The 144,179-nt window shown below is 41.4% G+C and overlaps 2 protein-coding genes and 1 long non-coding RNA gene across 4 annotated transcripts; 1 reads left to right on the top strand and 2 right to left on the bottom strand.

The window, feature by feature from the left end:
• Window positions 1-60,588: 60,588 nt before the first annotated feature.
• pga4 (pepsinogen 4, group I (pepsinogen A)) lies at window positions 60,589-74,737 on the top strand. The gene is made up of 9 exons (XM_002942112.4): window positions 60,589-60,681; window positions 60,929-61,082; window positions 62,258-62,375; window positions 64,199-64,317; window positions 64,727-64,926; window positions 68,912-69,028; window positions 73,867-74,011; window positions 74,133-74,231; window positions 74,564-74,737. Exons 1-9 carry the CDS (start codon window positions 60,629-60,631, stop codon window positions 74,711-74,713), a joined length of 1,155 nt encoding a protein of 384 aa, XP_002942158.1. The 5' UTR covers window positions 60,589-60,628; the 3' UTR covers window positions 74,714-74,737.
• A 5,356-nt stretch (window positions 74,738-80,093) lies between these two features.
• On the bottom strand, window positions 80,094-108,214 carry tmem132a (transmembrane protein 132A). Of its 2 annotated transcripts, none has more exons than XM_031905620.1 (11): window positions 108,095-108,214; window positions 103,369-103,586; window positions 101,474-101,680; window positions 101,041-101,342; window positions 98,681-98,824; window positions 92,042-92,237; window positions 86,036-86,179; window positions 85,773-85,954; window positions 84,914-85,208; window positions 84,303-84,497; window positions 80,094-81,750 (listed from the first exon to the last, which is right to left on the bottom strand). In XM_031905620.1, the coding sequence occupies exons 1-11, from the start codon at window positions 108,132-108,134 to the stop codon at window positions 80,590-80,592; spliced, it is 3,084 nt and encodes a 1,027-aa protein (XP_031761480.1). In that variant the 5' UTR covers window positions 108,135-108,214; the 3' UTR covers window positions 80,094-80,589. The 2 variants fall into 2 exon arrangements, with proteins under 2 accessions (XP_031761480.1, XP_002942160.1); XM_002942114.5 differs by lacking the exon at window positions 108,095-108,214 and adding an exon at window positions 106,900-107,344.
• A 29,723-nt stretch (window positions 108,215-137,937) lies between these two features.
• LOC116412476 lies at window positions 137,938-141,514 on the bottom strand. The gene is made up of 3 exons (XR_004223723.1): window positions 141,344-141,514; window positions 138,256-138,365; window positions 137,938-137,999 (listed from the first exon to the last, which is right to left on the bottom strand). It is a non-coding gene; the product is annotated as an uncharacterized LOC116412476 (long non-coding RNA).
• Window positions 141,515-144,179: the final 2,665 nt, after the last annotated feature.

Below are 144,179 nucleotides of genomic sequence, written 5' to 3'. Positions count from 1 at the left end.
AAATTGTCAATGCCCCTTACACAACAAACCACATGCTCTCAGGAAATGTATTGGCTTCAGGAAAAAACCTCTGCAAGAGCGCAAGGAACTCTTAAGAAAATTTGGGATCTGCTTTAAATGCACCTTGCTAAAGACTGTAAAGCTACTATTAAGTGCACAGAATGCGACAGTAGTGATCACGTACAAGCACTTCATCCACTTCAACACAGTCCCTCTGTGTCCACAGATAACCCTCCTGCAGCAAAGCAAGGTGGGAGGAAACAGAACAAACTATACCTCCTACCCCAGTATCCTCTACATGTACTATAGTCTGTGGAGAAGGACTTCATGACAAATCCTGTTCAAAAATATGCTTGGTTCGTGTGTACCCCAAGGGTCAAAATGAAAAGGCTGTAAGACTGTATACAATTCTGGATGATCAGAGTAACCGATCTCTTGCAAGATCAAAACCTGTTAAACATAAAGGGAGATGCTCTACCCTACGCCCTGGGCACCTGTGCCGGAACTACAGAAGTCTCAGGTAAGAGGGCCAGTGGTCTTGTAGTAGCTCCTCTGAATTGAGGTATAGAAATACCATTACCTACATTGAGTGTAACCAGATTCCAACTAACAGGGAAGAGATCCCTATACCTGCAACTGCCTTTCATCACCCTCACTTGAGAGGTATAGCTGATCACGTACCTGCTCTTGACAGAAATACTGACATCCTCCTGCTACTTGGCAGAGATATCCTGGTGCACAAGGGTGCACAAGGTCCGCCAACAAATCAGTGGACCACATGATGCCCCATATGCCCAACACATGGATCTAGGCTGGATAATCATAGGCAACGTCTGCCTAGGAAAAATTAAAAGGCCTACTATGGTTTATTCCTTTAAGACATACATTCTGCCAAATGGACGTGATACTTGTTTTGAACAGTGTCCACACCACTACTGTTTTCAATGTATCCACTCAAGACAATGAGTTGGCAACCTCAATGGAGGACAAGGAGTTCCTGAAAACTGCGAACAAGGAGTTTTACCAGGATGACTCCAATAGCTGGGTAGCACTTCTACCATTTTGTGTTCCTATAAGAAGACTACCAAATAATAGTCAGCTTGCAGAAGCACGGTTTATTTCTTTAGAGAGCACCCTAAACAGGAAACCTGAGATGAAAAAACACTTGGTTGACTATGCAGAAGGTGTTTGAAAGAGATCACGCTGCACTACCACTAAAGAAAGGAGAGGAGTGTTGGTACCTTCCATGTTTTGGTGTGTACCATCCTTGTAAACCAGACCAGATTGGGTGGTCTTTGACTCAAGCTCAAGATATGAAGGTGTATCCCTCAATGACCTTCTTCTCACTGGACCTAGTCTGAGTAACAACCTTGTAGGAGTTCTGCTTCATTTCAGGCAAGAATCAGTTGCTGTGGTGGCTGATGGTCAGCACATGTATCACTGTTTCATTGTTCGTGAAGACAACAGAAACTATCTCAGGTTCCAATGGTACAACAATAATGATGTCAAAAACAAAGTGATAGACTACCAGATGCAAGTACATGTGTTCGGTAATAGCCCGCAGTAGCAATTTATGGCTTGAGAAAAACCGCCCAAGTTCACCAAAATACGTCAGTTTGTGGATGACGGGCTCAAATCTTTGCCTACAGGAGAAGAAGCAATTGATCTTCTCACCAGAACTCAGGAAATGCTTGCCACAGCCAACCTGAGACTTCACAAAATTGTTTCTAACGGTGACAAGGTAATGAGAGCCTTTCCCTCTGATGACTATGCCTTTAGTGTAAAGGAATTTGAGCTAGGGTCAGACAAACCCCTCATGCAACACAGCCTTGGATTGCTTTGGGATGTCAAGCTAGACATATTCACATTCCAAGTAGAAGCCTATGACAAGCCCTTCACAAAACAGAGAGATTTGTCTGTGGTAAACAGCATTTTTGATCCTCTGGGTTTCACAGCACCCTTTACCATTCAGGATAAGATACTGCTAAGACAACTTACTTCTGAAAACACAGATTGGGATAGTCCGCTACCCAAAGAGAAAAAACAGAAGATGGGAATCATGGGAAAAGTCCCTGAAATCATTGGAACAACTTCAGATACCACGCTGCTACACTGTTGGATCCTTAACAAGTGTCGCCAGAAGAGAGATCCATTTCTTCTCATCCATTAAAGCCATAGCTGTAGTAGCTTATTTGAGACAAATCCAAGTGGCAAAGTAAGTGTTGGTTTCATCCTGGGTAAGGCCAACAACATCCTCAACAGGGGAGGATGGTTATGGGCCCTTGCGGGGGGGGTTAGGGAGGCGCAGTGGGGGCCCCCATGGGGGTTCAGGGGGAACCGCGGGGGCCCCTAGGGGATGTGGGAGACATGGCTGGTGAGGGCACCTGGTGGGCCCCGCACCCCCCAGTCCAATTTTTTTGAAATACCATCCACACCACCAACCCCAGCACAAGCAGACACGGGACAGGGACAGCAAGTGGCCAGAAGGTGGAGGGAGGGCCAAGTAGCAACTGCTTTGTTGGACCAGGCCACTCTGAAGATTTTTTTACAGGGGGGGGGCTGGCACGCACTTGTTATGCCATTGGAATTAAAAAAAAAAAAGTAATAAAAGTAACAGTAACAATAAAATTGCAGTCTCACAGTTGACAACTGTAGGCAGCATATATTTGACAAAACGATAAAAAAGAAAACCAATAAAAAAGTTGCTTATTTAGGAAATTCCACAACATACTAAAAAATATCTTTATTTAATTTATTAGAAACTTACATATTCTATTTCTTTTTTGTTCAATAAGAAGCTTTATTCATAGATCATAAAAAAAGGTACAGAATAACACAGTATACAATTGTCCTCATTTTACCTTTAGCAAGGAAATGGATATTGGTCCAGTGTCTTACATTATACGGTATGGGTTCTGCGTGTATCCTACAATAGCACTTATACATTTTGCGAAAAAAAAACATTAAGGTAGATGGTTAACTTAAAATTCTTAATAGGGAAACACCAGAGTGTATTTAGTGCCCAGATCATAAGATGCTACTATAGGTACCGGTGTCCCCCATTTTTTACCTTCATTCAGGGATTTGGAAACAGCCCTTGTAGGCTTATGAGTTTCTATCGCTATATATACCATTCGCAGGAGTTGGGGCCACTGGGTTAAGGCAATCTGTCCAGTGACGCCATATCTGCATATATTTAAGCATATGTCCTTTTCTGTCGAGTATAGTCTTTTCCAAGGCCGCCATGTCGTCCATGGCCTTATGCCATTCCTGATAAGTTTTGGGTCTGATAAGTATTGGGTCTTTCCAATGTAATGTGAGGATCCTCCTTGCTTGGAATAAGGCTTTAGTAATAAACTACTTGATATGTAAGTCTAAGGAGTCACTCAGGTCAATAGTTAATAAACAATTCCTAGCTTCTCCATTTCCCCAGTTAGGAATGGTCATGGTGAGCCATGCTATAATGCTTTTCCGACCAAGAGAATTTTTACCATAATGTATGAATATGGTCTTATGTTTATGTATAAAGGAAGGATATGGTCTTATGTTTATGTATAAACAAAATAGTAGGCTTAAACAAAACAGTATGTGATTTTAATAATTATTTTTAAATCAATATACTACAATGTAATATTTATCTTTTATCATATAAAATGTCATATATTTAAATTTAGATAAATAATGAAGGCCACAAAACAGTGAGTGAAAGCGAGTTAATCAATTTTCCACTTCATTACATTAAACAAGAAAGAGACTTGAAACTACTTGACAGAAGATGACACCATGATGTAATCTTTTATTGCACTAAGCTTAACGTTATGACATTTAGTAATATCTAAGCATTCACAATAACAACTTTCAGTGGGAATCTCTTGCCATTCACTGTATATGCGAGACCAGAATAAACTGTCGATTTCTAATTATTTCTCACCATTTGCATTTTTAAAATGCTGTATAACATGCCTTTAATATAAAATAGTGATTTTAATTTACTTTTGTGAAACCATTAATTCATTATATTAGTATCACCATTAGTATATTGACATTTTACAAAGAAACACATAAGAGGCAATTTACAAAAATTCTTTAAACATTTATTAAGGGATACAACAGTTACTGATAATTTAAAATAAAATAATTTATTTTCTACCCTGGGACAACTGTTGCCACTTAGCTTTAACACACTGCACACACACTTGCATTGTCTTGAACTGCTCACAGCAGTCAAAAACATGAAACATGAAATAAGACATTATTCACTAAAGGTTGATAACGCTTATCGCGTTAAAAAGCATGCGATAAACAAGTACCGATTCATCAACGTTATTTTGCATGCATTATCACTCATATTGTATGCGATAAAAAGCGCATTATCGCAATGCTTTATTTACATCGCATTGCGGTAATTATAGAATAGAAAGAATACAAACGCATGATTCACAAAAGCATATAAAGCATTAAACACGCAAAATATTGCGATGATCTTTGCTAATATTAACACCTACTTGGGGTAGGCGGTACTTAAACAACATTGCGATTTTTGAGCATTTGTGAAGACAAGATGGAGTTTGCAGTCGGATTTTTGATGGATTTGGAAGAAGAGGAACAAGTACAGTGGCTTGCAAAAGTATTCGGCCCCCTTGAACTTTTCCACATTTTGTCACATTACAGCCACAAACATGAATCAGTTTTATTGGAATTCCACGTGAAAGACCAATACAAAGTGGTGTACACGTGAGAAGTGGAACGAAAATCATACATGATTCCAAACATTTTTTACAAATAAATAACTGCAAAGTGGGGTGTGCGTAATTATTCAGCCCCCTGAGTCAATACTTTGTAGAACCTCCTTTTGCTGCAATTACAGCTGCCAGTCTTTTAGGGTATGTCTCTACCAGCTTTGCACATCTAGAGACTGAAATCCTTGCCCATTCTTCTTTGCAAAACAGCTCCAGCTCAGTCAGATTAGATGGACAGCGTTTGTGAACAGCAGTTTTCAGATCTTGCCACAGATTCTCGATTGGATTTAGATCTGGACTTTGACTGGGCCATTCTAACACATGGATATGTTTTGTTTTAAACCAGTGCTGTCCAACTGGCGGCTCACAGCAGTCAAAAACATGAAACATGAAATAAGACATTATTCACTAAAGGTTGATAACGCTTATCGTGTTAAAAAGCATGCGATAAACAAGTACCGATTCATCAACGTTATTTTGCATGCATTATCACTCATATTGTATGCGATAAAAAGCGCATTATCGCAATGCTTTATTTACATCGCATTGCGGTAATTATAGAATAGAAAGAATACTAACGCAGTTTTCAGATCTTGCCACAGATTCTCGATTGGATTTAGATCTGGACTTTGACTGGGCCATTCTAACACATGGATATGTTTTGTTTTAAACCAGTGCTGTTCAACTGGCGGCCCGCGGGCCCGCGATTCCCCCTCTGTGTGGCCCCCCACCTGTCTGGCTGCTTTGATGGCTTACTCTTGTGGAAGCTATAAATGGTATCAGTCCTGTGATTAACTGGCCCCCTGCATGGTTCTCACCTCAGATTCAGGCTGTAAACCCTCTGCATTGTTTAAAAATGTAATCCCCTGTGTTGTTCACACCTTTTAATCTCTGCATTGTTCACCCCCTGCAGTGTTCACTCACAGTGTTCACTTACAGCCTCAGGCTCAGGCTGTAATCACCCACATTGTTCTCCTGTTCACACCTCAGTCAGACTGTAAATAGAGCAGTAGAAACCCACAAATAATCCCTGCACACTACAAAAAGAACATATACTGAGGTGGTACTTCAATTAAAACATTTTTTAATATATAGTTATTGTGCAGACTGTAGGAGCAGTGCCAGCATTGTGTCAATGTATGCTGCCTGTGTGTGCCATATACACAGGCAGCATAGGGTAGGCAGAGTATGGCACACACAAGCAGGGTAGGGCAAGCAGAGTATGGCACACACAGGTAGGGTAGGGCAAACAGAGTATGGTACACACAGGCAGGGTAGGGCAAGCAGAGTATGGTACACGCAGGCAGGGTAGGGCAAGCAGAGTATGGTACACGCAGGCAGGGTAGGGCAAGCAGAGTATGGTACACACAGGCAGGGTAGGGCAAGCAGAGTATGGCACACACAGGCCAAGTATGGCACAAACCAGCCAAGAATGGCACACACACAGTCAAAGTATGGCACACGCAGGCAGGGTAGGGAAGGCAGAGTATGGTAGGTTTTTGCTGTACTACAACCATTAATATAGGTATGGTTATGTGATAACACGGATGTGGTTTCAAGTGGGTGTGGTTTCAAAAAGGGTAGTGGTCAAAACTGGTTTCCATTATCAGCCCTCCATCACGTAGGTCGGAAAAATTCCGGCCCTCGGTACCACCGAAGTTGGACAGCACTGTTTTAAACCATTCCATTGTTGCCCTGGCTTTATGTTTAGGGTCGTTGTCCTGCTGGAAGGTGACTCCAAGAGGTTTTCTTCCAAGATTGCCCTGTATTTGGCTCCATCCATCTTCCCATCAACTCTGACCAGCTTCCCTGTCCCTGCTGAAGAGAAGCACCCCCAGAGCATGATGCTACCACCACCATATTTGACAGTGGGGATGGTGTGTTCAGAGTGATGTGCAGTGTTAGTTTTCCGCCACACATAGCGTTTTGCATTTTGGCCAAAAAGTTCCATTTTGGTCTCATCTGACCAGAGCACCTTCTTCCACATGTTTGCTGTGTCCCCCACATGCCTTGTGGCAAACTGCAAACGGGACTTCTTATGGTTTTCTGTTAACAATGGCTTTCTTCTTGCCACTCTTCCATAAAGGCCAACTTTGTGCAGTGCACGACTAATAGTTGTCCTATGGACAGATTCCCCCACCTGAGCTGTAGATCTCTGCAGCTCGTCCAGAGTCACCATGGGCCTCTTGGCTGCATTTCTGATCAGCACTCTCCTTGTTCGGCCTGTGAGTTTAGGTGGACGGCCTTGTCTTGGTAGGTTTACAGTTGTGCCATACTCCTTCCATTTCTGAATGATCGCTTAAACAGTGCTCCGTGGGATGTTCAAGGCTTTGGAAATCTTTTTGTAGCCTAAGCCTGCTTTAAATTTCTCAATAACTTTATCCCTGACCTGTCTGGTGTGTTCTTTGGACTTCATGGTGTTGTTGCTCCCAATATTCTCTTAGACAACCTCTGAGGCCGTCACAGAGCAGCTGTATTTGTACTGACATTAGATTACACACAGGTGCACTCTATTTAGTCATTAGCATCAGGCAATGTCTATGGGCAACTGACTGCACTCAGACCAAAGGGGGCTGAATAATTATGCACACCCCACTTTGCAGTTATTTATTTGTAAAAAATGTTTGGAATCATGTATGATTTTCGTTCCACTTCTCACGTGTACACCACTTTGTATTGGTCTTTCACGTGGAATTCCAATAAAACTGATTCATGTTTGTGGCTGTAATGTGACAAAATGTGGAAAAGTTCAAGGGGGTCGAATACTTTTGAAAGCCACTGTATGTGACATCCTAGAGTTTTCAGGGAAAGGTCAACTCTAGAGTGCTTAACAGAGGAGGAAATAGTGAGGCGCTACAGGTTAAATAGAGCAGCAATATACAGCTTGTATGAAGTACTGGAGCCGTACCTGCAGCCCCTAACACGCAGAAGCCATGCTGTTCCTGTCATGGTTAAACTTCTGTGCTCCCAGCTTTTTTTGGTCACGGGAAGTTTTCAGAGGGTTGGAGGGATCTACGGGGGAGTGTCACAGCCCACGTTCTCAAGGTGCCTTGGCCAGGTCCTGGATGCCATACATTCGGTGTCTGCCAATAACATCTCATTTCCCACCAATACAAATGCATGGAACACCGTCAAAAGGCAGTTCTATGGTGTGAGTGGCATCCCCAATGTGTTAGGTGCCATAGATTGCACCCATGTGGCATTAAATCCCCCCCAAGACAAAGAGCATGTATTTAGAAACCGCAAAAGTTACCATTCACTAAACATACAAGTGGTCTGTGACGCTACCATGAATATCAGGAGCATTGTGTCTGGATTTCCAGGCTCCTCACACGATGCTTACATGCTTGGCATGGTGCCGAGAGACTGGCGAATTGCTAATGTGGTGCCATTATTTAAAAAGGGATCTCGTTCTCAGCCTGAAAACTATAGGCCTGTTAGTCTGACATCAGTAGTAGGAAAGCTTCTGGAAGGGGTAATAAGGGATAGGATAGTTGAATACATTGCAGTTCACAATACTATTAGTTTGTGCCAGCATGGTTTTATGCGTAACAGATCTTGCCAGACTAATTTAGTTGCCTTTTATGAGGAGGTGAGCAGGAACCTTGATGCTGGAATGGCAGTTGATGTAATCTACTTAGATTTTGCTAAAGCGTTTGATACAGTACCTCACAGAAGGTTAATGATCAAATTGAGGAATATTGGCCTAGAACATAATATTTGTAATTGGATAGAGAACTGGCTGAAGGATAGAGTACAAAGAGTGGTGGTAAATGGAACATTTTCTAATTGGGCCAGTGTGGTTAGTGGAGTACCGCAGGTGTCAGTCCTTGGTCTTTTGCTTTTTAACTTGTTTATTAATGACCTGGAGGTGGGCATAGAGAGTACTGTTTCTATTTTTGCTGATGACACTAAATTGTGCAAAACTATAAGTTCCATGCAGGATGCTGCCGCTTTGCAGAGCGATTTGACAAAATTGGAAAACTGGGCAGCAAACTGGAAAATGAGGTTCAATGTTGACAAGTGCAAAGTTATGCACTTTGGTAGAAATAATATAAACGCAAACTATCTACTGAATGGTAGTGTGTTGGGGGCATCCTTAATGGAGAAGGATCTAGGGGTTTTTGTAGATCACAAGTTGTCTAATTCCAGGCAGTGTCATTCTGTGGCTACTAAAGCAAATAAAGTGCTGTCTTGTATAAAAAAGGGCATTGACTCAAGGGATGAGAACATATTTTTGGCTCTTTATAGGTCCCTGGTAAGGCCTCACCTTGAGTATGCAGTGCAGTTTTGGGCTCCAGTCCTTAAGAAGGATATTAATGAGCTGGAGAGAGTGCAGAGATGTGCAACTAAACTGGTAAAGGGGATGGAAGATTTAAGCTATGAGGTTAGACTGTCGAGGTTGGGGTTGTTTTCTCTGGAAAAGAGGCGCTTGCGAGGGGACATGATTACTCTGTACAAGTACATTAGAGGGGATTATAGGCAGTTGGGGGATGTTCTTTTTTCCCATAAAAACAATCAGCGCACCAGAGGTCACCCCTATAGATTAGAGGAACAGAGCTTCCATTTGATGCAACGTAGGTGGTTTTTCACGGTGAGGGCAGTGAGGCTGTGGAATGCCCTTCCTAGTGATGTGGTAATGGCAGACTTTAAGAGGGGCCTGGATGAGTTTTTGAACAAGCAGAATATCCAAGGCTATTGTGATACTAATATCTACAGTTAGTATTACTGGTTGTATATATATAGTTTACTGTATGTATGTGAGTGTATAGATTGGTTAGTATAGGTTGTGTGCTGGGTTTACTCGGATGGGTTGAACTTGATGGACAATGGTCTTTTTTCAACCCTATGTAACTATGTAACTATTTAACTATGTAACTATCCTAAGACAGTCCAAACTTTATGATGGTTTTCAAACCAGACAAATGCCTCACAGGTGGCTTTTAAGTAAGTATTTGTGTCATGTCTAGCACAACTTTCCCACATTTGCTTTATGTCTCCTACTGCCAAACCAGGGCCTGCCTGCTATAAGCATTGTTTGCAATTGCAAAAGGGCCCTCTTTTGAAAGTGGGAAAGTCAAAGCAGCAACTTGTAGTGTCAGCTATCAGTCTCACACTGTCACATCTGTTGCAAAAGGGCCCGCTTTTCACAGAGGGAGACTGGAAGCAGCTTATTCCATCTTATTCCAACTTACTCCATCTTATTTCAAGAGATGCTGGCTACCCTTACTCTAGGTGGCTGATGACCCCCATTCCCAGGCCGCGTACAAGGGCCGAATGTGCTTTTAACGGAGCACATGTCAGAGCACGGTCTGTGATTGAGCGAACATTTGGAGTTCTTAAAAGCCGCTAATGCTGCCTGGACAAGTCGGGAGGCAGTCTCATGTACAGACCCACTAAAGTTGCCCAGATAGTTGTAGCCTGTGCTGTACCGCACAATGTAGCATGGCTTACCTGTTTTTGTGGCTGAGGACTTGGATGACCAAATTCATCCCATACATCCTTTCCAAAGTGCTGATGACAGAGGCAAGTACGGGTAGAAATTGTTAACAATTACTTTGCCTGTAAGTATCTACAATCTTTAATACCATAAAAAAGAACCACAAAACAACATCTCAAACAATATTGTTTTTATTTACAGTGAAAATAGTTGCACACTTACAAAAGAAATGTTCATTTATTTTATTTCTCACAGCAGTAGTGAGTGGCAACTAAGGCTCATGTCCCTTTGAGCGGGTAATTCCCCCCCCCCCCCCCACAAAAAATAGCAAAAAGAGAAATGTTTATTTGCATAGCACTATAAGCACATAGGACTAATGTGTATTAATATTATTGCTTAATACCAAATCTGTCACTGAAAAATGAAAAAATCAAACATTTCTTACAAATTGTCAAATAACACTATGCTTGCAAATGTACAGTGAGGAAGTATAATGAAACAATTTAAATAAATACTGTATGTCCCTCAAGACATCAAGAAATCATGGACATTTATTTTTTTTTACGCAGCTGTCGAGTTGGAGCTGCAGAAGTGCTTGCTGAACTATCTGCACCATCTTTAGTACCAGATCGTGTTGGCATTACTCGTAAGCTCTTTTGGGCAGGGCTCTCTTTACCTTTTGTATCGGTTATTGATTGCTTTATATGTTACTCTGTATGTCCAATATATGAAACCCACTTATTGTACAGCGCTGCAGAATATGTTGGTGCTTTATAAATAAATGTTAATAATAATAATACTCGACTGGTTTCTAGAACACTTAGCAAGTTTTTGTTCATTTCCTGTTGTGAATGACTCATGTTCTCTAAAATGAAATTTTGTTTTTCCAACAAAGCTATTTTTTTTCCTGTACATTTAACTGTTGCTCATTCAGATTTAACATAGCTGCCTCGTATGAGATTTGTTGTGCCTGACGTTGTAAGCTGTTGTGGCAACACACAAATGTAGGTGTACAACGTGCATTTTTTTCATGAGCGACTTGTGAAATTAATGGAAGCTGAAAAAAAATTGTTTCTACAAGTTACTTATACAGTAGTATAAGTAACTTGTGGAAACAATTTTTTTTTCAGCTTCCATTATTTGGGTGGAAAGCTGAGATATTGGGATTTTTGGCCTTATGTGTAACAAGTGGTTGTTGGGGACATTCTGAGGGCTCATCATCACAAAAAAGAGCAACATCACTTAAACATTTACCAGATTGCACTATCACAATGAAACATTTTTTTTTCAATTTCAGGAGCCTGTCAGTGTTGCGAGTGGAGCTGAATTGAGGAAGTGTCCAGCCGAGTGTTTTTTTCCAACCTTTTTTTTTAAAAAAAATTTAATTTCAATGTTTTCAATGATGTTCATGATGCTAGGAAAACTTCATGGACAATAATGTTTATCCTTTTTTTTACAACATAACAAAGTTGCTTTTGAAAATGTATTTGTGGGCATTGATGTTTTCAAAATGAGCAAAATAGTTAAAATGTTTGGCCATACAGAGTGCAAGGGCAAAAACAAGTTGGAAAGATTGAGTGGCCAAAAGTACAAGATGAACTGACTGCACCTAACCAGGTTGTTTTCTCTGGAAAAGAGGCGCTTGCGAGGGGACATGATTACTCTCTACAAGTACATTAGAGGGGATTATAGGCAGATGGGGGATGTTCTTTTTTCCCATAAAAACGATCAACGCACCAGAGGTCACCCCTTTAGATTAGAGGAACGGAGCTTCCATTTGAAGCAGCGTAGGTGGTTTTTCACGGTGAGGGCAGTGAGGTTGTGGAATGCCCTTCCTAGAGAATGTGGTAATGGCAGATTCTGTTAATGCCTTTAAGAGGGGCCTAGATGAGTTCTTGAACAATCAGAATATCCAAGGCTATTGTGATACTAATACTAACCACAGTTAGTACTAGTGGTTGTATTTATAGTTTATGTATGTGAGTGTATAGATTGGTAGGTGTGCTGGGTTTACTTGGATGGGTTGAACTTGATGGACACTGGTCTTTTTTCAACCCTATGTATAACTAACTATGTAACCCAGCAAGACACACTTGTCCAATAACACACCTATCTTATTACCAATACACTGCACTTCTGTAATTTAAACACCTGCAATATACACGGACACAATTCACTCTCATGCCATTGCACAAGCATTACACAAAACACATGTCCTAGAAAATTAGGAAACAATATTACCTGTGATTGTCTGCCTTTGCTTCTGACAGGTGGTGGTAAGGATGAATCTGTTTTACAAAACATTGTATTCCATTAATATTAAGCTTCTCTGCAAGAGAAAATACACTTGTTTTAATGTCATTACACCTACCTTTGCTGACATTTCTGTCTGAATCAAAGATCCCAGCGACACCAGTCACGTTGTCTCCATGTATACAAGGCATAAGTAGTTCCTCGTAGGTGGTGTAGTAAACCTTTTTTGATGGACCTCCTCCAGTCCAGACCTAAATAAAATATATGAATGCTTTTATTGTGTTGCCTACAATAAGCAATCCCAGAACAACACAGTCACTTTTTGTTAGTCATTGTCATTTATGTAGAGAAATGTTTCCTCATGTTGCTTTTCAGTTTTTCTCCTCCAGCTTTGTGTTAACCTTCTAGTTTTAGTCCAGAATTCTGCTAATTCCCTTGATTAATGTGAATGTTTCTATGATATCACTTCTATCTCAGTCTCTTGTTAGGGTAAGAACACACAGGAAATTTTGTTACTAGGGATAAATCACAATGCAGGCGCACAAACGTAACTTGCCGTTAGATCCATTTATATATGTGCACAATAGCGCCTTTTTCTTTAGAAATATGTAAGTTTGTCTCTTTTATAGGTACAAAGAAATCCAGCAATTGAAGTGATACTGGAATTTGTAAAGAAGGTAGCTCAGTATGTTAATGCTATGAAAAGTATTTCTGCTGTGACTTTCCAAAAGTGGATCTTTAATAATTATAGAGAATGGTACAGATGATATGCAAGGTGGTAATATTGCAGTAATTGCATGAAACTGTGAAGGAGATACAAATATGTATCTGAAGAAACTGACATAATATTATCATGGCTGATTTAAATTAAAAGAAATTAAAAAAAATTTAAACTAATCCATTTCTATAGCATTAAGGGCTAAACTACACTCCTGTGTTTATATCTGATTTTTATTTGGAAGGGCCAGACAAAATCTGATCCCCACTGCTGTAATGTTAAATAAATCAGATAAAGTCAGATTGTGTTTTGTTATGCATCTACATCTGACATTCAATGTATTTCAATAAGAAGAAAAAGAGTCTTTGAAGACTTAATCAAATTTAATCTTGTGGGGTGCAGACGCAGCATGCAGTGTTCCCTTTTGACAGGCATTTATCAGTTCTATTATATTTTAACCGTGCAACTACACGCAACTTGTAGGATGCGATCTGTCGATCTGACACCATCCTACAAAATTTCCTATGCAGTATAGTCCTAACGATCCAAGCCTCTCAAAATGCCACATGACCTCACCATCTTGTATTCTGTGTTGGTTTTCTTAAAGAAACACAGATTTGTTTTTTTTTTTAAAACTCATTGTGATGTTATCCCCAGGACCCAATTTCCCGAAGATTGCCCATGGCAAAAACATGTGAATATTCAACAATGCAAAGTTAATTCCTCAAAACTTGTCATACATTCCTTTTTGGTATACTGGCAATATTGTGGGGAATTTTCATTTTTGATGAAAATACACAAGGGTTGATTCACTAAGATGCGTTAAAACAAGCTCTATTTATAGTATGCGTTAAATATTTTATTGTGACTTATTTTTGTCTTAACACATGATTCATTAAAAGGATACTTGCGTTAATTTAGACGCAATGCTGTTTGCATTATTTAAGACTACTTAATGCAGTGCGCTCAAACTGTCGCCGCATGCGAAAAACTGCACGCCATATTAGCTATTACTTTCAGAAAACTACTGTTCTGAAAATTACCATTTCCCTGCAAACTGGAGGCTACATCACTCTAGGGCCAACACATATTTGAATAAATCGCACTGCAAAGTCCATATTGTGTTGCCAAAAACTCATGAACTGTACTTTTCTATAATTACCGCCTGCCCCAAGTAGGTGTTAATTTTTGCATAGACTAATGCGATATTTAGGACGTCTAAGTGTTTGCGAATCATGCTTTAGTATTATTTCTGCATGAGAATTAACGCAATGCGTTAAAATTAATGCACGTGATATGCAACTTAACACATGCGATAATACTTACGAGCAAATCGCACGTTTTTTTGCGTCAATTTTAATGCAAAAAAGCATGCGATAACACTTATCAACCTTTAGTGAATAAACCCTACAGAGTTTTAAAGGACAAGGAAAGTCAAAATCTATTAAGCACACTATTAAATAGTACTACTATTGCTGAGTAAAAACGCTATATTTCTGGCTTGCCTAATGAAAGATTTACAGAAATACACTTACTACAAACTACATACTTGTTTCAGTGAATGGCGCCGCCATCTTTAAAAATGGATGCCCATTCCCTTTCCCTCACCATCTCTACTGTGCATGCTCCCCGCACCTGCCGGCTGCGTCTTTGTCCAGCTCACACCCACCAGTCAAGACACCCCCCCGCTCCGCTCCCCTCCTCACACCTACTGGCTGCGTCTTTGTCCACCAGTTAAACCCCCCCCCCCACTCCTGCACAGACTCTACAACCAACTGAAAAATGTGTAGTGACTGTATATAGAAAATTATACTCAAAAAAGTCTCCCCATAACCCCTGCTCCCCCCCAGCACTCGCCTGTCCGTCTGCGTCCTCTCGCCGCTGCATGCACTATTTAGAGAGCGCATCGCCATAGCAACAGGAGCGCGCCTGCTTGTGCTGAAGGGGAGCGCACCTGCTTGTGCTGAAGAAGGACATGTGCGCATGCGCCGCCTACAGTCCTGGTCGTAGGGTCATTGCAGGAGCGATGCATTATGGGAATCCTCTTTACCCAGCTCAGCGGGTTTTTTTCCTTTTTGGCTTCTGATCCTCTGAACGATCGCAATTTGGGGAGACTTAAGGGCACTATTGAGACAACTGAAGGTAAGCCTGCAGCTTGAGATTAACTCTTTGGTAGCCTTTCCTTCTCCTTTAACTTTCACCATTTAGTAAATATGCCCCAATGTGAAATCTGATGCTTACAAGATCATGAAGGAAGCAAATATACTATAATAAGTCAGAGCATAATGCATGTACAAAGTACTAGATACAGGTTGTAAGATGCTACATAAATGCAAAGCTTTAGGGGCAGATTTATGCAAGTAACATACATAGTAACATAGTAAGTTAGGATGAAAAAAGACATACATTCATCAAGTTCAACCATAATTCCTATATATAACCTGCCTAACTGCTAGTTGATCCTGAGGAAGGCATAAAAAAACATCTGAAGCCTCTCTAATTTGCCACAGAGGGGGATAAAATTCCTTCCTGACTCCAAGATGGCAATCGGACCAGTCCCTGGATCAACTTGTACTAAGAGCTATCTACCATAACCCTGTATTCACTCATTTACTAAAAAGCCACCCAACTCCTTCTAAAAGCTATGTAATGTATCATTAGTTCCACAACTATTTTCACACCTCCATTTCTTCCAAACAGAATGGATGCCCTTGTGTCAGTTGGAAGGACCTAGCGGTAAATAAAGCTTTAGAGAGGTTATTATATGATCCCCTTATATATTTAAACATAGTTATCGTGTCACCTGTTAAGCTCCTCTTCGCCAGTGTAAACAAGCCTAACTTGCCCAGTCTTTCTTCATAACTGAGACTTTCCATACCCTTTACCAGCTTAGTTGCCCTTCTTTGACACTCTTTAATTCAATAATGTCCCGTTTGAGCACTGGGGACGAAAAATGAACAGCATATTCTAGATATGCCTTACCAGGGCTCCGTAAAGGGGAAGAACAACATCCTCTTCCCGTGAATCTATGCCCCTTTAATACAGCTCAAAACCTTGTTTGCCCTAGCAGCTGCTGCCTGGCATTGCTTGATACAGCCAAGTTTATTATCTTTGATGCACCAAACATCAAATGAAATAACATTATGGTCACTATTACCTGGGGTTCGACCACTTGCACATTTGCTATACGTTCAGTGTCATTAGAGATCACTAGATCCAGTATAGCATGGTTCCTGGTTGGCTCATCAACAACCTGTGACCAGGGCCGGAACTAGGGGTAGGCAGAAGAGGCAGCTGCCTAGGGCGCAACAATTGGGGGGCGCCAGGCAGCCTCTCCTGCCTACCCCTAGCCCGCTCACTTTAGTCATTGCCTCAGCCGCTTGTCATTAGCGGCGGAGGCAATGATCCCTCGCATCGCCAACCGCCGCCCCCCCTCGACTGCGCATGCGTGCTAACGTGCGGAGGGGGGCGATGTGGCCGACCGGGTTGCCTAGGGCGCCCGGTCAGCTTGGCCCACCCCTGCCTGTGACAAAGTTGTCATGCAACAAGTTTATAAACTTGTTCCCATTTACTGTCCTGGCATTTCTATTGATCCAGTCAATGTCAGGGTAATTAAAATCCCCCATTATTATCACCTGCCCCAAACTAGCAACAAGAGCTAAGCCTCCTCCTCTTCGCTTACATTAGGGGGTAAATAGCATACCCCTACCTTAAATTTAGTGGACTCTTTACTATCTTTGAGAAGCTCAACCCATAAGGCTTCAGCTCCCTTGTTTACCATCATCACTTCCCCCTTGAGATTTGCTTTTAAAGGAACAGTAACACCAAAAAATAAAAACGTTTTTAAGTAATCATAATACAATGCACTCTTGCCCTGCACTGGTAAAATTTGCACATTTGCTTCAGAAATACTTCTATAGTTTATATAAAAAGCTGCTGTGTAGCCATGGGGGCAGCCATTCAAGCTGGAAAAAGGAGAAAAGGCACAGGTTACATAGCAGATAACAGATAAAACACCATTGTATTGTACAGAACTTATCTGTTTTCTGCTATGTAACCTGTGCCTTTTTTCTTTTAAATGTCTGCCCCCGGGGCTACACAGCAGCTTCATTTACTAAACTATAGTAATGTTTCTAAAGCAAATACACCAGTTGCACCAGTGCAGGGCAACAGTACATTATACTGTAGTTCCTTTTATACACTTTGATTTTTTGGTGTTACTGTTCCTTTAATTCCTGCTTAATGAACAGACACACGCCTCCTCCTTTTCTATTGCCCCTGTCCCTCCGAAACAATGAGCTCTAAGTGTGTGGGCAGGTAAATCAGGATTTTTGCCAGGTTTAACAGCGGAGCTCCAGATGATGTGTGTGCTCACATCAGCGTCAGACCACACCCCCCGTCCTTTACTTTTTAATTTGATTATTAATGACCTTTTCTTAATAAACAAATTGATATACAGTGGCTTGCAAAAGTATTCGGCCCCCTTGAACTTTTCCACATTGTCACATTACAGCCACAAACATGAATCAATTTTATTGGAATTCCACATGAAAGACCAATACAAAGTGGTGTACACGTGAGAAGTGGAACGAAAATCATACATGATTCCAAACATTTTTTACAAATAAATAACTGCAAAGTGGGGTGTGCGTAATTATTCAGCCCCCTGAGTCAATACTTTGTAGAACCTCCTTTTGCTGCAATTACAGCTGCCAGTCTTTTAGGGTATGTCTCTACCAGCTTTGCACATCTAGAGACTGAAATCCTTGCCCATTCTTCTTTGCAAAACAGCTCCAGCTCAGTCAGATTAGATGGACAGCATTTGTGAACAGCAGTTTTCAGATCTTGCCACAGATTCTCGATTGGATTTAGATCTGGACTTTGACTGGGCCATTCTAACACATGGATATGTTTTGTTTTAAATCATTCCATTGTTGCCCTGGCTTTATGTTTAGGGTCGTTGTCCTGCTGGAAGGTGAACCTCTGCCCCAGTCTCAAATCTTTTGCAGACTCCAAGAGGTTTTCTTCCAAGATTGCCCTGTATTTGGCTCCATCCATCTTCCCATCAACTCTGACCAGCTGCCCTGTCCCTGCTGAAGAGAAGCACCCCCAGAGCATGATGCTGCCACCACCATATTTGACAGTGGGGATGGTGTGTTCAGAGTGACGTGCAGTGTTAGTTTTCTGCCACACATAGCGTTTTGCATTTTGGCCAAAAAGTTCCATTTTGGTCTCATCTGACCAGAGCACCTTCTTCCACATGTTTGCTGTGTCCCCCACATGGCTTGTGGCATTTGTAAAAAATGTTTGGAATCATGTATGATTTTCGTTCCACTTCTCACGAATTTCAATAAAATTGATTCATGTTTGTGGCTGTAATGTGACAAAATGTGGAAAAGTTCAAGGGGGCTGAATACTTTTGCAAGCCACTGTATTGCAGAGATGCCATAATACGGTCAGATTTTGCAAGTCTAAACTTTAGCATCTTACTATTTTTCATCTCATATAAAAAGTGCCAAGACCTATTCTTGACTAGAGTTTTCTTACCATTTTATGGATCGAACCTTAAACTTTACAATTAAGCTGACCATGCACAGCCTGACTCGATCTGGAGAAGCCCAGTTGGCAGCTTATTAGCATGTGTATGGCACATTCAGGACCTTCCTGCTCAACTGGTATCTGGCAGAAAATCAGGCATATATGGACAGGCTACAGGTATATAATTCCTCTAGCCAATTTTTGTCTGCCTAGCACATAGCTCCTACAAGCTGACAGGCAAAGACTTTATCTGACAACTACATTGGTGGTATGCTTTTAGGCAGATAGAGGTTCTCTTTGCAAAGAGAACCTCTTTAGCAATTAGCCAAGGGGGGGACTTGAGAGTGGCAGGACTGTGGCAGGAGTGACAGTGGCAGGATTGTAGCAGGAGTGACAGAGGACATGTGAAAATGGCATGCTAAGGGACCTTTAGGAAAAGCTTTGCAGTTTTGCATCTTTGGAGTTGAGCAGATGTTGCCAGCTCCTCAACAACAACACAGAGAGCTTTAGAGGCTTGATAGTTAGCTTCTGCCCTTTCTATTGCCTCCTGAGCATCTTGGATGACAATAACTTAGGGATCAGTTGAAAGCAAGGAAAGAAAGATCTCTACATTGACAGCAGACCTCTCAGGGCTGTGTTTCTCAGAGTCTGTCTGTCTACCCTCCTCCATATCAACTGCACCAGTCTCACCACCTTTCCTTGAAGTCTTGTCTGCAGTGTCATGTATGGGCATTATCCAAATATTCTCCCCCCTTCAGGAGTGAAATACCCTTAGGCACTGAAAACTGAGGCTAGTTGAGGAGCAGATGTTTTATTGCCCTTGGATTGGGGTGCTCTGTTAATGACTACTAATGCCCATTCCTCAGGTCCCAGCTGGTTGGACATAAATTCTTTTTTTTGTCATCTAAAGAGGAAGGACTCCTCGCTGCTTCTACCCTGTCAGGTGTTACAATCTTGAGCACCTCTATACCCACAGGGGTGCTTTTAACAAGATTGGTTGGTTTGTGGTAGGAACAGCTGTGACACTGGAGAATGCAGTGAAATACTTCTCTTCTTCTGTGCTAAAGTTGTAAGGCAGGTTGCAATCTTAACTTCAATGAAGGCAGAGGTTTTGAGGTTGCAGGTTTTCCAATGAAGGGGGTGTCCATGCCATGTATGGTTGGCCCATACATTTTGCAATAGCAAAGGGGCCCACCACCTCAGCTGCAGCCTTCATATAAGCCCCCAACATTAGACACCTTACACCCACACTTGCCAATAAGCCCCTCTTGGCATGGACTGCTACTGACAGCTACCACCTGTGCAAATCCTTTAGCAGGGGCTACATTGGCTGCAGCAGCAGAAGAGGGTGGGGCATTTTTACATAGGCTCTGACTGTATGCATGGTCTTTAAAGGAGAAGGAAAGGCTAAGTCACTTGGGGGTGCTAAAATGTTAGGCACCCCCAAGTGACTTTAATCGCTTACCTTGGACCCCGGGCTGGTGCCCCTGTTAGGAGAAAACAGCACCAGCCCGGGGTACCTGGAGCGATGCGCTTCCTCCTTCCGGCTTCGTTTCGCTGTGACTACACATTAGGCGCATGCGCAGTAGAGTGAAAAGCCAACTTCTCTGTTAAAGTTCGGCTTTTCACTCTACTGCGCATGTGCGCGCTTGTGAAGACGGAAGGAGGAAGCACTGCAGGTAACCCGGGTTGGTGCTGTTCTCTCTGAACAGGGGCACCAGCCCAGGGGAAAAGGTAGGCGATTCAAGTCACTTGGGGGTGCCTAACATTTTGGCACCCCCAAGTGACTTTGCCTTTCCTTCTCCTTTAAAGACCTCTTATTTCACCTTTAGAATCCTGAGTCCTCTTCTTATCGTTTTCTTTTTTATTCCCTTCAATTATTTAATATAACAAGCCTCTAAAAATGATGCTTAATTCAAAGTGCTGAAGACTAAAAATGCTTGCAGAGAAAACACCTATGTAAAATCCTGCATTGAATCCACTTGGGTGCAGGCACATATAGCCGGTATCCACCCAAAATGCAAAGTCTCGCATTTTTTGGTGTGGATATTGGCTGCATGTGCCTGTACCAAAGTGGATTCAGTGACTCCGGTGCAGGCACAAGTAGACGTTTTTTATTCTCGGCAAGCGTTTACCCCACACCTGACATTTGCCTAAGAGAGGGATTTCTCTGAAACGAAGTGAACTTACTTTTTTGTGGTTTTACCCCACATAAAATGCAGTAAATGCAGATTTTGCTGTGGCTGGCATGACAAATCATATGGGGCATTTTTATTTTAGGGCACCATGTATGCCGCATGCTTAGGTAAACCTATGTACAATCAGGCCCGGATCTGTGGCAAGGCCACAAAGGCCCGGGCCTAGGGCGTCACAAATTTAGGGGCGGCATGCTGCCCCGCCACAACCAAATTTTGATATTTTGCTCCCATACAGAGCAATAGGGACTTCTGGGGGCTTGCGTTGGTGCGGTGTGGGGGGAAGGTTTGTTTGCGTATGCGCGGGGGGTAGAGATGTAGCGAACCTCACAAAAAAAGTTCGCGAACCCGTTCGCGAACTTCTGCCAAAAAGTGCGAACTTTTGCGAACTTTGCGAACCCCATAGACTTCAATGAGAAGGCGAACTTTAAATCCTAGAAAAGCCATTTCTGCCCAGAAAACTGATTTTAAAGTTGTTTAAAGGGTGCCACGACCTGGACAGTGACATGCAGGAGGGGGGATCAAGGGCAAAAATGTCTCTGAAAATACGTTGTTGACACAGCGTTGCGTTTTGTGCTGTAAAGGGCAGAAATCACACTACATTTCTAAACTTGTGTAATAAACTGCTTTTACAAGGACTATTGGGTTATAGCAGATGACATCAGCAGGACAGCTGCCCACAGCAGCTACATACAGAGCAGTAGAAAGTAGATTACTAGTCAGCAAAGCTACCTAAACTGCCCCTCAAATCCCTGCACAGCTCTCTCCCTATGCTAACTCAACAAACACACACAGGCAGAATGTAAAATGGCTGCTGGGCTTCGGTTTATATATGGAAGGGAGTGGTCCGGGGGTGGTCCAGGAGGGAGAGCTGCCTGATTGGCTGCCATGTATCTGCTGGCTCTGGGGTGAACAATATATCCTACAAACAATATTAGTTATCCTAAGTAAACTAAAATCCCCCACCAGTAAAGGCCCCTAAAATATAAGAGCACAAAATTTTCAAAAAGTGTCTGGCAATAAATGTATCGCAAGTGACCAAATCAGCTTTAGTGACTAGAAGATAAAATCGGACTACTTTCTATGTGTGTTTGATGTCTCAAATCATTTCATCTGATAAAAGGTATAGATTTATTTCTGGGTAGAAGTCCCTTACTTCTAATCCATCATGCAAACTGTGAACAGTGCTTTTCGCAGGGTTAAATCCTTGTACAAAGGCTAGCATACACAGGAGCATGGAAGCCCTTCATTGGCAAAAGTGTTAAAGGAGAAGGAAAGGCTAATAAAGAGTTAATCTAAAGCTGCAGGAATACCTTCAGTCCTCGTAATAGTGCCCTTAAGTCTTCCCATATTTCTCCAGATGACAGAAGAAAATTCCCTCCTGCACCAAGACCAAGACTGGTGTACATGTGCAGTTTGTAAGACTGTAAGGAAGCTTCCTGCTGATTGGCTCGGATCACATATTCCTAAGGGGGGGGTCCTTAACATTCTTGAGGGAGGGGGGAGCAGGAGAGGAGAAAGAGGAGAGAGCTGCGCACTCCGGCACAGGAAAACAAAGAGACAAGAAATCCTGTTTCTTTTGACAGAGAACTCAGTGCACGGTTTCTGTGATGCTTATGGCTGTATTTACATAGACCTTTCTGATAAAGCTTATTAGTTTATACCTTTTCTTCTCCTTTAAGTACAGGGAACACTTGATTCTAGTGTCCTATGTCGCTCCTGCCTTGCATGTCCTGAATAACATTTAAAGAAAGGTGTGTGACATGGTACTCTATTTTCCCACTGGTGTAACTCTAGAGCAATGCTGTCCAGCTTCTGTAGTACCAAGGGCTGGACACAATGGACGGCTGATAATGAAAGCCAGTTTTGACCACTCCCCTTTTTTAAACTGCACCTACTTCAAACCACACCCATGGTATGACAAGAGCTTTTAGTTTAGCAAAAACCCAAATGGTTGGTGCTCACTGCAGGGATGTCACCCTTCATTCATATGTAAAAACGTATGTCATATTAAGACAATCTTAAATCCATATGTCTCCCCTATGGATAGCACAGCAACCCCTAGCACATAATTACACAACTTATGGACTATATAATGACTACTTCCAAATTGCTAACAAACTCCCAGAACAAACCCCTGCCAGGTTCACCTCCCACCTGCAGCACAGGGCAGACAGAGTATGGCACACACAGGCAGCATAGGGGAGGCATAATATGGCACACACAGGCAGCATAGAGCAAGAAGAGTATGACACCCACAAGCAGCATAGGGCAGGTCGAGTATGGAACACACAGGCAGCATAGGGTAGGCATAATATTGCACACACAGGCAGCATAGGGTAGGCAGAATATGACACACACAGGCAGCATAGGGCAGGCAGAGTATGACACACACAGGCGGCATAGGTTAGGCAGAGTATGGCACACACAGGCAGCATAGGGCAGGGAGAGTATGGTACATAGGCAGCATAGGATAGGCATAATATGGCACACTGGCAGCATAGGGCAGGCAGAGTATGGCACACAAGCAGCATAGGGACACACACAGACAGCATAGGGTAGGAATAATATGGCACACACAGGCAGCATAGGGCAAGAAAAGTATGGCACACACAGGCAGCATAGGACAGGCAGAGTATGGCACACACAGGCAGCATAGGGTAGGCAGAGTATGGCACACAAGCAGCATAGGGACACACACAGACAGCATAGGGTAGGCATAATATGGCATACACAGGCAGCATAGGGCAAGAAGAGTATGGCATACACAGGCAGCATAGGACAGGCAGAGTATGGCACACACAGGCAGCATAGGAAAGGCAGAGTATGGCACACATAGGCAGCATAGGGCAGGCAGAATATGACACACACAGGCAGCATAGGATAGGCATAATATGGCACACACAGGCAGCATATGGCAGGCAGAGTATGACAGACACAGGCAGCATAGGGACACACACACAGACAGCATAGGATAGGCATAATATGGCACACACAGGCAGCATATGGCAGGCAGAGTATGGCACACAAGCAACATAGGGACACACACACAGACAGCATAGAGTAGGCATAATATGGCACACACAGGCAGCATAGGGCAAGAAGAGTATGGCACACACAAGCAGCATAGGGCAGGCAGAGTATGGCACACACAGGCAGCATAAGGCAAGAAGAGTATGGCACACACAGGCAGCATAGGTAGGCAGAATATGACACACACAGGCAGCATAGGGCAAGCATAATATTGCACACACATGCAGCATAGGACAGGTAGAATAGGACACACACAGGCAGCATAGGGTAGGCAGAGTATGGCACACACAGGCAGCATAGGGCAGGGAGAGTATGACACATAGGCAGCACAGGATAGGCACAATATGGCACACAGGCAGCATAGGGCAGGCAGAGTATGACATACACAGGCAGCATAGGAAAGGAAGAATATGGTACACATAGGCAGCATAGGGCAGGCAGAGTATGGCACACAAGCAGCATAGGGACACACACAGACAGCATAGGGTAGGCATAATATGGCATACACAGGCAGCATAGGGCAAGAAGAGTATGGCACACACAGGCAGCATAGGGTAGGCATAATATTGCACACACAGGCAGCATAGGGTAGGCAGAATATGACTCACACAGGTAGCATAGGGCAAGCATAGTATGGGACACACAGGCAGCATAGGCAGGCAGAGTATGCCACACATAGGCAGCATAGAGACACATAGGGAGCATAGGATAAGCATAATATGGCATACACAGGCAGAGTATGCCACACATAGGCAGCATAGAGACACATAGGGAGCATAGGATAAGCATAATATGGCATACACAGGCAGCATAAGTCAGGCAGAGTATGACACACACAGGCAGCATAAGTCAGGCAAAGTATGGCACACATAGGCAGCATAAGTCAGGCAAAGTATGGCACACACAGGCAGCATAGGGCAGGCAGTACGTACAGTGGCACAATACTGGCAATGCTCCTACAGTCTGTCGGATGTAAGAACAGGTAAACAATGTGGGCTGAGCCTTAGCTGTAAACAATGCCCCCTGAACAATACAGGGGCTTAAAGGTGTGATCAATAATCAATCAATCACAGGATTACAGGTGTAAACACTTTGTTGGGGTTTACAGTCTGAAAATGAGGTGTGAACAATGCAGTGTGACAGTTAATCTCAGTACCGATACCATTATATCTTTATAAATAAGCCATATGTTTTTAAAAGTAATATATATAATTTTACACACTTATGTTATCAACTAAATTTGTGATACATTCAGGATGATACTAGGGTTGCCACCTGTCAGTGCCAGTATTTTATAGGCCTGGCCAGTAAAAACAATACTTGATGCCGGGGGGCGGAGCTGACCGCGAACCAAGATGGCCGCGAAGTGAAAAAACTCCGACATAAACGGGGAACAAACTAACCCTTGAACACGCTATGCCGCGATATTACCGCGAGAAACAAACACTACCGCCATAAGTGGACACTAAGGCAACAACAATGCCTCCAAAACCAAAGAAATCCACCTCGGCGGACCTCCGCCACATATTTCAGCACAGCCAGAAAGACCAAGATGGCGGCCAACCCGAGGAACAAATAGACGGCGAAGAAGCCGACCCTATTACAAAACAAGATCTCCAGCTGCTATTCTCCAATATCGAGAAAATGGTAAAAGCGGAACATACTAAAACAACCAAAGAACTAACCACAGAAATCACCTCATTGGGTATGAGAGTCGGAGACCTCGAGAAACGCCTGGATGATATTACCGACTACACATACCAGGTAGATAAAGACATCACGACCCTCTATGCACAAATGGAACATATCCAATATGCTCAGGAAGACGCTGAAAACCGGTCCCGTAGAAACATCAGGCTACGCGGCATCCCGGAAACAGCCACCGACCTAGAGCCCCTACTGACAGATATGTTCCAAGGACTGCTACCAGATACACCTCCAGAGAGGCTAGAAATGGATAGAGCTCACAGAGCCTTAAGACCCAAACCTAGCCCGGAGGAAAGACCGAGGGATGTGATCGTACGTATGCACTTCTACAGAGTAAAAGCGGCAATTCTAGAAGCAGTTAGGCCTACAGGAGTGGTGGAAGTAGAAGGCCACAAAATCGCACTGTATCCAGACATCGCACCATCCACCCTGGCACGCCGCAGAGAGTTCAAGCCACTTACAGAACTTCTACGCCAGCACAAGATCACATACAGATGGGGATACCCATTCTCACTCCAAGCCTCACACCAAAACCGCACGATCACCATATGGAACCTAAAAGATCGAGAGAGATTCCTCCGCAGCCTCCGTCTCCCAATTGACACACCAGCGGAACCAAGCACAAGCCGTCTGAAACCGCCAAACAACCGCAGAGAAGACACATGAATCAGCAACGGCAAACAGAGAACCAGTTCCCCAGTTACAACAACGGTGCTCCAACGCCACTTGTCCGGAAAGTCTCCGTGATACCATCTCCCCCCTGAATGTGGTATAATATCGGTCACGCAGTAGTGACTCCACATACCACCCCTGACTCACCTCTCGACGAACTGACACCTGAGGGAGTCACCAAGTAACATATTTGTTATTCGTTATTACTTAACTGTTATTACTAAAGTTAATCTTATACTGTTCTTTCTCTTTTCTTTCTTCTCCCCATTTACTCTATTACCCTTCCTGTCTCTATCAGTCACCAATGACCACACCAATACCCCCACCCCACACCCCTTTCCCTGGACTCTCGCCATCCCAAATCTCCAGCCACAGCTCACCTGACCCGATAACAAACCCCAATAACATAAATGAACCGTCAACAATCCTCAAAATTGCCACGCTAAATTGTAAAGGCCTAAATACTCCAGTAAAAAGACGCCTAGCGTGTCACGACCTCTTGGTAACTGGAGCACAAATTCTAATCCTTACAGAAACCCACCTAATCCGTCAAAAAGAACCAAAATATTGGCATAAAAATAGACAGAAAATTCTTCTCCTCAACTAAAGACAAAAAAACCAAAGGAGTAGGTGTTCTTGTCCATAGAAACTGCCCATTACAAATCACAAGACACCAGACAGACGCGGATGGACGCATTCTGCTTATTTAAATAGATTAAAGGAACACATATATAACACTGGCACACCTATACCTAATAAAATTTAACCTTTATTAGAAACATCTTTAAAACATATTGGTTTAAAAGGATAGGAAAGCAAGAAGATAGAAAAATTTTTAAAATAACTACTCTATGCCTTAGTAGTAGATTAAACTGACATGTCTGTGACACTTGTCACAAAACTGCTCTCTTGAGGTTTCTAAAGAGTTTCCTCAAATATTGTAACGAATGTAACAATCCATTCAGTGTAAGCAGTTCTGCTGATGCTCTTGACTGGAGCTTTAACTTTGTTGCAAAGGACTGGTAATTGTATCAAATCATTTAGCTCACTTGGTAGCGAGAGTATAAGGTAAGTTTTAACCTGTTTATTTCACAGGATTCTATGGTTCAAATCCCGGACCTATCAAATTACTTCACTCAAAGTATTTCAAATGAAAATTTATTCTTTTCGTGTTCACATTTCTTAATTAATTAATTATTTTATTGTGTGTGGTTTTTAGTTTATTGGTACAAACGATCAGCATATATAACCACTGCGTCTGGAGCACGAAGGAAAAGGAGAACACGGTAAGTTTGTAGCCTGTTTATTTCACAGGTTCAGATCCCGGATCTCCCGAATTATGCCCCTCAAGTATTAATAAAGAATAGAAAACTGTTGACGTGTTTAAGTTTCTTTATTGATTATGGCTATTATTATATTGTTTCCTTTTAGATAGAAGTGTATGTACCCAAATCAGTTTGTAGCGTGCATCATCATTGTACACAAAGATAAGACTCAATCCCAATGCAGTCCTAAGCTATCAGTATACACTCCGATTTCTTATCAAATATCATATGTGTTGGTACATATATAGGCTGTATATAATAAATTAAATTGTGATTTAGGCGAAAGTTAAGGTCACTCTCCTAGGACCAGCACAGATCAGTCCAATAGTCATTGGCCGTTAGTCTGAACTCTAACTCCCACGTATTGGTTGAATCGGGGAGACTTCTACTTTGATTCTGGTCCGCCACGTTTATTAAATGCAAAGCAAATGCTGGCTTAATTAGGGTAAAAAATTCCTAGGTAGTGTTGAACTTATTTTCACTGTCTGTGCCTTGCCTGCCGACACTGAGCGTGGTAGGATCTCAGAGAGGTGCGTGATTGCTTAAGAGCGGATATTTAGTGCAAAGGCGAATCTAATTATAGCTGTCAGTTTAATATTTAGCTGACTTTCATTGGTCTTACGAAGATCAAAATAATCTCCCTGTTGTCACTTACGGAAAATCTCCGTGTAGTGTAGACTCTATGCCATTTACCCTTGTGCCGAGGTAAACACTATTGAGTTGTAGGCACAAGGGATGACTGACTTAAACTTTAGACTGATGCTCGCAATTCTTGTTCCTTGTTGTAATGGTGATTAGGTGTGTATCCTCACACGACCAATTCCCATGCCGAGGTACTAAGATAGTGAATGGTAGGCATGGGATTCATAATAATAGATTAATCTAACCACTTTGTGTTGAGGCCGGCTTATATTGTTTAGATCTAGTATTACGATCGAATTGCCGAGGGAAAAAGAAGGCCTAGGCACAAGAATCTTACCAATCTAGAATTGAGAAAATTGAGAGCGTTGCTTTGAATCCTCACCGTCAAAGTTGTGATTGGGAGGAATATATTGGTGTACGGGTGATTCTTGTGCCGAGGTAAAAGACACGTTTATTCGTAGGCACAGATTTAGTAATGTTAATATTGAGAGCAATTTTGAACATACATCTGATCTTATGCTCTGGGAACTGTGACCGGGCAGCGAGCACATCCCGGGTTATTATCCCCGCTACTGCTGTTAATCATAGGATATTCAACTATCCCCTGTGCCGAGGATATAATTACTAAAATAATGAATAGTAGACATGGGATTTGTAACAATTAATTAAACCTTTTAGCGCTGAGGCCGACTTAGACTGCCGAGATCAAGTATTGTGATCCGTTGTGGATATTTCAAATCTTTGTGCCGAGGTAAAGGAATACAAGGTGTAGGCACAAGGATCTCATTAACCTAGCAGTTGTCTTGAATCCTCACCGTCAAAGTTGTGATTGGGAGGAGTATATAGCTATACGGGCGACTCATGTGCCGAGGTAAAAGAAATGTTTCTTTTGGAGACATAAAGTCATTAGTGCTAATATTGAGAGCAACTTCAAATAAGACTCCCGATTCTATGCTCTGGGAGTTGTAACTGGGCGGTGTGCACATCCCGGGTTATCATCCCAGGTGCTGAAAAAGTACCGGGTGTCAAATATAGGATACTTAACTCTCTCCTGCGCCGAGGTAAACCCGTTGAGGTATAGGCATAGGGATTCAAATTCCAGCTGAGAGAGAACATCCTCGCATCCCTTAAACCTCGTATTTTGATATTAGAAACCAATAGCGGGGGGAGAAGTGAGGCCTGTGAATGTGTTATATAATGATACGCGGGGGGTTGTAAACGGAGATTTTCCGTAAGTGACAACAGGGAGATTATTTTGATCTTCGTAAGACCAATGAAAGTCAGCTAAATATTAAACTGACAGCTATAATTAGATTCGCCTTTGCACTAAATATCCGCTCTTAAGCAATCACGCACCTCTCTGAGATCCTACCACGCTCAGTGTCGGCAGGCAAGGCACAGACAGTGAAAATAAGTTCAACACTACCTAGGAATTTTTTACCCTAATTAAGCCAGCATTTGCTTTGCATTTAATAAACGTGGCGGACCAGAATCAAAGTAGAAGTCTCCCCGATTCAACCAATACGTGGGAGTTAGAGTTCAGACTAACGGCCAATGACTATTGGACTGATCTGTGCTGGTCCTAGGAGAGTGACCTTAACTTTCGCCTAAATCACAATTTAATTTATTATATACAGCCTATATATGTACCAACACATATGATATTTGATAAGAAATCGGAGTGTATACTGATAGCTTAGGACTGCATTGGGATTGAGTCTTATCTTTGTGTACAATGATGATGCACGCTACAAACTGATTTGGGTACATACACTTCTATCTAAAAGGAAACAATATAATAATAGCCATAATCAATAAAGAAACTTAAACACGTCAACAGTTTTCTATTCTTTATTAATACTTGAGGGGCATAATTCGGGAGATCCGGGATCTGAACCTGTGAAATAAACAGGCTACAAACTTACCGTGTTCTCCTTTTCCTTCGTGCTCCAGACGCAGTGGTTATATATGCTGATCGTTTGTACCAATAAACTAAAAACCACACACAATAAAATAATTAATTAATTAAGAAATGTGAACACGAAAAGAATAAATTTTCGTTTGAAATACTTTGAGTGAAGTAATTTGATAGGTCCGGGATTTGAACCATAGAATCCTGTGAAATAAACAGGTTAAAACTTACCTTATACTCTCGCTACCAAGTGAGCTAAATGATTTGATACAATTACCAGTCCTTTGCAACAAAGTTAAAGCTCCAGTCAAGAGCATCAGCAGAACTGCTTACACTGAATGGATTGTTACATTCGTTACAATATTTGAGGAAACTCTTTAGAAACCTCAAGAGAGCAGTTTTGTGACAAGTGTCACAGACATGTCAGTTTAATCTACTACTAAGGCATAGAGTAGTTATTTTAAAAATTTTTCTATCTTCTTGCTTTCCTATCCTTTTAAACCAATATGTTTTAAAGATGTTTCTAATAAAGGTTAAATTTTATTAGGTATAGGTGTGCCAGTGTTATATATGTGTTCCTTTAATCTATTTAAATCTCTATTTCACATTTGAGCACCCTATAATAGAGTTGTAGTGCGAGGTTCTCTCCAAATATATATTTAGCATTCTGCTTATTAACGGCTCATTGCCAAATACAGAAATAACCCTAGTGGCAATATACGCCCCAAATGAAAAACAACCAGAATTTTTCCGCCAAGTAGACAAATTCATTACACAATATAGGAGCGGTGAACTCATTGTGGCTGGAGATTTCAATTCTGTGCTGATCCCAAGCTTAGACAAATCCAAACACAGATCATCCATCATACCAACGGCGACTAAAAGCCTGCGGTCACTGATCAAATCCCAAAGTCTCATAGACACTTGGAGAGCTCTGAATCCAGATAGTAAGGACTACACATACTACTCCCCCCCCACGACTCATACAGCAGGATTGACCTTATCCTAACATCTAGTTCTTTAATGAAACTCCTGACCGACACTAAAATTATTCCATGCTCCTGGTCGGACCATGAAATAATGTTGTCCACTTTCACGCTAAACACCATTAGGCCTAGAGGAGAATGGAAACTGAACGAATGGCTACTAAACTTTAACCCAGTGACCCAGGAAGTGACCCAAAGCATCCCCCAGTATTTCTTAGAAAACCAGAAAGGGGAGGTATCAGAAGAAATAGCATGGGCTGCCCACAAACCAGTTATTAGGGGCATATTAATTAAACATGCCGCACATATCCGCAAACAACAACTTAGTAAAATAAAGAACCTATCTGCTGAAATCTTGTCACTAGAGACATCACATAAACTCAACCACGACCCAAACACCCTGACCTCCCTAATAAACAAAAAGGGAGAATTAAAACAAATATTAATAGAAAAAGCAGAAAAATCCCTACGAAATAGCAATAGACTCTTTTATGAAAAAGGTAACAAGGCAGACACCTTACTAGCTAAACTATTGACAAACAAAAACCGTCCCCAAATGATCCAAGCAATCAAAACGCCCACAGGCACTACAACATACAAACCTAAAAATATATTAAACCAATTCGCACAATACTACGCGAACTTATACAGCAGAAACAGAACATCCCCAACCCTAACAACACCACCAAAACTGAAAGAATTTCTAGAAAGCTGCAATTTACCTAAAATCTCACCAGCCGACTCCCAAAAACTACAAACAGAAATCACAGGAGACGAAATAACAGCAGTCATTAAAAACTTAAAACCAAAAAAAGCCCCGGGTCCAGACGGATTCTCCATGCTATATTATAAGAAATTCATTAAAGAACTACTCCCACATATGCAATCCTTATTCAACAACCTCCTCCAAAACAAATGTAAGATACCCCCAGATATGCTGCGGGCGAACATAACAGTTATCCCTAAACCACCAAAAGACCCCTTGTACTGCCAAAATTACCGCCCTATATCACTAATCAATAATGATGTCAAGATTTATGCCAAAATTTTAGCAGATAGACTAGCCAAAATTATGCCACAACTCATACACCCAGATCAAGTAGGATTTATCATAGGCAGAGACGCTACCGACAACATTAGACGAATTACACATTTACTCCACCATGTCGAAGACCTCTCCATACCCAGCATATTTCTATCATTAGACGCTGAAAAGGCCTTCGACATGGTGGATTGGCAATTCCTAAAAGCCGTACTAGAAAATACAGGATGCCACCTTAACTTTAGCAATGCAATCATGGCCCTTTACAACCACCCAACAGCCAGAGTCCACTCATCAGGCTACTATTCAGACCCATTCTGCATCTATAATGGGACAAGACAGGGATGTCCCATGTCTCCCCTGCTGTTTGCATTGTGTATCGAACCCCTAGCACAAAGAGTCAGACTGAACCCAGACATCACAGGCATAAACATTGGGAAAGACACATTCAAAATAGCACTATTCGCAGACAGGGCCGCCATCAGAAACCACGGGGCCCCTCACAACAAGATTTTCTGGGCCCCCCCCCCTCCTCCCACACTCCCAATGGCCCCTCCCCCAGTGACCCCTCCCATCAATACAAAGGACATAAAGACATTGGTAGCCAGGGCCCCCCTAAAACATTGGTGGCCAGGGGTTACATTTTGCATTGGTGCCAGGGCAGGTACCCCCTAAATCATTGCTAGCCAGCCCAGGGCCCCCTAAACATTGGTGGTCCTCCCCCAAATTACTCATACTATGGCCTGCTCTCCGCTGCTTCCTTCCGCATCCTTCGGCTCCCCCCCAGCGTCCTCCTGTTTCTTCCAAGGCCACCCAAGCATCCTCCTGCCCCCCCCCCCCCAGCATCCTCCTGCTTCCCTCCAGGCCCCTCCAAGCATCCTCCAGCTCCCCCACAGCATCCTTCAGCTCACCCCCCAGGGCCCCCCCAAGTATCCTTCAGCTCACCTCCCAGGGCCCCCAAGTATCCTTCAGCTCACCTCCCAGGGCCCCCAAGTATCCTTTAGCTCACCTCCCAGGGCCCCCAAGTATCCTTCAGCTCACCCCCCAGGGCCCCCAAGTATCCTTCATCTCACCTCCCAGGGCCCCCAAGTATCCTTCAGCTCACCTCCCAGGGCCCCCAAGTATCCTTCAGCTCACCTCCCAAGGCCCCCAAGCACCTTCCATTTCCCTCCTTCCCGGCCCCCACCTCCGGTGATGTCCTCCTCTATGTGCCGTGGCTCGCTGCTACTTCTGTGCTTTTATAAGGTTGCGGCCCGTGCGTGTGACGTCAGTACGCACGGGCGCAACCTTATAAAAGCGGAGATGCGGCAGAGAGCCGCGGCACATAGAGGAGGATACAGCTAAAGACAGGGCCCGGGCTTGATGAAAGGGGGCCCGAGCTAAGGAAACTCTAGCGCGGCCGGGCCCCCTTTAAAGCTCGGGCCCGGTACGATCGTACCCCCTGTGCCCCCCTGATGGCGGCCCTGTTCGCAGACGACACCCTCCTCACCCTCACACACCCGCAGACATCCCTACCAAACTTATTTAATGAAATAACTAACTACGCCAAACTATCCGGATTCAGAGTTAACAACTCAAAATCAGAAGCCATAGCAATATCTCTCCAACATCATCACCAAAAACTCTTGGAGATGAACTTTGAATTTAAATGGAGGAAAGATACTATGAAATACTTAGGAATCAACTTAACCCCAAAGCATAAAGAGCTGTACAACAAAAATTACCCCCCAATGATCCAAAACTTGATCTCATTAATAAACTCATGGGAAAAACAACACATCTCCTGGCTAGGAAGATTGCACACCCTGAAAATGATGATTGTCCCCAAAATACTGTACCTTTTCCGCACCCTCCCCATCCCAATTAATGTAACAGATCTAGAAAAATTACAGAAAAGGATGCTTACCTTTCTATGGAACAACAAACCCCATAGAATAAACAAAAGAGTTATTATGAGATCAACACTACAAGGGGGACTGAATTTCCCAAATCTACTTAATTATTGGAAAGCAGCACAATTAGCCCAAATGGTTAAAATGCATTGTTCACCCACAGCTGTCAGATGGGTCGCCCTAGAAACGCAATTACTAGCTCCCCAATCACCAAGATCCATACTCTGGATCACACGAAACCATAGACCACAAATTACCTTAACCAATCCAATACTCAGACACACAATGAGACTCTGGGATAAACTATTAGTAAAACACAAACCTTGGATCAGCTCAGACCCTTCTCCCTTTACCCCAATTGTAAACAACCCTGAATTCCCTCCAGGTACAGATTCCCAAGCATTCCAATGGTGGACAACAAACCAATACACAGATATTGGCAGCCTCACCCCACTAGGCAATCTTCTGACATGGGATGACCTAAAACAAAAAAAAGCAATCCCCAACAGAGAATTTTTCCGATACGCACAAATCAAACATTTCATCCAATCAAAACTGGGACGGTCGAACAGACAAAAAACAACCTTTGAACGGCTAAGTTACCACCCACACCACAAACAACAAATAACATGGCTCTACAACTAAATCAACACCCATAAAACACCGAACAAAACAAAACACATGATATGATGGGAACAGCGACTTAATGTGACCATAGACGACGACCAATGGCAGTCAATCCTAGAGAATATCAAAAAAGCCTCCATCAACACCATAATCAAAGAAAACGCCTACAAAATACTATATGACTGGTACCTCACGCCACAGAAGTTGCATAAAATATACAAGTCAGACCCCACCTGCTACAGAGGATGCGGTGAAATAGATGAGCTACACATCTGGTGGACATGCCCTCAAATCACAACACTCTGGAAAGAAGTCTTCAGCTTCATAAGCCAACTACTACAGAAAGAAATCCAACCGGACCCCCAACTAGCCCTTCTACTTAACAAACCACACCATCTGACCAGGACCGAATTTAAATTATGCTCCCAAATATGCCTAGCAACCAGATGCGGAATAGCAAAACAATGGAAGTCAACACCACCACCATTCTCTGAAATTATAACAAAAATCTGGTGGACATCTACAATGGAAAAACTGACTGCACTCATCCACCACAAAATAGACACATACGAAAAAACTTGGGCACCCTGGATCACATGGACCGATAACCAAAACAACCAATCATCGAACTAAACTTAAACACAGATAAAATCAAGGAAAAACCCCAGAAGCCAACCTAAAGCCCAAATTACAAGAAAGGACTACCCAAATAAAACGGCTAAGCGAGAGCCCAACCCCCCTCCCTACCCCATAACCTCAACCCCCTATCTAACCCCCCCTCTTCTTCTTTCTTTCCCTTTGTTCTATATATTGTATATGTACTTTACCTTGCTGTAAAACAACCAATAAAAACAAAGTTAAAAAAAAAAAAAAACAATACTTGATGCCATTGTTATAAATAGGGAAGAAAGGTAAACATATAGAAAGCTGGTATTATTTCCAGAAAATTTGGCAACCCTAATAATATTCTCTTAAAGACTATGAACATATTTCTAATGAGGCTGGGGAAACAACACAAGATCAGTGGGAAAAATAGCAAAAATATAATGTAGGGACCCATAGGGTTTAGCTCCCCTATGGCTTTAATCCCCTTCTTCTTTCACATATTCTACTGTTACTAGGCAGAGTCCTATGTATTAGGTTTGCACTATCCTTTATATCCTATTGGTTAGTTTGGTTGTTCACACCCCTTGCAGACTAATATAGTGTCTGGCAAGGAGGTTTGACTTCCTCTTTGGCTGCCTCTGCTTCTCAGGTGAAGGAACACTGAGCCTGGGAGCAGAACATAGGCCCCAGAAGCCATTTTACCCCAGAGGATACCATCCCCTCTGGAGAAGTCGGGGAGAGGGCCCTGTGAACAAGGTTTAGCCAGCACAGCAGGTCTGTCATGGCACTTTCTAGAAAAGTGACATAGTGAGCTCTAGTAAGCAAAGGCATATTAATAGCCCCAACAAAGGAGAGTTAGTTCTGGGAGTATTGCCCCTATCCGGCAATGTTACCTCAGTAAAGGGCCACGGAGTAGAGATAGTGACAGGTTAGAATAAACCCTGATCCCTACTCACCCGGAGGACTCATATACTAGAGGTTATCAACCCGAAGAACAAGATATCTTAACAGGCTCTCTCTACAGGGGTATCAAGCTGAAAAGTGTATTTACCCTGCCCAGACTCTACCAAGAGATGGGATATAACGGTGTACACCCGCTCTTCTTCCTCAGAGTGTACTGTCAAGTAACAACTACTTCTGCTTGTGTGTGAGTATCTGAGAACCCTGCTTACCATTGTGTCTTGGACAATAAACTTGTGCCATAGGTCAACTGCAAGAACCTTTCTGGCGTCCATATTTACTACACCTGCACTACACAGCTACAGTGAGTTGTAGTTTTACTACACCCTCAGCTCCATCCAGGACTCTTCCTCCTAAGCGAAGGCCCATCCTGTTTAAAGTGTATAAAAGTAATAACAATGACCGCACACATGTGAAGACGCAGGTTCACTGAGCTCCCGCTCCGGACCCCACATAAGCGATAAGTTTGCTTACTTAAGCAACACCTTTTTTATAAGAGCCGACGGATTACATCTCCTAAACACCATACAGAGATGGCAACGTCCAAATCTCGACCCCAGCGCGAGGCAGGAAGCTTTTTCAAGCGACAACAGCAGGACACGCAGAAAGCCCAAAGATGGCAGCGAGTCTCCTCCACACATGTCGCGGGAAGAACACAGCACTTGCCTGACGAAAGCTGACCTGGATACTAGCCTGGACAGGCTCCTCCAAAAGATTACTAATACATTCCAAGCTGAACTGAAATCATCAATCTCAGATATAACAAAAGAAATTACGTCCCTTGGAGCACGGACAGACCTCCTGGAAACGAAGCACGATGAGTTTATAGCGACACATAACGCTTTGCAACAACGAGTGGCATCACTAGAAAGGTCAGTACACGCTCTTTCTGAACATACTGAAGACCTAGAGAATTGGTCTCGCCGAAATAATATTCGGATCAGAAATGTACCGGAATCTTACACTGACTTATGCAAACTACTAGATTTGCTATTTACTAAACTTTTACCTGAATATGCACCAGAATTGCTACTCATTGATAGAGTGCATAGATCATTAAGACCTAAACCGCAACACGGAGAACCGCCTAGGGACGTAGTGGTACGGCTACATTACTTTGAAACCAAAGAAGACCTATTGAGGTCTGCTAGAACTCATGAGGCAGTAGAGATTGATGGAGAAGCTTATCCCCCATTACACTGGGATTCCCCTTACAGTGGTTAAAAATGGAGTCCTACATACCCTCACAGACCCTACAGAAGGAGAGCCCTTCCTAGCTAAACTAGGACTATCTGATTCACCTTCCAAACTAGCCAAAACAAATGTAACACCGCTACAGCCGATATGGGAAAACGTGATAACAAAACGTGGCGCAGCCAACAAAGCTTCACAACAACAGGGATCCCCTAAGCACCATCCTCAAGCTCCAGGATGATGGCATTCCCAATTATTTCATGTGCATCTCCTTATTACCATGACTATATATTGCTTCATAATCTCTGTTTATGAAACCGGATCGTCCCTTGCGACTCTGTAGTGGGGCCGGAGCGGGAGCATATAAGTTTCTTAACTTATATGCGCCTCCCACAGGGGCCAAACAATTTTTCACTAAAGTATTTGAATTGTTGTCACTGCATACACAAGGTACTACTGTTGTTATGGGAGACTTCAACCTGGTACTTGACCCACAATATGACCGCTCGCAGCAAAAAACCAACCCCGCATTAGCCCCCCCAAAATTTTTAAAACAACTCATACAAGAATCATCCCTTGTAGATATCTGGAGAACTCTACACCCCCTCGATAAAGATTACACTTACTACTCCCCAGTACATAATTCCTACTCAAGAATAGATCGAATTTGAATTCCACAAATGCAGCTCACTAATGTTAAAGATACCTCCATCCTACCCATAACTTGGTCGGATCACGCACCGACCACTTTAACACTACAACTAACTCAAACACCACAACCTAGGCATTCTTGGCGCCTAAATGAATCATTACTAACAGATCCCGCTGTATTTGCAACTATAGTTGACGACCTACAAGAATATTGGCTTATAAACCTAGATGAAGAGCTTTCTATGGGCACTATTTGGGCAGCACATAAAACGGTCATTAGAGGGTCATTTATCAGGTTGACGTCCCATAAAAAGAAAAAGGATAGAATTTATTGTTAAGCTTGAAAGAGAACTGAGAGACCTGGAGGCAAAACACAAAATAAATATGGAGCCCAGTATTTCCCAGAAACTGTCTGCAACGAGATCAGAATTACAAAAGCTCTTGACCAATAATGCTGAAAAATCAATTAGATGGTCTAAGCATAAATTATTTCACCTAAAAGATAAACCTAACCAATTATTAGCCCGCAAACTAAAAAAAGACCAGGGCTTCAAACAAATCTCCTATATAAACAACTCCAAAGGAGTAAAAATAGTTAGCCCAGAGGACATAACACAGGAATTCCATAACTTCTACTCCTCTCTTTATGCTTCCCCACCCCTAACAACTCGTGATAAAAGAGATGCTTTCTTAGAAGCTATACCCCTCCCCAAACTGACTCAGAATGACAGGTACCTACTCAATAGCCCTATTACAGAGGAGGAAGTTTTTTCAGCTATTAAGACCTTAAAGTCTAACTCTAGCCCGGGCCCAGATGGCCTACCAGCAAGCTATTACAAAAAATTCAAGGAATTTTTAACTCCGCACCTCACTACCCTTTTTAATGATATGATGCAAGGGCACTCTCTCCCACCTGACATGCTTCAGGCAAACTTATCTCTACTCCCAAAACCAAACAAAGACACAACAACACCCCAATCTCGGTATTAAACGTAGACATTAAACTATTTTCTAAAATACTGGGCTCCAGACTCAACAAATTAATGCCTAAACTGATACACCCAGATCAGTCAGGTTTCATTTTGGGACGGCAAACAACAGATGCAATCAGACGATTGCTCAACATAATAGCGGACACTAATGTCTCCAAGTCTCCCATACTCATACTGATGTTAGATGTACAGTATATAAAGCTTTTGACTCGGTAACCTGGCCCTATTTATTCAATGTCTTATCCCGCTTTAATATATCCGGGGCCTTTCTAGAAGGGCTTAGAGTACTATATAACAACCCCACCGCCAACATTAGACTGTTCCACAAACCATCTCCCCCCATACAAATTAAAAGGGGAACCCGTCAGGGGTGTCCCCTGTCACCACTACTTTTTGCGCTAGCAATGGAACCTTTGGCACAACTTATAAGATCAAATGGTGATATCTCGGGATACATGAAAGGCCCCAAAGAGTATAAGATTAGCTTATATGCAGATGATATCTGTATGACATTAACTAACCCCCTGACGGGCCTTCCTAATCTATTCCAAACCACCTAGACCATTTTCACCGCATCTCGGGTTTGAAAGTTAATATTTCTAAAACAGAAGCATTAGCAGTCAATATTCCCTCCCCACAAAAGAAATTATTGGAACTTAATTTTCCTTTCCAATGGAAACAGAAAGCGATAGCATACCTTGGAGTTAAAATTACCAAGACATATGAGTCATTATATGCTGCTAATTACCCCTCTATTTTTAAACAGCTACGTGGGAGACTTGCTGACTGGACTAGATCTCCATGTTTGGGCGTATAGCAATAATCCGCATGATAATCCTACCTAAACTTTTATACTTATTCAGGGCCCTCCCCACCCCAATTTATACCAAAGATATCCACACTTTCCAAAGGGACGTAATGAATTTCATTTGGAACAACAAAAAAGACACCGTATAAACAAAGATACCTTATTCAGAACCTACACCCAAGGTGGACAAAATGTCCCCCACTTCCTCACATATTATAGAGCAGCGAGACTTGCCCAACTTACCCAATGGCATGCACAACCAAACACAGTCCCCTGGGTCGACTTTGAGAATGCCTCCATTCACCCGTTACAAACATCAGCATTACTCTGGGCAACCACACGAAGCATTCAATCCCATCACTTATCAAATCCCATTATTTCACACCACTTAAAGATCTGGGCTTTACTAAAAGACAAAATATTAACACATCAAACAAATAGCAATCTACAAACACTGGTTGGTAACCCAGATTTTATACCAGGACTAAAAACTAATAATTTCTCCTGGTGGACACAAAACAACTTTACCAAACTAACAGACCTTATAACTCCAAGAGGACTGAAAACACTAGAATATCTTAAAGAGAACAACAACATCCCCTCCTCAGAACATTACCGATACATACAAATTCACCATTTTTATCTCTCTCAAAAACCCAATCGCCCAACCATGGAGACATCTGGCTTTGAACTCCGATGCAAGTCTCCTACACATCTTTCAGGATTAATATCCCAAATATACTCCCATCTCAGGACAGATCCCCCAGATCATCTATGCAGATATATGAAAGAATGGGAAATAGATTTACAATCCCCTTTCCCCCACCAAAAATGGGAAAAAATATGGCAATCTACAAAGAAGATTTCCCCAAATATAAGCATTAAAGAAACAGCATATAAACTTCTTGCTAGATGGTATGTCACACCAGTCTTAAAAAACAAATTTAACCCAACATTTTCACCGCTATGCTTTAGAGGCTGTAAAGCGCAGGGTAATTATTATCACTCATGATGGCTTTGCCCAACAGTGAGGAAATTCTGGTCCCAAACTTCACAGCTTATTTCCCAAGTTTTGCAAACAGAAGCCACTATAGACCAGGAACTAGCACTGTTTTCATTACCCGCCAAAAATTTAACAAAAACTCAGAATAAACTAGCCATACAAATTATAGCAGCAGCACGCTGGGTTATTGCTCTGAACTGGTTATCCCCACACTTGGCTATCTCCCAACTGAAGTCCCGAGTAGAATATATACAATCTATGCATTTCCTTGTAGCTACCTTATCAGACTCACTGGAACAACACCAAGAAATCTGGGAACCCTGGACTACTTTCAAGACCCAAGAGCTTCAAGACCAACCTATAAATGGTGTAAATAATACAACCTGACCCCCCCCCCCCCCGGGGCAACACCACTCCTTCTCACACCAGAATGAACTATCTACAGACGTTGATGATGTTCCCCTCCCCTGTTCACATAGATTGTAACCCATGTCACTGATATTGTTATGTATAATATTAAACAAAAAACTGATAAATAAAGAGATGTTAAAAAAAAGTAATAACAATATAATGTACTGTTGCCCTGCATTGCTACAACTGGTGTGTTTGCCTCAGAAAGACTACTATAGTTTATATAAGTTAGCTGCTGTGTAGCCATGGGGGCAGCCATTCAATTGAGAAAAGGCACAGGTTACTTAGCAGATAACAGATAAACCCCCAATATATGGGGCTTATCTACTAGTTATCTGCTATGTAACCTGTGCCTTTTCTCCTTTTTACCAGCTTGAATGGCTGCCCCCATGGCTACACAGCAGCTTATTTATATAGTAGTTTTTATGTAGCATAAACACCAGTTTTTTGCAGAGCAACAGCACATTATATTTTAATTACTTAAAAACACTTTAATTTTTTGATGTTACTGTTCCTTTAAGGGAGTCGCATGTAACCCATGCTCACCTAAATACTAGCCTGGTTTTACCTGTTTATAGCCAAACAAGCGTTACAATAAATTCATAGAAGCTTGAATAATGAGAACAATAAACATGCACAAGTTAGAAAGATCACCTTCACGGAGATATTAGCTGTGGAATGACCTTGCTTGTTTAGGAGAAATATACACAGAAGTCAAAATAGAAAAGATTAGTCTCTAAATCAGTTATTAAAGTAAGAGTTAAATTCAGAATGGAACAAGGCTATCAAAGCACTTATCAAAAGCATTGTTCAAGTACACGTAATCTAAGGGGAAACTAAAGATAAAACACAGCAGCGATCCTGGCCCCTGTGCAGCCCAAGGCGGTCTTTTCAATGCTGTCCTGTTCATCCCCTCCCCTTGACTTTTTTGTGTCATAAGGAGCTGAGAAGAGGCAGCATTGCAAGTACAGAGAGCTCAATTATGCTCTGCACTATAAGAGCAGTAACCCACTGGGTGCTGCCACCGGAGGCTAGGATGTCTTGCCTCATGGCACTAGCACCCCTGATAAAATATAAGCTTCTAATAAGAGAGCTAAGAAATACTTTAGGGCTCAAGACTAAAGATGTGCAAAATGTAAAAAATCAGCAAAATTCCTTATTTTACCAAAAAGCACATATTTGTGGGGCATTGCTACTTGGAACTGTTGCTTTTTTTCATAGTACAAGTAGAACTAGGATCAATGTGGGTATTCTGGTTGCTCATGAAGGCACATACATCTCTTGCACACATTTCAGCTAGTGCAAATGGAAAGCCTAAAAGCAAAGTCCCAAACAATCTTTAAGTAATGTTTACAGTACTCATATAGCAAAGGCAAGCCTTTGAAATCCTGATATTTAAATAAGTATTTAAAGAATCAATGAGAATGTTTTCATTCTTTTTTATTGCATATCTAATTTAACTATGGGGTGAGAAAAGGAAATGATGTGACTTTTTACTCCATTCTACAAAATTGGTTTTTTTTCCCATTTATCCAATATGCCTCCTTTAACAAAAAAACAGCAGTTATCTAGGTTATCACCTATACAATGCATATTTTTCCCAGTATTCCAGTAGAATCACACTGTCTGAAAGCCATTGCTAAATTTTAAGCATGCAATCTAGGTGCAAAACAGTGGCCATTTGTAAATACCTGGCAAGTTCAGCTGCATAATTACATGCTGTGGAGCAGGAAAGTTCCCTTCTCAGCTTTTTAATTGGATGTATAAAATGCAGGGCTCACTTGCATCTCAGTGGAACAAAACTAAGGGCACATGGAGCCAGGGCTTAATTTAGGTCCAGTGCCACGCTAGGCATCGGACCTAAACACAACCCCTATGTTTTGGAAGTGATATCACTTCTAGTGGTGCATGACATCACACACCACTGCACGCTGCAGTGTGAATCTCTCACACACCCCTAGCTCAGTGGGCAGATTTCCTTTGAAATTCTGGAGTGTAGGTTGGAAAAAAATCTTATATATAGGCCCCCCCAAAAGCTGCCACCCTAGGCACAGCCCCTTGGGTGCATATATATATAAATACAGCCTCACATGGAGTGTTGGTTCTGCTGCTCTTAGCTTGCATTTTTCTGCAGACTGAGAGAATCAGATCTGCTCCCTTCCACAGCTCTGTTTATCTGTGCTAAAAAGTACAGCTTTCACATTTTTTCAAGCGGACGTCTAATCCCTGTACTCCTGTACTTCCTGCACTTAAGCCGAAGATGTACTTTTCAGTGCAGATAAATAGAGCTGTGGAAGGTAGAGGATACACTTCTCTCAGCATGCAGGAAAAACACTCTGTGTCCCCTGGCCTAAGCCTTAAAGGAGAACTATAACCCCTGGCGCTAAAAGCCCTCTTAACTGCGTAGTTGGAGGTAGCAGGAAATCAGAGTCAACTGCACATGCACAAGCAGGGTCTGTGTCGGCGGTGACACCCAAAGAGTCTTCAGTTAGTAAGAAGATAACGGCCAGGTATGCTGCTGCGCAGCATTTGCATTTTTAGGTAGGGGTTAGCGATAGGGACAGTGTTTAAACTTAGGAACTATGAAATAAGGAAGAGGTGAGGGGGGGGGTCTAGGCAGTGTTAGTTAAGGGGGCTTTTAGCACCAGGGGGTATAGTTCTCCTTTAAGCTGGCTATCTGCTTGTTTGGTGAGGTTGGCAAATGAGCAGATCTTTCCCCATATATTGCCAATGGGCAATATTGGGCTAACCTGATCGATTTGGCCTTAGGGCGTAATGATTGGAACACAACAACAGGAATACGAGATGTCAGAGGGAGGACTGCATCAATGAACTGACGTATAATCCAGTTCTTTTCTTCTGTGTATACAGTAGAGCAGTGACCCCCAACCAGTGGCTCGTGAGCAACATGTTGCTCTCCAACCCCGTGGATGTTGCTCCCAGTGGCCTCAAAGCAGCTGCTTATTTTTGAATTTCTGGTTAGGAGGCAAGTTTGGCTGCATAAAAACCCAGTGTAATGCCAAACAGAGCCTTCTGTAGGATGTAAGTCCTCATAGGGGCTATTAAATAGGCAATTACAGCTTCTATTGGCACCCCCAGAATTTTTTTTCATGCTTGTGTTGCTCCCCAACACTTTTTCCATTTGAATGTGGCTCACGGGTATAAAAGGTTGGGGATCCCTGCAGTAGAGGATCCAGAGTGCCAAGATCCACCTAAGAGCTGCACTAGTCAGTGGTTGACACAGGATATGGTGCTTTATGGTTTTACACAAGATTAATGTGAACAAGGCACCTGGGTCACCTGAGAAAGTTAGGGTTAGTTTTACAGTGGCCTCTGTTTCAAATATTCTCAGACTCATCAGGTAGGGTACCTATGGATTGGAAGAAGGCTAATGTAATTCCTACATTTAAAAAGGGAGTAAGATCTCAGCCTGGCAATTATAGGCCAGTAAGTTTAACATCCGTGGTGGGAAAGTTATTTAAAGGCTTTTTAAGGGATCACATACAAAATGATGTACTGGATAATGGCATTATGAGCAGTAATCAGCATGGCTTTATGAAGGACAAGTCATGTCAGACCAATTTAAGTGCTTTTTATGATGCGGTTATTAAGAAGGTAGACACTGGGGATGCAGTATATGTGAACTAGTTTGATTTTGCCAAAGCATTTGATACTGTTCTCCACAAACGACTGCTTTCTAAACTAAGGTCTATTGGTCTTAGTGAAGTAGTTTGCACATGGATAGAAAACTGGCTACAGGATCGGGTACAGAGGGTGTTAGTTAATGGTGCATTTGCTACTTGGAGTAAGGTTCTCAGTGTGGTCCCTCATGGTTCTCTACTAGGTCCACTTTTGTTTAACTTTTTCATAAATGACTTAGGGGTGGGTATTATAAGTAATGTATCAGTGTTTGCAGATGACACAAAACTCTACAGACCAGTCAAGTCTATCAAGCATGTGGCATCCTTGCAGCAAGATCTTGGCAATCTGGGTGGCTAAGTGGCAGATGAGATTTAATGTGGATAAATGTAAGGTCAAGCACTTGGGATGTAAAAATATGCATGCCACTTATACCCTTAATGGGACTGCACTAGGCAAATCCATAATGGACAAGGACCTTGGAGTCCTTGTACATAATAAACTTTGCTACAGCAAGCAATGCCAGGCAGAAGCTGCTAGGGCACCAAGGTTTTGAGCTGTATTAAAGGGGCATAGGTTCACAGGAGGAGGATGTTATTCTTCCCCTTTAAAGAGCGCTGGTAAGGCCCCATCTAGAATATGCTGTTCAGTTTTGGTCTCCAGTGCTCAAATGGGACATTATTGAATTAGAGAGGATCCAGAGAAGGGCAACTAAGCTGGTAAGGGGTATGGAATGTCTCAGTTATGAAGAAAGACTGTCCAAGTTGGGTTTGCTTACACTGGAGAATATGCGCTTAAGAGGTGACATGATAACTATGTATAAATATATAGAGTAAGGGGATCATATGATAAGCTCTCTAATGTTTTATTTACCAGTAGGTCCTTCCAACGGACACGAGGGCACCCACTACATTTAGAAGAAGGGAGGTTCCATTTAAATATTTGAAAAGGATTTTTTACTGAGAGAGCTGTGAAGTTGCTGAATTCCCTACCTCGAATCAGTCATACTGGCTGATGCATTATATAGCTTTAAGAAGGGGCTGGATGGCTTTTTAGCAAGTGAGGGAATACAGGGTTATGGTAGATAGCTCTTAGTACAAGTTGATCCAGGGACTGGTTCGATTACCATCTTGGAGTCAGGAAGGATTTTTTTCCCCTCTGCGGCAAATTAGAGAGGCTTCAGATGGGGTTTTTTGCCTTCCTCTGGATCAACTAGCAGTTAGGCAGGTTATATATAGGCAATATTGTTGAACGTGATGGACGTATGTCTTTTTTTCAACCTAACTTACTATGTTACATAATCAAACATGCCTGATCAATATCTGGTCAATTTTTGGCTAAATATTGGTCAGGTAGGCCCATCAGAGGGCCCCATGATTTGGCAGATCAGTCTGAAGGGGACCAATCGGCAGCTCAAATCTGCCTGAGTAGCTTAAGTCACAGTAATCAATGCAACTGGTATGTCAAGGTAGGAGAAAGAAAACACAAAGAATGAAGTCCATGACTATGGTTGAATGAGCATTGGTTGTGTCTGTTGGAACAGACTCATAACTGTATATCAGGAACAGTATGACCTCCAACCAGGAATATGGCAACAGGGCAAACAGGAAGACAGGAAGACTGAAGCTACTCTAATGTTTGGGCCTTCCGATGTAATCGCAGGGGCTCATTTGTGCACTAGTAATCTAATTATCTGCCTCAGAAGGATCAAAAATTGAGTTGAATTCAATCTCCCTGTTCACCCCATTTAGCTCAACAAATATCAAAAACCCTAGATTTTTTGTGAATAAAACAAAGGCAAAAAGTATGTTTAGCACAAGGCCTAGTCATTTGAACAGTTATACTTTTTATATGTAATGATATGATTCAAAAAATTGTGGTAGCATAGAATGCCACCCTTGAGTTGGTGGTAAATTCATGGAGCTTACCCATTTAAATCTCTCTATCAATGCATTCACAACACATTTACTCCAATAATAATGTAATGCAAAAGGTTTTAATACACTTATAATATATTAATAAACTGCACTCTATTGAAATGAAAGATCAGACATATCACTATTAGAGGAAAATTGTACTGTTTGTAACAGTATACCAGTGAATTTTCATTTTGTCATGTTCTTTCTGAATAGCTAGGTGGGTCATTTAGTCCTTGTAAAAATTTGATTTGAACCAATCTTTATTACATGGAAATATCTAGTGTTGTGGCAGCCTTTGTCTTTGTCAAATAGCTTTTTTCCCATTATTCTTAACCTCTTATATACAGAAGAGCAGTGACTTTTAATCTCATAATTATGACATTTAATCTCATAATTATGACTTTGATTAAAAGTCATAATTTCAAATTTTTAAAGTCAAAATCCTGAGTTTTTTTATAAATATGTGCAAACCTTATCCGCGCTCTAAAAGTGTCAAAGTGAATTTACTACTGTTAGAAGCCCAGTGAGAAAAAAAAAAAAAAAAAAGGGTGAAAAAAACCCCACTACTTAACTTCTGAATTGTGAAAAAAAAAAAAAAAATTATTTATGTCTCCGAGCTGCCTTCCTCTATCTAATCCATGAAGTGCTTCCAATATTAACCCCTGAGAATTGGCGCTCACAAATCACTACTTATGGTAAAATCAATCAATTTATTTCCACAATCAGTGAATAGTAAAAAAAAAAAACATATAATTCATACAATATAAATACAAGTAAAAATAAAACCAAAGTGCATGTTTTCTATTTTACACATTAAATAGGAGAAGATATTTACAACGTCAGTCAATACTATTATCAATAGATTATCAGAGAGTGGGTTATTAGGGTAAATAGAAAATGTTGCGGCTGATGAATCACTTAATCAATTAGAATCATGTTCCTAATTTAATAAATAGACAAAGGAGGGGTATGGAGTGGTGTGACCATTAGGCTACTAAATCAATTAGAATCAGGATCTTAATTCATTAAAAAAAACTTTAAAATATTAAAACACATTATGGCTAATCAGTTGTTCAATCAATTAGAATCTGGTACCTAATTCATTACATACAAGAGGAAAGAGAAGTATATCAGACTCACAATTAAAATAGTGTTCTCATAATTCAAGGTTAAATACAGTATAAAAATACGGCAGTTACTATAGGCTTACTCAGGTCCTGTGTTGTACTAGTTAATCATGTCCTTTGGGTGATGCAAACACTAGAAAGATGCAGCACTTTCTAAAACTACTATATCTGCACTTCATTCCATCTCTTCTGTGGCCCTGTTGTCTGCATTTGTACAGTTTTTATTGGTAATTTTCATTTTTGGCATTAGGCAAAATCTATAGACTATTAGCTCTTTCTGTAGTTTTGTACATTTTATGACCCCCCCCCCCCCCCATAAAACTCCTCTGTAAACAAACTCTGTAAGTCACTTTATCTCAGGGTTCATCTTCACTCTTGCTATACTCCCCCCCCCCCCCCCTCTGACACAGCTGGGTGATTAGCCTTTTGCTTGATCAATTACAATCAGTTGTGATTCCCCAGACCTGTGTACAGAGCTGCCCAGCTTTTGCCTCTCCCTATTTATTAAGACTTTTTTAGGGGAGAGCATTTGCTGGGGTTGAGCATTTGCAAGGGTCTTTTGTTCCAAAGTGATTTGTTTACAAGTGATCTTACCAGTGGCGTAGCGAAGGGGGAGCCGAGGGGGCCATGGCCCCGGGCGGTGTATCAGAAGGGGCGGCGGCGGCTCCTTCTCTCTTACAGGCAACAGGCGCTTTTATAAGGTTGCGCCCGTGCGTATGACGTCACACGTCAGCGACGAGGCGCAACCTTATAGAAGCGCCTGTTGCCTGTAAGAGAGAAGGAGACGCCGCCGATGGTCTGTTGGGGGTATGTACTATGGGGGAAATTGGGGGCACTGTGTGGGGGCTACTGTCTATGGGGAAATTGGGGCACTTTCCATGGGGGGGGCCAGGTCTTTGTGGGGTATTGTGTATGGGGGCACTTCCTATTGGGGGCACTGTGTATGGGGCAATTGGGGCTCTGTGTATGAGGGCACTTTCTATTGGGGGGCAAGGTCTTTGGGGGGTATTGTCTATGGGGACACTGTGTATGGGGCAATTGGGGCACTGTGTATGGGGGCACTTTGTATGGGGCAATTGGGGGCACTGTTTATGGGGGCACTGTGTATGGGGGCACTTTCTATTGGGGGAACTGTGTATGGGGCAATTGGGGCACTGTGTATGGGGGCACTTTCTGTGGGGGGGGGCAAGGTCTTTGGGGGAACTGTGTATGGGGAAATTGGGGCACTGTGTATGGGGGCACTTCCTATTGGGGGCACTGTCTAAGGGCAATTGGGGGCACTGTGTGGAGGGGGCTGTCTATGGGGACACTGTGTATGGGGCAATTGGAGGCACTGTCTATGGGGAAATTGGGGCACTTTCTATGGGCAATTGGAGGCAATGTGTGTGGGGGGCACTGTGTATGGGGCAATTTGGGGGCACTGTGTATGGGGGTACTGTCTATGGGGCAGTTGTATGGGGGGACCGTGGCCAGAATAGCGTTAGGGGGGCCTGGCCAGCATAGCGTTAGGGGGCACTGTGGTAGGGTGACCCTAATACTTTTTATGTCTGTGTGTCCTGTACTGATGGGAGGGGCCCCGTGATTTCTGATGGCGGCCCTGCCACCATGGGCAGCCACGGATGCACAGCTGAATCCACTTTTGACAATTATGACATGCGCACCGCATTTCAAATTCAATCAAAAAAAAAAAAAATTTAATGCTGCTTTTTTTATTTTGTCTATTTTTTTTAAGAATAACTAAATAGAGGGGCGGCAAATTTCCGGTCGGCCCCAGGTGACGAAAGCCCACGCTACGCCACTGGATCTTACCGAGTTTAATAAGGAGTTAAACAAGAGGAGCAACAGGAGGAACAACTAGGGAAGCAACAGCAGAAGACCGGCAGCCTCAGTCCATTACTTGCATAATGTCATTGCTCTTATTAGTTTTATCTTTCATGTTTGTGCTTCCAAAGGTAACTTCTTCCTTTCACCCCCCAGCTGACTGTCCCTACTCTATAACAATATCTCCCTCTCTCCTCCATTCTACACACTGCTGCTCTTACAATCTTTATACATTTTTGAAAAATCTAGCACCTCCAACCAATACCTCACAAAAGCATAATGATTTTAAATCATTCTCACACCTCCTCTCCCTCTCCTTACTGCTACTACTGGCCGCAGGTGATATCTCTCCCAATCCTGGTCCCTGCCATATACCCATTTCCTATCGCCCACGCAATGTTTCTCTTCTGGTAAAACCCTCACAAACCACTAACCTGTCTAACCTTATTCACATTCCCACTCTCTCCTCTTCTTATCTCCCCTTCTCTTGTGCCCTTCTCAATACCCGCTCTGTAACTAACAAAGCCGCTTTTATTCATGATCTGTTTTGCTACAAGTCTTTTCACCTTTTTGCCATAACAGAGACCTGGCTCTCTCAGAATGAGAATGCTATTGAGGCAACTCTCTCCTATGGCGGCCTTTCATTCTCTCACACTCCCCGCATTACTGGCCGTGGGGGAGGGGTAGGGGTTCTGCTCTCCCCTCATTGCCGGTTTAAACTAATCCCTATACCCCCTACTTTCAGGTTTCCTTCTTTCGAGGCGCATACGGTTCAGCTGTTCCACCCTCTCTCTGTGAGGGTGGCAGTTGTTTACAGACCTCCTTCTTCAAAATCCTTGGCTACTTTTCTCTCTGACTTTGAATCCTGGCTCTCTTTTTCTATGCTCTGACACCCCTGCAATCATTTTAGGCGACTTCAATTGCCATATAGATGACCCCTCTCAGCCCTGGCCCTCTCGATTTCTCCATCTAACCTCCTCCTTTGATCTCTGGCAATGGACTAATACAGCTACCCATAAGAATGGTCATTTTCTAGATCTGGTATTTTCTAAAAATCTAGATCTATCTACATTTAACAGTGAGCCTTTTCCTCTTTCAGATCATCATCTTATCTCCTTTTCTATCTCGCACGTGTCTCATTCTCCCTCTAACTCTCAGCCTAAAACCCTGATTCGCAACATGCGAATGATTGATATAACTGCTCTCTCTTAGTTCTAGCCTCTCCTCCTCCTGTGCTTCCTCTGATCCTGAGTTACTGGTAAATACCTACAATTCAATTTTATCATCTGCAATTAACACCCATGCCCCCCTGCAGCCCCAACGCAGTCGTGCCCGCAATCCCCGTCCCTGGCTTAACCCTCAGACGTGATTTCTGCGCTCCTGTGCATGACCTGCTGAGCGCATTTGGAGGAAATCACGCATTAAAGCTGACTTCCTCCACTATAAATTTCTTATGGTGTGCCTCAATACTGCCCTATCCCAGGCCAAGCAAGCATACTATAACACACTTATAACTAATAAATCAAACCCGCGGCGCTTATTCTCCATATTTAACGCGCTACTTCATCCCTCACCTAATGAATCAATCATATCTGAACACACCCCCCAGGACTTTGCTGACTTCTTTAAAAGAAAAGTCGATTCTATCCGCAATCAATTTTCCCAACCCTCAGATACCGGTAATCTCGACCTTCCTAAATCTCCTCTCTCCGTATTCAGCTCCTTCAGTCTCGTAACAGAGTCTGAAGTTTCTCAGCTTCTCCGATCCTCTCCGCCTACTACCTGCTCGCTGGATCCTATGCCCTCGTCCCTACTAAAACAGTGTCCCCCTGCCCTTACTCCAGCTCTTACCCACATATTCAATTCCTCTCTGGCTTCTGGTACTTTTCCCTCTCTCTTCAAACAAGCCTGTGTCAAACCCATTCTTAAAAAGGCTACACTGGACCCATCCTGCCTTTCTAACTACCGTCCTGTCTCTCTCCTGCCCCTAGCCTCTAAACTCCTGGAACGTCTTGTCTTTTCTCGTGTAACTAACTTCCTCTGCACCCATAATCTGCTGGACCCTATGCAGTCAGGTTTTCGGCCTGCGCACTCCACTGAGACGGCCTTATGTAGAGTGGCAAATAGGGATGTAGCGAACTGTTCGCCGGCGAACTAATTCGCGCGAACATCGGGTGTTCGCAAGTCCGCAAATTCGCGAACTTTTGGCGATGTTCGCCATTTGGGTTCGCCTTAGCTGGCGCCAAATTTTGACCTCTCACCCCAGACCAGCAGATACATGTCAGGCAATCAGGCAGCTCTCCCTCCTGGGCCACCCCCCCCCCCCCTTGGACCACTCCCTTCCATATATAAACCGAAGCTCAGCAGCCATTTTACATTCTGCCTGTGTGTGCTTGAAGAGATAGTGTAGGGAGAGAAGCTGTGATTGATTTGAGGGAGAGTTTAAGTAGGATTTCTGGCAAGTAATCTACTTTCTACTGCTCTGTATTTGTGTGGGGATAGGAGCTGTGCATTCATTTCAGGGAGAGTTTAAGTAGGATTTCTGGCTAGTAATCTACTTTCTACTGCTCTGTATTTGTGTGGGGATAGGAGCTGTGCATTCATTTCAGGGAGAGTTTAAGTAGGATTTCTGGCTAGTAATCTACTTTCTACTGCTCTGTATTTGTGTGGGGATAGGAGCTGTGCATTCATTTCAGGGAGAGTTTAAGTAGGATTTCTGGCAAGTAATCTACTTTCTACTGCTCTATATTTTTTGTCTAAATAACAATTTGTCTAAATAACAATAATAATTCCGTGTCCAGAAACATCACTTGAGTGACGGTTTTCCACCAGCAATAATATATTCCGTATCCACTACTGTATACGTTGCCCTTGCAGGCCTTGTTGCCCGGTGTCTGCAACCAAGTGCCACCTAGCTGTGTGATCTTTTTCACAATTTGTCTAAATAACAATAATAATTCCGTGTCCAGAAACATCACTTGAGTGACGGTTTTCCACCAGCAATAATATATTCCGTATCCACTACTGTATACGTTGCCCTTGCAGGCCTTGTTGCCCGGTGTCTGCAACCAAGTGCCACCTAGCTGTGTGATATTTTCACAATTTGTCTAAATAACAATAATAATTCCGTGTCCAGAAACATCACTTGAGTGACGGTTTTCCACCAGCAATAAAATATTCCGTATCCACTACTGTATACGTTGCCCTTGCAGGCCTTGTTGCCCGGTGTCTGCAACCAAGTGCCACCTAGCTGTGTGAGCTTTTTCACAATTTGTCTAAATTACAATAATAATTCCGTGTCCAGAAACATCACTTGAGTGACGGTTTTCCACCAGCAATAAAATATTCCGTATCCACTACTGTATACCTTTCCCTTGCAGGCCTTGTTGCCCGGTGTCTGCAACCAAGTGCCACCTAGCTGTGTGATCTTTTTCACAATTTGTCTAAATAACAATAATAATTCCGTGTCCAGAAACATCACCCAAGTTGTTGTTGTTTTGTAAAAATAAAAAAAATGCCAGGCAAAGGCAGGCCGCCACGCAGAGGCACTAGGGGCCGTGCTGCTATGATATCCTGTGGCCCTAGGAAATTGCCCAGTTTTCCGAAGGCACTTACCCTGAACTCCCAAAATGCTGAAGAGGTAGTTGACTGGCTTACACAGCACACCCCATCCTCTACTGTTTCTAACTTTGCCACAACATCCTCATCCTCCTTTGCTATGGGCACCCCACGTACCACTTCCTCCACCACCGCCGCCCCTTCTTCACTGGAGTCAGAGGAGTTATTTACTCATGAGTTTGTTGAACTGAGTGATGCGCAACCATTATTGCCAGAAGAAGATGAAGGAGATGCGGACGTTACACCAGATATCATAATTCAGGCAGGCAACACAACAGAGATGGACATAAGGTGTGATGAGGTCCCCGCTGCTGCTGTCTTCTGTGAGCTGTCAGAAGAAATTGATGCATCTGAGGAGAATGATGATGAGGAGAGTGATATTTTGTGGGTGCCCACAAGAAGAGAGCAAGAGGAGGATAGTTCAGATGGAGAGACGGAGAGTCAGAGAGTCAGGAGGAGATTAAGACTTAGAAGAAGCAGGGACAGCTCCCAGGGAACAGTAGGGCAACAACATGAATCGGCACCTGTGGTCAGCCAGCCAACGCACCCGCCAACTTCTACTGTTACTGCTAGAAAGCCCACATCAAAAGGCTCAGCAGTGTGGCATTTTTTTAATGTGTGTGCCTCTGACAAAAGCGCTGTAATTTGCAATGAGTGCAGTCAGAAACTGAGTCTTGGGAAGCCCAACACCCACTTAGGTACAACTGCTATGCGAAGGCACATGAACGCCAAACACAAAGCACTATGGGAGCAACACCTCAAAGGCAGCAGCCAAACGCTAAGCCACTCTCCTTCTGCTCCAGCATCTTACTGCTCTACCTCTGCTGTCCTTGACCCGTCTCAACCACCCTCCACTCTGCCTTCCAGTTCCTGCTCATCTGCCCCCAGCCAAGTTTCTGTGAGGGCCATGTTTGAGCGTAAGAAACCAATGCCTCCGAGTCATCCCCTTGCCCGGCGTCTGACAGCTGGATTGTCTGCACTCTTAGCCCGCCAGCTTTTACCATACCAGCTGGTGGACTCTGAGGCTTTCCACCAATTTGTAGCAATTGGGACACCGCAGTGGAAGGTACCCAGCCGCAATTTTTTTTCACATAAGGGAATACCACACCTGTACCAGCATGTGCAGAGCCAAATCACCGCATCTCTGTCATTTAGTGTTGGGGCAAAGGTCCATATGACTACTGACACATGGTCCTCCAAGCATGGTCAGGGCAGGTATGTCACCTACACTGCCCACTGGGTGAACCTGGTGATGGCTGGGAAGCAGGGAATGCGTGGTTCAACAACAGTGGAGTTGGTGTCACCGCCACGGGTTGCATGCGGGTCTGCCACCACCTCTACTCCTCCTTTGCTCTCTAACTCGTCTTCTAACTCGTCTTCTAACTCGTCTTCTAACTCGTCTTCTAACTCGTCTTCTAACTCGTCTTCTAACTCGTCTTCTAACTCGTCTTCTAACTCGTCTTCTAACTCGTCTTCTAACTCGTCTTCTAACTCGTCTTCTAACTTGGCTTCTTCCTCGGCTTCTTCCTCCTCTGCTGCTGTGTCCTCCTCCACACCTGTGCACCCCCAGCTCCACATAGGCTATTCGACGTGCCAGGTACGCCGTTGTCATGCTGTCTTGGGCATGACGTGCCTGGAAAGTAGAAACCATACCGGATCTGTACTCCTGTCATCTCTGCTCACAGGCCGATCGGTGGCTGACCCCACACCAACTGAAAATTGGAAAAGTGGTGTGTGACAACGGAAGCAATCTGTTGGCAGCACTGAGACTGTGCAATTTAACACATGTGCCCTGCATGGCACATGTTTTAAATTTGATAGTCCAACGGTTTGTCTCGAAGTACCCAGGATTGCAGGACATTCTCAGGCAGTCCAGGAAGGTGTCTGGCCATTTCAGACGTTCCTACACAGCCATGGCACGCCTTGCTGACATTCAGCGGCGGCACAACTTGCCAGTCAGGCGTTTAATTTGCGACAGCCAGACTCGCTGGAATTCAACGCTCCTCATGTTTGAACGTCTGCTGCAACAACAAAGAGCCATCAATGAATACCTATTTGAACTGGGTGGTAGGACTGGATCTGCAGAGCTGGGGATTTTTTTCCCCCGTTACTGGGTGCTTATGCGCGACGCCTGCAGGCTGATGCGCCCTTTTGACGAGGTCACAAATATGGTTAGTCGCACTGAAGGCACCATCAGCGACCTAATACCCTTTGCTTTTTTTCTTGAGCGTGCCGTGCGACGAGTGACAGATGACGCTGTAGACCAGCGTGACCAAGAGCCTGATTTCTGGGCGGAATCACCAGAACGTTCCCAGGCACCTGCTGCAACGCAGGGAGAGGTGTCAGAAGCGGAGTCAGAGGAGGAAGGTGGCTTTGTGGAGGCAGAAGACCAACAGGAGCAGGCTTCCCAGGGGGCTTGTGGTCACCTTTTGTGGAGCCCTGGCCTTGTACGTGGCTGGGGGGAGGAGACGGTGGTGGATGAGGACGTAGTCCTTGATAACGAGGAAGGGGAAATGGATACCTCTGCATCCAACCTTGTGAGAATGGGGTCTTTCATGCTGTCATGCCTGTTGAAGGACCCCCGTATCAAGAGGCTTAAGGAGAAGGACCTGTACTGGGTGGCAACGCTACTAGACCCTCGTTACAAGCATAAAGTGGCAGAAATGTTACCAACGTACCACAAGTCCGAAAGGATGCTGCATTTCCAAACCAGCCTGCAAAACATGTTGTACAATTCTTTTAAGGGTGATGTCACTCCACATTCCAGGGGCAGAGGTGCCGGTAATCCTCCCACGAGCACACCTGCAAGGACAATGCACTTTGGCCACTCTGTAACGTCAGACATGCAAATTTTTTTCAGTCCAAGGCAGTGCCAGGACCCTTCTGGATCCACCCTCAGAGAACGCCTCGACCGGCAGGTAGCGGACTACCTGGCATTAACTGCAGATATTGACACTCTGAGGAGCGATGAACCCTTGGACTACTGGGTGCGCAGGCTTGATCTGTGGCCAGAGCTGTCACAATTTGCCATAAATCTGTTGTCTTGCCCTGCCTCAAGTGTCCTCTCAGAAAGGACCTTTAGTGCAGCAGGAGGGATTGTAACTGAGAAGAGAACTCGCCTAGGTCACAAAAGTGTTGATTACCTGACCTTTATTAAAATGAATGAGGCATGGATCTCGGAGGGTTACTGCACGCCGGAAGACTTGTTCTGACTGCCCATGCAGCTGTCCTTCTCTGCACGCCGCTTGACACCACACACAGCTGTCCTTTAGCGTCCTCCTTCACCACCGTACAAACTAGGGTGCAAATCCTACTGGCTTAATTGTAAGCCAAACTTTTTGGACAGGTAAATCCTGAATTTTTCTCTCTTCTACTCTTCTGTGCTTGTCACCCTATCTGAGTTCTTTGAAAGGGTTTGGCTGGGGCATGGTTATAATACCATCTAGCTTTGATGTTTTTAATGTCTTCTGTGCTTGTCACCCTATATGAGTTCTTTGAAAGGGTTTGGCTGGGGCATGGTTATGATACCATCTAGCTTTGATGTTTTTAATGTCTTCTGTGCTTGTCACCCTATATGAGTTCTTTGAAAGGGTTTGGCTGGGGCATGGTTATGATACCATCTAGCTTTGATGTTTTTAATGTCTTCTGTGCTTGTCACCCTATATGAGTTCTTTGAAAGGGTTTGGCTGGGGCATGGTTATGAGGTATCATAACCATGCCCCAGCCAAACCCTAGATGGTAATCTAGCTTTGATGTTTTTAATGTCTTCTGTGCTTGTCACCCTATATGAGTTCTTTGAAAGGGTTTGGCTGGGCATGGTTATGATACCATCTAGCTTTGATGTTTTTAATGTCTTCTGTGCTTGTTGTCACCCTATCTTAGTTCTTTGAAAGGGTTTGCCTGGGGCATGGTTATGATACCATCTATCTGAGATATTTTTTCTGTCCTCTGTGCTTCAGTGGCTGCAACAAAAAAACCATAATTTTTTAGGAATGTACACATTCCTGATTTTTCAGGGTTCTGCAACTGCGGCAAAATCGTATCTTTTATGGTCACCACAGGTGATCGAAAAGGTAGGACAAACCTGGGCCCACACTGCAGAATCAGTGTTTTTTGGTTCACGTTACTCTACATTGAATTACCTCTGCCTGACCATGCACGTGCGCACAAGCACGGTGACTGCTAAACACACCACTACAGAAATATTCCCACCGACGGGACGAACGTCCTGGAGGTGACAAGCAACTAGTAAAAACTAATATTCGCACACTTGACAGTATCATTAAAGCTTTTTGCGTTTTTTTTCGTTGCAGTAAACGCGGCGTTTTGTCTTTGCGTGTGAACCGGCCGTAACCTTTACACGACTTGATTGGAATGTAGATGCCGGACTTTTTAAAGCAGTTTATTACATAAGTTTAGGAATGTAGTGTGATTTCTGCCCTTTACAGCACAAAACGCAACACTGTGTCAACAACGTATTTTTCAGATAAATTTTTGCCATTGATGCCCCTCCTGCATGCCACTGTGCAGGTCATGGCACCCTTTAAACAACTTTAAAATCAGTTTTCTGGCCAGAGATGGCTTTTCTAGGTTTTAAAGTTCGCCTTCCCATTGAAGTCTATGGGGTTCGCAAAGTTCGCAAACGTTCGCACTTTCTGACGAAAGTTCGCGAACTGGTTCGCGAACATTTTTTTTTAGGTTCGCTACATCCCTAGTGGCAAACGATCTCCAGACTGCCAAGGCCAAAGGATGCTACTTGGTACTCATTCTCCTAGACCTTTCCTCTGCTTTTGATACTGTCGACCATTCTATTCTTATGCAAATTCTCCATTCTCTGGGTATCCAGGATCAAGCAGCATCCTGGTTCTCTTCCTATCTCTCTAACCGCTCCTTCTCTGTCGCTCTTACTAACAAATCCTCTACCCCGGTTCCGCTTAGTGTGGGGGTGCCTCAGGGCTCTGTGCTTGGTCCCCTGCTGTTCTCCCTGTACACTCTCTCTCTAGGAGACCTTATTTCTTCTTTTGGTCTTAAATACCACCTATATGCAGATGACATCCAGATATATTTAGACACCCCTGCACTAACTGCTGATGTCCAAACCCAGATTGTTAACTGCCTCCTGGCTATCTCCTCCTGGATGAAAAGACGCCAGCTCAAACTTAACCTAGCTAAAACAGAGCTCATGGTCTTCCCGCCCAAACCTGGCCCTCCTCCTCCTTTCATCATTACTATTGATGGCATGACCATCAACCCTGTAAATTCTGCACGCTGCCTTGGGGTTATCTTTGACCAGTCCCTCTCCTTCTCTAACCATATTAATAACACTGCCAAAACCTGCCGCTTTTTCCTCCACAATATTGCCAAGATACGCCCCTTTCTTTCACAAGCAACAGCTAAAACACTAATCTATGCCCTTATCCTTTCCCGCTTAGATTACTGCAATCTCCTACTAACCGGCCTCCCAGACTCCCACCTCTCTCCCCTGCAATCAATCTTAAGCTCTGCTGCCAGGATCCTCCTGCTCTCTCCTAAGAGGGATCCTGCTCAGCCTCAATTAAGCTCACTAGCATGGCTGCCTGTCAAGCAAAGGATAGCTTACAAAATCCTTCTGCTGACATTCAAAGCCCTTCACTCCTCTGCTCCTCACTACATTTCTTCACTGGTCTCCCTACATGTTCCTGGTCGTCTCCTCCACTCCTCTCAGAGCCTCCGTCTCTTTACACCATCCACACCCACTGCGCTCTCTCGTCTTAAACCTTTCTATCTCGCTGCTCCTTCTTACCTCTGGAACTCTATCCCTGAATCCCTCCGTAGGGAAAACTCACCCACTCTCTTTAAGAAAAAACTCAGCTGTTACCTTCTGGAGCACTAAGACATTATTTTGCCCAGTCCTGCGCTTAAGGGCAAATGCCCATACCTGATGCACTCTTACCTTCCAGTTTGTGCCTGTATGTTACCCAACCACTCAGGTTGTAAGCTCTACGGGGCAGGGACCTCCTTCCTACTGTGTCTCATACCACATGGCACATATATATATATATATATATATATATATATATATATATATATATATATATATATATATATATATATATATATATATACATATATGTATTTATTGTATTTATTTATTATATCACTTGTCCTCCCTGTGTGTAATTTTGTATTCTGTAAGCAGCGCTGGATTTGTCCTTTCGGCGCCCCTAGGCCACCCCCGTTGGTCGCCCCTAATCCCCCCCCCCCGTGTGCACATGCGGAACCACCGCCCCCGTGTGCGCAAACTCTGAACCACCACCCCCCGGTCGCGAGCGCGCATGCGCAAGCATTTAAAGTCCGATACGGAGCAGTGGGGAGAGGTCCCCATTGCTCCGTAAGGGAGGCAAACTTACACATTTTATCGGGCTTAAACCAGCCCTTTATCAAGCCTTAGAGGCTTGATAAAGGGCTGGTTTAAGCCCGAAACGTTGCTGTGTGCACTTGAGAAAAGTCACTTTTTTCTACAACATTTCCGGAGTGCTGCTGTTTTTTCATTTTATCCTGGATATTGTTTTACCCTGGCTGAGGGTTCAGCTTGCACCTGGGGCTACAACTAGCCGGTTTGTCCATTGTGTAGCACACCTTAATCAATTTACTGATTTCATATGTCAGAAGCACCACAACAGGCCCATCCAATATCCTTGTTTACATTTAACTACATTTGGGACACTGTCCTCTAAAATTCTTTATGGCTTTGTACACCTCCATCCCACATCCACACACTACTCTCAGGTCCTCCAAGACCTCCTTCTTAGCTATTGTAATATATAACAGACTTTAACATTGGTAAAAGGACTGAATGAATCTTCTTTTCTACATTGATAAATTAATTTTTAAATATTAGACTAACCATTTTTCCATGATGTTTTGTTTGCTTCTTTCTCTTGTGTAAACATGGCTTGGCTAAAACCACCTTCTGATAAACCGTTATATTGTTATGATATGTATACGATATGGCAGCTGCTATCAGATTTACCAAGGTGATGGATGAAGGCCCATCAGATGCTGTTCTGCTGAAGGACAGAAGGTAGTATTTTAGAAAAGTATTTAAAGGAGAGTTCTAATGGTTTGCAGTGCATCTATTACTATTCTGTGGGAACTCAGTGGAGCTCAGAAAGAACCATGAAGCTATTACTACTCCTGGGACTGGTGGTCCTGTCTGAATGTGTGGTAAAGTATGTAGATAGAAGAACATGTCTTCCTTTTGTTTTCTTCCTTTTGACTAGTTAAACTGCAACTATTTGAAATATGTTTTATTTTACACAATTAACTGCCATTCTTACATCCGCTGACGTGTCATAAATGTTCACTTTCCTGACAATATACAGATTTATTCATTGCTGAAATGTGAACTAATTACGGAGAATAAAAGATTTTACTTTGTCCAATTTTCATTTCTTTCTCTCTCATGCTTATTTATAGGGTTCCCCTCAGGAAGGGGGAATCCTTCCGGAACAGGTTGCAGAGGCTTGGACTTTTGGGTGACTATCTGAAGAAATATCCATACAACCCTGCATCCAAATATTTCCCTACCTTGGCTCAGTCTTCAGCAGAGGTGCTGCAGAACTACATGGATGTGAGTATAAGTGTGTGCCAGAACCTGTCTGTGCATTGAAATACTACTATATGTCCAAACATATTTTGCCTCTCTCTTCTACTTAAAACAACATTTACCTTCTGCTCTTCTAGAAAAGCATTCCACTAAATGTTGTACCATTGTTGGTGGCATTTTCCTCTGTATAGCTGAAAATATGCAAAACTATAATCCAAAATTCAAAGACAAATTTAATGTACCTAGATTACAGCTTCAACAATTGTTTTCAGTCTCCTTAGGAGGACACAAAGGAGTGAAAGGGAGGGTGCTTTCAGACAAAAAGCATTTTATTGACATCCAGTGACATCCTAATTTGGATAAAAGCATCTAAAGTTAGTAAAGGGATCAATAATTGCCATATCTCCTCTAGAGTCTTCCATAAATTAATTGAAGCCTTAAAGGAGAAGAAAAGGCTAATAAAGAGTTAATCTCAAACTGCAGGCATACATTCAGTTCTCTTAAAAGTGCCCTTAAGTCTCCCCATATTTCTCCTGTTCAGATGATCAGAAGCCTTATAGGAAAAAAAAAACCGCTGAGCTCAGTAAAGAAAATTCCCATAATGCCTTGCTCCTGCACCAAGACCAAGACCGGTGTACGCGCGCAGTTTGTAAGACTATGGGGAAGCTCCCTGCTGATTGGCTCAGATCACACATTCCTAAGGGGGAGGGGGAAGGGAGTCCTTAGCATTCTTGAGTGGGGAGCAGGAGAGGCGAGAGAAGAGAAAGCTACATAGACCCTGGCACAAGACAACAAAGAGACAAGAAATTGTGTTTCCTTTGAAAAAGAACTTGTTTCTCATGAAAGAACGGCCTTTCTGTAAGTGCTTATGGCTGTATTTACATAGACCTTTCTGATAAAGCTTACTTAGTTTTTACCTTTCCTTCTCCATTAATAAGCTGGCCTTATTCAAACTCTATGTTTAAATTTAATTTTATTAGCCTCTGCTGCTGCTAGGTGTCAGTACAGCTTCATTCTTTGTCTTATATTCCTAGGTCTTTTGAAGTTTCTGTTTTGTGTTTCCATTTTAGTTTAATGAGTACAATCTTTTTTTAATAAAGGTGTTTTACTTTTTATTTATCTGTACTCAATTGCATCTGATGCATCTATGTATGTTAGTGTTCAAACAAGTCTAGCACTCTTTTATCTCTGCATTACAGATAGAATATTATGGGACCATTTCCATTGGGACCCCTCCCCAGGAGTTTACTGTTATCTTTGACACAGGATCTGCTAACCTCTGGGTTCCATCTGTGTACTGCTCCAGCTCAGCCTGCAGTGAGTTACAGATAATAAGGTTCAAGTAGCAAGTAGTGTTCCCAGTGACTTTATGTGTAGTAACCAGAAAGCTAAAAAGTTTACGGTTATCTTTAACATATGATCTGCTAACCTGTGGGTTATATCTGTATGCTGCTCCAGCCCAGCCTGCAGTGAGTAACAGTTAATGAGGTTCAAGTAGCAAGTAGTGTTCCCAGTGACTTGATGTGGGCTTGATAAAGGGCTGGAGTGAAGCCCGAAACTTTGCCTTTGGCACTTGAGTAAAGATTCACATTTTTCAAAACAACCAGAGCGCTGAGTACAGCGTGCACCTGGGGATGCAATAAGCTATTTTCACTGTTTAAGCACATGTTAACTGGTTCCCAGTGACTTGATGTGTAGTAACAGTGTAGTACGTAGACAACTCATGTCTTTTTTCAACCTAACTTACTATGTTACTATGTAACAAGAACACATAAAATGCTCCAGGGATGCATTAAAAATTACCAATTATACTTCTATTAGTATTGGAGTGCAAATTGTCACCCTGGCCTAGCAGCAATTTTTTAAAAACCTAATACATTTGTGGACACATGTACCAAAGTTTGAGCTAAGTTTAGTGTATAATTATATATATATATATATATATTATATATATATATATATATATATATATATATATATAGTATAATGCTGGAGCTTTCATTTTGTTAGATACCACCCAGTTTTTATCATTGCTGAAAAATGTACTGGGCTAAGATACTTTTCTATTTGGTGCCTATCCACCATCTAGTCTCTTGCCATAGTGATCCCTTGGTGTTGTGCTGTGTAGAATAAAATCAGAATTTAGACAGTAGTCTAAACCTTTACTGTACTATTAGTGGTGCTTTTGGTTGTAGTTTTCAGCACAAAGGAGCACCAGCCCTGTAGCTGAGGTTAACCATTATAATAACCAAGAATTGTCTAACAAATTAGCTCCCCCAGTGATTAATATTTTAATTGTCCTTCAAACCTTAGCAACATTCTTTCTGAAGTTTCTATCAGAAATCTGCCATCTAGAGTAGAAATGTACTTTCTCTTGTCCCATGTAGAGGTGGGCTGAAAGATACTGCTCCTTTACCAGCAATAAATGCAAGTTATGGAGGCCTTTTCTTTCTCTCTCTCCTGTGCAGTAGCTACAGATGGTCAGCCAAGTCTGTGGTTAATTGCACCTCCTTACAATATATATTTTCAAAAGGACAAAGGTGCAACAGTGCCTACGGTCTCCAGGAGGTGTTGGAGGGGCCACCCAAGGATTCTTGCTCTATAATTAAAAAGAAGTCCCTTTATTTGTAGTGCAGTCCTTTCTTGCAGGGGAACAGCCCTTGCATGGCACAAACTATAACTATAAACTCAGAAAGCACTGATTGAGCTGGGGACCTCTGAATTAAGGTGGCCATATACTGACAGAATGAAATTGCCAATTTGGGCCTGCCTGACCAGTATCCAAGCAGAAATTGGTCAGATGTTGATGAGCCAGGATAAAATTAGTTAGAACATTGGATAAGCCTGATATTGCTCACGTTAAGGTGAGTGTATCGGGAAAAGAGCCACTTGTTCGGTGACCTTATATTTAAATTTGCTTTAACACAAACACACATGGTTGCAAGCCAAGCCTAACAGAACAACACTACAAGTGGTCATACCTACACCATGAGTGGTCATATATGGCCTCTCATATGTATCTATCCTTTCCACAGACTAATTGGTTGGATAATGTACAGCGAATGGGCACCTTAAGGCTTTGGTAAAAAAAAACATTATTTCTGTAATGGAAGAAATGTTATCTTTTTTTAATTTTGCAGCAAATCACAACAGGTTTAACCCACAGCAGTCAACCACTTTCCAAGCAACTAACACTCCAGTGTCCATTCAATACGGGACCGGCAGCATGAGTGGGTTCCTGGGATATGATACTTTACAAGTAAGAAAAATAGTAATAAATAGATAGGGCATATAAAATGTTTCTAGTATAGTAAGTTTGAAAAAAATTAATTTATAAAGGCTGGAGTGAGTGAATGCCTAACATAATAACCAGAATCCAGCTTTCTAACCTCTTAGTTAGTTAGCGACTTTGGGGGGGGGGGGGTTCAAATGGATTATAACTGTTAAATTAGTTTGCTTTTGATCCTGAGCACACAGGTCAGATTCAAATGCAAACAATTATGCCCATATGCCCCCCTCAAGTCACTGATTGGTTACTGACTGGTAACAGGTTAGAGAGCTGCAAAGAAAGAAGTAGTGTTCTGGCTATTACATTAGGCATCTGTTTTAAGTGTAACTTTGTTTTACTGATTATTCTATCCTTAGTTAAGTTTATATGTTAAACATAGGTTGGAAATATCAAGATCTCTAACCAAATGTTTGGCCTGAGTGAGTCTGAGCCTGGTTCATTCCTCTACTACTCTCCATTCGACGGGATCCTTGGTCTTGCTTTTCCCAGCATTGCATCATCTCAAGCCACACCTGTGTTTGACAACATGTGGAGCCAAGGACTCATACCACAGAACCTCTTTTCTGTTTATCTCAGCTCGTAAGTTTTGCAATAATATAGTATTTTTTTACTAATACTGTCTTTATGATAATAATAATAGATAATAATCATAATCAGAATTGCAAAACTGTGACTTGAACTGAATATCAGTGAGAAAAAAAGTTGTCAGGGCAAGCAAACACAGACTTAACAACAGAGTGTATGCTATTAACCCTTTAAGTGCCAGCAGAATTTCACAGACGTTTATTGAACACTTTGTGCTCTCTCATTTTAGGGGCATTTACTGGGGGGAGGTGAGTTAGTTTAGGTTGGAAAACTATATATCTTTTTTTTTTTCAGGAGAACCTGAGCTTTCCAAATCTGCCTGTTTCTGTGTATTTATATTTTTGGAACAAGATTTAGAACTCTAAATAAAAAAAAAACAAAAATTGCTATTTTTCATAATATATGGATTTATACCAGAAAAATATTTTGTTTTATGGACAAAAGTTTTCCTGATTCAGAAAGCCTCATGTCTCTCAATCTGCCAGTACTAGATATGTATAGTTTTATGGAGATTCCGGACCTCTGTAGATCGAAAACTCCCAGCAGTAAATTACCAAATTTTGATCTGGGGCCATCTCCCATAAACTCAATTTTAATCAAATAAATCTAATTTTAAAAATGATTTCCTTTTTCTCTGTAGTAATATAACAGTACCTTGTATTTGATCCCAACTAAGACATAATTAATAGTTATGCAGGCAAAACAATCCTAGTAAATTTATTTAAGTTTTAAATTATTTTTATTAGACCCCATGACATTAGGTCCCATACCTGTATATTGTTTTGCTTACGCAATTATCAAAAGACAAATTTTCATCAAAGTAAAGCAATTTACCAGCTTAACAACATATTTTTGAATGTGGTGTTATTACTGAAAGTATAAAGTGGTGTAAATCCAGATTTTTATAGAGAAATGTGGTCGTTCATTTCATTAAAGTGGTTTTCAAGAATGATAATTTAATTCTAAAGTGTACAAACTAGCCTATTCCCAAAATAAAGGCTTTATGAAATTTAATAACATTTCTCATTTCAATTTCAGTTTACTCCAATTTTTAAAATTTCCCCCAGGTACAGCATAGCTCAAAGAAGAAGCTAGGAGCATAAAATGCATAGTGTTGAAAGTCAGATACTGGGCAGCAAGCTTTGTAGATTTTATATTGTTAATTAACAAAACTGTAAAGAAGGCATTGTGGGTCAACACTGAAGTGACCTAAAGGTGACCTGAAATAAGTGAGCAAAATAAACTTTACTTACATTAAATAAATTAGGATAATCTTTTTCCTCCTGTTCTTTAAGTATGCAGCCACAGACAATATTTTGTGAAAACTGTGATCAGGGAAACCTTTACAGCATTCCAAAGTTGTTTGTATGCACTAGATAGACAATGTAGAGAAGGGGGGATATGAGGACCGCAGTGGTATCTAGGAAGTGCAGAATGGAAAGTGAAAGTAATTGCTAATGCCTAAAGCATAGAGGGAGGGAAGCAATATATGAGCGACAGCTAAGATTTTAAAATAAGTTTAGAACATTAGGTTAATAAGTTAATAGTAACACTGGAGCAACCCCTTAATCACTTAGATTTCCTTCTCCTCCTGTAACCTACTCAGTCCCCTCCCTTAAGAATTTGGGTTGGTTGTTGGCTCCCGGGCATGCTCAGATTACTAAACACACCATTCATTCTAGCAGCCAATGAAGAGATGGCATTGCTGGTTCTCACAGAAGCTCAGCTCTAGCTGCCGGCTCCTATTTTTTCTCCAAACCTCCTCACCTGGGCTCAGTTTAATCATTACAGTGCTCAAACAAAGCATATTTTTAATCAGTTATCGGACAGTTCTGCCTGTGTGAGCCTGAATTCTTGAATACATTTATACTGAATAAGGGTCTTTGTGCATGTATGCTGTTTGCAGATTTAAATGTTACTGAAAAAAAATGGCCACTGGGTGAAAGCTGCTATTTGCTTTAGGAACATGTGATGGTGCGGGCAAACAAAGGGGATATATGCAGTACAAATTATGTCATTTGGGTGAGGGAGACAAGACCAACTGATAAACCTTGTAGGAAAATGTAGGCTTTACATGTCCGTTAAGAATATAAATATAAATGTACAACATTAGCCCAGTCAGTAACATTATCTTAATCCTATGTCATTCTATGAACCTTAACACCTAGAAGAAAATATTCCAGCAAAAATGGGCCAAAATTACCTCGATCATGGTTTAGGGCTAGTACATACTAACACCAAAAGGAACTGCTCAGTGTGAAAATCAATATAAATAGGCTGTGCAAAATAAAAAATGTCTTCAATATAGTCAAAAATGTAATCTATTGAGGGACATGTAAATCCCCCTCAAAAAATGTAATCAGTGAGCAGCCTCTTTGAAATCTTTAAATACCTGCCACTCCTGTTGTTCAAAAGTTAATTGTAAGGCTGCAGCATCCCCTTAATCATTTAGGATTCATTCTCCTTCTCAAACCCACTTGCCCCCTACCTTAAGAATTGACTTTGGCTCACTGAGCAAGAACATTTCTTCTCAACTCAGGTTTCCAAACACACCCTCCTGTCTAGCAGCCATTGAAGAGATGTCAATGGTTTCCATAGAAACTCTGCTTCAGCCGTGCACTCTGCTTTAGAAACATGGTTGAGAAACCTCTTCTCCTGAGCTCAGTTTAACCATTACAGGGCACAATTCAAGCAGGACTTTTTTTTATCAAAGTAAGTTCTGCCTGTGTAAGTCTGCATTCATCATTGCATGAATTTTACAGCACATGTGCCGTTTGCAGATGTAAATGTCACTGAACATGTTTGAGAGGGAAAATGCCCGCCCAGTGAATACTGCTATTTGTTTTAGGAAAATGTGATGATGCTGGCGAACAAAGGGGATATATGCAATACAAATGCTGTGATTTTGGGTGGGGGAAATGTGCCCAAATTATATACATGCAAAGCTGTCAACTTACCGCTTGTTGTCACAGGGGTAGATGTGAGCGGGTTTTGAAAAGTTTCATAGTTTATTCATGCCTTCTAACATTCACCATTTAAATGTTACATTTTTAATAAGCAGCAGTGCATGATGTGCTTCATCTTTATTGCCACACATTTAATGGTGAAGATCGCAAAAAAAAAAAGGTTACCAATAACGATTTTTAAGAAGGAATGCCTTATTAAAATGCGGTTTCAGTATGTGTGTTTAAATCTATGCATAATTAATCCTTAATTAAACTCCTTAATAATTATATGGCTGCAAAGAAATTGATGCAGTAAAAAGTGCATAATTTTAGTGAGCAAAATTTTTCACCAGGTTTTGCAGTGACAAAATGCCCATAGACTCCTATGGCTGCAAAAAAAAAAAGTCGCTTAGTTAAAAAAAGGTGCACAGTAGCCACAAAAACACCCACGGACTTGTGACTGGCACCCATTTGGCAAATGTACTCCCGCCTTTCACTCTTCATCTCATAACCCACTCTAGTAAGGAAGGGAAGAACTGGAACTATAAGAGGGCTAGAGACACACAGACTAAGGTAACACTGGGATGGAGTTCAAGACAGGAGACATTATATTTTAACAAAATATACAGATGAGCTGTGTTTTAGCAATCATAGACACCATTTATAACTTAAATAGGAATGTGTCCCTAACTAAATGATCCTAGAATATGCTTACAAACAATTTCCCATGTAAATTGCCCCACGCAGTGTGCAAAAAGCAAATAAAAGGGCAACACTCCATAATTTCTTTCACAATGCCCACTGCATGGGGCATTTTGCCAGTAGCTACAGGCTATTTCCAGAATGCAAGAAGGCAAGCGGGGGGAGGCACATAGGCAGAATGAGATTACTGTAAGCTTAAAACTATTTCCTTGCTTTACAAACAATTGGTGTATGAAGCTAACTTAGCTACTATTTTATTTATATATATTTGTGTTCAATATTAATGCAAGTATTTTTTGTAAACAAGTGAAACAATATTTTGTCTTTTCCAGTGACGGTCAGAGTGGCAGCTATGTTCTCTTTGGAGGAGTTGACACGTCTTACTACAGTGGTAGCTTAAACTGGGTCCCCCTAACTGCTGAAACCTACTGGCAAATTATTCTTGACAGGTGAGTACTTTTTCTTAAAAACTATACTTTTGTCTTAAAATCTATAAAGTGAGAGTGTTTTGGCAGGCCTCGATATAAGGAGAATTTCACTTACCTTCTTGATGTAAATTCTATTTCTTCTAGTCTCGACATGTTAGTACACATGGGTAGCATCGCCCCTCCCCCACAGGAGGTAGGACCTATACCAAGCCAATTAAAATGAATCCTGCCCTATAAGACCACCTGACTTCCTCCTCACCACTGTTATACATTTGCCATAGCAGTACAGGAAGCAAAATTGGGATGGGAAACCTGTACTGACATGTCGGGTCTAGAAGAAATAGAATTTACGTCAAGAAGGTAAGTGAAATTCTCCTTTTCTTTTGCGTCCCTCCATGTCAGTACACACGGGATCTACCAAGCCATGCCCCACAAAACAGTAATGGGTGGGAAACAAAAAGGTACAAAACCCAAAAGAGTTAGAAAGGCCAAAAACAAGGCCAACATCCTGTAGAGGATACAGGGACACTAATGAATCCCTGAAAATGAGACTAAATGCCAGTAAAAATGAGAAGAATGCTGAACAACCAAAAGAGCAATCCCCCCAAGGTATTGGTAAGTGGCTGACAACCAAAGCTCAAATTCCCAACTACTGCAAGTAACATAAGACAGAAAAGCAAGCCAGAACAATAAATGTCCATTCCCTGCGACAGGGGTTCCCTCACAGACCAGAGGGCCTTTCACAACACCCAGATGCTCACTGCAGATGACCATAATCCTGGCAAAACCAGCTAAAAAATATCACTACCCTAGCACAGCCAGCAGGCCAGAAAAACCACACCAGAAACTGGCAACAACTAGGATAATAAACCCACTAGTGCTGGGGCTAAGAAACTGACCCTAAGCCCCAAACAGTGGCCCTAGAAAATAGCTTGTCACCTGCAAGCATCTACTCCACAGCTCAATGGGAGCAGCTCACAAAAAAGTGGACAACCGTCTACACCTACCAAAAGAAGACCCAACAAGCACTGATGCAACATGCAGAAGTCCAACTGTATAGAGACACTGCAGAACTCAAAGCCCACTAAGCCCAACCAAACTGGGGAACATAAGAAGCTAATGAACCAGAAACACTGGTATAAGCACTGTGCAAGCAACTGCTGATGCTAAAACTAACTAACAGTCTGCACACCATTCTGAACCAAAAAGTCAAAATGCATATAGCCAATGGGCAGAAGCCAGGCAATGCATATCAAAACAATGTTGCACAAGCTAGATGGCCTGAATGCACAACTGGTGTGCCAATGCAACAACCACACAGACAAAACCCTGAGAGGGAAGGCTGCTAGCACACACGCCATAGCAACAAGGGCCACGCCACACACCAGCGGACACGTGGGCCAAGGGCCACGCCACACACCAGCGGGCCAAGGGCCACGTCACACACCAGCGGACACGCGGGCCAAGGGCCACGCCACACACCAGCGGACACGCGGGCCAAGGGCCAAGACAGAGGCCAGCGGACACACGGGCCACGACACACCAGCGGACACACGGGCCAAGGGCCACACACCAGCGGACACACGGGCCACGACCCGCACCAGCGGACACACGGGCCACGACCCGCACCAGCGGACCAAGGGCCACGACCCGCACCAGCGGACCAAGGGCCACGACACGCACCAGCGGACCAAGGGCCACGACACGCACCAGCGGACCAAGGGCCACGACACGCACCAGCGGACCAAGGGCCACGACACACACCAGTGGACACAGGAGATAGAAAGGAGGCAGTAGTACCTGCCTATCCACCCAAACATGGGATTCCTAAGGAGGGTGGGAACCAGGCAGCCACCAACACTCAGTGGGAGAGGTTGAACTACAACTAGGCTCACACCTGAGCCACCAGATAGAAAAGAAATCTCCATAGAGAAACATATGAGTAATACTGTAAAAAAGCACAGTATACCTGTCTGCCCGGAGGATTCAGGCTCACAATAAAACTTAAAATGTCAAAGACCCAAAGGAAAACAAGCTCCTTACCAGATAGCACTGGCTTGGAGGAAAAAAGCAAATCCCTTTTAGAACCACGAGAAGGTTGCTTATAGGGAACATGCACATAATATAACAGAGAGAGAAGGAAGAACAATACTTGTAGCCCTCTTTTGCTACTGCATGAGATCTAGCACGCATTCACCTGCGTGTGGCGCTACAGGAGCCCTGAGCCTCCGCTATATGGAAGGGCAGGTACACTGATAAATGGCGTGCCTCCACCCAGGGTCAGGACAGGTTGGACTGCGGTACCCCTCCCTGAGAAACTTCTCTGATCCACAACACACAAACACAGGAAAGGTTGATGGATTTATTGGCAGGACGCTATACCTTTAAATTAGCAGAGATAGATACAGCCTACCAGCCAGGGGCAACTTCACTCACATAACATAACAGTAGGTGGTACTTTCTGAACTGCTGAGGGGAATCCCCCACTTATGTGGCAAGTGCTTCAGAGTCTTAAGAACTCCCTTTGGCTTTCCGTGCTCTGAGAAGAGCACGCTTTGTTCTTCGGAGCCCTGTACAAGACCCCCTTTCCTTCCGCACCCTAAGAGAGCGCGCTTTCTTGGGGGGGGGGTTCCCAATTACTTAGGGGGCTCCTCCTCCTTGCACAGTAACAACACAGAGGAGAGACAAGTATACACAGCTCCCCTACATACTGCTAGAGCAGCGCAACCCCCAACCAGTGCTGGAAGTGCCTGGTAAAATCAGGAGCACAAATACCTGCTGTGTCTGCAAGGAGGACTCAGGCTCAGGATAAAAAACTAGCAAAAATTAGCAAAGTGCCCCAGCAATACACAAGCAGCTATTCAGAAAGCATTGCCTGTCAGCAGAATGCAAACTCCAGTAAAAGCCTGGGGAAGGCTGCTAATTGTGAGCACACAATATGAGAGAGGAAGGAGAAGCCATACTGCTGCAGCATACCCCCCAACTGTCCAGCTTTTCGCGGGACAGTCCCGCTTTTTATGGCGTGTCCCGCTGTCCCAGATAGTTCCATGAATGTCCCGCATTGCGGGACATTCATGGAACTATCCGGCACAGCGGGATGCGCTTGCTGTAGCCGGATGTTCTTGCTTTGTCGGCTGCTTCGTTATGCCTCTCCTTGCGCTGCGCGACAGGCCCTTTTATAAGGTTGCGTCTGTGGGTGTGACGTCATTATGCACGGGGCGCAACCTTATAAAAGGACCTGTCGCGCAGTGCAAGGAGAGGCATAACGAAGCCACAGACGAAGCGCCTATGGGGGGCTACTGTGTATTGGGGGGCTACTGTGTATTGGGGGGCTACTGTGTATTGGGGGGGCAAAACTGGTACTTAGTTATAACTCACTGCCTTCTCTCTATACTTGTATTTATATGTAGGAGTTGCTATATTGTTTTCCTTAGGTCATTCAGTATGAGGGAATAGCACATTTTCGTCTGCACCCGCCATTTCATCTATATAAAAGGGGTATTTTTTTAAAATGGGGTGTGGTAATTGGGGAGTGGCCACAAAAGGAGGCGTGATCAAAGAAAATTGCCGCGCTGCGCGCGCCAAATCTTTTTGTCCCTCTTTTCATTTTTCAAATGTTGGGAGGTATGCTGCAGTAGTGCAACACCAAACAGCTATGGAAGCACCTGGTGTAATAAAGAGCAAAATACCCACTGTGTCTGCACAGAGGACTCACAATAACACAAGAAATTATAAGCAAAAGAAGCACATGCACCTTACCAGATGAAGTGAACGTCTGCAGGATGGGACCTCCAGCAAGAACCCTGACAGCTTTCAGCTGAGGGATGTAATTGCTAATTAGTATGCAAGCTTCCCAGTGCACTGAGTGTTACGACACATAGTGTAAACTGAGGAATCATACTCACCGGATTCAGGCTAGGCTGACACTAGCCCATATCCATACCCATGGCCCTTAATTCAATAATTTCACAGGGCAGGAGTCCTTAAAGCCTCGCAAAAAAAACATAGGAAAAAATGGAGACTGTTAGCTTACAGGTAAAAATGTGGAAAAAAAACCCCACACCTGTAGCTTACCCAATAGGCATCAGTTTGAATACTGTGCGTAGTTGGGCGTAGCGCAGGGGGGCTATTTTAGCTTAAGGCTAGGACCATGGGTATGCCCACACCTGCATTTCTTCCCAATAGGCGTCAATTTGAATATTTTGCGTATTTGGGGCATCAGGTAAATTCTTCTCCATTACCCAAAAAAAGGACAAAAAATAACAGTGGTGAGGAGGAAGTCAGGTGGTCTTATAGGGCAGGATCCATTTTAATTGGCTTGGTATAGGTCCTACCTCCTGTGGGGGAGGGGCGATGCTACCCATTTATACTGACATGGAGGGACGCAGAAGAAATATGTTTTTACAACCTAACTTGTGGCTAACTTGAGACTATGAGAAAATATTTTTATTTAGTCATAGCTAAAGAAACAGTATATTATTTTTTTACTTTCATTGTGGTTTAAAAACATTAGGAGCTGAATGTTTATTTATGACCCCAGTCCTTTTGTTAAGGTGTAACTGACTCCTACACTTTTAGTTTTGCCTAAGCAGCCATTATCTTACTTGTATAAAAAGCTTCCATAAATTACACTCTCTATAGTAGTGACAACTGCCTGGGTTTCTTATTACCTGTACAAGTCTAATAGACAATAAGTCTATTTAATCATAGTATAAGTTATTCCCCTGTGTGAACCACAATTGTGATACTTAAAAGATATCAGAGGATATAGTATATATATATATATATACAGTATATATATATATATATATATATATATATATATATATATTAACATTTTTTTTCCTCTCTCTCTTCAGTATATCAATAAATGGGCAGGTTATTGCTTGCAGTCAATCTTGTCAAGCCATTGTAGATACTGGAACCTCTCTGATGACTGGCCCCACAACTCCGATTGCTAACATCCAGTACTACATTGGAGCAAGTCAGGATTCTAATGGACAGGTACAAAATAGAGATTGTATCTATTCAGGCTCAAAACATGGACTTGGCCATGTAGCTAGCCAGAAAAAATAAATTACTGCCCTTTCTATGCAACTAACCTATATAATATTCTGTTTAACAGTATGTGATCAACTGCAATAACATCAGCAACATGCCAACTATTGTCTTTACTATCAATGGTGTCCAATATCCACTGCCACCCACTGCATATGTGCGCCAGGTGAGTGCTTGTTACATCCTTTATTGTCTGTTAAATATTACTCTTTGTACCTGTCTCTCAAAGTATATTGTTATTATTAACTTAAAGGTATAAAATGATTGTGAAAACAAAATAAAATTTTAAGCCGATGCCGAACTGATAATTCCATCTAATAAACTATGAAGACTATTTGGTAAACACAAAGGTATGGGCACAAACATCAAGAATATTGTAATATGGATTCTTTTTTGCCATTCTGCCAACTCACATGTTCCCCACTAAAAACACCAATAGGTGTGGGAGAGGTCCAGTGAAAATTCATTGCCCCATATCATTTATTTTTTTTCCTACAGAACCAACAAGGCTGTTCCAGTGGATTTCAGGCAATGACCCTCCCCACCAATTCAGGGGATTTGTGGATCCTGGGAGATGTATTTATCCGCCAGTACTTTGTGGTGTTTGACAGAACCAATAATTATGTGGCAATGGCTCCCGTTGCTTAAAATAAATCTTTATTTTACTCTGCCTTCCTCTTAGTGTTCATTTGGTCCTTCATGCTAATCCTAAACCTGGAACACACAACTTTAAGAAATCCAGATGCAACAGGCCCCCAACTAAAAGTTCAACACACCAAACCAAGTTTTATATTAATGATGTAGAATATTGTAGAATATTTAAATAAAGGTCTTAACCAAAAAACATAAATTAGTTTACACTTACTCAAAGTGTTTCTCTTTTGCAGCTTACATTCATTTACTGGTTTCATCATGTATTAGCAGATTTTGATGCCTTTAGACTGATATTAATCTATGCACTGTATAAACTATATACTGTAAAACTTAGCAGTCAACAATGAAATCTATAATTTCCTTTCTCCTGAAACCCTTGACAATTTCTATTCATGTTCCTACTCAGAGAATTTAGTCAGTTTCATTTCTGGGGCTGAAGAATTTCTCATTAAACCCTCAATTCTCAGTTAAAAAACATATCACATATACAGAATATTGCTTCATTTAAATTAAAAAAAATTCTTAAAAATATACTTTTCTTATAGTATGTACAATTGGTTAATTCTAAATAGAGCAACTGCAATTTTGAGTACCACCTTCTGGATTGTACAAAGCACTTCCTCACACACAAATCAAAAGGGACACATACATGAAGCCAATAAATGGTCAAACACTGAAGTTTTACTACCATACTTCTTTCTGGTACAGTTTGCCTCAGAGAACACCTTACAGGAAATAATTCAGATGCTAAGCATCACAAAACGGTGGTTCAAGGTAAAAGATGTAAAAAAGCAACACAGAGCAATATTAACTGATGTGTATATGCCAATTTTATAAGATTCTTTAATAGATAAGTTATATATTATCCATTGGTTAAAGTGGATCTGTCATCCTGACTCAAAGAAAGCTGTATAATAAAAGTAATTTGCAAATTAAAAATGAAACCCAATTTTGCTTTTATTTAAACATCCATGCCTGATATAAATGTATAGAAAGTGTAGAATAAAAAGTGAAAGTAACTACCTGCCCAAAGCATAGGGGTGGGGCAGGCAGTTACTTTCACTTTCTAGATGACAGTGCACTCCCCACATTCATACCTACTCATGGTTTGTAATTGTGTAGCCTGTGCAAAAGCATGGACATAAGGTCCCCAATTCTGGCATATACACAAGATTTTCGGGTGATACAAAGCTTTCCTTAATAACAGCGTTCCCAAAAAGGCACCTGCCTGCCTACTGTGACTGTCAGTGTCGAACTGGCCCACAGAAATGCCAGGGAAATTCTCAGAGGGCCCAGGTGTCAGTGCACCCTCCTGCTTCTAGCCATTTGGATTAATTCATTGTCATTACTTATTTTTCCTATGGGAACAAAGCAACTTAATATATAGAAGAATAGATTATAGAATGTAAAGATAAAAAACTGGGAAAATATAGAGACTGAGTAAGAAGTCGATGAAAAATAATTTGGAGAGTAGGTCCATGGTCTAAAGTTTTCTGGTGGGCTCTTGGCATCTCAGTCCGACACTGGTGACTGCGAATTCCAAAAATGGAAACACGATTTAAAACATTTATATAGTACAGGTATAGGACTCGTTATCCAGAATGCTCAGGACCAAGGGTATTCTGGATAAAGGATCTTTCCATAATTTGGATCTCCATATCTTAAGTCTACTAAAAAAATCAATAAAACATTAATTAAACCCAATAGGATTATTTTGCATCCAATAAGGATTAAATATATACTTGTTGGGATCAAATACAAGCTTATGTTTTATTATTACAGAGCAAAAGGAAATCAATTTTAAAATCTGAATTATTGATTAAAATGGAGTCTATAGGAGACAGGCTTTCCGTAATTTGGTTCTTTCTGGATAACCGATCCCATACCTGTACAAATAAAGTTTATTTTGCGTAACTAACATGGAAGAAAAGGATTTGAGTTATTAGGGTGAAACGTCGTCTTTAAATATTCATTTCGAAGTTATAGTTTCCCTTTAAATTGAGAACTTAGCCTTAAGATTTTAGTTTTTTCCATACAAAATGTAATAGGTTGATTTATTAGTTATACAAGAAAAAAATAAGACAGAAACCCTATTTCTTGGAATTTTATTACAATTTATAAGAACTTTGTGCTATGAACATTGATTTGTGCTTTGTGTGGTCACAAACATAGTGAACTGACCTCATCTAAATGGTAAAACAGACCATAAATTAGTATATCTTAAACACAAATTTATAAAGTAAGATTAATTATCAAATGCAACATTATCATTATCAGCAGGAGAAATAATCACAAGTGTTTTTCCAATTTCTCCTGTTATTGCTCCAAACAGATGCACCCTGGAAAGGCAATTATGGTTAAAACTCTAATTTTAAGACTTACTTGTAAAATATTCAATGTTAGTTGATAATCTTGTGCATTATATACCACCAAATATAACATTCTGTTATGTGTTGCCTTTAGACTTAGTCCGAATGGCGTTTATTAATGTGGTAGTTCCCCTTTATAATAACTTTTAGTATGTTATAGAATGGCTATTTCTGTGCTTTGTTCTTTATTTTTATGTTATAGTTTTTGTATTATTTGCATTGTTATTTCCAATTTTTTCATGAGGGTCACTGACCCCTCCAGCCCAAATTCTATTGATCAGTGAGGCTACAATATTATAGGTATTTTTATCTTTTGTATTATTTATATCTGTTTTTTGGACCTGAAATTTTAAACCGGAGAGCTGCTTAACATAAAGCTAAATCATTAAATCACAAATAATAAAAAATGAAGACCAATTGCAAATTGTCTCAGAACATCATACTAAAAGTTAATTTTGAGGTAAATAACCATTTTGAGTTAAAGCTTAATTTTTTAATGCAAGTTTAGCTGGCAGTGGAATGTTGTGAGATTGTTTTGAGTTGACAACTGTTTAGTGCTTAGGATTGTTTAATCACAAGTACATTTAAAAATGTCTCTTCTCTTTAGTATAAAATCCACTACATTCAGGTTTAATTATTAAAAGTGTCTCTTTAGTTCTGCTGGCTTAGTCATTTAGACAGTCAGAAGTGGGCATTTTTAAGTGTTCTTTCAAAAAAACCCATATATAACTTTGCCTCTGTTATTTGGGGACAGTAGATGCGTTTAATGATTATAAACACTATAACAAGTGTTGTAAAACAGCAATCCGGAAGGCAAAGATAGAAAATGAGGAGCGCATCGCGGCCGAGGCCAAGACTAACCCCAAAAAGTTTTTTAAGTATATTAATAGTAAAAAGATGCAGGTTGAGGGTGTGGCCCCATTGAGTTATAATAACAATATGGTTACAGCGGATACAGAAAAGGCAGATGTGCTTAACCAGTTCTTTTCTTCTGTGTATACAGTAGAGGAGCCAGTGGGCCAAGTCCCACCCAATAGCTGCACTGTTGCCTCAGCTCTAACTACACAGTGGTTGGCACAGGATATGGTGCTTAAAGGGTTACACACGATAAATGTAAACAAGGCACCTGGGCCAGATGGAATACACCCTCGGGTACTGAGAGAGCTAGGGGCAGAATTGCAGTGGCCCTTGTTTCTGATATTCTCAGACTCTCTTTCATCAGGTATGGTACCTAGGGATTGGAAGAAGGCGAATGTCATTCCCATATTTAAAAAGGGAGTAAGATCTCAGCCTGGCAATTATAGGCCTGTAAGTTTGACATCCGTGGTGGGCAAGTTATTTGAAGGCTTGTTAAGGGATCACATTCAAAATTATGTAGTGGAAAATGCCATTATGAGCAGTAATCAGCATGGCTTTATGAAGGACAGGTCATGTCAGACCAATTTAATTGCTTTTTATGATTTGGTAAGTAAGAAGCTGGACAGTGGGGATGCAGTAGATATAATCTATTTGGATTTTGCCAAAGCATTTGATACCGTTCCCCACAAACGACTGCTTTCTAAGCTAAGGTCTATTGGTCTTAGTGAAGTCGTTTGCACATGGATAGAAAACTGGCTACAGGATCGGGTACAGAGGGTGGTTGTTAATGGTACATTCTCTACTTGGAATAAGGTCCTCAGTGGGGTCCCTCAGGGTTCTGTACTGGGTCCACTTTTGTTTAATTTGTTCATAAATGACTTAGGGGAGGGTATTATGAGTAATGTATCAGTGTTTGCAGATGACACAAAACTCTGCAGACCAGTCAATTCTATCCAGGATGTGACATGCCTGCAGCAGGATCTTGACCAACTGGCAATCTGGGCAGCTAAGTGGCAGATGAGATTTAATGTGGATAAATGTAAGGTCATGCACCTGGGATGTAAAAATATGCAAGCCCCGTATACCCTTAATGGGACTGTACTAGGCAAATCCATAATGGAGAAGGACCTTGGAGTCCTTGTAGATAATAAACTTGGCTGTAGCAAGCAATGCCAGGCAGCAGCTGCAAGGGCAAACAAGGTTTTGAGCTGTATTAAAAGGGGTATAGATTCACGGGAGGAGGGGGTTATTCTTCCCCTTTACAGAGCGCTGGTAAGGCCCCATCTAGAATATGCTGTTCAGTTTTGGTCTCCAGTGCTCAAATGGGACATTATTGAGTTAGAGAGGGTCCAGAGAAGGGCAACTAAGCTGGTAAAGGGTATGGAAAGTCTCAGTTATGAAGAAAGACTGGCCAAGTTGGGTCTGTTTACACTGGAGAAGAGGCGCTTAAGAGGTGACATGATAACTATGTATAAATATATAAAGGGATCATATAATAACCTTTCTAATGTTTTATTTACCAGTAGGTCCTTCCAACGGACACGAGGGCACCCACTTCGTTTAGAAGAAGGGAGGTTCCATTTAAATATTCGGAAAGGATTTTTTACTGTGAGAGCTGTGAAGTTCTGGAATTCCCTCCCCGAATCAGTCGTACTGGCTGATACATTATATAACTTTAAGAAGGGGCTGGATGGATTCTTAGCAAGTGAGGGAATACAGGGTTATGGGAGATAGCTCTTAGTACTAGTTGATCCAGGGACTGGTCCGAATGCCATCTTGGAGTCAGGAAGGAATTTTTTCCCCTCTGCGGCAAATTAGAGAGGCTTTAGAGGGGTTTTTTGCCTTCCTCTGGATCAACTAGTAGTTAGGCAGGTTATATATAGGCATTATGGTTGAACTTGATGGACGTATGTCTTTTTTCAACCCAACTTACTATGTTACTATGTATTTAATACTAGTCACATTGTCTAACTTATGATAGTCTTTTTAACTATGGTAAATTCATGACCTGTAAGGTGTACAGCATAACCCTCATAGTTTGACATCAGCATATAATTAAACACCTTGTAAATGAGGCTGCAGCTAGAAAATATGCCCTTATATCTGCAGATTTCATGACAATTCTTCTGCCATGTCATCTTAAATAATGTAGGTTTGCCTCTATGGCACAAATATTTTATAAGCTCCATAAATTCTAAATGGAAAACTTTGATCAAAATTACTGTGTAATCAAAACTGGATTAGAGGGATGATGATTTGAAAACAAACTGTAGTTGAAGAGCACTGCTAGCAGACTCAGAACAGGCCATGCCTTTCTTCACTAAACCAAGGGTTATAGATAATATCATAATGCCGAAAACCCATCCTTTATATAAAATCACAAACTGTATGCAGCAACAAGTCTATGAATCTTTTAAATAATAATTCCAATTCTTATTTTCCCTCGATCAAAGAGAAAAATATGAACAATTCCATACAGAGATGGCTCAGAGACATTACCATAATTTCTTATCTCTTTAGGTAATACTGAATGCATTTATGTTTTGAAATCAATAACTACTCATCCAAATCACTCACAAAGTTGTTCACTCTTATCTATAAATGGATCGTAAATTAACAAAATTTTTCTTCTTCTCAAAAACATTAAGTAAGCCTCCTTACAGAGGCTCCTGTTACTTCAATACCCCTCCCCCAAGGCCCTTCTCTTCTCCTATCACTTTGGGGTGGAGTTTCCCCCCTGATCTTTTCCATATAACTCCGTATTTCCTGGGGTTCCCTAATACCCATGTCTTTGCATACCCACATAATATCTTCCTCACTGGCTACCAGAATTGAGCGCACAGAAGGATCATCTGGCACCCTGTCCCCCCTTTTTTCGCTTCCGTTTGTTGTTGCTGTTTGGAAAGACATAACCTCAGGTCTCTTAGCTTCTAGTAATGCCCTGGATAGGCTTGTAGGTGTAGAAAAGGAACATGGATCAGATGGAGGACAAATGCTTGTCTCTGGATCATGTGAGCTTCTTACAGGATGGAATGTGCTTGTTAAACTTTGTGGGCCTCTTTCTCTTCCTTCCCACTGCTCATTTTCATCTTCTTCTTCTTCTCTTACATTTCCTCCTCCTTGGTTCCTTTGACTATCAACTTCCTGACCCTCCAACCATACCCAGTTAGGGGCCTCTGGATTTCCAGGGCCTTCTGGAGGTGACTTTTTCCTGTGCCTCATGATAAAAGCTACACAACTAAGAAGAAAAAGTAATGTAAGGAGAGAGAATATGGCAAGAAGCCCATACAGTCCTTCTTCCAAACCAGGGATACCCCAACGTGTTGTAATAATGTCATCTGCACCAGAAATAGAGTCATCATCTTCATGTCTAATGTCATCACTCCTGATAATTATATCATTAGTCCCAGGAATGATATTGTTGGCACTAGAAATCATCTCACCATCCTTTGTTATAAGGTCACTGTCACTTTGAATTATATCACTTGACTGGTGCTCTCCACCTTCAGTTCTGTTACTAGGGAATGTAACACGGACATAGCCAGCAGTAAGCACACCAGAGGATTCTTCCTCTTGACATCGCTCTGGGAGTAAAATAGAAAATCTAAGCAAGGGCAATTGCCCTGCATTCTCAAAAACAAGTACTGGCAAAGACCAAGAGTTTCCATTCATCAGAGGGCGACGAACCGACAAAACAGAAGGGTCAGAGGACACAACCATGACTGTTAGATCTAAGGGATCATAAATATTAACTGGAGCAGTAGAAAAGTCACTGAACAGAAACCAGAGAGACAGTGCGGACTCCTAAAAATAAAAGACAAACAATTAGTAACACATTTAGAACTCCATTGCACATGCATGCAGAAACTTTATAACTTTATATATTAAATCATTGCTCATTTATATTAATCTGGCAAAGGTTTTAACATTTGTTAAAGGTGTGAAATCAACAATATTCAGTTTAAACATCACTTTAATTTGCTACATTTGCAGCATTAAAATGTGCACAAAGTATGTCCCTGCAGCTGGTTAAAGCACTACATATACAGTGGTGAGCACTGTTCTGATAGTTCTACATCATTCAATTTAGAGGGGCAAATATTGTTTCTATAAAACATTTACCAAAACTGTTTAGCTTGTAGTACCTCAGAGAAACCTAATTGCAGAATCAATATCACTGGCATATAACAGGTTTACAGAGTACCAGCAATGTAGATTATACCTTTCTGCATGCAAATAAACTGAAAAAGGAATGCTCAGCCCAGCAATCTGCTAACATGACCAGATATGGCACTTGATACTCTCAATACATTAAGATATACAATGCTTTCAGTGTATTTTATTTAGAGTATAATATAATAATCTTCTTTAAGAAAACTGTGACAATCAACACAGCCCCCCTATTGCTTGCTGTTTCCCATTCTTGTGAAAGCGAAATAGATTACACTATGTACCATGTTGGTAAAGTTTTGCTTGGGAATGCAACATAATTGTTTCTTCTTTATACAACCCGGATTCCAAAAAAGTTGGGACACTAAACAAATTGTGAATAAAAACTGAATGCAATGATGTGGAGGTGCCAACTTCTAATATTTTATTCAGAATAGAACATAAATCACGGAACAAAAGTTTAAACTGAGAAAATGTACCATTTTAAGGGAAAAATATGTTGATTCAGAATTTCATGGTGTCAACAAATCCCAAAAAAGTTGGGACAAGGCCATTTTCACCACTGTGTGGCATCTCCCCTTCTTCTTACAGCACTCAACAGACGTCTGGGGACCGAGGAGACCAGTTTCTCAAGTTTAGGAATAGGAATGCTCTCCCATTCTTGTCTAATACAGGCCTCTAACTGTTCAATCGTCTTGGGCCTTCTTTGTCGCACCTTCCTCTTTATGATGCGCCAAATGTTCTCTATAGGTGAAGGATCTGGACTGCAGACTGGCCATTTCAGTACCCGGATCCTTCTCCTTCGCAGCCATGATGTTGTGATTGATGCAGAATGTGGTCTGGCATTATCTTGTTGAAAAATGCAGGGTCTTCCCTGAAAGAGATGACGTCTGGATGGGAGCATATATTGTTCTAGAACCTGAATATATTTTTCTGCATTGATGCTGCCTTTCCAGACATGCAAGCTGCCCATGCCACACGCACTCATGAAACCCCATACCATCAGAGATGCACGCTTCTGAACTGAGCGTTAATAACAATTTGGGTTGTCCTTGTCCTCTTTGGTCCGGATGACATGGCGTCCCAGATTTCCAAAAAGAACTTCGAATCGTGACTCGTCTGACCACAGAACAGTCTTCCATTTTACCACACTCCATTTTAAATGATCCCTGGCCCAGTGAAAACGCCTGAGCTTGTGGATCTTGCTTAGAAATGGCTTCTTCTTTGCACTGTAGAGTTTCAGCTGGCAACGGCGGATGGCACGGTTGATTGTGCTCACTGACAATGGTTTCTGCTACCTTTACAGTAGCATTCCTGTTTATGGTGCAGTGTCGTTTAAGGGCCCGGAGATCACGGGCATCCAGTATGATTTTACGGCCTTGACCCTTACGCACAGAGATTGTTCCAGATTCTCTGAATCTTCGGATGATGTTATGCACAGTTGATGATGATAGATGCAAAATCTTTGCAATTTTTCGCTGGGTAACACCTTTCTGATATTGCTCCACTATCTTTCTGCGCAACATTGTGGGAATTGGTGATCCTCTACCCATCTTGGCTTCTGAGAGACTCTGCCACTCTGAGAAGCTCTTTTTATACCCAATCATGTTGCCAATTGACCTAATTAGTGTTATTTGGTCTTCCAGCTCTTCGTTATGCTCAAATTAACTTTTTCCAGCCTCTTATTGCTACTTGTCCCAACTTTTTTGGGATTTGTTGACACCATGAAATTCTGAATCAACATATTTTCCCCTTAAAATGGTACATTTTCTCAGTTTAAACTTTTGTTCCGTGATTTATGTTCTATTCTAAATTAAATATTAGAAGTTGGCACCTCCACATCATTGCGTTCAGTTTTTATTCACAATTTGTTTAGTGTCCCAACTTTTTTGGAATCCGGTTTGTACTTGTTTAATAGCAATGCAGAGTGGCAAGCAGCATAAAAGAGTGTCTTGGTTCTTTTCAAGAGGCCAGCAGCTTTTCAAAACACGCAACATATTATATCCTGTGCTGTCGGTAGGATAATTATACACAGAGTTTGATGACTGATGCAGGTAGCTGCAGTCAAAACACTAATTTAAAATAGCTTCTCATTCACTTGAATGGGAAAAGTCCCTGAGACCCTGCAAAGAGTTAATAAAAGTAACTAAATGAACATTTTTTTAGTAATATATGTAAAGTTTTACCTGCTTTGGAATCATCTCTAAATTATTTGATTGGCACAGAACAGAAAATACCCCTGGATGTTTGATTTCAGCTGTGCTGACAGATAAGTTCACCCCCCACATTAGGTTTGATCGTAGCTCCAAGACTGAAACAGTTTCCAATGACACTAATACAGTCTGCTCTCCAAGGATGGAATGTGAAACAGGAGATCGCACCTTATCAGAAGAAGACAAATTAATATTTACATGAATTAAAAAACAAAAAAGCATATTATGTAGGTACCCAAATGCAAGACCCCTTTACTGTCGGCCTAACAATAATGTTTATTAATCAGGCATGGCTTTGCTTCTACCGGGGTAGGTCAATTATGTCAAAAGCCTTCATTTTCATGTTATTCACACATATATTTCTATATTTATCATACCTAGGCAAGATGGTGATGTTGGGTTAATTTTCAAAGTGACACTTCAAATAGACTACTAATTTGATACTCTTTATAGCAATAACTGTTCTGTGTCCACTGGAGAAAATTACAGTGCTTACTTCATTAATGTATATGTCCAGAGAGACAGAATCATATAGTAAAAGTAAGAAGTCATAAAACTACTCATCAAAATATTCTTTGTATTACCTCTACTGATGTAACTCCTGGCTCCTGTCCAATCAAGATGCTTCCTTCCTCTTCTAGTCGTGCAATGTGTGGATCTCTAATCACAGCCTGACTTCGAATTAAAGGGGAGACATCCAACAACCAGTCAGTGCCTAATAGGTAAGTTAGCTGCCGACTACCATCCAAAGAGTGAGCCACAAAATATGCAAGAAAACGAACACGTGCTCTTTGATATAGAGGACGGCAGCTCTGGCTCCTGCGATCACTGGAAGTTTTTCGCTCCCCACCATCATCTTCCAGAGAGGTACTTACTAACCTGTAATAAAAATCTTGCTTTAGAGGTTACATAACACTATAAAGCAGTAGCTTTTGGCCTTTTTACTTTATGCCCCTACTTACATAACCAACATAACTAGATTACAGATTACATTGCTTTATCAGCCATAGTTCTAAGAAAAATATGGAAAACAAATAAGCTATTTCCCAAATCTCATCCTAACTAACCATAAATTTGGGCTTCCAGGAGCATCTATCCCCAGATTTTTAAAGCCTTTGTAGATTGGGTATCAGATCCCCATCTCTCCCAGATCTCACTCTAACTAATATAGTCTGGTACAGTAAGAAGAAAAAATGACACAGTGGGAAGGTAAACTGGTAGCAGAACATAGCACCAGAATATACTAAAAGTAATTAGTATGAAGAAAATACCAGGACAATATGCTCTAGTAATTAAAACGAGGCACTATTTTGAAGTAATTTCTTCCTATGATGTAAAATGTTATATTATATATATATATATATATATTTTTTATTTTTTTTAAATTTTTTATTTATACATACACACATGAATAAGTATTACAACACCAATTGTACGACTCACCCAGAACCTTGCAGGCGTTGTAGATTGGTATCAGATACCTCAATTCGTAATGGCAGAAGTGGGACCCAAAGAGAGAGAGACAAAGAGGCACGGAGGCGTTCCAACCAAAACTCTACTTTCACACCCAGAGCTCCTTGAGTCTCCTTGCCACCCACAAATAAAAAGTCACAGCCATCGGACACCTGTCCAAAAAATTTAGTTGGGGAACGGAAGGTGCATAAAAATGTAACAATTTAAATAAAAACCTAAAAGGCAATAAGTACCTGTACAATCTGGGCATTGGGGGTCTCACAGCCAGCTTGCTTGGTGACATCCAGAACTGTTCCCCCCGCCTCTATAGCAAGCACACGGACTGGAATCTTCTGTGATATGCCCGTGAGGGGAGCTGTGTTTAAGATCTCATGAGACTTCATGGAAAAAAAAGACACGTCCATTGTAATAACTAATGTACAGAGAGTTTGAAAAGCATTATTAAAAATGATGAGACTTTAAGATAACCAGAATTTAGAATGCATGAAATGCATTTGTGTAAGATATTTAGAATGGTACTGGGGATATAAAACAGGAAATTAACAGTAGATTGAACATGAAGGGAACTGAAAGAGCAGAGAATGCCACCTGAGGTTAACGTAAGTGGTGAAAGGTAAGGGTGATGGGTACACAAGAAGATTTGATGGCCACAATCAGGGCTGTGGAGTCGGTAGATAAATTCTCCGACTCCTCAGTTTCTGATACTTCCGACTCCGACTCCACGACTCCAACTCCTCTGTTTTTAATATGCTAATTTATTTTATACATCCAGGAAGGGGAAGGGGCACTTAAAATACAACTGAACTGATAATAAACTGATAGACAATTTTATCTATACTCCTACTCCTAATGATTTCCCTAGAATCCCATAGTCATGTTTAAAGTTTAAGCTAACATTACAGCTGAATTACAGCAGTTTTTCAAATGTTTTAAAGCTTCAGTCTTAACTCTTTTACTGCAAACGACGTATGGGATACGTCGTGGCAGTAAAAGGGCTTAGATGCCAACGACGTGTCCCATACGTCGTTGGCATTTAAGCGCTGCTCTCTGCAGCGGCGGCATATGCCACCGCTGCAGAGAGCTTCTAACAATGACAGCCCCCCTGGGCACCGTGCCAGGGGGGCTGTCATGAGGGTCCTGCGATCGATCGGGTCGCAGGACCCTCCAGGAAGCAGCAGACGCGATTGCATTGCATCTGCTGCTTCCTACTTCCCCCCCAGCGCCAGCCCAACTGAAAAGGAGGCGATCGGGTCTTCAGGACAGGTAAGGACTTTTTTTTTATTCTTGCATTTACACACATTTATACACACTTACATACATTTACACACACTTACAGCACACATTTTAGCATTTTTCACACTTTTATACACTTATTTACACTCATATACACACTTACACACTATCACACAACTTTTACACATGTACACACATGTATACACAAACACTTTGGGGTTTTTTTTTTGTTTTTTTTTTTCATTTTACCACTTTGTTTTTAGTTTCTTTTACCTAAAAACTGTTTATTTTGACAGCGTGACTATTGGATCAGATATTCTGACCACTAATTACACTGTCATGTGACTTATTTTGTTGTTTCACTGATTTGCACAATTTTTGTGGTTTTATCACATTTTATCCCTGTATAAGTGTTCCTAATCTGTTTTTAGCGAAGCTTTGCCAGGTGTAACTTTGGTGTACAAAAATAACTTTACCTATTTTGAATTCATCAGAATGTGTACTTTCCAAAAATATATAGTTTTCTGGGGGTCTCTGTATAGTTAGGGGGGGTTACTGCACATAATACGCTGTCAGGGGTCTCTGTGTGCAAAAGCTGAGTTGGCAGGTGAGAAATCCATATGCACTATTTTCGTTTTGGGGTCAGTACATACTGCAGACTTTGGTATATCTATGCATATTGGGCATCAAACTATTCAGTAGGCCTCTGGTGTTCCTATTTGGGGTGACTTGCCTTTGTACGCAAGAAATTGTGTGAGATAAATGCGGCAAATTGCAACATTTTTAGGCGATTTTCTGAAATGTCATAAAAACCAATAACTTTAGGAAAGCTTTGCAGATTGGTACTTTGGTGTAGAAAGGACTCTTTACCCTTGTTGGATTTGTCAGAATGTGTACTTTCCAAAAATATATGGTTTTGTGGGGGTCACTGTATAGTTAGGGGAAGTTTTGGCACATAATACACTGACAGGGGGCTCTGTGTGCAAAAGCTGAGTTGGCAGGTGAGAAATCCTTATGCGCTATTTTCATTTTGGGTTCAGTACATACCGCAGACTTTGGTATATCTATGCATATTGGGCATCAAACTGTTCAGTAGACCATAGGTGTTCCTATTTGGGGTGATTTGTCTTTATCTGATCTTTATCAAGAAATTGTGAGAGATAAATGCGGCAAATTGCAACATTTTTATGCGATTTTCGAAATGTCATATAAATCTGCAAACTTAGGAAAGCTTTACAGCTTGGTACTTTGAAGCAAGAAGAAATGTTTACCCATTATAGATTCGGGGGGATGTGTACTTTCCAAAAATATATGGCTTTCTGGGGTGGGTGTACTTTTTTGTAGCATTATCCCACATAAAGGATGTAAATGTGTTGATTTTGCAGGAGCTGAAATGATAGATCATATGGGGGTATGTTCCCATTGGGGCCCCTACATGCCACATACTTAGGTAAACCTATACATATTGGGCATCAAACTGTTCAGTGGACCCCTGGCGTTCATATTTAGGGTGTTTTATCTTGGTACCTAATGCTATGTGGGAGATAAGATGCTGCAAAGTGGAAGCTTTGAGGGGATTTTTGGAAATGTCATCAAAATTGCTAATTTTAGAAAAGCTGTGCGGCTTGGTACTTTGGAGTAGAAAGACATGGGTACCCATTTTAGATTCGGGGGAATGTGTACTTTCCAAAAATATATGACTTTCTGGGGTGAGCGTACTTTTTACTAGCTTTATCCCACATATAATGATGTAAATGTGTTGATTTTGCAGGAGCTGAAATGACAGAAATGACAGTACATATGGGGGTATGTTCACATTGGGGCCCCTACATGCCACATACTTAGGTAAACCTATACATATTGGGCATCAAACTGTTCAGTGGACCCCTGGTGTTCAAATTCAGGGTGTTTTATCTTGGTACCTAATGCTATGTGGGAGATAAAATGCTGCAAAGTGGAAGCTTTGAGGGGATTTATCAAAATTGCTAACTTTAGAAAAGCTGTGCGGCTTGGTACTTTGGAGTAGAAAGACATGGGTACCCATTTTAGATAGGGGGAATGTGTACTTTTCAAAAATATATGACTTTCTGGGGTGAGCGTACTTTTTACTAGCTTTATCCCACATATAATGATGTAAATGTGTTGATTTTGCAGGAGCTGAAATGATAGATCATATTGGGGTATGTTCCCATTGGGGCCCCTACATGCCACATACTTAGGTAAACCTATACATATTGGGCATCAAACTGTTCAGTGGACCCCTGGCGTTCATATTTAGGGTGTTTTATTTGGTTACTTTATGACCTGTAGGAGATAGGATACTATAGACTGGAAGCTTTGAAGCGATTTTTAAAAAAAATCACAAATTTTGATAAAAACCAATAACTTTAGGAAAGCATTGCGACTTGATAGTTTGGAGTAGACAGACAGTTGTGCCTATTCTGTATTCCCCAGAATCTGTTCTTTCCAAAAATGTACAATTTTCTGGGATAAACCTTCTGTTAGTGGAATTTTTGGCCTTGAAATCTAAAGTATGCAGCTTTCTGGAGCAGTGCTTTTGAAATTTGGTAGTGTACTGCTGGGAGTTTTTGACCTATACAAGTGAGAAATCTCCATAAAACTATATATATTTGGTATTGGCGCATTCAGGAGACATGGGACTTTCCAAATCAGTTGTATATTCGTGCATAAAATAATTTTTGTTTCTAGTATGTCTGATTATATTATGGAAAATTAGTTTTTTTTTTTTGCATTTTTAGACATTTAGAAGCCTATATCTTGTTACAGAATTGGAATTACACAAAAATTCTACCATATTTTGAAAGCTTAGGTTGTTCTGAAAAAAACTATATATTGTTTTCCTGGGTAAACTAAAAGTCCCCCTGAGGAAAGGCCCCTAAAGTGAAACAGTGCAAAATGTTCAAAAACTGTCTGGCAATACAAGTTCCGCTTTGACCAAAATGGCTGGCAGTAAAAGGGTTAAAGGAACAGTAACACCAAAAAATAAAAGAGCTTTAAAGTAATAAAAATATAATGCACTGTTGCCCTGCACTGGTAAAACTGGTGTGTTTGCTACAGTAAAACTACTATAATTTATATAATAAGCTGCTGTGTAGCCAAGGGGGCAGCCATTCAAGCTGGAAAAAAGGAGAAAAGGCACAGGTTACATAGCAGATAACAGACAAGTACTGTAGAATACAATGGTGTTTTATCTGTTATCTGCTATGTGCCTGTGCCTTTTCTCCTTTGAATGGCTGCCCCCATGGCTACACAGCAGCTTATTTATATAAATTATAGTAGGGTTTCTGTAGCAAACACCCAAGCTGTACCAGTGCAGGAACTGCTGCCCCCGGGGCTACACAGCGGGGTATTTATATAAACTATAGTAGGGTTTCTGTAGCAAACACCCCAGCTGTACCAGTGCAGGAATGGCTGCCCCCGGGGCTACACAGCGGGGTATTTATATAAACTATAGTAGGGTTTCTGTAGCAAACACCCCAGCTGTACCAGTGCAGGAACTGCTGCCCCCGGGGCTACACAGCGGGGTATTTATATAAACTATAGTAGGGTTTCTGTAGCAAACACCCCAGCTGTACCAGTGCAGGAACGGCTGACCCCGGGGCTACACAGCGGGGTATTTATATAAACTATAGTAGGGTTTCTGTAGCAAACACCCCAGCTGTACCAGTGCAGGAACGGCTGCCCCCGGGGCTACACAGCGGGGTATTTATATAAACTATAGTAGGGTTTCTGTAGCAAACACCCCAGCTGTACCAGTGCAGGAATGGCTGCCCCCGGGGCTACACAGCGGGGTATTTATATAAACTATAGTAGGGTTTCTGTAGCAAACACCCCAGCTGTACCAGTGCAGGAATGGCTGCCCCCATACTACACAGCAGCTTATTTATATAAATTATAGTAGATTTTCTGAAGTAAACACACAGTGCAGGGCAGCAGCACATTATATTTTAGTTACTTTTATACACTTTCATTTTTTGGTGTTACTGTTCCTTTAAACTATTGACTATCCATTCCCTTCACGTATACAAGTATTTCTAGTCCTGCAAATTTTTTTTACTTAATTAGTTATCAGTGAGAGTTAGGCTAGGTTCCCAGTGGGCATTGTGTTCCCAGTAACACAGGAACACGACGCAGTGGAGCTGCCGCACCGTAACTGTGCGCTACGTCCCATTTAGTGAAGCATACAGTCAATGAAAAGCTTCATGGTCACTCAACGTGTTTATGCACTGCGTGCATTGGGCTTTATTCTTATAGCAGAGAAGTAATTAATTATGACTGTTTATGAATTGGGACATTTAAACTTGCTTTATTTTTTTTTTTATTCCCATTTAAATTTAGTAGGAGTCGGAGTCGGTTAATTTTTTGGCGACTCCGACTCCAGGTACCCAAAATTGCCTCCGACTCCTCGACTCTGACTCCAGCTCCACAGCCCTGGCCACAATCTTCACTACTTCGGCCAATACATCTACTGAAAAAGACTTTACATAATGTAACGTTAAGAATGCCACAAGTAAAGCCTATTACTCACAGTGATTTGGCTTAACTGCGAAAAAATGCCTGCCTTCGCATTTCCCAATGGTTAAGTAAGATCACTGAGTTATTGGTTTTACTCATAGCAATCTATAGTGTAATGTTATGCTTTAGAAAGTCTTTTTCGGGAGATTTATCACCCATAGTAGATTTTAATGGAGATTTGGCACTTGCTCCTTCCTCCTAAAAAGGAAGAAAAAAACATAGAACACCACTTGGTGGTGCAGGTAAATCAGAGAAGGAAAAAGAACCAAGAATCCGCATCACCCCGTTAGAAGAGACCTTACACTCACCAAATAACTCCAAAATGATCTCAAGGTTATAAAAAGGAGTTTTGCATAAATTAAATAAAACTGACAGTTTGTCTCACAGAGCACTGAATTTGTAACTACCTCATCCAAACAACAATATTTATTCAACTTTAGACTTGACCAGAGTGGCTCTCAAATCTATACCTTCACCAGTGGTAGGATGGCTCGAAGATCTCTGTCAGAAACCAGAACCTCAGCACTCCCACGCACACCTGCTGCTGCTGCTGCTACTACACTGCTTCCAGGGATGTCCAACTGAAATGTGATTCGTCGAGAGACAGCAGATCCAACAGAAATGTTACTAACAAGAAAATCTAGAAGGGCAACTGCTGGTAAAGGCCTGAAAGTGGAAGAGACATTAGGATAGAGAGGAAGAAAAAATGCATAGAAAAATTAAATGAACAACTTTGGTGCACAGCACAGACAGGCTTATTTATGATAACAAGCCAAATCATAAAAACTGATTCAAAACTGAGCAACCATTGATGCCAGTTATGAAAAGTGTACTTTTGGGGTTATTCATCTTTAAGTTAAATTTGAGTACATTATGGAATGACCAATTCTTAGTAACTTTTTAATTGGTCTTCATTTTTTTTATATAGTTTTTTTACTTATTCTTCTGGCTTATTCAGGGGTCAGTAACCATGGAAGTCAAAAACCTATTGCTCAGTGGGGCAACAATTTTATTAGTATTCTAACTTTATCTTACCTCCCTTTCTGTTCACACTTTTCATATTCCAGTCTTTTATTCAAACCACTGCCTGCTAAGGTAATTTAGACCATAGCAACTGGTGAGTTGCTAAACAAGGAGCTAAATAATGAGCATAATTAGACCAGTTTGTGGTGTTATAAGAATATGCAAAACTAGTTTTTACTACATTTTTTTATCCCACTTGTTCAGGCTGAACCTGAGTAAACACTACTTCAGGCCTTCTGAGTAGGGCAATGCTACAATTTATTAAAATAATTTTATTATACTCATTTAAGACCTTTATGAATAATCTGCATTATAGCAGATACGTTTATGTATCTTCAATTGCCTGTCATTAGCAGCATTAATTAACTTCAGCATAAACTAGAAAGGGAAGTTTGAGAACAAACTTCATGTTGGGTTGAAAAACATGACGTCACTGAATGGGCTCTGCTCACTTTCTCTGACCTTGGACCACAGTTATATAGTAAAAACCATTGTGCAATGTTTGGGAACCCTGGTTTTAATAGTGTCTGAATGGCAGCAACTTAAATTTCCCCACTGAAAGTCAACGAGTAACATCTGATTGGCGGTTGGTGGCTCCACCTTTTCTAACCTGGAACTGCAGTTACCCAGTGACTAACTCTGCAAAGTTTAGGGACCCTAGGATTAATAGTTAAAGAACGGCAGCATTTTAAATTTAAACCAATAAAATTCAATGGATGAAATGTGATATTTTTGAACTGCAGTCCCCCAGTGACCAACTTTGCAAATTTTGGGGACTCAGGCATAAAAATTGTGAGACTGACAGCATTTTACACTTCACCATTGAAAGTAAATAGGTGAAATGTTATTGGCTGTTGGTGGCTCCACCCACTTTTTTCTAACTCTGAACGGCAAATACCCAGTGACTAACTCTGGAAACTTTAACAACCCTGGAATTAATATTTAAATAATGGCATCAGTTTAAATATAAACCAATGAAATCTAATGGGTGGAAATGGATTTGCTGTTGGTGGCTCCTCCCACTTGTTCTAACCCTGAATGTCATCCAGTGACTGACTGTGCAAAGTTTGGGAACCCTGACATAAATAGTGTGAGAAAAGCAGCATTTTAAATTTAAACCAAACAAAATCAATAGGTGAAGTCTGATTGGCTGTTGGTGGCTCCACCCATTTTTTAAAACCTAAAAATGCAGTCCACTAGTGACCCTGGTGTTAATACTGTAAGAATGGCGGCAGGTTGAATTACCCCATTGAAAATCAATAGTTTTTTCTGATTGGCTGTTGGTTGCTCCACCCACTTTTTCTAACTCTGAACCGCAGTTACCAGGTGACTAGTTCTGCAAAGTTTGGAGACCTTAGTATTAATATTTAAAGAATGGCAGCAGTTTAAATTTAAACATATAAAGTGTATAGATGAAATCTGATTGGTTGTTGTTGGCCCCGCCCAGTTTTCTAAACTTGGAACATCGTCGCCCACTGACAAACTGTGCAAAGTTTGGAGACCCTGACATTAAACATGTGAGAATGGCAGCAGTTAAAATTTCCCCACTGAAAATAATGAAAGAAATGTGATTGGCTTTTGGCAGGCCCTGCCCACTTTTTCTAACCTTGAGTACGAAGTCACGCAGTGACTGACTGTGCAAAGTTTGCGAACCCTGGCATCAAACCAATTAAATTCAATAGGTGAAATCTGATTGGCTGTTGGTGGTCCTGCCCACTTTTCAAAACTAAAACTGCAGTCCTCTAGTGACCAACTGTGAAAAGTTTGGGGACCCTGGGGTTAATATTGTGAGAATGGCAGCAGGCTGAATTTCCCCATTTAAAGTCAATAGGTAAAATCTGATTGGCTGTTGGTGGCACTTACAAAAATACAAAAAACCTTAAATGCGTAGTCACCCAGTGTCTGACTATGCAAAGTTTGGGAACCCTGGCAACAAACCAATAAAAATCAATAGGTGAAATCTGATTGGCTGTTGGTGGCTCCGCCCACTTTTTCTTACCTTGAACCACAGTTACCTGGTGCCTAAACATGCAAAGTTTGGGGACCCTGGGGTTATTACTGTGAGAATGGCAGCAGGTTGGATTTCCACAAGTCCATAGGTAAAATCTGATTGGCTGTTCACAGCTCCGCCCACTTTTGGGCATCCAACAATCATCATATTATCATTCAGACTGACCCCATGTCTATGTGATTCAAGCTTGGGGAGTGTAGCCTCAAAGCTGTAAGATTGGCAGCAGTTTCAATTTCCCCATAAAAGTCAATGGGTAAAATTTGATTGGCTCCACCTCCTTTTTCTAACCTGGAACTGCAGTTACCCAGTGACTAACTCTGCAAAGTTTAGGGACCCTAGAATTAATAGTTAAAGAAGGGCAGCATTTTAAATTTAAACCAATAAAATTCAATGGATGAAATCTGATTGGCTGTTAGTGGCCCAACCCACTTTTCCTATTTTTGAACTGCAGTTCCCCAGCGACCAACTTTGCAAATTTTGGGGACTCCGGCAAAAAATTTTGAGACTGACAGCATTTTACACTTCACCATTGAAAGTAAATAGGTGAAATATTATTGGCTGTCGGTGGCTCCGCCCACATTTTTCTAACTTTAACAACCCTGGAATTAATATTTAAATAATGGCATCAGTTTAAATATAAACCAATGTAATCTAATGGGTGGAAATGGATTTGCTGTTGGTGGCTCCTCCCACTTGTTCTAACCCTGAATATGACATCCAGTGACTGACTGTGCAAAGTTTGGGAACCCTGACATAAATAGTGCGAGAAAAGCAGCATTTTACATTTAAACAATATGTTTAAATCAATAGGTAAAGTCTGATTGGCTGTTGGTGGCTCCACCCACTTTTTAAAACCTAAAAATGCAGTCCACTAGAGACTAACTGTGAAAAGTTTGGGGACCCTGGGGTTAATTCTGTGAGAATGGCAGCAGGTTGAATTTCCCCATTGAAAGTCAATAGGTAAACTGATTGGCTGTTGGTGGCTCCCCCACTTTTTCTTACCTTGAACCATAGTTACCTGGTACCTAACTGTGCAAAGTTTGGAGACCCCGGTGTTATTACTGTGAGAATGGCAGCAGGTTGGATTTCCACAAGTCCATAGGTAAAATCTGATTGGCTGTTTACAGCTCCGCCCACTTTTGGGCATTCAACAATGATCATATTTTCATCCAGGCTGACCCCATGACTATGTGATTCAAGTTTGGGGAGTGTAGCCTCAAAGCTGTAAGATTGGCAGCAGTTTTAATTTTCCCATAAAAGTGAATGGGTAAAATTTGATTGGCTGTCGTTGGCCTCTCCCACTTTGCAGGGTTTTGTTTTTTTTTAAACTTGAATGCGTGACTGACCAGTGACTGACTGCAAAGTTTGGGAACTCTGGCATAAAACCAATAAAAATCCATAGGTGAAATTTGATTGGCTGTTGGTGGCTCCGCCCACTTTTCAAATCTAAAACTGCAGTCCCCTAGTGACCAAGTGTAAAAAGTTTGGGGACCCTGGTGTTATTACTGTGAGAATGGCAGCAGGTTGGATTTCTGCCAAATCAATAGGTCAAATCTGATTGGCTGTTCACAGCTCAGCCCACTTTTGGGCATCCAGCAATCATCATATTTTCATTCAGGCTGACCCCATGACTGTGTGATTCAAGTTTGGGGAGTATAGCCTCAAAGCTGTAAGATTGGCAGCTGTTTCAATTTCCCCATTAAAGTCAAGGGGTGAAATTTGATTGGCTGTTGCTGGCCCCTCCCACTTTGGGGGTCATCCAACAAATGTTGCTGTTTTATTCGGGGTGACCCCATTATTATGTTATTCAAGTTTGGGGGGTGTAGCTTCAAAGCTGTAAGTGCGGCAGCAGTTTGAAAATCTTCCTGGTCAAAGTCAATGGGAAAATTGGGGGGTTCGGAGCGGCGCCACAAAAAGACGGGGGGGCCGGATCGCTTAGAAAAGCACAAGCAACCTCCTCCGCTATAGGGCGAAGAAGTGTGGGGAGTTTGGGTGTTGTACCCCTAAAACTGTAGGAGGAGTAGCGTTTAGAAAATGGGGGGCGCTAAGGAGAAAAAGAAGAAACGGAAGAATAAGCCAAAGTCGAAGAACATTATGTTGGGGTTTTCCTCCCAACACAATAATCAGCCGTGTAGCACCAGCTAATATGACAGGCCAACGTCTTTTCTTTCTGTTTAACAATTTTTGACGACCCCTAAGCTTAGCTTTCCAACAGCTGCTCAGAGCATGTAAGTATCGCAGACACTCACCAAGATGGGGATATTGTAGTCCTGGATCACTGCGGCTATTGAGATGCAGAAACGTTAGGCTTGTCTAGTATGCTGAGTACCGTATTTTCCGGCGTATAAGACGACTTTTTTACCCCAAAATATCTGTGCCAAAGTCGGGGGTCGTCTTATACGCCGGGTACTGCAGCTTGCTTCCTCATATGTCCGGCCAGGGCCGCCGTCATTGGTGGCCAGCGGAGAATTTGATTGGTTGTGCCCCGTGCGTACGTACGCACGCACGGGGCGCAACCAATCAAATTCTCCGCTGGCCACCAATGACGGCCCTGGCCCTGGCCGGGCATATGAGGAAGCAAGCTGCAACAAGGAAGACGCAGACGGTGGGGGAGCCGCAGGAAAGCCACAGGGGAGCCGCAGGAGGTACGGTAGCTTGGATGTAGCTTGGATGGGGGAAGCTGAGGGAGGCCAGAGGAAGTTGCTGGGGGGGGAGGAAGTTGCTGGGGGGGGGGGAGGAAGCTGGAGGAAGTTGCTGGGGGGGGGGAGGAAGCTGGAGGAAGTTGCTGGGGGGGGGGGGTGCTGGAGAAAGTCCACTGCGCTGACTTGTACATTGCTAAAGGGTAACTTTAGCCAAGCACTATTCACAAGCAATGATTTGATTCTTTATGGCTGCAACACAGAAGTGACATTCTGATTCGTTTATGCTCCATGTACACTCACAGCTGCCTACCTGCATGTTGTATTTTTTAGGGGGGCCCTGGTTACCAATGTTTTAGGGGGCCCTGGTTACCAATGTTTTAGGGGGCCCTGGTTACCAATGATTTAGGGGGCCCTGGTTACCAATGTTTTAGTGGGCCCTAGCTACTAATGTTTTAGGGGGCCTTGGCTACCAATGTCCTGTGTGAGCACTCTAACCAATGAAAGCAGTTGTATACAACAACCAGCCAGTCGCCTGGCCTTTGGTGTGCGTTGGAAGAGGGGTAGTCTTATACAGCGAGTATATTCCAAACACTATATTTTAACTGGAAAAGTTGGGGGTCGTCTTATACATCCAGTCGTCTTATACACCGGAAAATACGGTATATAAAATATGGCATTTTTAGCTATTTTTATTTTCAGGGTTTAGTTCTCCTTTAAGTAATACAGGTATGGGACCTGTTATCCAGAAAGGTCGGGACCTGGGGTTTTCCGGATAAAGGATCTTTCCGTAATTTGGATCTCCATAACTTAACTCTGCTAAAAATCATTTAAATATTGAATAAATCCAATAGGCTTGTTTTGCCCCCAATAAGGATTAATTATATCTTAGGATCAAAATACAAGGTTCTGTTTTATTATTACAGAGAAAAAGGAAATAATTTTATAAAATTAGAATTATTTGCTTATAATGGAGTCTATGGGAGATGGCCTTTCCGTAATTTGGACTTTCTGGATAACGGGTTTCCGGATAAGGGATCCCATACCTGTAACAGTAGATTATTCCGTATTCAAAGTTCTTTCAAAGGAATCAAAAAGGCAAAAACATTCTAAAACAGTAAAAGAACTTTTTCTAAAAGACATGACTTAATTTGAATTAGAGAAAATGGTTTTCATCAGTCGACTGGTAAAGATCTGATTGTGTTAGTAAAATAGTCCATTACAGTGCTATTTTCACCTTCAAAAATGGTCTCTGAGGAAAAAATATCTTGCTGTGTCTACCACATTTTAATTATGCACCATTGATTTTTACATTCACTTGAGTCATCTGATTTTCTGTAAAACACATGCTGTAAAGAAACCTTGTTTTTTTAATTTAACTGCAATAGAAGACAAAGAAAGTTATGTATATTGTTACATTCAATATCATGTTTTACCTGCGCTCAGAAGCTCCCCGATGTGTCACATGCCCAATCACAGTGTGGTGTTTGGCACCTTTCTGCATCTCTGTTTTTATAGCCCAGGTGTTAGGTGCAGCAGATCGAGCAAAAAGAAGCTCTAATCCAGTACGACACCGCACCCTGCAACAATAGCATCAAATCTGTTATGTCTGCATAAAAATCTATTTGTGGCTGCTGATCTAAAAAATGCAAAATGAAATAAAACAGTGTTCCCACAGGTGTGAAAAAAAAATGAATAAGTAATGATGGGCACCCACCATGCCTACGAAAAAAGAACACTTTTAACAGCAGAAAACAAAACTGTGCACTTTGCAAATACAGTTTGCGGCTTTTGTAAACAGTATTCTTTTGTAGTGAGCATGGAGAGGGCAGGAGCAGAGCTGGTTGGCTTACAAAAAAATGCCCAGGCCACACATGCCAAAATGCGCTTGGGAAAACACTAAAAAAAATGTTTTTGCTGTTAAAGAGGTAGTTAAACATTACAATGATATACTGAAACCATATATAATTGTTCTGAATTGAATGAATAAGTTCACTGTTATTCACTCCCTCTTACAAGGAGGCCCTGGCCAAAGTTTCACTAAATTTGCTACAATGGTTGATACATAAGGGGAATGTCAACAACTGATGTAGAAACTGACAGGTAAAGCTCAGGAAGTTTGTGCTCAATAGAGGCTGGAAACTGCTGCAAAGAAATTTATGATACTGAGAAAAAGTAAACTAACGTTCAAATCTTCTTGTTTATGGTTAGTATTTAATTGCTCCAAAGTACAATCTTTATGTGAAAAAACAGACAAATCTGACAAAAAAAATAAGCCATCTAAATGCTGTCAAGATCATGTAGAAGTCAATGGCATTTTCACAATTAGATCTTTCTTTGCTTTGTAGTTTTAGAGGTTTTCTGTGTTTTTTGATGCTTCAGTTTGCGCAACAATGCAAAAACAACTCTGACAGGGACTGTGTAAATCGATGTGTGTGCTATATTATTAAAAAGGTAAATAAGGTAGTAATAATGGTGTCCTTCGGTGTAACATACAGCACTACCTTTCCTTATGACATTTTATAAGTGGGCCCCTAGATGTTAGGGCTTATTTATATCCGCTCGCAAAGTGGCCAACATATGTTATTCCCTGCAGTCAGTTACGAGTAAAACCGATTGGCAGCTATATGTGAATGAGCCTTAAATAAGCTCTCCAGTCATCAGTCACCTGTACTTTTCCTTTCATCGCTTTCTGCATATAATCATATTTTTAATAATGCAAACTTACAGACACTACATTTCAAGCTAAAGGATAAGTCTCTGATGTTGCAGAATGCATAATCAAATCATTTTCACCCATTGAGTGGGTGCTACTCAGCCGCTTAACACAACTGCCAGTGACTGACTGCTTACTCAAGCTGCAGCAACACTGCCGGTCATATAGATTGGCACAATCTCCTTTTTTGTGCTTAAGGTCTCTATTTATCACACCCCATTCAAGCCATGGAAAGGGCTGATTCAACACTGGACTGGTCAGACCACATTATACACTGCTTAAAACCAACTCAAATCAACATTTCTAACCCTTTATATGAACAAAACATATGTCATCTACAGCCATCATAACTTGCAAACATGCAGGTTCTTCCTAGCACATAAGAATAAATGTAGACCTTTTCATTTTACTTGCCAGTCATCATGAGCCTATTTTGGATGACTAATCATGTGACTATTGTAAATAGTATGGCTGCAATTCAATGAGCCAGACTAATAGGAGCCTGTCTGGGATGTCCTGTGGGAACACCTTTACGCCAACCCCCAAGAAGGTCTAATTTAGGCTATAAATCATAGGTCCAAGCCACAGAAACTTGGCATCTCAAGTAACAGAAGTCTATCCTATTAACCAGCAATATCTTTTATAGAGCAACAAAATATCATAGACTGTAGCATTAACTACAATGCTGTTAACTGTTAAAAACTGCTTCTGTTGACAAATTTGAAGTAATTCCCTGTTGAGTAAAAAGATCCAAAGGTTTCTTTATTAACAACCTTCATATGTTTGTATTTATGTAAAATATCCCTAGATCCCATTTATGCAGAAACAGAAAATATTTCTGCTGTGTTCCTTTTAATAATAATAATAATAATTATATTATATATATATATTTATAATTAAAACATCCCTTTATCATTTGTGTAATAATCAATTTCTGTACTTTGCCAGTTCAAAACTGCATTTATATCAAATACAAAATCTACAGTGACCCTAAATAGAAACTTAAACTGGATCACCTGGATTAAAGTTAATTTAATTAAATCCCTCCTTTAAAAAAAGTTAAAAAGGGTCTAGACTCACCTTAAGCTGAAGCTTGGTTGTGTCCAGTTTTGTCTGAGGTTTATGGAGGCTGTGAACACTTCACCTGGTAAAAGGGTCTTGTCAGGCAGAGATATTGTAACCGAGTCACCCACACTGACTTGCTGTATTCTTGGTGTGCCTACACTAACCACACGTACTGATCCAGCTACCTCTGATACCTCACCCATGCTTTTGCAGTCATCTGAAACCATGTAAGTCAGAGTAACATTTAAAGGCAAGGTTGAAAGTGAGAACCAGGATGGTGAGAAGAGCAGTTCAACAACACAAACATCAAGGGGTAGCTGTGAAAAAAAGGAAAGACAGGTAAATCCACAACAGCAATTCTAAAACATTACTTATTATACACTTTGACAAAAAGTTTGAAGGTCACATTTTGCCTCACTGTGACATACTAGGTCAATAACATACACACCTGTATCCTGCACGAACCTTCCACATTTACTCCATCATATGTTCCTCGTACGTTTACACATGTGTTCTGTGCACCACGGGCCTGGCCATCAACACCGGATCGGTGAAACAAAATACGTGTTACAGGATCAGAGGGCGAAACTTCATCTCCTACTACCTCTCCTTGTACACCTCTTATCCTGGCTCCCAGTTTATTCCATGGAACATTCTACAGCGGGAAAGACAAGAGTAAGCACACTTTGAATTTGTCTTCCCCCACCAAATTAGTGGTAATCAAACTAAATAGGTGGTGTTATAATAACTATAAATACATTTATTAAATATAGATTCCAAAGGACCATTTTTCATGCTTGTGTTGCTCCCCCACTCTTTTTACATTTGAGTATGGCTCAGGGGTAAAAAAGGTTGGGGATCCCTGCTTTAAAGTAAACAGAGTATTAGAACATGTTCTCCAAGTATCCCATACATCTGTAATAAAAGGGAGACAATAGGGTTAGGATACAAGAAGTGCTACTGCTTCTCAGCCACCTCATTGCACTAATCTCATATAATGCCCTGTCAATCCCTCATACACCAGATCGATCTCACCAATAAATTGCTCAGACCAGCGCTGAGTTTGTTTTATATATATATTTGTCTCATACAGGTATGGGATTGTTTATCTTGAAGGGAAGGGAATGGGAAGGTCATGTCCCACACAATTCATTTTAAGCAAATACTTTTTAAAAATGATTCCTTTTTCCTTTATAAAAATAACAATGACAAAATAGGTGCTGAAACCAATGGAAAGATACACAGGAAAATATAGAAGGTGCTTCTATTTAGTGCACCCTATGTAAATAACCATCAATTAGGCACACTAAGTAAATATGGTGTAAACAACTTATATACGTAAACCCAGATATATGATCACTATATTCTTAAGAAGAGGAGAATTTAAATAATGCAATTTCTTACCTGGAACCATCCATTGAAGAAAAAAATACTGTTTGTTTTGGAAAAGCAAAGATTTAAAGGACAATGAAAGGTTAATATAAATTAAAAGTAAGTCTAAAGGCATTCTTTTTAAGTACTTACTGCATATCTAAATTCCCAGATCCCTGCTTGCTTCTCTGAGATATGGTGCTGGCAGCCTACAGCAGTGTGAAGACTACAGTGACATCACTGAAATCTCTCTGTCCTTCCTGTAGGCTGCCAGCGGCAGCCTTCCTATTCTCTGAGCATGTGTGTAACTTGATCCTGTCTGCTGTTCTGAGCTACACATGCCCCCCACCGGCCAATCAGAAGCGGATCTGGCAGAGGGGAGGGAATGAAACATATGTGCAGTATGAAGCAAGGGGGGAAAGGAAGGGAGAATACCTTTTTAGAGATGGCTGCCTGTTCTAGAAAATGTGAAGTAAAGGTGGCCACACATGTGGCGATCTGGCGATGTTTCGTGCGACCATTGGTCGCACGAAACATCGTCAGATCCGCCACACACCGTCAGGGCTGAAACAGCAGATAAGGAGGTAGAAATAATAGGATTTCTACCTCCTTCTGCCGATTCAGCCCTGACGGCAGATTTTGCTCAGGCGCCTTCTATGGCGCCCAATCAAAATTTTCTGACCTGGCCGATCGGCGACCGATATCAGCAGCCTCCTGCGATACCGGTCGACTCACCGACTTGCCATACATGCACCGAATATCGTACGAAACGAGGTTTCGTACAATATTATCGGTGCGTGTATGGCCAGCTTTAGTGTAAATTAGTGTAAATATTTGATTAGGTGAGCCAAAAGTGTGGTGTTTTTACTAAACAATAGGAGGACTATTGGGCAGTATGCTTTTTAAATTTTGACTTGCATTCTCCTTTAAAGCCATAGTATTTTTAATTAAAGTCAACTGAATTGATGGTACCTCTTGAACTTGTAGGTGCTGATAGGAAGCCCGTACATGTGGTTCACGTGATCCTAGGCGCGTGACAATAAAAGTCTCACTGTGCGACTGTGCAATATTACCATGTGTTGGCACAGATTCTTCCCCAGGTGCTGCCCGCTGTAATCGGAAATATTGGGGTACATCTTTTACCTCAATAGAGACAGGCAGTATTGGTATACTAGGAGAACTGCCAATGGCTGCAAAGAAAGAAATGTATATAAACAAACATTCAGAGTATTATTATTGCTAATGTGTTTTCCATTACTTTTGTTTTTCTTTTTAAACATTCATTATACTGCACAAGGATGCAGCTTGTAATTATTAAAACAGAAAAACTGCCTTAAGCATCAGAATATACAAGGCTAATGCATTCAACACAGTACAGGTATGGGATCCCTTATGTGGAAACCCATTATCCAGAAAGTTCCGAATTACGGAAAGGCCATCTCCCATAGACTCCATTATAAGCAAATAATTCTAATTTTTAAAAATTATTTCCTTTTTCTCAGTAATTAAAAACAGTTCCTTGTACTTTATCCCAACTAAGATATAATTAATCCTTATTGGAGGCAAAAAAAGCCTATAGGGTTTATTCAATATTTAAAAAGATTTTAGCAGACTTGAGTTCTGGAAATCCAAATTATGGAAAGATCCCTTATCCGGAAAACCCCAGGTCCCGAGCATTCTGGATAACAGGTCCCATACCTGTATATGCAGAATTAATTGCAACACAGTGCAATCAGTACCTGAAGAGATACAGCAATCCACTGGTATTTGATAACAGAAAATATAGTAGGTTTTGCACTTTAGTAATTTTGATGAACACAAATGCAATAACAATCTTGGTGTGCACATTAGGGGGCCCATTTACTTACTCACAAACGGGCCGAATGCGTCCGATTGTGTTTTTTTCGTAATGATCGGTATTTTGCGATTTTTTCGGAAAATTATCGCAACTTTTTAGTTACCAATACGATTTTTGCGGAAAAACGCGAGTTTTTCGTAGCCATTCCGAAAGTTGCGATTTTTTCGTAGCGTTAAAACTTGCGCAAAACGTCGCGCCTTTTAAGTTTTAACGCTACGAAAAAAGCGCAACTTTTCGCGCAAGTTTTAACGCTACGAAAAAATCGCAACTTTCGGAATGGCTACGAAAAACTCATGTTTTTTCGCGCAAATCGTATTGGTAACGAAAACGTCGCGATAATTTCCGAAAAGTTGTAAAGGCGCCGAAAAAATTGCAAAAAATACGAAAAAGTCGCAAAATGTTCGTTTTCAAATCGGATTTTTCCAATTCGGACTCGGATTCGACCCATAGTAAATGTGCCCCTTAGTGTGCAAGATGTTATTAAAAAAAAACTACCAGCCACCTTAGCCTCCAGATATAATAATAAACTATTATTAAATGCAACAGATGCATGAATGAGATTATGTTCTAGGATGTTAAAACTATATTTCCAATTTCTATATTTTCAGTTTCTAAATATTTACTTTAATTGAACAATGCACTTATTGCATAAAGGTTTCATAGAGATAATAATGGACTTCTTACACCAAATATTTATCATGCTGTGTATGCGGTGATGTTGCACAGGGCAACCAATAGTGAGCTAAAATGTGAGCTAGAATGTAATGTCCTTCGACTTAAAGGAACAGTAACACCAAAAAATGAAAGTGTTTTAAAGTAATTAAAATATAATGTACAGTTGCCCTGCGCTGGTAAAACTGGTAAGTTTGCAACAGAAACGCTACTATAGTTTATATAAATGAGCTGCTATGTCAACACGGGGGCAGCCATTGAAGCTGGGAAAAAGGAGAAAAGGCACAGGCACATAGCAGATAACAGATAAGCTTTGTAGAATATAATGGGGTTTTATCTGTTATCTGCTAAGTAACCTGTGCCTTTTCTCCTGTAAGGGCTCTGGTACACGGGGAGATTAGTCGCCCGCGGCAAAACTCCCTGCTCGCGGGCGACTAATCTCCCCGAGTTGCCTTTCCCCTGCCATCTCACCGGCGAACATGTAAGTCGCCGGCGGGATGGCAGACGCGGCAGCGCGATTTCGCGCAAATCGCCGAAAAAAAACTTGCGAGGCTTTTTCGGTGATTTCCCGAAAATCGCCCCGCCGCGTCTGCCATCCCGCCGGCGACTTACATGTTCGCTGGTGGGATGGCAGGGGGAAGGCAACTCGGGGAGATTAGTCGCCCACGAGCAGGGAGTTTTGCCGCGGGCGACTAATCTCCCCGTGTACCAGAGCCCTAAATGGCTGCCCACGTGGCTACATGGAGGCTTTATTTATATAAACTATAGTAGTCTTTCTAAGGAAAACACACCAATTGTACCAGTACAGGGCAGCATTACATTATATAGTAATTACTTTTATACACTTTCATTTTTTGGTGTTACTGTCCCTTTAAGCTTTGTTTAAACTACAGCTTGTTACAGTTGTTGACTGGTAGAGCATGCTGGCAGTTGTATTTAAGTGATGGTTACAGGTTAGACATGTAAGAAGTTCTATATTATCTGTACGAAAGCATGATGCCACAAATGTATATTTCGTCAATATTTAGAAATTGAAATATAGAAATTGGAAATATAGTTTCTAATATTGTAGTACATAATCTCATTCATAAAAAAAATAGAATTCGTTCTTGCTGTGTCTCTTAACATGCCATTTAAACTTGTTATTGTGTACATTTATTTTTATGTATTGCATGTTTGAACTTTTGTACTATAACTCCAATGAAAACATCTACAGCTCTGCATATACTGTAATTCTATATAAAAAATAAACAAATATTGATATGTGGCAAAAAAAAGTATTATAATAATATGGTATTATAAATTATTATTATTATTTATTTGTAAGCAGAATTCAAAAACTGAATGTAAAATGCTGCAAAAAGAAACCTAGAGTTTAACTGTTCATCTTAACATCCAACTTGTAGCCCTCTAGCTGTTGCTAAATTGCAACTCTCAGCATCCCCATTAAAAGCAATATGCTGTCTGGGATGCTGGGTGTTGTTATTCAAACAGCTGAAAGCCTGGAAGGTTGGCCAACTCCTGACATCAGCATAAGAATAAGCAAGAATTCCAATTAGGAATATCAAAATCCCACGTGGAGCACAACGTGAGATGTATGAAATTGTCAAACTGCAGATATGGTTATAGAAGGAACATGTGAATTGATGATCAGTGTAGCATCATAATATATGTATGGCTGGGGTTTACAAAGCCATGGAGCAAGGATTTCAACAAAAGCCAGAATGTACAGCATTCATAATGAATGGCATTTTCCTGTCTGTTCATAAAATGTCTTTCTTGCATATCTGAACAGCATTTTCCTCCCCCAGTCCCTTTTGTGTGAGAATTCCGTAGATACATTTGAATGAAACAGGCTAGCCCAGGGTATATTTTGTCTGCACAGCCCAGCCCCACCCAACACATCACCACAACAGCTACATAAGGAAGCAGGCCGGACACAGACAAAACGACACACAGATACATTTTCCTACCTTGTGCTGAGCTCAGGACCCCCAGAAGGAAAACAGAAAATTCCATGTCTCAGCAGAGCTGTGACCCTGAATGACTGATTGGGAATACATGCGTGAGCAAGGAGGTGTCAGTGTTCCTGTGCAACCATTTGGTCATTAATTTTTGTGTGTGTGGCTGTCACGCTGTATGCCTGTGGGTCCGTGGGCGTGTAACTACGTAGGTTTTGGATGTACCTATGTGTAGTTCTAAGCAAATAATGTGTCTGTCTACAGAACACGTTAAGTGTTCTGTTTACCAATTATGTTGTTCTAAATGTGATCGCTATGTTTGTGCTAATTTGCAGTGCACACACGTTGGTGTGGCTCCGCTTACTTTGTGTATGTAGCTTTGTATTTCTCTGTCTGTGGTGCCTCTCAGGCTCTGCTCTGATTCTTCAAGATAATACAAAGACATGGAGAGAGACAAAAGAGGGAGGGGAGAGAAGCTAGGGGGTGGAGAAAAAGAGAGGAGGACGAGGAAGAATGAGGGGAGGGCAGGGGGTGATGTGAAGAGCAACTGTCCTTTTCATTCAGACAAAGACAACAAGAATATCTTGTTGAGAGAGATTTAGGTACAAACCATCAGGAAGGGCAATACATACATCTCATAAAGGCAATTGTGTGCTGGCTTTATACCTACTGGCATTATCCAAATAAAGCAAGTGACATATAAAGACAGATTAGTGTTATATCAGTTTAAGCTTCAGTATCTCCCTAGACACATGTGTACATATAAAGGGTTAATTAATAAATCATTGCATGATGATGCATATTCTACAGGTGTGCATGTCTGTGCAGCTCTCCAGAATACCTATAAGACAATAATTCAGTCTCATTGGCTTCATACCTTTTTTCTGTTCAAATGCAGATGAAAAAGCAGAACAGGTTCAGATTAGAAGGGGGGTGACTTACGTAACTATCCCACAATTAATTATTTAGACCTGCAAAGGAAATATAGTGTGGCAGTTTTCATGAGCCTGCTTCAATAACTGTGTGTACTCAGCTAAGCTGTACATTACAAGCACTTTCAGCCACATGTCAGACCCTTGTTACAAAACTGTGCCACATTCATCCAGTTTACAAATTGAAAAAGGTTAATTTTTTTTTTTGATTAATTTTTATGGTGTAAAATGAGTGAGTTATGTTCACAGCCATCTCCTTTTGTAATAAGACATACCTGCCACCATCCTGGGGTTAATCTTCAGGGATAAATGCATCAATCACGTGCTATGGTAATTTTCCAGACATAGGGTTGAAAGCACTTATGAATAACACAGCAGCCAAAATGTAAAAAAGAAGTATAAAAGGTTTGTTTTCAGATTACTGGAATTAAGCATGGATCTGCTATACTAGCTATACAAAAAAAATATTCCTGCAATTAAAAGGAGGAATAAAAATAATGATCTGTAAATTAAGGGATAGTAAAAAGGGCAGTGGATTGTATTTAGCTACTATGCATGTTATGATTGCTAGTCCTGGGGAGGCTACACCATTTATATGAGGCTGAACAAATCACTGAGACTGCAGATCAGATCAAATTTAATTGACAGATGGTAAAAACATGCTAATTAGCCAGTGCCGTTGGGAATCTGATGACATTTTAATCCAAAAAGTAAAGCTCACATTGTAGAGTAATTTCCTAGGGTTGTAGATAGTCTATGTGACACTTAGCAAGAAAAAACAACCCTATAGGAAATATTTATAGGTAAATATTTTTAAATATTTTTATTTTAAAATTATTTCACTTTTGTCATGATTAATATGGCCAACTCTATTCTGGAGTCAAAGTTATTAACTATACCTATGTTATTAGGGTGATTATGAGACAATCTGAGTATTTCTAAGACCTTATTTCATTTTATCATTTAAAGTAAAATGTATTATTTTAAAAAAAGGACTGGATAATTGTTACCTTCAGGACTGGCAACCTTTGGGTTTTGGTTAATGCCAGAGGGTCTGCTGTAAGATGCCATAGACAGTGGGACTGTAAGGACTCTTCGAGCTTTTGTGTACTTGAAATGCCAGTGCCTATTTTAAACCCCAGTCTGGCCCTCATACCATGGGGTTAGTTAACATGTAGATTATCTGTCTGGGAAACACTTTGGGTGTATATCTGTTGGTAGCCAATACACTTGTCAACCCATCAGGGTATACAACTGATCGGCCTGTGGGCTTTAAGAGTGAAGGCACACTGAGCTACCAGTAGCTACTTTTTACAGCTACTAAGCTCCAGAAAATACCTTGCCATAGACAATCATGAGATAAGCCTCTGCTACAACACACATAGAGAAAATTATCAGTAAATTATCAGCATTGCCACGACAAGTAGCTGCTACTAGTAGCTCCATGTGTCTTCAAACTAAAGGTCCTCATACACGGGCCGATAATAGCTGGCGATATCGGTCCTTGGACCGACTCGGCAGCTAATCGGCCCGTGTATGGGCACTTCCGATGGGCCTGCCCAACTGCTATCTGGCCTGAAAAAGGGCAGATCTCGATCGCGCAGGTTAGAAAATCTAGTCGGATCGGGGACCGCATCGGCTTGTTGATGCGGTCCCCGGCCGACTTTACCTATGCCCGTTATTATAATTCGATCGTTTGGCCCCAGGGCCAAATGATCGAATAACCCTGGATTCTCCCAATATTGCCCAGCCGTAGGTGGGGGATATCGGGAGAAGATCCGCTCGCTTGGCGACATCACCAAGTGAGCGGATCTTATGGTGTATCTTAAGACTGGCCAGGGATGAACAAAGGTTATTGTTCTGATTATTCAAGTGCTGTATTGTACCTTTGCAGTTACTTGTAGCAACCAAACACTAACTATGGAGATTTCACCAGTACATAAATTATCCCCATCTGTTTTAAGCAGGAGGTTCCAAATGTAAAATAAATTAAATATTTGATCCAGAAAACTAAAGTATCAAACACATAATGTATTTAGGAGAGTTAGGTGGGGAGTGTCGACAAAAGATAATACAAACTAGAAGAGGAAGTTTGAGAATAAATTTCATGTTGGTTTAAAAAACGTGAAGTCACTGAATGATATCTGATCTGTTGTTGGCTGGCTGTTGTTGGCTCCACCCAGTTTTTCTAACCATGGAACAAAGTTATATAGTAAAAACCACTGTGCAAAGTTTGGGGACCCTGGTTTTAATAGTGTCTAAATGGCAGCAATTTAAACTTCCCCACTGAAAGGCAATGTGTGACATCTGATTGGCAGTTGGTGCCCCCCGCTCACTTTTTCTAACCTGGAACTGCAGTTACCCAGTGGCTAACTCTGCAAAGTTTAGGGACCCTAGTATCAGGGCTGCCATCAGGAGGGGCACAGGCGAGACAGTCATCCCGGGCCCAGGCCATTTTCACTTTTAAAGGGCCCTGCTACAGTTTTCTCAATAGCTTGGGCCCCTTTAACCAATTCAAGGTCCTGTCAGTAATCCGATTGGTAGCACCCCGTGCGTACGTGTGATGTCAGTACGCACGGGGTGCAAACTTATAAAAGGGACTGTCTTTTTTCGCATGTAGAAGTGTGGATGTGTTTTCCAGGAAGGTGCTGCAACCGTAGCAGCCGCCGCCGAAGTAACAACCAGAGGAGCCAAAGAAGACCCTGCTGGACTAGCTACCAACGTATTAGGGGGCACTTCTGGGCTGGCTACAAAGTATTAGGGGGAACTGCTGAGTTGGCTACCAATGTATTAGGGGGGCGCTGCTGGCTACCAATGTCTCATGTCTGTGTGTCCTTTGTACTGATGTGAGGGGGCCATTGGAGGAGTGGCCTTGTGGGAAGGGGGCCCAGAAAATTTTATTTTTTTTATTTCTGATGGTGGTTCTGTCTAGTATTAATAGTTAGAGAATGGCAGTTTAAATTTAAACCAATAAACCAATAAAAGTCAATAGGTGAATTGTGAGTTGAAGTCACCCAGTGACGTTGGGCACCCTAGCATAAATAGCGTGAGAATGACAGCATTTTAAATTTCAACCAATGAAATTAAATAGATGAAATTTGATTGGCTGTTAGTGGCCCAACCCACTTTTATTATTTTTAAACTGCAGTACCCCAGCGGCCAACTCTGCAAAGTTTGGGGACTCAGGCGTAAAAATTGTGGGACTGACAGCAATTTACATTTCACCATTAAAAATAAATATGTAAATGTGATTGGTTGTTGGTGGCTCCACCTACTTTTCCTAACTTTGAACCGCAAATACCCAGTGACTAACTTTTCAAAGTTTAACAACTCTGGAATTAATACTTAAATAATGGCATTGGTTTAAATATAAACCAATTAAATTTAATGGGTGGAAACAGATTGGCTGTTGGTGAATCCATCCTAACCTTTAACCTTAATCCCCCGGCGACAAACTATGAAAAGTTTGGGACACTGGCATTAAACGTATGAGAATGGCAGTAGTTAAAATGTCCTCACTGAAAGCAATTAAAGAAATGTGATTCGCTGTTGGTGGCTCTGCCCACTTTTTCTAACCTTGAATATGTAGTTAACCAGTGGCTCTGCCCACTTTTTCTAACCTTGAATATGTAGTTAACCAGTGAATGACTGTGCAAAGTTTGGGAACCCTGGCATAAATAGTATGAGAAAGGCAGCAGTATAAATATAAACCAATGAAATTCAATTGGTGAAATCCGATTGGCTGTTGATGGCTCTACCAACTTTTTTTAACCTTTAACCATAATCCCCCAGTGGCCAACTGTGAAAAGTTTGGGGGTACTGACGTTAAATGTGTGAGAATGGCAGCACTTTAAATTTCCCAATTAAAATAAATTAAATAAATCTGATTGGCTGTCTGTGGCTCCACCCATGTTTTTTTTAAACCTTGAATTATTGTCAACCAGTTACTAACTCTGCAAAGTTTGGGGACCCTGGCATAAATAATATAAGAATGGCAGCATTTTAAATTCGAAAAAAAAAAAATTCAGTAGATGAAATCTGGCTGTTGGTGGCTCCACCCACTTTTCTAAACTTGGGATGTAGTAACCTAGTGGAAAACTGTGCAAAGTTTGGGAACCCTGGCAATAAACCAGTAAAATTCAGTAGGTGAAATCTGATTGGCTGTTGGCGAGCCCACCCACTTTTTAAAACCTAAAACTGCAGTCAGCTGTGAAGAGTTTGGGGATCCTGGTGTTAATACTGTGAGAATGGCTTTCCTTTGAAATTCAAAACAAAAAATCTGATGACTATGTGATTCAGGTTTGGTGAGTGTAGCCTCAAAGCTGTAAGTGTGGCAGCAGTTTAAAAATCCCCATTAAAGTCAAAGGGTGAAATTTGATTGGCTGTTGTTGGCTCCTCCCACATTGGGTCATCCAACAAATGTCACTGTTTCATTTGGGGTGACTCCATGATTATGTTATTCAAGTTTGGGGAGTGTAGCTTCAAAGCTGTAAGAGTGGCAGCAGTTTGAAAATCTTCCCTATCAAAGTCAAAGGAAAAATTGGGGTGTTCGGAGTGGCGCCACAAAAAGATGGGGGGCTGGATCAATTAGAAAAGCACAAGCAACCTGCTCCACTATAGGACAAAGAAGTGTGGAGAGTCTGGGTGTTGTAACCCTTAAACTGTAGGAGGAGTAGCATTTAGAAAATGGGGGGTCGCGAAGAAGAAGAAGAGGCGGAAGAAAAAGCAGAACAGTAGGTTGGGTTTTTCAACCCAACATAATGATAAGGTATAGATAAAATCACTGCTTATATTGGAGCAGGATAGAGCGGGATTCTATCCCACTAATATTTTTTAAATGGCTCTTTTACAGTAGAGCATATTTCAATACAGTGTTAGCCGCATGACCCCATGGCTGACGCTGTACTGAGAGATACGCTAGGTCCTTAACCTGCAGCTAGGAAAATTTTGTATTGCTCTGATCTGCTGGATTTGTATACAGTAGTAATGATTTTATGTTGTCATGGTTCTCTGGTTGTCGTGGTGTAAATTTGATGCTGTGAGAAAATGTCATTATTAAAACAGCGCACAGCAAAAGAGTTAGCGTGACAAATGGGGCAAGGAATAGGTCGGAGAATGAAAAAATACAAGCGTGGAGTGATAATATGGGGTTTCAAACTACTGCTTACAGGGGGAGAAAACTGGAATAGCGGATATGATGAAGAGATAAGAAATGGTTGGTGGCAGAAAGGGTGAATATTAGAGAAAAAATAGCTAAATGATATAGAAAGCACAAATAAAGAGGAGAGTATAAACAAAAAGGATAGCAGAGAATAGAACAGGATGCAGAGGAGAGGAGAGAAAAATTAACAAAAGATGAGGGAATTTGAGGGTTGTACAAAATGGATGCGAGAAAAGATTGAGAAAAAGAGAAAGGGGAGAAAAAAAGAGAAGTTGGGTGATCTACAGGAAGAGGTTGAAAGGGCTGAAAATAATAGAAAAATAAATGAATAAAAAAAAAGGGATGAGAGCTTGGAGCAACAATAAAGAAGGTAAGTGTGGTGTTGCCATGTTATGTACTGTAATTTAATATAGTTCTTGTGTTTTAACTGTCAACCTAAAATGCAAAGTGACCAATATAAAAAAGGCATTTTGTAACGTTCATTAGGGATGCACCAAATCCACTTTTTTGGATTCAGCTGAACTCCCGAATCCTTCATAAAGGATTAAGCCAAATACTGAACCAAATCCGAATCCTAATTAGCATAGGCTAATTGGGTTTTGGAAGGGTTAAATGTCGATGCACGCTGCTAACGTGGCAAAAAAATTTCAACTTCCGCATTTACGTGACAAAAAGTCACATAATTTTTAGGGTTCAGATTCGGTTCAGCCAGGATCATGGATTCGGCCGAATCCTGGATTCAGTGCACCCTAACACTCATAAACAATTTTTTTTAAAAAACTCATCAGGTAAAACAGTTGCAGGTATTACTAGTAAGGCACATTTTTCTCCAACAAATCTGTTATTATAAAGAGATTTCACTTCCACAAAAGAAACCAAGAGCCTGACTTGGATATCTTACTATTGAGCGCTATCTACTGGGAACTTCTATATTGCAGCTGCACAGGAAAGCGCCATGGGACCAGAATCTGCACTTTTACACACTAAGGAAATTCATTATATAGTAAACATGTAATATAACACAGCCTTTATTTTTTGCAGTAATGCAGCATTCTTAAAAGGTCATGCGAGCATCTATGCTGTTGAGGAAATTAATATAATCTCCCTGATTGGAAGTTATGGTGTGCAAATCGGTTGCTATATAATGAATTTCCTTAGTGTGTAAAAGTGCAGATTCTGGTGCCATGGCGCTTTCCTGTGCAGCTACAATATAGCAGTTCCCAGTAGATAGTGCTCAATAGTAAGATATGCAAGTCAGGATCGGGACTTCTCCAGTTGCATGGGAGTAGGAGAAACAATAGGTAACCTGAAAGCAGTGTTAATATGTAGCACTGGCTCTTTCTGAAAGCTCAGGCACAATGCACTGAGATGGCTGCCTACACACAAATATTACATCTAAAATATATATTTGTTGATTCAAGAAAACATTTTTACATGGTAGAGTAAATTATTTGCTATGTAAACAGTACAAAAAATTTTGGTTTAGACTTTATATTGACTTTGCTGGATCACCTCAAGGGAAGAACTTCATTGCAGCTGTAAATGGTTAGAGGTCATCGGGTATTTGCAACAAACAGAATACCAAACGATTCAAACTGCAAAGGATGCTGTCAGAACACTGATCTGAGTTTTGCTTAACATTGCATTTCCCTACAGAACCACTGGAGGCTTTTTGAGATAATTTCTGCTAGTTATCCTGACAGACTTCTATCTGTCTCCATAGTTTCCACTTCCTAGCTCATTATGGCGATGTGTCTTCTGTTTCACTTTCAAGGGTCTATTGAAGTCACTCTCTTCCTATTCCCCTTTGCTGGATCATTAAGTTATTTCCTTGGTCTGGTTCCTTGATTCCTGAGTTCCTTGGTTCCAGCGTTCCCTTCCCTCCTATTCTTTTCCTGCATACTTGATCCTCTGGTTTTGACCCCTAGACTGTTTATCGGGACTTGTGTTGTTTGCTTCAGCCTGAATATGGACCTGTTTCTCAGATTGCTGCCAGCCCTGACATTACTTGGATTTCCTCCAATTTTTTTCGCCCCAATTTTCTTTTCGTAGAGCCAGGGTCTCTAAGAGCCTGTACATTACAGGAGGTAATGAATCAGGAGCTGGATGGCTACGCCATAAGGGCACTTTTAAATGCGGCAGAAATAGGTGTAAGGCCTGTAGCGTTATAAAAGTGTCTGATACATTTGTCTGCAGCTATACGGGACACACCTATTGCCTGTCCAAGGGCGTAGTGTATCTTGCTACCTGTGAGTGCGGGGCACAATATACAGGGAAGACCATCCGGAATGCTGGGACCAGATTTCTGGAACATCTATCAGCTATAGAAAGGGGTGGTGACTTTAAGTCAGCAATAGCTAAACACATGGCCGAAAAGCATGATAGTGGTAGTCGGGTGACATTCCAGGTTATAGATAAACCTTGGGCCAATGTAAGGAAAGGTGATATGGACAAGAAATTGTCCGAGAAAGAAGTATATTGGATCTATCGGCTGAAAACCACTGAACAATACGGGGGCCTTAACAGGGAGTGGGAGGTTTCCTGTTTTTGGCAATAGTTGTTCTTTTTGATTTTGATTTTTTCTGACTTTTTTTGATTAGTTTGTAATAATAATTATATCTAGTATAAATAAATTTGAAGCAACTGGACTTGTTTAGTAATCATTGAAGACGTTTCACTACTCATCCGAGCAGCTTCTTCAGTTCAACTGACTGGTATGGGAAGTCCTCAGCATATATACTCTTCCACTAATCCAATCACAATGGCACTATGTAACTCTTCAGAAAGGTGACATCTGAAACTCACAGAGGTGTGAATGCTGTGGAGTTACTGCTCGGATGAGTAGTGAAACGTCTTCAATGATTACTAAACAAGTCCAGTTGCTTCAAATTTATTTATACTAGATATACCATGACCTGGATGAATGAAAATCTTCATAGACAATAATAATTATAATTTTCTGACTTTTTTGTTTGATTTATGTGGTTGTCCTTTTGGATTTGATCTTTTTTTTTAATGACCCCCAATCCGACCCATCATGTAAAAGGTGGATGGGACTTCTGCAGTTTACATTATGATCATAACAAGCTGTATGTATCAATCATTGTATATCATATTTTCCATATTTGATCGACTTGACTAACATTTCCTATGCTACTGTTGTTTCTCCCCCCCCCCCTTCCCCTCCCGTCCTCTTTCTCCTCTTTTCCTTTGTGCCCTGCCCTCCCTGTGTTTTTTACACATATGAAAATGGGGATTGGGGAGGCGGGCTGAGTTGGGGGAATGAGAGAAGTTGAGTAAAGTTGAGACAAACTAAGTATGAATAAACAATGTGGGAATATGAGAGAGAGGGGAAAAGGGAAGGGAACATAAAAGGGGAAATAAAAGGAACCTATTTAAACCAGGGTATTTGGGGTTATCGGCTCAGCTTCTGAGGAAGTGGCATGTAGCCACGAAATGCGTCAAGCCGTGCTCTTTGTAATCATTTTAATGATTTAAAATAAAAAGGTGTTTTTACTGAGGATCAGCTTGTGCTCCGCTTCCCATCTTTACGTATTGCTTGGATTTCCTCAGTCTGCTATTCTCATTTATTTGTCTTTTTTATTATTGTATTCATTCATTAACTGTGTTCAAATGCCTTCTCCTGGTTATTCACAATACCTTTACATGTGTACATGGGGTATGCAATACATACATTTCTACCTGCCAGTCACACATTTGTGGCTGAACATGACAGACACACATTTTTTAGCACTTTGCACTCTCCCCCACCAATGGTAAATGACCCCTAGTTTGAATTGTATTCTGAAATAGTTACACATAGATCATAAACTGAGAATTGATTTTTATTAAAATACATTGATATAAACATTGAAGTACAAAATATATATTCATAATGCCCTTTTGGGAGTCGCTACCTGCCCAGATATATACTGTATATTAATGTTATATTAACATTTTTGTTTAATGTATTTGTATCTGACATTCTAGAACCAGGGGTGTCAAACTCAATCACATCAGGGGGAAGAAATCTAAAACACAGGATAATTTTTTTTATTAAGATATTGTATGGTCAGGCACAGTCACAGTGCAGTCAGGCGATTGGTACGGTCAGGCAGTCACCAGAGGCCACATAAAACAGCCAGAAGGGACGTATTTGGCCCGCGGGCCTTGTGTTTGACACGTGTTCTAGACAAATATATCTTTCTACTCCAAACAACCAAACTGCAGTGCTTGTTAGCTTGTAAGCTAATAAGCATTTTTCTAAATTTCTTTAATTTTTATTGCACTTTTTTTGCGTTAAAATAGACATGAAAATTAGTGCACGATTCACTACAGTATTACCACGTGCGTTAATTTTCACACAACCGCATGCAGTAATTTTAACGCATGCGTTAATTAGCGTGCAGAAAAGAATACTAACACATGATTCACAAACACTTAAACGCGCTAAATACCGCATTAGGCTATGCGAAAATTAACACCTACTTGAGGCAGGCGGTAATTATAGAAAAGTACAGTTAATGAGCTTTTGGCAATAAAATATGGACTTTGCAGTGTGATTTATTCAAGTATGTGTACGAAAATAATGGCATTATTATGGTACTAAAGCAGCGCATATTTTGTCGCAACAAATACATTACAAGTTATATTTTGGTGACTATTCTGTCGCAACATTACGCCATTGGAATCTTGTGATAGGCGCGACTTGCGGCCATTTTGTCTCAGAGCCTGCAGTGACACATAGACCAACATGCCTGGGGTATCAGAGCTCCGACCGGAGGAGAGGCGCTACATCTGCCGCTACCTCCTGCGCGAATCTTATGACAGGCAGTCGCTGGGGATTGTAGGGGTCCATGAAAGAAAGAGGGCAATCCTACGCAGGCTGATGTGGAGGTTGGAACATCGTTTTGCCCTCCGCATGGACCTCAGACTTCTCCAGCGGATATGGTCGGATATTAAGCGCAGGAGTCCAGATTTAGTTGCTGAAATAGCGGAAGGTAATTATTGTACTTTATTAGGGTTTTAAAGAATATGTTAATTAAATATATATATTATTATTAGATATGGTACCCTCAGCAGGACATTGGGGCAGAAAAACAGAATTTACCAAAGCTTGCCAGTTGCTTGGATTTCCATCTTATCATTACTATCCTTACTTAGTATGGCAGCTTTCTTAGCCTTCCCAAACTTGCCTGACAGTTAAAAATAAAACTTAACAGTAGTATGCATAGTATGAGTAATTTGGGAAAGGACCACGAATGTTTTAGGGGGCCCTGGCTAACAATGTCTGTGTGTCCTTTGTATTGATGTGAGGGTTCACAGGGGGAGGGGCCATTGGGGGCATGGGAGGAGGGGGGCCCAAAAAATGTTGTTGTGAGGGGCCCCGTTATTTATGATGGTGGCCCTCTGTGTATGAATGTATATATATATATGTATAATATATTTAAATAACATCTTGCAATACTATCTCACAGAACTTCAGCTGGATGTAGCGCCTCATCCAGAGGCCCATCAACCCCAGGCCCCCCAGGCTGCAGAGGTTCCCCAGGCTCCAGAGGCCCCCGAGGCTCCCCTGGCTACACCACCAGCCCCGGACACTCCACCGGCCCTGTGCTCTCCCCAGGCCAAACACTGGGCACCAGGTCCTCCTGCAGACGAGGGACCCTCACGACAGACCGAAGATGTGGGGACCCAAACAACACCTGGGTGGACTGACCCCACACTTCGGTCAATGCAGGAGAACCATGACACCATCAAGGCCCAGTTGGCTCAGCTCCAGGGGCCCAGCTGCAGCGGGACATGGACCAAATCAAGGGCAGCAAGCCCTAAGTTTTATTGTTTATATTTTTCTACAATTTTAAAATATTTTTTTGTTAAAATAAAAGTTTTTAGTTTTGTACTTTTGAACTGGGTAATGTCCAATTATTTTGCCTTCCTTGATATGGTATTCTATACTTTCATGTAGTTTCTCCTACACTCTTACATTTATCAGTAACAGCATCAATATGCTATATGGTTTAAATTTTTGCAAATATTCTGCCCACAATTTTGTCTTTAGCCCATTTTGCTGAACAGTAAAGGTTGCGTTAATTAGTACATAGCGTATTTTCTGGCAAGTGTGATAACTGCCAATCAAATGTTTTGTTGCCAGAATAATTGCAATATTATATTTGTCCCCGTTTAATAAAGTGCCCATAACATATTTGGCATTTATTCTGTGTCTAAAATGTGCCACTAAATTTAAGCCACTTTAGTAAACAGACCCCTAAGTATTTGGCTACCGTATATACTCGAGTATAAGCCGATCCGAGTATAAGCCGAGGTACCTAATTTTACCTAAGAAAACTGGAAAAACCTATTGACTCGAGTATAAGCCCCTCAATGGTGCAGCATGAAAAGCATCCATATACCGGTATACAAAATCTTTAATCCCATAACTAAATATGGCATTTCTGTATTCTTTAAGTACAGTAAATTGCTGCTCTGGATGTCACTTCAATGAATACAAAATTATTCTATATAAATTGATAAATACAGTTGAGAGGACATATCTGAATGAGATACCCTACATGTAGCATTTGTCACTATCTCCATCTTTCTATTGGAAGTGTGGGACCTAGGTGGAGGCAGGAGTTTAGGGGACCTACATAAATAGCAATTTCAATATATATGTTTATAGGTAAAACAAATCACATTCTGGACGTTTTTTGATGGACTTCAGCTGTGAGGCCCAGGAACATCTTGTTATGGATTCTGCTAATCAGCACCTAATAAACATGTCTCACTTACCACAAACATTTGAGCAAACCCTTAGCACACACGAATCTGCATTGGAATAAAGTATGTACCACAACGAATTTGAGGGCAACGCATCCCTTAACGGCTCGCTGTAACACCAGGGTACATTCCCACAGCCGTAAAGAGAGTGTGCCTGCCATTCCTACACTCACCCCACAACTATCGTTCCATTTCATGGCAAGCGATCTTCAAGCTACAATGCCCATATTTGCTGACTTCGTTTGCTACGTGCTTATAGTTCAGCTCCATCTAGTGGCCGCAAAGCAACATCGCCAAGACGCCTCTCAGTTGCGTCACGCTAAGCCGCGGGCCCTATTGGTCGGCCACCTTGCTGTGGCAGCAGACTTTTACACTACACGTCTTTATTTTACCGAAGCCTAGAGGGCCGAGAAAGGACGTGCGGTGCAGCGATCAACTGTTACAGAAAGGCCATCACTAGCGGCCGAGAGGGCAGGCACTGCAGCTCATTACCCGGGCAGTGAGACATTATGGGGCAAAGGAATATCACGCATGCGCGGTATGTGACCTCATGCGACTTTAACAGCTTGGGCTCTGGCGGAGGCGGGCGCCGCACAATGGAGTCAGACGGTGGGTTAGTAGAAATCGCGGAAGGAAGCTTTGCAAGTTTGAGTGCAATATATACCCGAGTATAAGCCGAGGGTCACTTTTTAAGCACATTTTTAGGGCTTAAAAACTCGGCTTATACTCGAGTATATACGGTAAATATTTCTTAAATGCCCCCCCCTGTTTACTGGCCTAATTTGATGTTGTACTACACAGCTTTGAGGACATAAGTTGCGCACATAATAATAGGCGTGCCATACATACATTACATACAAGTAAAGTAAGTAGAAAAGAAGCCAAAAAGGAAGTAAAGACAGTAAGGAAAATACTGTGTGTGCGTTAATTAGCGCGCATGCGAAAAGTAGCACACAAGTTATTTAGCGTGACTAAAATATCGCATGCAGTATCGCGTGTAAATTAACACAAGTATGCTTATAGTGAATCGTCGCGAAAAATTAGACGCTATAAAATTTTTAGTGCACGCTATAAATAGCGCACATTTTAACGCACTTTAGTGAATCAACCCTCTTCTATACAGTATATCATTAGGTACCAGTATAAAGCATCCTAAACATGCTAGGGGTCTACTGAACGGATTTATTTACAGGATTTTACAGAGTACACATCATGTAGAGACATTGAAATGAAAATAGTGCAAATAAATTTCATGGCTGTCAATACAGCTCCTGCAAAACCAACATATTTACTACATGTTGGGCCTGATTCACTAAAGGGCGATAAAACGTGCGCTATTTTTATTGTGCGCTAAAATTTTTACCGCGGCTTCATTTTGGCGATTTTTCGCACGATTCACTATAAGCATACTTGCGCTTTTTTACGCGCGATATTGCATGCGTTATTTAACTCGCGAAAAGACTATTTCAATGCGGTATTTGCCGGTACATGCGCTAAATTACGCGAATAATCGCCGCATATGAATGGTAGCATAGAAATAGTGTATAAAAATTGTTGCCGCATATAAATGATGTGTATAAATATTAGCCACATATAAATGGTATCATATAAATAGTAGATGCTTATAAATAGTAGCCACTAGTGATGAGCAAATGTGTTCTGGTTATCTTTAGTGAAAAATTAGCAAATCTTTCGAAAGATCCACGAAACGGCAAAAATGTTGTGCGGGCAAAAAAATTGTTGCTGTGACTATTATTTTTTGACACTTGTATCAATTTTTGGATGTGCGGTGAATTTTTGCGTGGCGAATTTTTTCATGCGTTTTGCCATTGGTGGATTGTTTTGCGAAACGCATGAAAAAATCCGCCGCGAAAAAATTCAACGCACGTCCAAAACTTCGCTGCGAATCCATGCCTGGCGAAACATTTCATCACTTGTAGCCAAATAGAAATAGTTGCGCAAATGAACGCACGCCATGTTAGCCATACACGCCAATACTTGCAGAAAATTACTGTATTAAAAATGAACATTTCGCTGCAAACTGGCAGCTGCATCACTCTAGGGGAAACAGATACTTGAATAAATAACACTGTAAGTCCATATTTTATTGCAAAAAATCATTTACTGTACTTTTGTATAATTTTTCGCCTGCCTGTAGTAGGTGTTAATTTTCACATAGCCGAATGCAATATTTAGCGCGCAAAAGTTATAGTGAATCATGTGATCGTATTCTTTTCAGCGCGGAAATTAACGCAAAACGGTAAAACTAGTGCGAGAAATACAGCATGCGAAAATGGCGATTTTTCGCACGCGATACTATGGTGAATTGCACGCAAATTATTTTGCGTTTTTTAACGCGAAAAAGCGTGCGATAATTTTTATCGCCCTTTAGTGAATCAGCCCCGTTATGCGGTTGCAAATCCATCAAAAATGTAAATCCATCTCTGAATATCATATATTTTTAGAAAATACTTATTCTCCCGAATCAAATTTTTCATCTTATCACCCTAATCACATTAGGAGGCAGATTTATCAAAATGCGAGTTTATACCATAATACATAAAAACTCACCCACATTCTATTCATTCCTTTGGGATTTTTATAAGCATATTTATCAAATGGTGAGTTTTAACTTTTACTCATCGATAAATATGCTTCTAAAAATCCCAGGAATGAATAGAACGTGGGTGAGTTTTTATGTATAAAGATCTAAACTTCCATTTTAGTAACTCTGCCCCAAATCTGTACCATGTTAAAGGAGAATTAAACTCTAAAAACAATATTGTATATAAATGCCGTATTTTATATACTGAACTTACTGTACCAGCCTACAGTTTCAAAATTTTATAACAGTAATGAATTAGGCCTTCAAATCTGGGGGTCACCATCTTGGTCTGGGCAGCTGTTGGGAAACTATACTTAGGGGTTATAGCAAATCATCAAGCAGAAAATTATGTTCATTTGTCATAAAAGCTGAGCTATAGCGCTGATTATTAAATTCTCTACCGGTTACTAATTGGTCTTGTATTGTGACTTTTATATTTATGGTACATAGTAGATTGTGAGTCGGTTCCTAAACTGATTTATCTGACAGCAGCACAAAACATCAGCAAAAAAGAAGATGAGGAGCTATTGGGGCATATTGCAATGCACAGATCATCAGTGCTAAAGGGTTGTGGTGGTAAAGAAACCCAAATCATAATGTACAACATTTTTTAGCCCTTTTTGTAAAGCTTTCATTCATCATAAATATGAATGAAACTTTCTGAAAATCATATCAAAGCTTGCATTTTGACACTCTTATATACCAAGAGAAAACATTGTAAATATGAATATGTCTATTGAGTAGTTTTATACTCAATAAGCATAGGATTTCCAATTTCCAAAGTATGTGCCATGTAGGAACCCCAAAGTAAAAAATGTTTATGCATATGTGTAAACTTGGTGAAATGTGCATTGTCTTTTAGTATATAAGTATTTATCTATGCTGTGAGTGTGCAAGATGTCTGTAAGTGTAAATGTGTCTTAGGGCTATGGCCCATGGGGAGATTAGTTGCCCGCTGTCAACCTCAGCTACTGTGAGGTACTAATCTCCCCATTTTCCAAAGTCGCACACTCCTCCCTATACCTGTAGGGAACTTTGTGCAACTTCAGAAAACAAAGCGACACATGCCCAAAGGGATCGCTATTTTGGATATTGTTAGACCATCTCACAAGTGCCAGTGACACTGGACTTGCTCAGGGTGCTTTGGGCAACTTTTGAAAAGCTAAGCTTACTCAGTGGCGGGTGAAGGACCCCCCCCCATCAAGAACCCCCCACCGAAACCCCAATCCCAACATGTATATCCCCCCCCCCCCCTTCCATCATGTACCTTGTCTTCCTTACCGCTGTTTACTTATGGATGCTGCAAACTAATCTCTCTGCAGTGCAGGCATTGGTTTCCTGCAGGACCAGTCTGTTGCCGGGTTGATTATTAAATTCTTATGCAGAATACATTGGTTTTTAAGCTGCCACATAATGTGAAGCTGAGTTAAATATTAATTAGCCTTGTATCATGGCTTTTATAAATACATTGTATATTGTGATTCAGTGCCCAAGTTTAGACAACTGATAGCAGCCCACAGAATGTGCTATGAATAAGCAAAAAAGCTACAGTTGGCATGTTTTAAGGCACAGCTCTTCACTGCTAAAGGGCCTTGATCACCTTAGGTTCGTACAAAAGCCCATAATATAATAGGGGTTATTTACCTACCTCACCACAGTAGGCTAAGTTAGTTTGAGAGCAGTCACCATGTTTTTCAACAATGCTGTGTTTTTCTCATGAATCCAGCCTAATTTTGGTCACCAGGGGAGATAAACCAAATTCAGTTGTGGCCAGTGCATTAAAATTCAAGCAAATGTTTGCACTTCAACGCAAAACGGATGCAATTGTGCTGAATTTTCCAAGTCCCGTTGGCATCATTGCCGGCGATCTGTGTAAGAGCGATGCATCTCCACCACACCTATTGATGGAGGTTGCTCTGGGAAACCTAAACTACTGCCTGGTTAAGAGGTGGTGGTATATTCAAGGTTGCCATGTCAGCTTTCAGCAATGGGTGCAACAGTGCTCATTTCGGAACACTAGGAGGCAGAAAGGCAGCTTTACCAAATTCATTTATCCAGAAGTGAAAGGAGCCATGGGTGTGCAACTGTGTTTGGTAGGCCCCTGGGGTGTCTGTATGAAAAACTGTGTGACACTGTGACGGAATAAGGTTTGTGCATGTGTGACTTTTTGTGATATGGCTTTCATGTGAGTGTGTGTTAATGTGCAGTAAGTGGGGCCTTGGGAACATAGCTATTTGTAGCTGCTACATCAAGGGAACCCATCAAATCCCAGTCCCAGTCTGTATTTATTCTGTGTGTATATCACTTTATAAAGTCTCTTATATTCTGGCTCAGTCTTCCCCTTCTTGGCAGCTTTGATTCAGTTTGTCAGTCCTGCTTCTAAACTACTCCAATACAGTGGCTTGCAAAAGTATTCGGCCCCCTTGAACTTTACCACATTTTGTCACATTACAGCCACAAACATGAATCAATTTTATTGGAATTCCACGTGAAAGACCAATACAAAGTGGTGTACACGTGAGAAGTGGAACGAAAATCATACATGATTCCAAACATTTTTTACAAATAAATAACTGCAAAGTGGGGTGTGCGTAATTATTCAGCCCCCGAGTTAATACTTTTGTTGTCCTGCTGGAAGGTGAACCTCCGCCCCAGTCTCAAGTCTTTTGCAGACTCCAAGAGGTTTTCTTCCAAGATTGCCCTGTATTTGGCTCCATCCATCTTCCCATCAACTCTGACCAGCTTCCCTGTCCTTGCTGAAGAGAAGCACCCCAGAGCATGATGCTGCCACCACCATATTTGACAGTGGGGATGGTGTGTTCAGAGTGATGTGCAGTGTTAGTTTTCCGCCACACATAGCGTTTTGCATTTTGGCCAAAAAGTTCCATTTTGGTCTCATCTGACCAGAGCACCTTCTTCCACATGTTTGCTGTGTCCCCCACATGGCTTGTGGCAAACTGCAAACGGGACTTCTTATGGTTTTCTGTTAACAATGACTTTCTTCTTGCCACTCTTCCATAAAGGCCAACTTTGTGCAGTGCACGACTAATAGATGTCCTATGGACAGATTCCCCCACCTGAGCTGCAGATCTCTGCAGCTCCCCCAGAGTCACCATGGGCCTCTTGGCTGCATTTCTGATCAGCGCTCTCTTTGTTCGGCCTGTGAGTTTAGGTGGACGGCCTTGTCTTGGTAGGGTTACAGTTGTGCCATACTCCTTCCATTTCTGAATGATCGGTGGAACAGTGCTCCGTGGGATATTCAAGGCTTTGGAAATCTTTTCGTAGCCTAAGCCTGCTTTAAATTTCTCAATAACTTTATCCCTGACCTGTCTTGTGTGTTCTTTGGACTTCATGGCGTTGTTGCTCTCAATATTCTCTTAGACAACCTCTGAGGCCGTCACAGAGCAGCTGTATTTGTACTGACATTAGATTACACACAGGTGCGCTCTATTTAGTCATTAGCACTCATCAGGCAATGTCTATGGGCAACTGACTGCACTCAGACCAAAGGGGGCTGAATAATTACGCACACCCCACTTTGCAGTTATTTATTTGTAAAAAATGTTTGGAATCATGTATGATTTTCGTTCCACTTCTCACGTGTACACCACTTTGTATTGGTCTTTCACGTGGAATTTCAATAAAATTAATTCATGATTGTGGCTGTAATGTGACAAAATGTGGAAAAGTTCAAGGGGGCCGAATACTTTTGCAAGCCACTGTATGTCTGTCAATATACACATATTTTGTCCTGCTTTAATAGTTTAGAGGGAAGGCACCAGATGTAATGGGCCACTGGCACAGGGCATAATAAATAATCACTTCTCTTTCTCACAGTGACTGCAATATTCCAGGAAACTTGAAGAGTAAGAAAAAAAAGATTCTTCTTGTGCTGTTTAGGGTGATGGCCCAAGGGTAGATTAGTCACCCACAGTTAAATCTTGGCTACCGCAGGCGACTAATCTCCCCAAAATGCCTTTCTATCCCCACCAAAGTGAATCGTAAGAAACTTTGCGTTACTGGAAAACAAAGCAACAGGATACCTTTCCACCAGTTGCTTTCAGAGGAAAAGGCTGCATTGTGGAAATAACTTGGCGAGTTACATTTGAAAAGTAAACTTTGCAGTTGCTTCTAAAAATGAGCCCTACATTGTATCTGCAAAGATTACATGCATATACTAAATCTGCTTGTACAGAACAGGAGTTTTAACTGTCTTTTTGTTAAAGGGAAACTATACTACCGAATGTTACAGGTCTCCATAAAAACAGCCCATATGTAAAACACTATTCCATATGTACATGTACATGTACATATGTACATGCTAGGTAACATAAGCCAATGAATGGACAGAAGAGTGTTTTACTCCTACTGCTTCCTATTACAGTTAGAACCTGCACTCACTGATCACCAGACAAGGTAGTGCAAGGTAAAAGAGTGATATATACTGATGTGCCAATTTGATTTAAATCTATGATAGGTCACTTAGGATATAAATTATCTGTTGTTTAAGTATTTGTTCACAATGGATAGTTTTACTTCTATACAATCCAATAAATTTTGGTGAATACATTTATCATCAAATAGTGGTAGTGATACCTGATTTTTCAGGTTGTGGAACTGTTGTACAACACTGTTGCATGGCTGAAAATAGAGGTAGGCATAAGAGGCACGTTCCTAGGGTGCAAGGTGGGGGACTCTAGGCACATACTCTTCTGTCAGCCTCTAGTTTGGCATTATGTAACTTTGGCTGCTAGATGAGGGTGCATTTGGGATTTGCTCAATGGTGACAAGCAGGTGTGGGATCCCACCCCAGTTTTCTCCCCCCCTTGACACCCCACTAGAGGGGGGTGATGGAGAGTAGCGGCTCAGGTGTCCTTTTCATTTGGCCCAGCACTGCAGCGTTGCACAAGAATTCCTTTACAAATAATTTAGGGACTGCAATTTTAAGCTTTAACTAAGCAGTCATCATAAAATATGTATTTCTTTTAAATGCATGGAAACAACACAAGCTACTTTTCCAATACGAAGAGCATTTTTAAATGTTGTTTTGCTGTTAGGATTTTATCCAGAAGTTCAATTACAGCAAAATGTAAGTAGTTTAGGAAACTCTTTTCTAATTGTTTTCCTTCTATGGCATTTATAATGTTTGAATTCTACATTTCTACTTTATTTATGTTTAAATTAGTGGCACCATATAAACAAATAAATATTTAAACATATTCAAATTCTATTTAAAAGAGTTAACGAACGAGTGAGTTACCAGCACTGTGACTATGTTAGAATATAACAACACAATTATATATCTTTAGGCTCCTGTTCATTAAAAAATGTCTAATGTGGGGGGCGCATGCGCGTCATGGAATAGACAAGACGCACCTTACCTGAGCTCCGGTACGCAACTATCTATAACCTGCCCATACGCATCCATTTCGCAACCCTCAGGAAGCAGGTTACAGAGGGAGATAGCCCGCAAACATGGGAAAGAGAAAACCCAAAGAAACAGCGGGAACGATGTCTCCGTACATCAATAAATACTCGTCATTTGACAAACACGCAGTCTCCCAAGATGGCGGCGAACAGGAAGACGAGCTAACGCAAGTCCCAAATTCACCAGCCACCGCCTCAGAAGGGAACAGCAACAGCCCACCCAGCTCTATACAGCAGGTAAAAGACTCCCGGCCACAATATACAGCTGACGATACTGACCCAGTTACGGAGAAAGTCCTGACCCAGCACTTAAACACATTACACAATGCACTAACCGCTACCATCACCGATACAGTGGCACAGGCATTAGCCGGAGTTAAGGCTGAGATAGCTGAATTGGGAGACAGGACGGACAAAGTAGAGACTGTTGTAGATGACCTAGTAACTGGTCATAATAACTTGATGGAGGAAAATAAAACCCTCCGTACAGAACTGAACCAAATAAAGCTACTATGCGAGGACCTGGAGAACAGAAATCGTCGGAGTAATATTCGGATAAGAGGCATACCAGAGGCCGTTAAACAAACGGACCTAAAGGCCTACCTCCGAAATTTATTCTCTACGTTAGTCCCAGAACTACCACCAGAAGCATGGCGCCTAGACAGAGCGCACAGAGCCCTGGGCACCCCACAAACAAACTCAAAACTGCCAAAAGACGTCATCACAAAACTTCATTATTTTGAAAGCAAAGATAGAGTGATGACAGCTACCAGAATGCGACAAACGATTGAACACCAAGGAGCGACGCTACAATTATATAATGACATTTCCTCCATCACATTGGCTAAAAGAAGGGCACTACGCCCGCTTACCCAACAGCTCAGAGATAATAAAATCCTCTATCGTTGGGGATACCCCTTCAAACTCATCATCAACAAAGACAGCAGGCAATATACACTGTCTGATATCTCACAAAGTGGCCGGTTGCTGACAGCATTGGGCATAACGGAAACACTGCCCGCCACATCTCCCCCATCTCCCCCTAGACGGGACGTGATACAAACAATTTGGGAAAAATCTACCACAAAAAAGGCGACGAACACAAATAAACCCACATCTCCAATAGGAATTGGAAACCCATACGACCTACTGGCAACCTAAAGAACTATCTCCACGGAACAAATAAACAAACCGGATAAAACTCAGGATATTCTATGCACTACCTAACAACCAAGACACAACGGTGACCCCCAACTACTAGTGACTGTGGAAATTAATCCCTGCGTATACCCCTGGGAAGGAGCCCGAGAAGGGGAGAACAACCAAAGTTTCACGCATCAAAGCTAATTCTAAACGAACCAAACATGAGAACTCCCTCCCCACCACATAAGTGGCGATGGAACGGGATGAGTATATTGATGCCTAACCGTTTACTATATTTCTGTTTTACAGTTTTACTGTTAATGTTTTTAAGTTCATTATTATACTGTGACCTAATTACCAAAATTACTGGTACAAACTTGAACTATTTATCTTTAAGTACAAACATGAATGTAACTGTATATGATATATTTTGCATTGCCAAACAGGGTATCCGCATAAAGGTAAGGCCAATCGATTCCACCTCTTTTGCCAAACACACAAACAAACACCATAGCTACTTATTTTCTCAATAACAATGGTCAAACTACTATCCCTTAATGTAAAAGGATCGAACTCCCCAACCAAAAGAAAATTAATAATGACCGAACTTAGGAAACAACATGTAGATATCGCATTTCTCCAAGAAACACATCATGCAAGTGATGAGGCATGGCGGCTCCAAGATAGAAACTATCCCCATCATTTCTATGCCTCAAGCAAAACTAAAAAAGCAGGAGTAGCGATATTATTTAACAAAACTTTAACCTTTCAGCACAGGCAAAAAGAGGTGGACCCGAACGGTCGATATATTATATTAGAAGGTATATTAGAAGGGGTACAGATAGTAATAGCTAACATATACGCACCAAATGTCAGGCAGATTCATTTCCTACAAAGAGTCCTCAATAAAATAGCCACATATCAAAACCACAAAGTTATATTGGGGGGAGACTTTAACATGGTCTTTTCCCAACTGAGAGATATCTTGAGACCCCATACAGCCCCACCCAACAAAGACACAGCGCTTTGTTCCCAAAACTTTAGGAAACTGATGAGAAGGGCTATGCTCCTAGATATATGGAGGATCAAACACCCAACCCAAAAGAACTATACCTTTTATTCCCACCCACACAAGACATACAGCCGTATTGACTATTTTTTTATATCACCCAGATTAAGCTCCCAAGACCTAAAGACACATATTGACCAGATTACATGGTCGGATCACGCCCCAATTCTATTAAACATACCACTACAAATAGACCGTAGCCCAGTAAACAGTTGGAGGCTCAATGAATCACTAGTAACTCATAGGGATACCCAACAAACACTCTCAGAAAAAATTAAGGATTATTTCACACTGAACAAAGGCACCACATTAGACCCAGCTATACTTTGGGAGGCCCATAAAGCTTACATTAGAGGAGAATCTATCTCGCTAGCTAGTGCAGCCAAGAAAAAGAGAAACAACACCCTACAGGAACACAAAAAACGCCTCCACTATCTAGAACATAATTACTCCCAAAGACCTACTAAACGTCTCCTGCTAGACATTATCCAAACCCGCAACAACATAAAAGATATGATGCTCCATACAGTAGAAAAAGCGCTTAGATGGACACAACAAAAATACTACCAATATGCTAACAAATCACATACCTTACTGGCGAACAAACTAAGGGGAGAAAGAGCCAAAAACACTCCAACAGTAATACAACACAAAGGAAAACTAGAATCTAATCCAGGAAAGATAGTAGAATGCTTTAAGGAATTTTACAAACAGCTATATAACCTTCCCCCACATAAAACACCCCGGGAGACCCTAACCCAGTTTCTCCAAGATTCTAAATTACCAACATTAACCACGGCAGAACTAAGGGCTTTAAATGCAACAATAACAGCTGAGGAAATAGCAGAAGTGATTAAACACCTCCCCTCAAATAAGACCCCCGGCCCAGACGGTCTGACCTATAAATATTACAAATTATTCTCAAAGGAATTACTTCCCACTATGTTGGATCTTTTCAATGGTTACCTACAAGGTACTCCAATTCACAAGGAAACACTGAAATCCCACATTACGGTAATTCCGAAGGAAGGAAAAGATCCCACATCTTGCGCAAATTACAGGCCTATCTCCCTTCTGAATTCAGACCTAAAAATATTTACTAAAATTCTGGCAAATAGGCTGAATATAATCCTACCACGGCTAATTCACTTAGACCAAGTAGGGTTTGTGAAATATAGACAACCTGGAGATAACACCCGGCGGGTTATTGATCTCATTGATAGTCTAAATAGAAAAAGGGAAGAGGCTCTAATACTAAGCCTAGATGCTGAAAAGGCATTCGACCGTCTGGACTGGGGGTTCATGTTTGCCACTCTAGAGACCATGAAATTCCAAGGCCCATTTCTTCAAGCACTCAGAGCATTGTATTCCCACCCCACGGCAATAGTCAAGACAGCAGGTCTTCTCTCACAGCCACTATCCATAACAAATGGAACACGACAAGGCTGCCCATTATCCCCTCTTCTGTTTGTACTATGTATAGAACCCTTAGCTGCTCAGATACGACACAACCCAGATATCAAGGGAGTGACAATAAAACAAAAAGAATATAAGATATGTCTATACGCAGACGATGTACTTTTAACACTAACAAGGCCACTACTATCCCTCCCCAATCTACATCAAATAATAACTACATATGGGAAACTGTCAGGATACAAAATCAATAACGCTAAAACTGAAGCTCTCCCAATGCACATCCCAGCCTCGAAATTGAAACTGCTTCAACTTAACTTTAATTATAACTGGCGAAAAGACACGCTCAAATACTTAGGCATCCACCTTACGACCAGCTATGATACCCTATATAAACACAACTTCACTCCAATGTGGAAACTTTTGATAACCGAACTTGACACTTGGCACAACTATAATCTCTCATGGTTTGGTAAAGTAGCTGCATTAAAAATGAATCTATTACCTTGCCTATTATACCTCTTCGAAACCTTACCGATACCAGTACCCAAAAGTGCATTTAAACATTTTCAAAGTAAATGTCTCAGATTTATGTGGGGTAGGAAAAGGCACAGAATACGGATACAAGTGCTGCAAGCTAAACGTACACAAGGGGGCATAGGATTCCCTAACTTTTATAAATACTACTTAGCCACACATTTTAGACAACTAACCTACTGGAACCAAAAAATAGCACACACCAAATGGGCAGAAATTGAAATGCTGCAAATGAACCCAATACACCCTGCAGCCTTATTATGGTCCGAAGGACTGAAAGGGGACATAGGATCTTTACACAAACCAGCTCAGTTCAATCTTAAGCTATGGTTCGCAAAAGACAATTTATTAAAACCCCAATCAGCAACATCCCCGCTGACACCTTTTCTAAATAACCCAGGATTTAAATTAGGAATGGAAAAACATTTTATTAAAATCTGGGAACATACCAAAGCATTTCAAATTCAGCAACTATTTGATTGGAAAACACATAAGTTCATAGATAAGGCAGAATTGATACAACTCTATCAACTTCAGGGTCTGACAGATTATATGTACTACCAACTGCGACACTATGTTGGCTCCCTATGCCCAAGGCTGCTAAAACGAGATCTGACAATGTTTGAACATATATGCTCACGGTCAACATCAACAAAAAGGCCTGATCTCTACACTATATAACATCCTCACGGATCAAGACATAGAAAACTCACCACATCCCTATATGCAACATTGGGACACAGAACTTGGCATCCATATAACACTAGAACAGTGGGAGAAGATCTGGAGAATAGCATCTAAAACCTCTATATGCACCACCCTAAAGGAGAACCTATACAAAGTGTTCCTTGAATGGTACCACACACCGTTTCTCCTCCAAAAACTTTTCCCAGGGACAACGTCCGCATGTTGGCGCTGCAACCATAACCCAGCTACGATATACCACATATTTTGGACTTGCCCAGTGATATCAGCCTTATGGGACAAAACCTCAGAAATCCTCTCCAAAATCACTTGCCTTTCCCTACAGAAGGATCCATTAACCTACCTTTTAGGACTACCATTACAAGGCATCGGCAAACGGGTACAAAAAGTAGTACAAAGTGTACTACTAGGAACGCGCTGCCTCATAGCAGCACACTGGAAATCTCCAACAATGCCACCCATACCCGAACTGATCAAAAAGATACAATTCATACGGAGTATGGACTATCTCACGGCTATATTACAGGATAAGGCACTACCCTTCGCAGAAGACTGGTTCCTATGGGACTCATATTATGGACAATTACACAACCATGTAGATACAATTTGACCTACAGCTTGGGCATAGAGTAGCATCAACAAGACCACAGACCCTGAGGTCGACCACTGTCACCTGTTGAATATGTACTAAGTAAAAATGCGGAACCCTTGGCAATATTACCCATAAATAACAAAAGCAAACGTCTACATATTCTGCTTTTCTTTTCTTTTTCTCCCCACTGCCTGAACCACATAGCTAACATAATTGTGGAGAACAAATGTACTTAACTAAACTTAAGAACGAATAATGTACCACTACAATGTCTGTATAATGTCTTAACTTGTTTATTTTGAAAATAAAAAATATATAGTTCAAAAAAAAAATGTCTAATGTGACATGATGGCATCACAGAGCCAATTCTATTTGGATTCAGCCAAATACTAAATACTAAATAAAATCGAAAACGATTAATGTCTCCCTGTGGCATTAAATCCCTATACTACCTTCTTCCTATGTTACTAGGCAGAAGTTTTTATATCTAGCTTTGCTAATTTTTGCATATTTCTATTATTGGCCCTTAGGCTTATGTGCATGTTGTAAGAAATCGTGTATCTTGGGTGCCATTATTTGTGATATATATAAATACAGTGGAGGAAATAATTATTTGACCCCTCACTGATTTTGTAAGTTTATCCAATGACAAAGAAATGAAAAGTCTCAGAACAGTATCATTTCAATGGTAGGTTTATTTTAACAGTGGCAGATAGCACATCAAAAGGAAAATCGAAAAAATAACTTTAAATAAAAGATAGCATCTGATTTGCATTTCATTGAGTGAAATAAGTTTTTGAACCCTCTAACAAAAAAAGACTTAATACTTAGTGGAAAAACCCTTGTTTGCAAGCACAGAGGTCAAACGTTTCTTGTAATTGATGACCAAGTTTGCGCACATTTTAGGAGGAATGTTGGTCCACTCCTCTTTGCAGATCATCTCTAAATCCCTAAGGTTTCGAGGCTGTCTCTGTGCAACTCTGAGCTTGAGCTCCCTCCATAGGTTTTCTATTGGATTAAGGTCCGGAGACTGACTAGGCCACTCCATGACCTTAATGTGCTTCTTCTTGAGCCACTCCTTTGTTGCCTTTGCTGTATGTTTTGGGTCATTGTCGTGCTGGAACACCCATCCACGACCCATTTTCAGTTTCCTGGCAGAGGGAAGGAGGTTGTTGTTCAGGATTTCACGATACATGGCTCCGTCCATTTTCCCGTTAATGCGAATAAGTTGTCCTGTGCCCTTAGCAGAAAAACACCCCCAAAGCAAAATGTTTCCACCCCCATGCTTGACGGTGGGGACGGTGTTTTGGGGGTCATAAGCAGCATTTTTCTTCCTCCAAACACAGCGAGTTGAGTTAATGCCAAAGAGCTCTATTTTGGTCTCATCAGACCACAGCACCTTCTCCCAGTCACTCACAGAATCATTCAGGTGTTCATTGGCAAACTTCAGACGGGCCTGCACATGTGCCTTCTTGAGCAGGGGGACCTTGCGAGCCCTGCAGGATTTTAATCCATTGCGGTGTAATGTGTTTCCAATGGTTTTCTTGGTGACTGTGGTCCCTGCTAATTTGAGGTCATTAACTAACTCCTCCCGTGTAGTTCTAGGATGCTTTTTCACCTTTCTCAGAATCATTGACACCCCACGAGGTGAGATCTTGCGTGGAGCCCCAGAGCGAGGTCGATTGATGGTCATTTTGTGCTCCTTCCATTTTCGAACAATCGCACCAACAGTTGTCACCTTCTCTCCCAGCTTCTTGCTAATGGTTTTGTAGCCCATTCCAGCCTTGTGCAGGTCTACAATTTTGTCTCTGACATCCTTGGACAGCTCTTTGGTCTTTCCCATGTTGGAGAGTTTGGAGTCTGCTTGATTGATTGATTCTGTGGACAGGTGTCTTTTATACAGGTGACTAGTTAAGACAGGTGTCCTTAATGAGGTTGACTAATTGAGTAGAAGTGTCTAACCACTCTGTGGGAGCCAGAACTCTTAATGGTTGGTAGGGGTTCAAAAACTTATTTCACTCAATGAAATGCAAATCAGTTGCTATCTTTTATTTAAAGTTATTTTTTCGATTTTCCTTTTGATGTGCTATCTGCCACTGTTAAAATAAACCTACCATTGAAATGATACTGTTCTGAGACTTTTCATTTCTTTGTCATTGGACAAACTTACAAAATCAGTAAGGGGTCAAATAATTATTTCCTCCAATGTATGTGTTTGTGGCTCTATTGTGTTATACATGGGTGGAGCTCTAATGATTACTATAAACCAGTTTTTCAAGTTGAACCCGAAGCCAAATCTCCATATCTAAGGGTTTTTCTGTGGATGGTGGGACAGTACGTCTCCGAGAAGCCATAAAACTCAACAGTTACTGAACAATGGGCAAGGTGTGGTTTGTATCAACCCCCATCTGATCAGTTGGTATGTGGGGGGCAGTGGCTGAAAAGTGCATAAAGGTGGGCTGGACAGTGGTCAAGGGAGCAACCTGGGGGAAGAACCTGGGAGGAGCACCTGGGGACTGGATCAGAAGTGACTGGGCAGGATGTGAGACAGACCGGAGAGGAGGCCATGGCTAAAGGGAAGGAACCAGACCACCAAGTTCTTTGTATATTGGTAGCTATAATAATGTAGATTTTGTCATGAATCTGTAAATGTAAATAATGTATATATATTGTTTTGTTAACTAATCTTTTCATTGTAACCGTCTATTGATTTGCTACTCAATATATTCATTTTAATATACACTTATTGGTGTGGGTTATTTGTCTGCTTCTCAAAAGAACCGGAACCCTAGTAAGAGGGGTGATTAATAATATTATATTATTATTATATATAGTTCAAATCTTACAATGTGCACTCTAAAATAAGTAGACTATTTTCTTCTTTGGCCTTCAGTTTGCTGACCCAGCTGGATATGCTCCAGGGAGCCTAAAAGTACAACCCTATTAGTGAAGTCATGGAAAACAAGATAAGTAACATAGTAACATAGTAAGTTGGGTTGAAAAAAGACATACGTCCATCAAGTTCAACCATAATGCCTATATATAACCTGCCTAACTACTAGTTGATCCAGAGGAAGGCAAAAAACCCCATCTGAAGCCTCTCTAATTTGCCGCAGAGGGGAAAAAATTCCTTCCTGACTCCAAGATGGCAATCGGACCAGTCCCTGGATCAACTAGTACTAAGAGCTATCTCCCATAACCCTGTATTCCCTCACTTGCTAAGAATCCATCCAGCCCCTTCTTAAAGTTATATAATGTATCAGCCAGCACGACTGATTCGGGAAGGGAATTCTAGAACTTCACAGCTCTCACTGTAAAAAATCCTTTCCGAATGTTTAAATGGAACCTCCCTTCTTCTAAACGAAGTGGGTGCCCTCGTGTCCGTTGGAAGGACCTACTGGTAAATAAAACATTAGAAAGGTTATTATATGATCCCTTTATATATTTATACATAGTTATCATGTCACCTCTTAAGCGCCTCTTCTCCAGTGTAAACAGACCCAACTTGGCCAGTCTTTCTTCATAACTGAGACTTTCCATACCCTTTACCAGCTTAGTTGCCCTTCTCTGGACCCTCTCTAACTCAATAATGTCCCGTTTGAGCACTGGAGACCAAAACTGAACAGCATATTCTAGATGGGGCCTTAACAGCGCTCTGTAAAGGGGAAGAATAACCCCCTCCTCCCGTGAATCTATACCCCTTTTAATACAGCTCAAAACCTTGTTTGCACTTGCAGCTGCTGCCTGGCATTGCTTGCTACAGCCAAGTTTATTATCTACAAGGACTCCAAGGTCCTTCTCCATTAGGGATTTGCCTAGTGCAGTCCCATTAAGGGTATACGGGGCTTGCATATTTTTACATCCCAGGTGCATGACCTTACATTTATCCACATTAAATCTCATCTGCCACTTAGCTGCCCAGATTGCCAGTTGGTCAAGATCCTGCTGCAGGGATGTCAAGAGTGAGTAGCCAGTGCTCTGTCCCATTCCCTTCCTCAAGTAACTGTGAGGACAGGTTTAACCATAGGTGTTTAGGCTTTAGGCCTACTAGCCTAAAGCTAGCAAGAAATTACAGCAAATGTTTAGACATTTAATATAAGTTGTTTTGAACATTTTATGTAAGTTGTTTACAGATAAGGAATGATTAACTGCTACATGCTGAATCATACATCGTCACCCCACGCTTTTGAAGGGCCCCAGATGTCACATGTTGTTTTGGAAAGTCCAGAAACTTCTGGTATCACGGATGGTCAAACGTGAGGAGAAGCTTTGCGAATGATGGACAGATAACAGAGGAATATTGGACAAGATATGGGGGCAGTGGGGGCCTTTGGAAATCCCCCACTGAAGGGTATAAAAAGGCATGATAGAGTGTAAACAACTTGGAGGTTTTATGCACAATATTCCATTTGTACATTGTCTCCCCATCAATGTAAAATTAAATCTCTTCTGATATCTGAAGAACGAAGTCTAGGTGGTGTTCTTGCATTGTTACATAATTTGTGGGCCTTACATAACTGAATCTGCACACAAGGTTTCCACTCCCATTTCATTGGAAGAGCCTATGCAATTGGGTTCTACCCGCTTATCCTCTGAGGGGAGGCTCCATAGACGTAATAATGGGTTATGTATGTACTGTGGGGAGAAGGGTCATTTCCGCAACAATTGTGCAAAAAGGGCGGAACTTACCTTCGCTCCGGATGGTAGCTTAATCCACAGGCTCCGTGGATCATCAGCTCGGGCTCCTGCAATATAACGGGCAGAGATGGGTAAAGCCCAAAAACACAAACCGGAGAGGGACAAGCCACAGGAGAAACGGCAATCACTGTCCCAAACCGAGCTTGCACCACTGTTTCTGAAAAAAAAGCGATCGCTTACAATCCAAGATGGCGCCGGCTCACGAGGCAGCAGAGGAGAGAGTAGTATCGCAGCGCGACCTCTCTGAGCAAGAGAGCGAAACGGAGGAGGAAAATTACATAACAGCATACTTGGCCAACTTACCTTCTAAATCGGACTTTAAGGACATGCTTCATGAGGTTACAGCCACACTGAAGGAAGAACTCCAGGACATCAGGAGAGATTTGATTGCACTTGCTGGGAGAGCAGAGGACCTGGAGCAAAATCAAAGTAAGCTAATGAAAAACCAAAAAATTATAATACACAACCCTATCAACACACAATAACTTGCTAACAGAAATGCAAAGGCAACTAGAAGATCAGGAAAACAGGAGGAGAAGAAACAACATTAGAGTCAGAGGGGTCCCAGAAAGCATCAAAACTAATGAAATAAGACCTGTGCTACTCCAAATCTTTAACAAGATGCTAAATAGAGATCCAGCATCAGGCATCGAGATAGAAAGAGCCCACAGAATACAGAAACCAAAAGCGGCTCCATTAAATGCACCCCATGACATCTTGTGCTGCCTTAACAGCTACGCGTTAAAAGAGGAGATTATAAACAAAGTAAAAGAAATCTCTAACCTCACCTACGAGGAATCCACAATTAAGCTATTCCAAGATATATCCAACTCCACCCTGACAAAAAGGAAACTTCTCAAGCCTTTGACAGACATACTAAGGGAGAATGGTATACTTTAGTGGCAACTAAAGATGGAACCCAAGGAGAATGGAGACAAGTTCACACACCGAGACGAACCCCACACACCCCAAAAGCACGCGAGATAGACTAACCTCTCCGTGACCACAACAAGACACAGCTCAATCTCATTCGGGATGGTAACTATAACAACAATCACCTCGATGATAAGAATTACCTGAGACTGTAAAGTTATATATAAACATTATGATAGAGCTGCAAGCACATGCATCGCCTCATGCTCTGAGCTCAAATGCACTAATTATGTTGAAAGTTAAAAAAAAAAAATAAGGAAAATATGTGTATATGTATGCGTGTATATATATATATATATATATATATATAGAAAATAATCATCCTTTCATATCATATCCTTTCTCAAGGATAAAAAATATTGTTGTTTATCCTTGAGAAAGGTCCTAATAAGGACCGAAACATTGGTTTTAACAATATATCTACAATAAAAATTTTTTGATGAAACATTGAAGGGTGTGCTGGCCACAGATGATTATTTTCTATATAGACATAATTTTGGATAGCACCCCGCAGAATATTGAGCCTTGGAGTGCGGACACCATTTGGATTGATATATATATATATATATATATATATATATATATATATATATATATATATATATATATGTGTGTGTGTGTGTGTGTGTATATATATATATATATATATATATATATATATATATATATATGTATGTATATGGCACTTATACTGTAATGTCACCCACTGTGACCTATAGCACTTATATTTGCCTATTTGTGTCTGTTAGTTACCCCTCCCATATAGATTGTAAGCTCTACGGGGCAGGGACCTCCTTCATCTTGTGTTCTGACTCTTATTGCAACTGTACCTTGTATTTATTTGTATTTATTGTTGTACTTATCCATTATATTTAACCCCCCTGTCTGTATTAATGAATCCTACTGTACAGCGCTGCGTACATAAGTAGCGCTTTATAAATAAAGATATACATACATACATACATATATATGTGTGCACGTCCAAAAAGCTGTTAAAATGTTTATTGTTTATGTTACAAGTAACTGCCCGCCACATATAGCACAAGGATATATGGCAACCGAGCTGGTCGGACACACCAGACCCCAATTAAGTTAGACTGGTTATTATCATGAGAAGGTGTCCAGGTAAACACTGCCCCCCACAACGAAGTGCTAATGCACCAGCCGCATTGTACATTCTACAGATAGAGGACAAAACCTCCATTTATCTGTTACGGAATAGGAACTCAACCCCAGTTAAAAAGTTTGTGTTACACCCCAGATCCCTAAACCTATCCACCCCCCTACCCCCCTCCTAAAGAGAATATCAAGCTGGCAACAAGTGAAAACAACACTTATTCAGACAAATATGGCTCAATTAATCTGCAAGGTCTTAAGCTTAAGTTAACGGGCTCAACAAACCAGTTAAAAGAGCCCAGATCTTTCAAGAATGTCACAAACTACAAGCCAGCATAGTGTTATTACAAGAAACCCACTTCAAAGAAGGCCACACCCCTCACCTTGCACTAAAACATTACCCCCAGGTATATGCTAGTAACAACCCTCAGAAAAAGGCCACCGGGGTGATGACACTAATACATAAGGACTTACCATTTAAATTGCAAGATAAACTAACTGATGTAGAGGGTAGATTTGTCTTTCTGAAAGGACAAATAGCGGAACTGAAGGTTACTATTGCTAATGTATATGCTCCTAACGAAGCCCAACTCTCCTTCATGCATAAAACTTTATCCAAACTAGAAATGTTTAAAGAAGGTCTGCTGGTACTTGGGGGAGACCTCAATGTAATGTTAAATCCTATTCTTGACTCCTCAAGTAAGAAGAGTCCTATCTCATATAAAGGTCTGAAGATATTGAAGCAAAAGCTGGCGGCAGCTCGCCTGATAGATACCTGGAGAATAATGCATCCTAAAAATAAAGATTAGGCTGATGCCACACGTGGCGTTTTTATGCGTGTATTTTCTAATTCTCTCTGTGGCTAAAAAACGCACAATATCATCATCCATAGAAATAACTTGAAAAGACTCGAAGCAAAACACACAATGCGTAAATACACTAGAAAACGCCTTACCACAGATTTTTCAAGTGTTTGCCGAAATACGCCAGTATTTGCACAGCAAGCTATTCCTATGTATACACAAAGGCAGCTGCCAGACCTAGCGGAAATACACTGCGTTTTTTACTATTTTGCACTATTAAGCACCATGGAAACGGGATTTGCTACGTCACCAGTACTAGGCTGAAAAACGACATAGTCAGGGGCTGTGTGGCTTGTGCGGCGTTTTTAGGCTGAGAAAATACGCAGCGTAAAAACGCCACATGTGGCATCAGCCTTACACCCACTTATCCAAAACCCACAAAGTCTACTCACGAATCGATTATATATTTATTTCACAAAATTGCCTACACGTAGCCAGACAAGCATCAATTGAACATAGTCTATTATCAGACCACTCACCAATTCTTTTCTTGGAAATTCAATGATTTGTTGCTCCACAAAACAGAAATAAAAACAAAAATAGGCGAAATGAATCAAATAATCAAGGACAATTTGAACCTCAATAAGGGTTTGAACCTCAATAAGTTTCTAGCTGCACAGCGAGTTTGGGAGCTGCTAGCGAGTGTTGCATGTAATCTAAAGTGTTGCATGTAGATTAAGTGTATAGCAGGCGTTAAAAACAAAAAAGGCGCTTGGGGTTTAACTGTGCATGCTGGGAGTGCTGGTTGAAAGGAGGAAGTAAGTGCAATTAACTAACTGCTGTGTGACTTGTAAGTGCTACCTGGCTGATTGAGCATACTAATTAAGGGGGTGGAGTAAATCTGGTAAATTCTCAACAGACGTTTGGCTGTTTGGTTTGAACCTCAGTAAGTTTCTAACTGCACAGCGAGTGTTGCATGTAATCTAAAGTGTTGCATTTAGATTAAGTGTATAGCAGGCGTTAAAAACAAAAAAGGCGTTTGAAAGTTAAAAGGCACTATACAAGGGATTGCACTCGGGAGACTGTAAGTACCCAGTTGCAATATGAGTTCCAGTATGATTGCTGGTGTGACTCAGTGTGCATCTTGTCGCATGTATGTGGTCCTGGAGCAGTAGTTCCATTCAGCATTTACTTGTGAGAGATGCAGGTGGGTTTTCCTCTTGGAATCTGAGGTGCAGAATCTAAGGGGGGAACTGGCAGCACTGAGGGCAGCTGCAAACATGGGGGAGAACAGGAGGCTCACTGAGCAACCACTGGCAGGGGCCGGTGTAGTGGGGGGTGGAGAAGGGACAGTGGAGGTTAATGAGGGAGACAAATTTGTAATGGTTAAGAGGGGCAGTAGGGGTAGGGGGGCTGGTTCACAGCTTGTACAAACCAAAAGAATTGCCGCTTTAGGTGAAGATGCTGGGGAAGACAGCTCTGAGCTGGCATGTATGGAGCAGGCTGACTCTCAGAGCACCCTGGGAGCTGGCACCTCTAATACAGGTGGGGGAATAGTGCTAGGAAGGGAAGGCAGGCTATAGTTGTAGGGGATTCAATTATTAGAAAGGTGGATAGGGTAATTTGTCGCAAAGACCCTACATGCCGAACTGTGTGTTGCTTGCCTGGTGTTAGGGTTCGGCATGTGGTGGAACGAGTGGACAGATAGTTGGGAGGGGCTGGGGAAGACCCGGCGGTCTTGGTACACATAGGTACCAATGACAAAGTTAGAGGAGGGGGGGAAGTCCTAAAGAATGATTTTAAAAAGCTAGGTGCAAAGTTGAGGGTAAGGACTTCCAAGGTAATTTTCTCAGATTATTACCTGTGCCACGAGCAACATTAAGAAGGCAGCGGGAGCTTAGGGAGATTAATGCGTGGCTGAGAGATTGGTGCAGGGAGGAGGGCTTTGGGTTTCTCCAGAACTGGGCTGATTTCTCAATTGGCTACAAGCTCTTTGCCAGGGATGGGCTGCACCTCAATGATGATGGGGCAGCTGCTTTGGGGGAAAAGATGGCTAGCGGGTTGGAGGAGATTTTAAACTAGGAGTGGGGGGGGGGGAGGGTGCAGCGGGAAATTCTGTGTTAGACAGGATAGATGAGGTAGTGGGCATAGTAAGGGAAAATGGGGGAGGAGACTTGCTTCGGGATACTGATAATGGCAGGGAGGCCCATAAGTTGTTTACACGTCATTCTCACGCCGGAACCAGTATTAAATGTATGTTTACCAATGCAAGGAGTCTGACTGGTAAAATGGGAGAGCTGGAGGTACTGGCGTTGGAGCGGAAATATGATGTGATTGGTGTTGCTGAAACTTGGTTGAATAAGTCTCATGACTGGGCTATTAATATTGGGGGGTATACATTGTTTAGGAGGGACAGGGGCAATAGAAAAGGAGGAGGAGTGTGTCTGTTCGTTAAGCAGGAATTAAAAGCAAATATTAAGGAGGAAGTGATGGGGGTAACAGAGGGAGCTGAATCCTTATGGGTTGAGCTTCTCACAGATAGTAAAGAATCTACCAAGCTAATTGTAGGGGTATGCTATAGACCCCCTAATGTAAGCGAAGAGGAGGAGGCCCAGCTCCTGTTGCAAATAGAAAAGGCTGCTAGTTTGGGGCAAGTGATAATAATGGGGGATTTTAATTACCCTGATATTGACTGGGGCAATAGTACTGCCAGGACAGTAAATGGGAACAAGTTTATAAACTTGCTGCATGACAACTTTATGTCACAGGTTGTTGAGGAGCCAACCAGGAACCATGCTATACTAGATCTAGTGATCTCTAATGACCCAGAACAATATAGCAAATGTGCAAGTGGTTGAACCCCTGGGTAATAGTGACCATAATGTTATTTCATTTGATGTTTGGTGCAGGAAACAAATTTACACGGGGGCAACAAAGACACTCGATTTTAGGAAGGCAAATTTTAGCTCCTTAAGGGCAGCGCTTCAGGGCATAGATTGGGGCATTATGTTTTCTGATAAAAACACAGAGCAGAAATGGTTGTCATTTAAAATGATATTAAATCATTACTGTTCTAAATTCATTCCATTAATAAGAAAAAGTAGAAGTGTTAAGAATCACCCTATGTGGCTTAACTCTGAGGTAAAGAAGTTAATAGGGAGAAAAAGGAAAGCTTTTAAGAAATATAAATATAAGTCAGAGGGGACAGTAGATGCGTTTAATGATTATAAACACTATAACAAGTGTTGTAAAACAGCAATCCGGAACGCAAAGATAGAAAATGAGGAGCGCATCGCGGCCGAGGCCAAGACTAACCCCAAAAAGTTTTTTAAGTATATTAATAGTAAAAAGATGCAGGTTGAGGGTGTGGCCCCA

Source organism: Xenopus tropicalis, chromosome 7 (assembly GCF_000004195.4).
Source record: "Xenopus tropicalis strain Nigerian chromosome 7, UCB_Xtro_10.0, whole genome shotgun sequence".
NCBI lineage: Eukaryota > Metazoa > Chordata > Amphibia > Anura > Pipidae > Xenopus > Xenopus tropicalis.
This window is presented reverse-complemented; position numbering and strand designations above follow the sequence as displayed.

Excerpts from the sequence above, each read along its gene's own strand:
- pga4 (XM_002942112.4), top strand. The coding sequence starts at position 60,629 with ATGAAGCTATTACTACTCCTGGGACTGGTGGTCCTGTCTGAATGTGTG. Across the intron at positions 61,083-62,257 it reads TGCTGCAGAACTACATGGAT|ATAGAATATTATGGGACCAT; the intron begins GTGAGTATAAGT and ends TCTGCATTACAG. Across the intron at positions 69,029-73,866 it reads TGGCAAATTATTCTTGACAG|TATATCAATAAATGGGCAGG; the intron begins GTGAGTACTTTT and ends CTCTCTCTTCAG.
- tmem132a (XM_002942114.5), bottom strand. The coding sequence starts at position 106,945 with ATGGAATTTTCTGTTTTCCTTCTGGGGGTCCTGAGCTCAGCACAAG. Across the intron at positions 101,343-101,473 it reads AAGGTTCGTGCAGGATACAG|CTACCCCTTGATGTTTGTGT; the intron begins GTGTGTATGTTA and ends TTTTTTTCACAG. Across the intron at positions 84,498-84,913 it reads CAGGAGTTACATCAGTAGAG|GTGCGATCTCCTGTTTCACA; the intron begins GTAATACAAAGA and ends TCTTCTGATAAG.